Here is a 132,475-nt window from a genome sequence, read left to right as displayed (position 1 = left end):
AAAAAATAGCCAATGGAAAAATGGGTAATAGTAAATTTTCATGGCTTGCTTTGTTTTTAAAAAAAAAATTCTGAAATTTTCGTTTGTTGCAAGATATTTCGCATAATAACGCGTACCCCGACTGAACTGTTCCCGTACCCTTGGGGTTACGCGTACCACACTTTGGGAAGCACTGTCTTAATGAAAAGAGAAAGAAAACTCTTAATTAATATTTCTTGTTAAAAATGTGTAAAAATTATGCTTTACATTTTGAAAAATAGTTAATTCATAAGTTTTTACGATTACGAGCATAAGAATTCCACTACATTTTATTCAAGGTATACGCCGTATTAAGGAAATGTAAAAGATAGAAGTAAAAGAGGAAGAAAACTCTAAATTCATATTTCTTGTTGAAAAGGTGTTAAAATTATGCTTTACATTTTAAATATTAGTTAATTCATACGTTTTTACGATTAGGAGCTTAAGAATTCCAGTACATTTTATTCAAGGTATACGCTGCATTAAGGAAATGTAAAAGATAGATGAAAAAGAGGAAGAAAACTCTAAATTCATATTTCTTGTTAAAAATGTGTTAAAATTATGCTTTACATTTTGAAAATTAGTTAGTCCTTACATTTTTACGATCAACGATCTTAAGAATTCCACTTTAGAATTCAAGGCCTTATTAAAAATGTTATCCATTTTTTTTTTCAGTGCCCACCCACATATTGACATCCGTTATTCGGGTATTAGAAAAGTAGATGCTGATCACTTTTCAGGAGACACCATATTAGGCAGGCCAACGTTATTACCGCAGTAAGTAGGACAACAGATAGTACTGAGAGAAGAAGGAAAAAATATCCATGCCTCTGATCGGAATGTATCGCTTATTACAAATGAGAATAATTCACTCAGTATTCTCTGTATATCTTATAAAATAAATATGCTAAATTTATTTTTAACATTTTACAAATTAGTTAATCAGTACACTTTTCAATTAAAAAGCGAATTTATGCCATTACATTTCATTTTCAATTTTTCCACACGTATAATTAATAGAATAATTTGTAAATCAAAACATGTATTGGAATCTTGACGAGAAAAATACAATTCTACATTCCTCTCAAACTGAGTGTCCAATATATTGGATAACATTTGATACAATTATCACTTTAAAAATAATATTTTAAGATATATTGTATACCTTTACAAATTTAAAATTATTTTTGTGCTTAGAAATAAAAAATAAATAATAGAAATTGAAAATTAATAATGTACTTTCTTGTGATTAAGCAATTCTTCCGACGTTTTCCATTGTAACTGCGAGTAATATTTTTATATATAAATATTACTCACAGTTACAATGGAAGAGTATATATATATATATATATATATATATATATATATATATATATATATATATATATATATATATATATATATATATATATATATATATATATATATATATATATATATATATATATATATACGTATATATATATATATATATATATATATATATATATATATATATATATATATATATATATATATATACGTATATATATATATATATATATATATATATATATATATATATATATATATATATATATATATATATATATATATATATATATATATTATATATATATATATATATATATATATATAAATTCTCTGACGATAAAAAGAAAATTATACTTTTGTTCCAACACAATAAATAATTCGTAGTAATAAAGTTTAAAATCTATTCAGAGGAAAAAAAAACTTTCAGAATGATAACAATAGTAATGATTACAAAGAATTCAGAAAAACACAAATCTTTTATATAGTTAGCTATTAAAATTACTTCGCATTTTTTACCTCCAATTCCTGAGTTTAAATATTTCCTATTTTAAGTAGAGTTGATTTTTTTTTCACACGCAAGCTTTTTTCTTACTTACGTAAAATTTCAATAATTATATATTTCATTTATATTTCCCTTTTTTTGTCGAAAAATATCGATTTATAAACGAAAAAAAAAAAAAAACTAAGATAAATTAGAGGCTATTACGAAGGTAGGTGGGCGAAGTGAGCAAGGAGGAAACTTCCCATGATTATAAAAATCTTGAAAAAATGCATGGGAAAAATAAGATGAAAATCCAATTTGAAAACCTTATAGGCAAATATTATTTATTTACAATTTTGTTATAACCCTCTTCCTCTTGTCTTTGCTGCTGAGGGAAATTTCTGGCAATTCTGTAATTACTTTTTTAATTTGAAATTGAAATGAAATATTGTTTGAAACGTTTTGAAAAAAAAAATAACTTGCTCTCGCATTTCCAATTTATTTTATTTTCTTATTTAATTATTTACTTATAGAGTTTTAATGTCTTATAGTTTTATTTTATCCTGTGTGTTTCTCAAACATTTATGAATTCTTTTACCTTATAGAATAAAAACATCGTTGTAAAAGGGAAAAAAAACTCAAAATGACTCCACACATCCTGGGTATGCGATGTAATCGAAATGGTCGTATAAAAAAATGGTTTAATGAGTTCCTATTCATGATTAGGAAAAAATGCAAATAATTACTATATAGAAAATAAATTGCCTTTTGAGTTTAACAAATTATTGGGGAGATTTGTTCACATGCATCTGATTTTATTCTCAAGCATGTTTAATTAAAAATATATGTTTTGCAAACTTTTTCCCACCAAATATAGTTGTTTTTTTGATTTGGCAAAGAATGGAATTTAATTTAAATTAATAAAACTTGCAATGAGAGTATATATTTTAAAGGATGGCAATGATAGGCCTTTTTCAAAGGTGTAATTGAAAATGGATATTTTTTTAAAAACCACGTTTGATAAGTGTATTAAAAAAGAAAAATAAATGATAATTTTCGCCAGCAAAACGAAAAATGGTGACAGAAGTTCATAGTGAAAATTTTTCCTTGCGGATTTTGTTATGTGTGAAATGTGCGGATATGTTATGTACGGATTTTGTTATGTATTTATAAATTTATTTCCTCACTTTTAGTGTACTGAACAAACTTGGTTATTTAAATATATATAAGTTTTTTATTTTCATATTTTCAACATTTTAGCTGTGTCTCCTGGCTCGCTGACGCCGGAAAATAATCGCTGATAAATTCTGCTTATAGTGGTACGAAAGCGTTGTCAGAAAATTGTGTTGTCATCCTGTACAGAACGCCTGTTGAAATTTGAGCAATTAAACTAGTCAAGAAGTGGTCGAAATTTTAATTGCAAGAGTTTTCTTTTTTGTAGAGTAATAATTACCCATTCTTATGTTTGAATTTCAGGTTTGATTCTCTGAAAATCTGATATAAATCGTGCAAATAAAAATGAATGAATTAATTAATTACATATTATTATTATTTGTAAAATTTACTTCCCATAGGAAAAAAAATACTTTTCTGAAGAACAAGGACAAACACGCTGGCAACGTTATAATGATTTTATGCCAATGTTTCTCATCATTTGGTCTGGTTGGTATGGCACTGGGCTCATTTCCAAGAGGTTGTGGGTTCGATCCCTTCTGGCCAAAGACTCCCCGCTTAGTAAATGGTGACTGATGCACGTTAAATCTGCTGAGTTTCAAAGTCCACCATGTTCCCACAACAAATCTTACCTCTAGGAAAACTGATCTAGAAGTTTCCTTGTCTTCTGGATTGGTTCAATATTACAAGCCTACGGAGTTAAACATTTGTAGTCATAAAGCGGAAATTGGATCGACTGTTCCAGGACCGTTATGAAATAAAATAAAATAACTATGAATTAAGTTACAATGTCAGATACAAAAAGTACTTTCTCTCAATAAACGTACCTTTTTCTGGAGTGTTTGGAATTTCGGGCTCAAAATTTAGAAGCAGCCGGAATTAGTCCTGAAAGAGATCGAAAGCGTGGGCCCCTTCATATTAATTTCACTATTAATGATACTAAAAAAATAATGAAATACTAAAAAAATAATGAAATACTAAAAAAAAAGTGAAATACTAAAAAAATAATGAAATACTAAAAAAATAATGAAATATTAAAAAAATAATGAAATAATAAAAGAGTATAAAATAATGAAAAATAATAAATTAGTATTAAAAATTATTTTTACTTGGAAATTATCTTTGGATACACAAATTTAAATTATTTAGTTTTCTTATAACTTTTCGTAGGACTACCGGAAATGCTGGAAAAATATTTTTATGAAACTTATTTTTATGAAACTTATTTTTATTACAATCATTATTTCTTCTTTTATTTATTAGTTATAAAGTACTGTCGTATTATTGTATGAGAAGTTTTGTACTAAACAGTATAAATTCTGTAATAAAATATAAAAGTACGTACATGGCTTATGAGTGGTATAATTTCTGGAACAGTTAATCAAAAATAAAAAAAAGTGCTTAAAAGGGCTTAATATGGGTGAAAAATGGGTGAAAAAAGGGCTTAATATGGGTGAAACAATCTAGTTTTTCACGGATGTCTTTTTATTTGTCTTTAAAGCAAAATGAAAAATTTAGATCGCATAAAAAATATTCCTCGAGGAAAAGGAAAGAAAAAAAAAACAATTATTAAATTTTATCTCTTTTAAAACGTCCTCACCTGAGAATCAGTTGCTAAAAACATCCACTGCTTTTATATTTTATAGGATTTATTTCTGTTAAAGGAAGTCAAGAGTATCCATTCTCAAGCAATACAAAAACAACTGATCGCCCTGGGCAATACTAATTTATCGAGTCTTGTCAATGTCCAAATATCTATAGCACACTCACAATATTTTTAAACATTTTTAAAATTGTATGCGATATATGTTATGGTAAATATACTATTCTCATTTAATTTTTTTTATTATAAATATTTATAAATTTATGTATTTTTTTAGTTATATATATTAGAAAAAAACCCATCGAAACTTGCGAATTTCATTTATTTATAGATGAAATTAATATCCGGCAATTAAAAATAATTGGAAAATATTTATTTTAAAAAGAAGCGAAATTGTAACAATTTTTAACATTTGTCATCATATCTGATGCTGTGAGTTGTATGCACTAAATCCACACAAAAAAAATTTCTATTTAGAGCATCACTTCTGGCAAAAATAAATAAATGAAACAGTTAAGAAATTCCTCAATTAAAGAGCTCTCGGTGCTGGGCAGGAGAGGTAATAATTTTGACATAGTCGTCCTGAGAAATATTTTTCTCTTTTTTTTTTGGCGTCTTCATAAAAAAAATATTCCAGCTTTCCTTTCTAACAAAGTATAACCGAAGACAGCACAATCATTTATTATTTTCTAGTTCGTACTTGAAATAACCACTAACAGTAACGATTTCAGAGTAATATATAAAAATGCTTCTAAGGATTGAAGTGAATTGTAAAGAAAGCAATGAGGTATTATAATATCTTATTGCTATATTCAAGATAATGCATATTCTGGATAACGTGGAAGTAATCTGAAGTGAGAATGTTCTTTAGTCAGTATAATGTTGAAAAAAAATATTGAATCAACATTCAAAACCTTCCTGAATAATGAATTTAATTTATTCAGTAGTCACAAATATTTCGAATTACTAGCTTACTTACAATCATGGTTGCAAGTTGTTCATTACTTTGTAATTACTTTCTGCAATTATTTCTTTTTTTAATCGGCATGCAAATTTCTAAGAAAAGGACATAACGTTTTGTATTTTATCGATTAATTCAAAAATTTATTAATGAATCATCAGTCGAAAATTCGCATAATCTTACTTAATGAATAATAACTAAATTTGAATAACTATTCAATACCAATTCAGTCTTAATATATATATATATATATATATATATATATATATATATATGCGTGTGTGTGTGTGTGTGTGTAGATTGTTTTGCTATTTTAACATTAAAATGTGTATTTAGTTGTAACAACAAGCTCGCTATGACGACAATTGCATAAAGTATTGTAAATTGTCGCTATAACCGCAATATACTGTATTTTTGTTTTATCACTTCGACTGCACAGATTATATCGACTGCTTTGGCGAAAAATTAAAAAAAATTTGAAGAGAAAAAAACGCGTTGAACTTAACCTTCTTTTATTCTGATCCATTGTATTATGTCGATGATCTTAGCTTTTTTCCCTTCTAAAAAATATGTTAAAAAAAATAATTATAAATATAAAAAACTATTTTGCATTGTTATTCAAAAGTTTTCAAAATTCCTCGACTAATTAATTTCGAAAATAAAAATTCTTCCAAAACGTTTTGTAAATACGCTCACGCTTCAGTGATTTCGAATTAGAAAACAGACAAAAAACTCGCTCTTCATAGAATAAATCTTATAAAATAATACCTGATTCACTTTTAATGAAATTTAACCATTATTGTAAGAAGAATTTAGTTTCTCCTCGTGATTTATAAGCATTTTTATTTGTTTTTCTACTACGGTTTTTCCTTTTTTAAGTAAAAGATCCATTTGAAAGATTACATCAGCATTTTATGTATAGTGCGCAAAATAAATAAATAAATAAATGGACAACCCTGCATAAATTTTGATCCAATGATCGGATTTTCATGTTCTGGGACTCCTTCTTAAAGGTTCGAGGGGGTTTCCTCAAATATGCTAGTTAATTAGAGCAGACAATATTTTAAGTTACTAAATCAGAAACAAAAACACACTTTCTTTGACTGAACATACCTTTTTTTCGATGGATTTAAACCTTTGCCACTAAAACTGCAGCCGATATGTAGGAAATATGGTCCCAATAGTTTGATCAGGAGAGCGGTCCGAAGTTTGGACTCCTTAATGTTAATTTTACTTTTTGCACATTCCTCCATATCTCTAGAACGTTTTATGCTTACTGAAAAATTTTGAACACATTTATGGAATTTGTTTATCCAAAGATAATCTCATGCAAAAAATAACTTTTTGTAAATTTTTATTATTTTACTTAATGCTAGTCAAAAACGTTTTTAATTGTAAAGTGTGCAACATCATTTTAAATAACGGTATTTTACGTGACAAATATCAAAAATTTGAGCGAAATCAGTCGAATAGTTCCTGAGAAGTCCAATTTTAAGTTTACGACTATTTAGAAATTCGATAAGGGCTTGAAACATGTAAAGTTTTATTATCATCTTCGTTTTCCTTAAGCAAATGTTTCGTGTGCTCAATAATAGGCACCCATTTTCAAGATTCGCCAAATGTGAATGAAGAGAACAACAGTAATCAGAAAAAATTTAAAACCCATTTCTCAAAAAAATAGGAAAATAAAAGTGAAAAAAAAATTTCAAAAAACCCCGACAGCCTAGAGTGAAAAAAAATCGTCACGTTGACAGTGCAACCTTGGCTATATCGAACGCAACAGACGCGCTTAGAAATTTTGATTAAAGGAGCACAGTAGATAAGTTCTTTACAAAATTTAAGTAAATCATCTATTACAGCACGTTCTTGGAATCCTAGGCATAAATCTATTTTGGTAATGCCAAAATTCTTACCACCCCTGTCACATCAGCACATCTTGATGTCCGGGAATCTTGTTTTATTTATAATGAAAGAAGATTCCCTTGTTAACTATATGAGTTCCTCACCAACTCAGGATAGTGTGTGGAAATGCATTTTACTCTAATTTGCCTCTCTTGGCCAATGTGGTTTATCTAGTTTTGTTTTGTTATCTTTATTTACACTCTCGAGCACTGTGATTTTTCCAGTTTTGTTTTCGCTTCCATTTTTCCTTTTTCATTCTTATAGAAACATTACGATGGTAACAGCAAATTATCTTTATCTAAAGAAAACCATGCAACTTATATATTAGGCAGAATGAAGCGATTCTTTAAATAATGAATCATGCAATATTTTTAAACATACATATATAAATGTCTTTAAAATGCTAATTTACATTCACTATTTTTTTTTAATTAGAGAAAAAAGAATATAAAACTTTGTGAATGAGTATACAGGATGTCCCAAAACGACAGCATATTCTGAACAGCTAGATTCCTCGTTGGGAGTACATAAAAACTGCCCCTAGAAGCGTTCCTGTACGATCCATACTTTACGAGAAAAATACAAAAAACAAAGTATGACGTCACTGCCGGTGCAAGAAAAAAACACTTTATTGGACATATCAACAACAGTATTTGCATCTCCTTCCAGACGATAATGTTTAAAATGTTAAAATCTTGCATCTGCTTTAAATTGTGCATAGTATACTGCTGTTGATATGTTCAATAAAGTGTTTTTTCTTGCACCGGCAGTGACGTCATACTTTGTTTTTCGTATTTTTCTCGTAAACTATGGATCGTACGGGAACGCTTCTTGGGGTAGTTTTTATGTACTCCCAACGAGGAATCTAGCTGTGCAGAGTTTATGCGGTTGTTTTGGGACACCCTGCATTAGTTATACTCTCTTCCAAATACTATAAATTTGTTCCGGATCCTTTTTTTTTCTTTTTTGTCTCGAAACCTTTTTGTCTAGAGGATTTGATCATAGGAGGAAAGATAGCTTGCCCTACAACTCTGTTTATAATTAAAAGAATTAAAATGAATTTTGGAAATTTGGTTTTAGTATAAAATCTTTATATTTAAAAAAAGTTAAAAGAACAACATGAAAAAACACAAATAAGGTCATAGGAAAAGTTCTCGTGTTCGAAATCAAAATTTTTATAAAATCATAAATAGTTTATTAATTCATTCAAGTTCTATTTTTAAGGGAGATAGAAAGAAAAAAAAAACCATCTTCGTGTTTTGGTTAGAAATCAGCCTAAAAATAATCTCTGTTGCTTAGAAACTTCAAGATATTTTTTCTATTATCTATTAAAAGGTAAGCTTTCCCGAGCTAGGTGAAAATAATGAATAAAACAGATTCAAGTTTTTATTTTATTATTTTTTATTGTGTCAACTTGGTTGCTTCGCAACAGAGAAACACTAGATATTTCTCTCCAGCCAATCACATTATTTACCTTAATTCTCCCCTTTTGCTGCGATATTATTTGACTATTATGGGGGAGGGGCATGAGATATATATTCAGATTTTTGATAAGCATCTATTTTTATGCACTTTACGTTAAAGGAAATTATTAGTATCATTCAGTTCGGTTTTTCATCCAACCACACTACAATAAGATTCGATTTTTTAAAAAAAAAATATATAAAAACTGAGAAACGTGTAGTTTCAAATGACTTAATCGAAACCCCAAATCGCATATTTTTATTGCTTTAAAGTTTTGGGGAAAAATTCATAGAACTTCCGTTACTGTGAGTAACCGAAATTGGTGGTTGTTGCCTTCTACCGGTAAATGTTGACAATCACATAGTCGCTTTGGTAAATGTCTGAAATATATACTAGGTCTAGTTAAGTGCCATTGCTCATTATACATTTGCCCGGTATACCTTACTTTGATGTTTTTTTTAAGGGTCGGGGCCACTGCTCGGTATACCTTACTCTGATGTTTTTTAAGGTTCAATGCCACTGCCCAGTAGGGTAAACCAACCAGTGAAGGAACATTTCATATATATTGATAAGAAATAGGAATTTGAATGTGTTTCTTCAGATTGATTGGTAACAATAGCTTACTGCCAAACAATAGCAAGTCATCTGGCAATGTTTTGGATTACCTGGTCAAATATACTTCTCTGGAAAAAATTTTGAATTTGTTATTATCTCTGCAACACTTTGTTTCTTTGAAAAAATTATAAGGTGAGTGTTTGTATTTACATGTTTGAAGTGGAATTAATTACATGCAATCGTTTTATTTTTGTCACTGTGAGAAAGAAAATTCAAATATAGTTATTGAAGTTGCGTTTTTTTTTTTTTTTTTTTTTTTTTTTTTTTTTTTTTTTTTTTTTTTTGAAGCATCATAGCATAATAAAGTACTGAGATAAGGGGGTGTTTATTCACTGGATCACCAAACGATGAAAAACCAGTGAAGGAACAAGCGTTCCTTTACTGGATTTTTTTCTAAGTTAATGAAAATAAAAGACAAATTTTAATTTTCTTGTACCTTTAGTGATGTTCTGCATCAAAAGTATGTTAAAAATACGAAAAAAAACTTCTAACCAGTGAGGAAACAGGCATGTTCCTTTACTGGGCATAGATTTCCCAGTGAATGAACAGTATGTGTTAATATGTTGACATTATTCATTATTCAAAAAAGAAGTTAACATTTTCCAAGTATATATTTGTTATAATTTCAAGAATAGACTTGTCTTTAAATATTTGTATGGCTTATAAAATCATAAAGAGCATTAAATAATTACCAAAATTAAGTGTTCCTTTACTGGGTGTTCATCCACTGGTAAGAGCTGTTCCTTCACTTGGTCTTCTTACTACTTGTTATTTGAACCTCCAAAACTTTAAAACAATATTATGCAAGTTCTCTATAATTTTTTTACATACTTTGCAATTAGTAACAAATATGTTGACACTGTCATTTAACTAAAATTACGAATTTTGAAATTAATATGATTTGTTAAAAGGCAAGCGAAGCTTAAGTGCTCCTTCACTGGTTAGTTTACCCTACTAAAAACACTGTTGTTTCTCCTAATCTAGCCTCAGTAGGTATTAAAATATCGAATAAATATAATAATATCAACGAATAAATTAATATCAAATCGGATATAACAAATATTTTGGACATTCACCAAAGCGACTATGTGATTGTCGACATTCACTGGTGAAAGTCGACATTCTCTTGATTTCGGTCTTTTACTGTAACAGTTCTAAAAATTATCAAGTGATATTTCTCATAATCTAATAAAGATAATAAACCATTATTTTCTATCTCTTTTGAGTGGTTTTGCGCTATCTTATAATGCCATTTCTCTTAAACTATATAATACACGGAAGCCTGTAATTAAAGCTTTTTTTTAAACATTGAAGTGTAAAAATTTTAACATTTAGAGTTGTAAGTATTTAATAAGTAGCAGTGGTGACTGAAAGGCACCTCTCAAGTGCTAGAAGTTAATTTACAACCCCTTATGTATTTATTTTCTTTAAATTCATTTTTGCAAGGATTGTATAAATATATGGTTGATTCTCATCAAGTACTACAATTTACAGTAATTGCTATAGAAATATAATAGTGAATTATATAGTAATATAATAGTAAATATAATATAATAGTATATAATAGTATATAATAGAAATATAATAGTAAATGAATTTTTTTAAAAAGCTTATTGTTAGCTTTCTAGAAGGATTTCTCACTGGTTTTAATAATTATATATATTTAAAAATGTATGTTGAGTTTCTAATTGTTATTTTTCTGTCGTGTATTTTTAATAATTACTTGCTCTAAAGCTCCGTTAAATTTTTCTCTGCATATCACCAGCGGTATTTTTAATAATTACTTACTTTAAAACTGCATTATATTTTTCTGTGCTTGTCACCAGTGATATTTTTCATAGTTACTTGGTTTAAAACTACATTATATTTTTTCTGTGCTTGTCGCCAGTGATATTTTTCATAATTACTTGCCTTAAAACTGCATTATATTTTTCTGTGCTTGTCTCCAGTGATATTTTTCATAATTACTTGCTTTAAAACTGCATTATATTTTTTCTGTGCTTGTCTCTAGCGATATATTTCATAATTACTTGCTTTAAAACTGCATTATATTTTTTTTTTGTGCTTGTCCCCAGAGATATTTTTTGTAATTACTTGCTTTAAAACTGCATTATATTTCTCTCTGAGTGTCGCCAGTGATATTTTTAATAATTATTGCATTTTTCTCTGACTAGTTTTTTACTTTTCAACTGTTAAAAGCATTTCTGCTCAAGAAATGACTTTCAAAATATTTTGTATTCAGTTAATAATTTCTACGTCACACGAAAATGTGCCATTTTCCTTTCCACTTATTATCATTTCTCTATTTTCTACATAAATTACGCTAGTGTTAATTATTTTTATTTTAATGTAAGATTGCTTAGCCATTTCGTTAAAATAAATCAGTAGGAACAGAGAAGATATATTCAGAGAAAAATCTATTAAAATAAATTTTGAATGGAAGTAGGTTTTTAAATTACCATTTTCCTGCCTTCTCTAAATCATTTATAACATGAATTATATAATTCAACCTGATGAAAGTAAAGAGCCGCAAAGTTTTTAATCTAAACTATGAATAAATTAAATTTAATAAAATCTGCCTTTAATTTTCTTGCCTTCTCTAAATCATTTATAACATGAATTATATAATTCAATCTGATGGAAGTAAAGAGCTGCAAAGTTTTTAATCTAAACTATGAATAAATTAAATTTAATAAAATCTAAAAATATATAAATGTGTTTGCATGAATTATTTACTAAAAATATTAAATTACGTTATTTTATCATTTGATGTTCCATCAATAAAAGTTCTAAAAATGTTCTAAATCAATCTGATGGAAGTAAAGAGCTGTAAAATTTTTAATCTAAACTGCGAATAAATTAAATTTAATAAAATCCAAAAATATATAAATGTGCTTACATAAATTATTTAATAAAAATATTAAATTACGTAATTTTATCATTTGATGTTCTATTAATAAAAGTTCTAAAAATGTTCTAATTCAATCTGATGGAAGTAAAGAGCTGTAAAATTTTTAATCGTAACTGTGAATAAATTAAATTTGATAAAATCTAAAAATATATAAATGTGTTTCCATAAAGTATTTACTAAAAATATTAAATTACGTAATTTTATCATTTGATGTTCTATCAATGAAATTTCTAAAAATGATCGAGCACTGTTCCTAAGCTAATTAAGCGACCCTTTTATTGTTAATATTTTCCGAAAGGCATAATGCAGCAAAAAATCATCGAAAGTTTTCCCAAAAAACATAAAAAAGCGAAAATCAAAAATTTTACCTAAAACCCAAGATGTATAGTACAGAATCTTTATTTTTGATTCCTTTAATTTTTCATTCTAATTATGAATATTTATGAAAAATTAGAAGCGGAAGATCTTTCCTTCAAATAAATAAATTAGCTATACTTTATAATATATCAGCGACATTCGATTGATGCATCAACGATCTTTGTGTATTTGTAAAAAGCAAGAAAAAAAATGATAGATTTGTCCCTGTTTATAAGTTTTAAGAAAAATCTACGCATATGCTTTTTGAATGTGAAAATCGCGTTTTGCAAGTATTTTCTTTTTTTTTTTTTTTTTTTTCAATTTATAACAAAAAATTATTGCGAACTATGCTCTTTTGCAGTAAAATAATTTGTGACGTGCCAGGTTTTAAGATATGAGTAATAACGAAGCTTTTTTAAGAGAATTCCATTTTTGAAGATTCCGTTTTTGAAGTAAAATAGTATGTGAAGTGTCATTTTTACGGAAATGTTGTTTAGGAAGACCGTTTTTAAGGCAAAAAATTATTAAAGGTTCATTTATAATATAATTTGTGAAAGTTCAGTTTTTAAGGTAAAAAGAATTGTGGAAATTATTTTAATGATATATAATTTATGAAGGGTTCCTTTTTAAGGTAAAAAAAAATTATCGAAGGTCAATGCTTATAATTTGCAAAGAGTCTGTGAAGAAAACAAATTTCTGAGCAGACCTCAGTTGTTATGAAAATAATAATTATCATTCTTTCCAGAAAATGAACGTACTAGAGCATTAAATTAAAATTATTTGATGCTGTTTCCCGTGTGAGTTTTTAAAACCAAATAAATTATTCACAAAAAACACTCTTTATCACCAAACATTATTATTATTTATTTTATTTAATTTTTTTTGTGTGGACGGGAATTGCAAAACTTCAGCACCCTTTTTTCAACACTTGCATTTTGTGACTTTCTCTGCTGAATGTTTGGAAAATCATTGCCCGATTGAAGAATTGCAATGGTTGAAAGATTTTAACGAATGACTTGAGGTTAAAAACAACTGTAAAAAGTCGATAAACTTGGCTCTTAACAATAGAACTCACAGTATGGTGGGAGTATTTTGTTTTCAAAACATTTGAATATTTTAAAAAATAAAAAAAAGTAAGATTTTTACTTCAGAAAGAGAAATTAAAAGCATTCGATGCCTTACAGAAAAAAAAGTGATTGATGATATAGATTATGGGTGGGCAGATTTGTTTCTCGTGTGAAATATGCAGGCATCAGTATCGCTGCAAGAAAAGATGCTATACACACAAATTCTGCTTTTTTTATGAAGCAACAAAGCACTTTTTACTGTTCATAAAAAAGACAGAGATAAACAAATTTTGAGGTACATTTCGAAAAAGTTTTAATAAATGGCTTTGCAATTGAGGAAAAAATTTTAAACTAAACAAAAAAAATGGGGCTTTATGGAAAAATCAGTGTGGGTTCGCCGTTTTCCCTACTGCCGTTGCAAAAATAAAAAATTAACGCAAGCGACAAAAATTCAAAATTGATATTTTTGTATATTTAACATTTTCAATATAAGCTGCTTAATGAGTGTGCGCAAAATATTTTTTAAAATTAAATTTGCTTTATCAGTTTTTTGATATTCTATTTTAGGATTCATAGCATTAGATTGTCTAGTCACTTTTCTCGTAATACACCGAGGGCACTGTTTTTTCAATTGCACGGCCCTATTTTAAAGCATATGTAAAAATTTTCCAAAACGTTTATTTGGATAGAGATGGAAAGAAGAGAGGAGGCCCCCTGCATCATTTTGAAGCATTTGCAACGAAGCACAAGGGGTCACGCCCCCCCCCCCCAATAAATTTCCGAACATTTTTCTTATTGATTCTTTTTTAAATACCAAAATTTATTACTTATAGAAAAGTAGAAATTAATAAAAATTAAATTTGGAAAAATAAATATCTTTTTAATAGTTTATATAGCATTTAACAAAATAATTTTATAATTTTGACCTTTATGATTAAATATTTATGACTATAATTAAAGATACTTCACTACTGACCATAATGAAAGTTCTTTAGTATTGTTTTAACTTATTTTTATTTCATAGCCGAAAAAATTTACCTCGAATTGTTTCAAATTGAAATTTATTTTCTAATTTGTTTCATACATAGATTTATAGGCAAAATTTGTTACGTTAATTTTCGTTTAATATTTTAATTATTAACTTATGAATACCATTTCTATTACTTATTTTAAATACAGTATTATGGCATCGTAAATCGTCATAAAATAAGTTATTTTCTAAAAAAGTAAATAAATAAATAAACGCGTGCCTCTTCAAAAAGAAAAAAACACTGTTAAAAAATAGTGTCTACATCTGGTGGAGCAATAAAAAGGCTTCCATATGCTAGGGAAAAAAATGGCTATCATAAAAATCACAAGGTAAAAGTTCCTAAATATGATACTCTTTTTCAAAAATATAAGATTAGAACATAAGAATTATAATGTTTATTATTTATATAAGAGTTGTGTAAGCCATTTGAGATCGGCCGAATTTGCAAAACTCAAAAGCATCGCAGTCAGAACTTTATTATTAGGACTCTGAGCACAGTGTCTGAAGAAGCAGTGAAATTCTGCTTATAATAGTTATTTTAACCAGATTTTTTTCATTATTATTTTTCTCAATCTGCTTATATATTTCAAGCTAAAATATTCTCTATTAATCAATATTTGATTTACATACTTCTATAATATGTTTCGTAATACATTAACAATTTGATATATTATTAATTACTTTAATGAACAAAAATCTTTCAATTTTTATTTTTATGCCATATTAATATGTATAATATAATTAGAATTCACTGTCTTTACTTAATTTGAAAAAATACTATTAATTATTTGCTAATTAAAAACACAAAAGTACACTATACAAGATTTATAATTTTGAATTTCTTTATTACAAGTGATATTTTAGATATTTATACAATATTTATTAAAATTTTGAAATTTTTCCTAAGAAGTGTAATTTTTTAAAATTAAGACTTAAATATAAAATTTAAGTGGCACATATTAAATATAAATGGCACATTTATTAAATATTGAATTTAAATATAAGTGGCACATTTCTAAAGGGTACTCAACCGAAGTTCTGGTCCTGGTCCCCGCATGGTCCGGTCCTGACAGCAGAGTTATCTCAAATAATAAAACTGTTAACTAATTTACAAAATTTAAAAAAGATGTCTCCTTGTTTGGGAAAGCACCAAATTATATTAAGTGCAGAGAGCAAAAAAAAGGAAGAAAGAGATTTAATCCTTGATAACTTTTGTTCTAATGATCAGCTAAGTGTCAATCTTAAGGGTTTCTGGGGTGACCTAAAATATGCTAATTACTTATTTCTAATTATTAATTAAGTTACAAAATCAGACATAAAAACGTACTTTCTCTAAATAAACGTATATTTTTTCTTACATATTTGGATTCTTAACTTTCAAAATATAAGGGGTAGCCGCAGTCTGGAAATTGTAGCCCACATAGTTTAGTCAAGAGAGCAGATGAAAGTGTGATCCCCTTAATGTTAATTTCACTTTTTACGTTTTTACTCGTGTCTTTAAAACTAATTAAGTAATTTCAAAAAAAAAATAAAAATTTTTTACCCAGTTATAAATCTATTGCCCCAATATATATAAAGCTTCCTAACACTCAAATTTATGGCCCAACTTTTTTGAAATTTTGCTTCCCTCCTATATTTTGAGGGTCAGGAATCCATAAATGTAAAAAAAAACTATATGTTTATTCAGAGAAAGTAAGTTTTTGAGTCTAATTTCGTAACTTAATTAATAGGTAGTACTAATTAATTAGCATATTTCAAGTCAACCCTTTGAACCATTAAGATTGACTCTCAGTACGTGAAAATCGGATCATTAAGAACGAAAGTTATTAAGGGTGATATCTTTTTTATTTATTTTATGCACACTACAAGAGCTCCATTTGTTATAGTCTTAGTCTGCGTTTATTTAGAGTTAATTTTCTGAAGGAAAAGACAACATAAAACTAATTGAGTAATTTCAAAAAAAGAAAAAAAAATTCACCCAGTCATAAATCCATTGCCCCAATATATATAAAGCTTCCTAACACTCAAATTTATGGCCCAACTTTTTTGAAATTTTGTTTCCCTCCTATATTTTGAGGGTCAGGAATCCATAAATGTAAAAAAAAAACTATATGTTTATTCAGAGAAAGTAAGTTTTGAGTCTAATTTCGTAACTTAATTAATAGGCAGTACTAATTAATTATCATATTTGAAGTCATCTCTTTGAACCATTAAGATTGACACTCAGTACGCGAAAATCGGATCATTAAAAACGAAAGTTATTAAGGGTGATATCTTTTTTATTTATTTTACGCACTCTACGAGAGCTCTATTTGTTATAATCTTAGTCTACGATTATTTAGAGTTAATTTTCTGACGAGAAAGACTACATAAAATTAAGCATATCAAATCCTAACAAAGGTAAAAGACTGGTTGTAAAGCTTCTAAAAGAACATTTGAAAACTCACCTGTTTTTCTCTTTACCTTTATTTTTCTCTTTAATTATTAAAAACAAACAAAAAATAATTGTTAGCGTATTTCTGCCAAGAATTTCTGTTCTCGAAAGATTAAATTGGGTGCATGAAGCATGGAGTTTTGAATATCCTTGTAGAAACTGTCTGTCTTTTAGTTATGTGGGGACACTGGTCAGGTAATGTGTTTCGTTCAAGAGTAAAACTGGCTATCTCAAAATCCAAAACGTAAAACTTTCATGGAAAGCTGACACTTAGCCAAAATGAGATAGGAACCAATTTTTTGGATAAAAAAGCATTAAGACTGTGTGGTTTAAAACACAGTATATGGCGACAGAGACAGGTGAAAAGAGTTTTTTTCTCTCTCTCTTTTTTTTTCTTTTGAATTTGGCTGATTTTGCAACACATGTTGGAGTTGGCTGGTTCTGATACAATCCAAAACTGAATTTCGTGAAATTTAATGTAAACGCTACTTTTTTTTTTTCTTTCAGGATTATAAATTGTCAAATGCTTTGTCTGATTCAATTGTATTCTAAGCGAATATATAATTGAAATTACTTCAGAAAAGTGATAAACTGAAAAGTGATAAACGAAAACTAATTTTGGAAATGATAGCAAGCTTTGAAACTGTCTTGCAACAACACTTAGTCAATAACACTTAGTCATAGTCCGCAAAACTTAGCCAAAATGAGATGGGAACCAATTTTTTTTGGATTAAAAAGCGTTAAGACATCAGGTTTAAAACACAGTATAAGGAGACAGCGACAGGTGAAAACAGGTTTTTTTGCTTTTTTTTCTTAATTTGGCTGATTTTGCAACTCATGTTGGAGTAGGCTGGTTCTGATACTATCCAAAACTGAATTTTGCGAAATTTAATGTAAACGCTGTTTTTTTTTTTTTTTTTTTTCGTTTAGGATTATAAATTGGCAAATGCTTTGCTTGATTTAATTGCGTTTGAAATCATATGTTAAGCGAATTTATAATTGAAATTTCTTCAGAAAAGTGATAAACTGAAAAGTGATAAACGAAAACTAATTTTGGAAATGATAGCAAACTTTGAAACTGCCTTGCAACAACACTTAGTCATAGTCTGCAACACTTAGCCAAAATGAGATGAGAACCAATTTTTTTGGATTAAAAAGCATTAAGACTGTGTGGTTTAAAACACAGTATAAGGAGACAGGGACAGGTGAAAACAGGTTTTTTTTTTTGTTTTTTTTTGAATTTGGCTGATTTTGCAACTCGTGTTGGAGTAGGCTGGTTCTGATACAATCCAAAACCGAGTTTCGTGAAATTTAATGTAAATGCTGTTTTTTTTTCAGGATTATAAATTGCCAAGAATTTGTCTGATTCAATTGTATTTAAAATCATATTTTAAGCAATTTTATATTTGAAATTACTTCAGAAAAGTGATAAACTGAAAGTGATGAACGAAAACTAGTTTTGGAAATGATGGCAAACTTTGAAACTGTCTTAAAAAGAACGAAACTAATAGTATTCAGTGATGTAACATAAGAAGTGATAAAATTTTTGTAAACCCTCCACCTCGCCCCCCCCAAGAAAAAGTCAAACTTTCGTGGCTATCGTGAATTTGATGTTTAATATAGAATAATATTCCGTGTTCTAAATAGTTCTAAATTCTACTGTTATTTTTTTCCGCTTTGATCCAACAAATCTCTCAATATTAGTTTTTAATCACATCTACTTCAATTTTGAAGACCCAGTATAATTAACTATGAATAACAATTTCAAATTTAGTCCATTTGAAACACTTCATAGTTTTAGATTTCAAAAATACCCAACGCATTCAGATCATTCAGAGTATAAAACTTCATAATTGCCTTTCAGAAATTTTTACTTTGAATGAAAGCAACTTTTACTGATTTAACATATAAACTTTGGGTGTGTTAAATACAGGCAATAAAATGTACTTTCTTATGCATTTTTATAATTGAAAATCTTCTCTTTTAAAGAAGTTATTTTCGATTACTGAAAAAAATTACACTTAATTGAATAAAACTCTAGTATACACAAAGTTTTGAAACTGAATGATCCGTATAACGGATTAAAATCTTGCAACGTGTATCCGTTTTCATTCAGTTGTTAAATACAGGCAATAAAATGTGTTTTGTTCCGCATTTTTGTAATTGAAAATATTTTCTTTTAAAAAAGTTATTTTCGATTACTGAAAAAAATTGAACTAAATTGAAATTGAATAAAACTCTAGTATACACAAAGTTTTGAAATTGAATGATCCGTATAACGGATTAAAATCTTGCAACGTGTATCCGTTTTCATTCAGTTGTTAAATAGAGGCAATAAAATGTGTTTTGTTCCGCTTTTTTGTAATTGAAAATATTTTCTTTTAAAAAAGTTTTTTTCGATTACTGAAAAAAATTGAACTAAATTGAAATTGAATAAAACTCTAGTATGCACTAAGTTTTGAAATTGAATGATCCGTTATAACGGACTAAAATCTAGCAACGTGTATCCGTTTTCATTCAGTCGTTAAAATGAGTTAATTAGATCTTTAAATTTTGTTTTAGTGTAAAAAAGATATTTAAAAGTCCTTAAAAACTAAAATCTCCTTGAAAAATATTGGCTCCATCAAATGTAAAAATTACAATTTAGTCAAAATTCATGCTAAAGGAAATTGACACAGCTCAAAATGCATGTTTAAGAAAATGGACACAACTCGAAACGTATGTTTAGGAAAATGGAAGCAGCTCTAACGGTGTATTTGAGGAAATTGACGCAGCTTAAAATGCGTGTCTAAGGATATTGACGCAGCTTAAAATGCATGTTTAAGAAACTGACACAGCTCAAAATGCGTGTTTAAGAAAGTGGACACAGCTCGAAAAGCGTATTTAGGAAAAAATATTTAAGAAAAATAGAAAAGTTTATTTATGTTACGGTTTCTGCTTTCTTTTAGATGGGCTGTATTCATGGGTGCAATAAAAAAGAAAACACCATGGATAACTTTTGAACTAATGATCAGATTTTCAAGTTAAGACTTAAGCGTATGGCTAGATGGCTTAGTCTTAACTATGGTTACTGATATATCTATTCTAGAAACAGCTAAAAATGCGTGCTTAAGAATATAGACATAGCTCAAAATGTACGTTTAAGAAAATGGACGCAGTTCAAAACGCATATTTAGGAAAATGGACGCAGCTCAAAGTGCGTGTTTAAGGTAATTGAAACAGCTCAAAATGCATGTTCAAGAAAGTGGACATAGCTCGAAGCCCGTATTTAAGGAAAAATAGACATAGCTACTTAAGGAAATAGACATAGTATTTAATATCGTTTTCAAAGTTTTCTTAGGAAAATTACTCTTTTTTTTTAAAGAATAACTAATTGATTCAAAATATGTTAATAACGGTAACTTCGTTCATTTTCTTACATTACTAAGAACAAAAATTTGAAAATAAGTCTTTTTTGAAAAGACATTAAATGCAAAGTTTTCACAAGTTCTATATATTTATAATAGTGGTATTAAATTCACGTTTTACGATTTTAGATTTTTTAAAACCACTTTATCTTTCGAACTCTGAATACGAAGATATGTCTGAAAAATTGCACACACAATATACCAAGTACCTCTACCCGGAATTCTGGGACATTGTTCCGTAATAATTATGTTTAGTAAGGAAAAGTTCGTATTAAATAAGATTTGGGTTGAAAATTTAAGGTAAGCATTTTTCGCTGTTTCAATTTTTGAAACATGCATTTTGAGCAATGTCCATTTTCTTAAATACGCATTTCGAGATGAGTCCATTTTCTTAAATATCCATTTCCAACTGGGTCTTGAATAAAAATATCTTCGTCGATATGCACAATAACTTGTGGTGATGTTATTAAGTGCTGGTAAAATAAGGTATTTTCTGTGATAAACGTTTAATTGTTATTCCAATTCCATTGGGGAAAATCTTCTGTTATAAATTTTGACAGCTATGAGAATGTATAAAAATTCAACAAATAGTCATTGTTCAAGAAAATAATTTGGTCCTTAAAAGTACATTTTATTAAACGTAACGTTTAATTGTTATTTCAATTCCATTGGGAAAAATCTTCTATTATAAATTTTGACAGCTATGAGAATGTATAAAATTCAACAGTCATTGTTCAAGAAAATAATCTAGTCCTTAAAAGTAAACTTTATTAAACGTAACGTTTAATTGTTATTTTAATTCCATTGGGAAAAATCTTCTATTATAAATTTTGACAGCCATGAGAATGTATAAAAATTCAACAGTCATTGTTCAAGAAAATAATCTAGTCCTTAAAAGTAAACTTTATTAAACGTAACGTTTAATTGTTATTTCAATTCCATTAGGAAAAATCTTCCATTATAAATTTTGAAAACTATGAGAATGTATAAAAATTCAGCAAATAGTCATTGTTCAAGGAAATAATCTAGTCATTAAAAGTAAATTTTATTAAATTAACAATTAGTCATTGTTCAAGAAAATAATTTAGTCCTTAAAAGTAAATTTATAAAATAATTAAGTCTTTAAAAACAAATTTTATTAACTCAACAATTAGTCATTGTTCAGGAAAATAATTTAGTCCTTAAAAGTAAATTTTATTAAATTAGCAATTAGTCATTGTTCAAGAAAATACTTTAGTACTTAAAAGTAAATTTCATGAAATTAACGATTAATCAAGAATAGTTCAAACTCTGCGTTTTCATTCCTCTGGGAACCAATCTTCATCATTTTCAGTGTCATTTCTCACTGGCAAATCATCTGGAAAACAGTAACTTATTTGAGAACTGTAACCATGTTGACATTGACAATTGCTGAAAAAATCCTCATATCTTCGCTTTGTTTCTCTTCTCCAATAATGACGATTGTTCTTTCTTGTGCGTTCAATGGCACGATGCACTGATTTTCGATTATCCACTTGCTGAAAATATAACAGAGTGATTAGGAAAATAATTGATGATGTTAATTTCTCTCAAAATCGGTGACAAAATTACTAATAGTTACTACTTCTACAATGCTTTTATATTTAAAAAACAGTTTTTATATAAGTACAAATTAGGGAGAATCAGAATTTCTATGATCACTCTCTTTTTCCATATAATTTTTGATGAAATACTTATATTTTTTACCTCTCTGTTAATTTCAGGTTGAGCTAAAATTGTTTTCTTGTGTTAATTAATAGTTAGGGTGGCAGAATTTTTAGATTATTTTATAACCGTCGTTGAACAGCCGACAAAATCCTGGGTTTACAACTACCAATGTTCAACACCGTAGTCATATAATTTTAAACCCAATCCAGAAGACAAAGACACTCCTGGATCAAATATTGGGAGAAATTTTCCTTCGTGAAGGACTTTTTGATGGAACTACCCCGCATTTGAGTTCTATGGAGAGGAAAACCACGGAAACCTCCTACCGTTAGCCTGATGACAAGAGCAATCTAATCCATGAGCCGTCTATCACTGTGCACTGTGGATATTTTAAGTCAGCACTGTGGTCAGTGCGAGCTGGGTGAGCTATCCCCTAATCTCCCACGACTCAGGGTAGCAAAATTGCTGATATCTAAAACTTTTGCTACGTCTATTTTTTAAAGAACTTTTTTTTTAATCAAAACAAATCCCAGGATGCCAAAATTACTATGATCAAACTCTTTTTAAACTTTTTTTTAATGAAACATACATATATATTATTAGTCTATCAATTTCCAGGAGGAGTCAAAATTTACATTATAATAATTTTTTTTCTTTTATTTAATAATAAATTTCGTGAAATAGTATTAAGGAGGAAACTTTAAGGCAGTCAATTTTAAAAAAATTATTCAAAATTTTTTTTTGAATTCATAATGTCTTGTGTTTTGTAAAAATTCTTTTTAAATTATAATATTAAAAAATACGCATTAAAATTTCACTCTTTAAACAAGAGATACACACGGTACCCGGCAATTACCAGGAACGCGGTTGCATATATCAAGAATATACTGCATATACTTTCATTATTCTTTTACGATCCGGACTCGATTATTATCTATTCTAATTACCCGGACCGGATGGATTTTGTGGGATACCGGTGACGGGTATCACTCATTATGCAAGGTACAAATGTATTAAAATTCAACGTAAACTTACACGTATGCAAAAAATCAATATTTGTTTTTGAAACTCAAGTATTCTCACAGTTTCAAAATCATTTAAGCTGAAATTACTGGATTCGTCATAATAAATTTTACTAGAGTGTTAAGTTTTAATTCTGATTAATTAATGAATAGAAACGAAAACGTAACAAGACACAGCAAAATAAATAACATTCCAGCAGTAACTAATTGAAAGTGAAAAACTCTAATTTCGTTTTGATCATAAAAAATTAACACAAAATATTACTACTACTTTTATAAAAGAACAAAAGTCCTACTTTTATGTTGCATTGATTTCATAATATTTTTAAATAAATTTAATCTATTGAGAATAATGGAAAAGTTCTTTTTAACTGTGACACTAAAAATCGTTCATACAAAATATAGAAAAAGGTGAACTTGAACTGTGCTCTAAAATCATGCTCATTAAGGTTCCTTTCAGAAAATCAAATTACTGAATTTTGAAAGTAAGACTTTTTAAAAAATTCAATTTTTCCGCAGCTATTCGACCAATTTCGCTCAAATATTGTATTTTGCCATCTAATATTAAATTCTTTAAGATGATGTAAAAATTGTATACCTTACAATTCAAGCGTTTTTCGACTCTTATTAAATAAAATAATAAAAAGTAATAAACATTTACTTAATTTTTTTATTTTTCTAGAAATAATCTTTAGGGGAACGAATTTTATGATTGCAAACAAAAAAATTTAAATTCCTTTCGAAAGTTTTTGAGATAAGGAGAAATACACAAAAGGTCAAATTGACATTAAGGGGGCCAAACTTTAGACCGCTCCCCTAACCAAACTATTTGGACCATATTTCCCAGATTGCTGCTACCCTACATATTTTGGGGATCAGAAATCTGAATCCGTCCGAAAAATTTATATTTATTTAGGAAAGTACGTTTTTGTGTCTGATTTTGTAACTTAAAATATCATCTACCATTAAACAATTAGCATATCTGAGATTGTCCTTTTGAACCATTAAGATTGAGTCCTAAAACGTGAAGATTTGATCATTAGATTGAAAGTTATTCATGGTTCGTACTTTGTGCTATGCACATTTGAGAAAACAGCAAGCACCATTCTTTAAATATGGTAGGCCGGGCATGTAGTCAGAATGAGCCGAGAACGAACAGCATTAAGAGTCTTTAATGCAACCCCCTCCAATAAAAGGTCAAGAGGAAGACCCAAAAAGTGATGGAAAGACTGTGTGGATGAGGATTTTGCCTTCCTAAAAGTAAAGAACTGGAAATCAATTGCTGGGAGAAGGGCAGAATGGGAAAAGCTTCTGAGGAAGGCCCAGGCTCACAAAGGGCTGTCATACCAATACTGCACAAGCAGAAAAATATGTATATCTACAAAATGAAAGCAAAATGCTTCTTTGCAATAATACAGTATTCACAACTGCCACCACAAGCAGTAATGTGAACTGTGATTAGCTTGCAATGATAGAGGGCAGTAATGAGCCGATCAAATTGCAATCTGATGCATCAGTCAATCCCTTCTACCAAGCATATATTACAGTTGGTAATCACAATTTTGAACATATACTGTGCATTTACAATATATATTGTGCATTACATACAATTATATGCATCATATATTGCGCTTTACATACAATTTTGAAATTTTTGCTACAAACTCGCACTTTGTTCTGATTTTGCAAACAAACACAGTTTTCCTCCTATTTTATTTTTTTGTTATAATGCCTTAACACGATACTTTAAGTCCTGTATTCTTCAACAACCCCTCCAAGTTTGTCCCATGATCGTAGAATAACCCTTATAAATATATATATATGTATATATATATATATATATATATATATATATATATATATATATATATATATATATATATATATATATATATATATATATATATATATATATATATATATATATATATATATATATAAGACTAAATTGGTTTTGAATAGTTTTTCAAATTTAGTTATTATTTTTTAGTTATTATTTAGTATATATATATATATATATATATGTATGCATGTATGTATGCATGTATGTATTGAAGCGCTTCTGAGTAAATATTAAGGAATATCTTGCAAAATAAATCCTCAAAAAATGTTTTTTTCTAGGGAATAAAAAGGTCGAGGGAAAAAGTCTTCCTCACGAGTTAGTAACGGGAAAAAACATTAAAAGGATAATTCACGATTATTCATAAATATAGAATAAATATCAGCAGAATTCAAAATTGGCGTTATTGCTCCCACCTTTCAAGAATTGTTCCATTAAAATGAAGAAGCGATACTTACCGTCGTTTTGTATGATTCCGGTGGACCACAAGTCACCATTTTATACTTCATTTCATTAAAATTGAGATTTTTCTTTTTAGCTAAAAACTCTAGAAACTCTTGATAAGTCTTAAAATTGAGAGACTTCTTAAATCTGTAAAAAATAATAATAAGTAATGTTTGCTGTCGAATATATCTATAAGAAATATGTATAAAAAGTTAAACAAATTGATGGTGAAATTTTAATTTTTAACTTAGCTTCAAATGCGCATTTGAAAAAATAGACATAGCTTAAAATTTGCGTTTGAAAAAATGGTCATAGCTTTCAATGGGCGTTTGAAGAAATGGACATAGCTTAAAAGTCACGTTTGAAACAATGAACATAGCTTGAAAAAATTAATATAGCTTGAATTGCACGTTTGAAAACATGATCATACAGATGGGTGAGAAAATAATACGAACACCTGTGAAATATCAGAAAATCTTTTAATAGGGAGTTGGGCCACCCTTTGGCTGAATTACAGATTTAATACGACGAGGGATCGATGCATAAAGGTCATGGACAACGTTTAAAGAAATGTTAAGCCATTCCTCTTGCAAAGCGGCCTCTAATTCCAAAAGATTTGCTGGAGGTGGGAATCGGGAACGAAGTTTAGACTCCAAATATTGCCACAAATGTTCAGTAATATTTAAGTCCGGAGACTGAGGGGGCCAGGCGAGATGCTCAACTTCATTGTCATGCTCTTCGAACCATGTTTGAACGCACCTAGCGGTGTGGATAGGGGCGTTGTCGTCTTGAAAAATCGCTCGCTCTCCAGGGAATACAGTCTGTACAAAAGGATGAACATGATCCTCTAGAACGCTTAGATAGTCATTAGATTTTATTCTCCCATGCAGACGTACTAGTGGCCCAAGACCATGCCAAGATATCGCACTCCAAACCATAATGGAGCCACCTCCATGTTTCACAGTTGGTAAGAGGCATTCAGGATCAAACGCTTCTTTGGGTGATCTCCAGACATAAACGCGTCCGGTGGGCTGAAATAAGGTGAAGGATGATTCATCGGACCATATTACCTGCTGCCACTGCTGTGGGGACCAGCCTTTGTGACCTCCACACCACTGACGGCGCTTGAAAGCATTGGTTACTGTCACCAAGGGTTTACGAATTGCCACTCTCCCATAAATGTTCGCTGCATGAAGTTCTCTTTGAACTGTTCTTGTTGAAACGGGGTCCTGAAGATGACTGTTCATGTCTGATGTTATCTCGGATAACGATTGCTTGTGTTTTCGAGCTACTACACGCTGCAAGACACATCTATCCCTATCATCAAGCTTTGACTTTCGGCCACTGTTTTGCTTTGAAAACTTCGTCTTACCTTCTTTCATGTATGCTGTCATAACGGCTGATACAGTGCTTCTTGCAAACCCCAAAAGGTTTGCTGTTTCTGTCACCGATGCTCCACTTAAACGCGCCCCAACAATCCTCCTCCTTTGGAATTCTGACAGGTCAGACATTTCACCTTACAAAAGCTAGTTAGATAAACTCATGCAACACAGGTGACTAATGTTGAGAGACTGATAACTTCCTCTTCACTCTCACTAGGTGGCAGACTTCTGTTGCAGGTGGCGCGGCTGTACTGCAGGTGTGAAATAAGTCACACTTTTTCACAGGTGTTCATATTATTTTGACATCCATCTGTAGTTTAAAATGTGCGGTTGAAAAAATGGTCATAACTTCAAATGGGTGTTTGAAAAAATAGACATAGCTTGAAATGCGCATTTTTAAAAATAGACATAGCTTGAAAGTCACGTTTGAAATAGACATATTGGGAAATGCGTGTTTGAAAAAATGGACATAGTTTGAAATGTGGGTTTGAAAAAATGTTCAACTCCGTAGCCTTGTAATTTCGAACACTATCCAGAAGACAAAAGAACTCCTGGATCAATTAGTGTTAGAAATTTGCTATCGTGGAGGACTTTTTGATGGAACTAACCCGCATTTGCGTTACATGGAGAGAAAAACCGCGAAAACCACGAAAACCTTCCACGGTTAGCATGACGGCAAGAGGAGTCTAACCCCTGATCCGTCTAACACTGAGGATATTTTACGTCAGCACTATGGTAGGTGTGAGCAGGATGCGTAATTCGTATCGACTAGCCGTCGCTGGGATTCGAACCCGGTTCACCTCATTAGAAAGCGAACGTTCTATCTCCTGAGCCACCACGGTTCTCATATTTTGCTCGTCAAGAATCCAAATCCTTTTAAAAAAAAGGCATTTATATTTAGAGAAAGTACTTTTTGTTGATTTTTGTAACTAATTCATCGTTTGCCCAAATTAATTAGCATATTTATGTAACGAGATTAAAATTAGCATTTTTTTCTAGTATACTCCTTTCAATTTACGACTGAATGTAAATGTAAAGAAATGTTTTTGCTCGAAATATGAATAATTTGCAATGTTAGCCGTGGCGTTGGTTACGATTGAATAATTAAATAAATTAAATAAATAAATTAAATAAATAAAAATTCATAAACTATGAAAATTGATAATTAAATAAAGATGAATTGAGTTTCATTTTTAGTTATCCTTTCTTCCCTGAAAATATAAACAGTTGAACCCCGTGTACTCGTTATTGAATATAGCTGAAAATTGAATAATCTCAAAAATAACATCATGACACATCATCTTCAAATGTAACTGAATGTAAATGTTCAAATTTAGTTCATATAATGATCAAATATTCCAAACGAAAATTTAATTAGATAAAAGTTTACAGCACTCAACTTTCCAAATTTATTTTAAGGATAAAAATTGTCCTCAGATCTGTAATCAAGCCACCATGTTTATTTATAAATGATTTCAAAGCTGTTTCAATTTCGAACATTTCACTAAACTCAATAATAAGTCCTTCCTTCCAAGCTCCCTATGTATACTAAAATCAGTACTAACCTACTAGAACCATGCTCAACGAATGAACCAACCCGAGTATTATTACAAAAAGGTGAAGACACTGTTCGTTCACTTTCCAGGGAAAATAGCACAATAGTCTACACAGATGGTTCCTCTGATATTGACTGTAATAGAGGTGGCGCTGGTATCCCCATCACTTACCCCTCAGGAAATGACGTCAAACTCAAAATAACCACTGGGCAAACTTCACTAGCGAATTAATCGTTATTAAAGAGGCTCTTGTCCATTGTCGCTCCCATTCTCTAAAAGACCCAATAAAAGGAATTGTGATGTGTGTGTGACTCAAAATCAGCACTCGATGCCATACATAACGGTAAAACATCAATAACGCAAGAAATTAATACCCTTCTCCATTTACTGAATATCCGTTGCACTCTCCAGTGGATCCCAGCTCATGTTGGAATCTAGGGGAAGGAACGCGCAGATGCCCTGCAAAGGAAGCACGCGACGAAGATCAACCTCGAGCTGTCACCTGTACAGATGCGAATGCTGTCGCCAGGCGAAGGATATACAACCAGCTTTTTAGCAAAGCAACAATCCCCGATCTAAACTGCCCAAGAAACCTCTCCTCTGCAATAGCTAGGCTACGTACTAGACATTTCAAAGGCATGAAGATCTCACGCACCAATATAAAATCCTATCCCATCTGCAAGTACTGTCCTCATTTGCAACTAACTCCAGACCTTGTTTTTGACTGCCAGGCCATTATCAGCTCCCTTTCTAAACTTGGAGCACATCCCATCAAAATTCTCCATGGCCATCATGCTCAGCAATCTGGCAAATCTTGCTATCAAGACTTTTGGAGGACTCTAATCTGTGCACTAGCACTGTATGTATAGACACGGAAACAACAACAACAATAATAAGTATGCTCATTTGGCACGTTTTGGCTCGTTTAATTTTGCATTCACTTAAAATTTTCACAACACTATTGTCCGGTCTTACATATCTCATATAATCGTTTATTTATCGTATTGTAAAACATTGATCATCATGTACTAAAAAAAAAAAAAAAATAGCGAAGTGTAGCGAATTGTTTATCTATCACGGCAACCAAATCATTGCAAATATACTTTATCATACTAAAAATAAGATAGCGAACTGTGGCATATTGCTTATCTATCACGTTGACTAAATCATTGCAAATCAACTTAATTGTACTAAAAATAAAATAGCAAAGTGTTACATTTGCTACCACATTAAATAGTCAAGAAAAATTTCTCGCTAGAACAAGCAAATCAGAAGTTTCTGTATTAATTAGGTTAAACATTAATTAGTTTAATGATTTTTAGGATTATTTACTCTAGACTCTATTTTTAGACTAAAAGTAGTTCTATTTTTTTTTATTTGCTTTTTTGTAAGTAACAATGCATTAAATAACAGGTTTTAAGACGAGTCCAAACTAGCTTCATCAATTAGGGCTCACGTGGACAAAAACAAAGTTTTTTTTTATTAAAAAACTATACATCTAAATTAGCTTATGTATCATTCAAAATAAAAACAAACATTTAAATTTTAGTTTAAAAAAATAATGCATATGCTCAAAATAATAATTAGTTAGCTTTTCTGGCAACTAAGTAAAAATCTTTTCGTTAACCCTTTGACGCATATGGGACACCGGTGTACCTTATATATATTTTTTCTGACGTTCAATTACAGCCAGAAATATATTTTAGGATTTGAAAATGATAAAAACAGTCTAATGGTTACTCAAAAATATCTGTTAGATTGTCGGAATTATATTTATATTAAAATATAAAGTCCGAAAACAAATTTTTTTTGAATTTTTTTTTAATTCGCAAATTTAAAAATTTATCAATATGTGATTTTGTAAATTAAAGAGATTTCAATGATGAATTACTGTGTCGCTTAGATCTAAATAACTGCAAATAAGTGCAAATTTGCAAAAATATTGTTTGGAATTGAGCCGTGCTTGGAAGCTTTTACCTTTAATGCTGTGTTTCATAAAGTATTAAAATGCTAAATATAATATTTTTCACATATTTTGACCAAAATTAAATACAAAATAATGAAAAAAGTATGAAAAATATGTTTAATAAAAATTCTGCATTAAAGGGTTAGTTAAAAGTGAAAAATGGTAGTGCAACTAATTAAACAGACATTATTGATAGAAAATAATGTAATTTTTTAGTTCTTACTTAGCAATTTGTTTGAAACAAATTCCTGTATTAGTAGTGTTACTCTTCTATTTCCAATATTTTGGCATTTCTCAATCATTTATTTCTTAAAGTTAGCCACTTTTATAAGTATAACCAAATTTTGTATAAGGTCAAAAAATCTGCCTGAAAAACATTTGATCGATCATCTAAGGAACAAAAAAAAAAAAACTTATTTTTGTGTTTTTCTTTTCAGTAAAAGAAATTTTCACTTGATGCTTTAATGTTGAGAATTGAACCCCTTGTGGATTATCAAAATTTTTATCCGATTCTGGAGTGGTTCGTTTAGAAAATAGAGTTGACGGAAAAATTAAAAAGCACGTCTTTATAATCAAAAGTATCTAAATTTTAAGTTTCTTTCCAGTTTGTCAGGTCACACTGACAAGGACAATTTTTGTATTTAATATTCATAAACTATTAAAATGCTATATGCAATATTTTTCGCTTATTTTGATCGAAATTAAATACAAAATAATGAAAAATGTTTCATAAAAATTCTGCGCCAAATGGTTAGTTGTTATTGTTGTTGTTTTCGGCCATTAAGGCAGAGGAGGTGCGATTGTTCTTGTTTTCCAGTGGTGCCACCTATGGCCAAGAATTTGATTTTTGTCACAGCCATGCGTACCACCCGTTCATAAGACTGACCCATTCATACATCCATTCATTCATCAACAGATCATAATTTTGATCTGAACCAGAGAACGATCAATCTCCAATTCTGCACCGCTAGAGGTATTGATTCGTTATGAGAACATGGAGGACTTTGCGACTCGACAGAATTTTAACATGCACCAATCACCATTTACTACACGGGGAGCCTTCGGTCGGTTGGAAAAGGGTTAGTTGAAAGTAGAAAATGGCAAGTGCAACTAATTGAACAGTCATTAGTGATAGAAAATAATGTAATTTTTCAGTTCTTACTTTGCAATTTGTTTGAAATAAATTCCCGTATCAGTAGTAGTTACTCTTCTATTGTCCAATACTTTAGCATTTCTTAACCATTTATCGCTACAAGTGAGTGTCATATATTCTCCACTTTTACTCGTGTCACCAAATCTTGCATAAAGTCGAAAAAGTTGATTGAACGACATTTGATCAATCATCCAAAAGAAACGTGTTTCTGTATTTCCTCTTTCAGTAAAAGAACTTTTCATTTGATGATTTAATGTCGAGAATTTAACGTCATAGGGATCATCAAAATGTTCATCCGATTCTGGAGATGATCGTTTTGAAAATAGAGGTGGTGGCAGAACTCTTGCTCTTGGATGGCCAATTACACTTCTGTCGTCTGTTGCCCCTCTTGGTGTTCTTGGTTCAGCTAACTGTAAGAGCTATTATAGTATAAGAATAGAAATTTTTAAAATTAGCACTGGAAACAGTAAAAACCAGGACTCGAATTTTTTTTTACTTGACATGTAAAAATTCTGATTGAGCATGTATTTTTTTACTCTTACGCGTCTAATAGGGCATGTAGAAATTCAAACGGAAATATCCTGAAATACCGTTGGGAAAAGAATCAGCCTCATAATATTGAATATAATCATAATATTGAATGTAATTGTAAAAATAAGAATAATTAAAGTACGCTTATCCTTTTTTTCCCCTCCAATCATGCTTATTTTTATTAAAAAATAGTTTCCCCAAAACGCTGTGCATGAGAAAATAATTATTTTTTGATTTCCGTGACATGGAACTTTTGGAACTTTCTCCGAATTCGTAAACTAATAATTGGGTCAGCTGTTCCACAACGATAATAAACATAAATCGTTATAAGGTAACATCTTGAAAGACGTGCCCCTACTGATATTATTTAACAATTTTTAGCCTATTACTTTTTATTAATAATAATTTACTGCATTAAATCCATCAATTATTAATAATTTCTTGTCAATAACACATAATACATCTTTGTTAATAATACTTATTATTTATAAAAAAATAAAAATATTGATGATATAATGTAATTAATGTCATTTATTTTTCTCGATGGATTAATGATTGGAATATTCATTCATAAGTATGTTGTCGAAATTGATCTCCGGATGTGCGTAAAAATTCCGAGATTTTTCGAGCCCTGGTACAAACAGTATGTTAAGAATTAGCAATGGGAACTGTGCAAGTTGTCCAAAAAACTATCAAATATCTTGGCAAATGATCATGAGATCTAAAATAGATGTGATTGTTTTTAAAAAAATATGCAAATCGTGACATCAAACTCAACCCTCTGGCCCGGACGCGATTTTCCAATCCAACGACATTTAACAACCCATTCTCCTGCTTGGCATTTTCTAACATAATATAAATACTTGACTATATAATAATAAATACTTTATATAACACTTAACTTATATAATAATAAATACTTGACTTTTTTTAGGTTCAGGTAACAATACTTAAAAGAAATAAAAGCTTGTATTTTAATTACGACCAACTGTAGCCAAGAAGAAAGTCTCCGAAGAGAGTGAGTCGTTAAAAACAGCTGGATTGTAAATTAGCTACCCGGTCTCACAGTAGTCTAAATAAATAAATAAAAATAAATAAATAAAAATAAATGAAAAAAAAGATGGCTAAGAATTTAAGCGTTTGATAAACTATTGTAATTCTTAGGGTTTTAGAGGTTCACTAATTATAAATGTCAGATTTATGAAATCCAATGTGGTTAATCCAATCAGTCGGTGAAAGAGGATCATTTTTATAACATCTTATAAATTATTATCGTAACACATTAATAAATAAGTATCTATTTATTTTTGGGAATCATGATTGCTTTTAGTGTCAATTTATAAACATTTAAACGCAAATATAAAATTTTTTACTGTTATTGAATTAAATGTTTACTAAAATAAATTTAAATTCCTAATTTTGAGCTGTGAAAAGATTGGTACAAATATTATTTTAGAGGAAAATTATAAAATACTGTTTATAATTCAAAATACAATTTCAAAATTGACTTATCGTGTATTATATGCTAAATAATCAAGCAATGTTACTTCATTAATACATTTGTCATTTTCCTTATATTTTTCTTAAATCACATAAATAACTGAGAATATTTTTAATTTCTGTAGTCTCTCAAAAAAATTTTTTTCTTTTTTTTTTTTCTTTTTTTTTGAAACAGGTTTTTATTTCGATAAGTTTTTTTTATACTGTTAAACGAGAATTGAAATTTATTTTCTCACAGATTAACTTTAAAAACTATTGCATTCAAGATGAATTAAATTAGCCCCTTAATTGTTTTTGACACAATTGAATTGCTCCAGCAAAAGACACGGAGTGCATTTTTACATTTTGATTTCTTACTTTTTTTGGGGGCGAATTTGCTGGTAGTTTAAAAAGGTATTATTGTATTTTCTAACATTTCATTCAATTTTTATTAATAATTTCCTTTCTGCATTTGAATTGGGACTCTTTGTTGTGAAAATGATTTATTTATTTATTTTATACGGAGTTTTTTAATCGATTCAAAAAACACTCTTGAAGAATTTTATTCATTTGGAAGTAAATTTATATTTAATTAAATTTTTTATGATTGATATCTAAAATCAAAAACTGGATTAAATTTCAAGTGCCAATTTATTTCATAAATTAGTTATTTCTATAGTTTTCATAATCGTTACATTTATTAAAAAATAATAAATATTACATCTAAAAAGATGCCTAATTTTTTAAAAGTAGTAACTCTAAACACATGACTGTTTAAGAAAACAAAACAAATTTGTTTTCCATCAGCAAAGTAATAAATATACAATAATTAAATAAGTTGCAAGTTCACAGCTGAAAATTTGCTCTGACTTAAAAACGTATACGTAATACACATTACTTTAAAATATTGTTATTTTAGTTAACAATATTTTAAGTCAATGTAACGATTAACATAAAATATTGTTATTAACTAAACTCAATAAATATTGAGTATGACTCAATAATAAAATAACTCAATAAATATTGAGTTATTTTAAAAGCTAAAAATGAAGTTATTAGATAAATAATATGATATAAGTTATTTTAAAGTCAGTAGTATTTACATTGAAATTGGGTTGAAAAGAAGTTTTATTTAAGAGAAAGTTTAGAGAAAGTTTAAAAATAAAGTCTTTTATGTTATATAGATGTACCCAGGGGTTGGACAAAATAATAGAAACACTTCGATACTAATACATTTTTTGATATTTCTCAAAAAAAAACTTTAAGAATTAGTTAATAAATTTAGAAGTGTTCAGTTCTTGCGATTTTTCATGCATATCAATGAAATTTAAAACTTTTTGATGTTTGAGGGATCATTAATAAATTACAAACGGATGAACATCCTATACTAAAAAATACAGTAATAAAATTGTAACTTATAACTATTATTTTGATTATTATATGCAATAATTGTCCGAAATTTCACAAACCTAGCAGAAATAGTTACAGAAATATGGCCATTTTTGTAAAAAACGAATTTTTTTTTGTCTTACTTTTTTTTGTTGCTATAACTTTGTAAATATTTAATAAGACTCAACAAAACTTTTGGATCACATTAATATTGATTACAAAATTATTGCTTTAAAATTTGAAAAACATTCGCTGAAAATTGAGCAAGATATGAGTGATTAAATTAGTTTTTTTATACTACGCATGTGCGGAAAAAAATTAAAAACTTTTTTTCTTAATTTTGTAGTGAACCGTATGTGGCACCTAACAAAGTTCGATTTGATTGTCTCAAAAATTTAAAAAGTTTCACGCAATTTTCTAAATAGGTTTCTTACTTTTTACAAGAAAGCTCAAAATTATATGTGGTTTCACACAAATTTCATTTTGTACTGTGAAAAAAGATTTATTAAGAAATGATTATACCCCTCTAATGATTGTCCTTTCAACAATGTGTGATGGTATAAGGAAGTAAAATTGCGAAAGAAAAGGTATTTCAATGAGGTGATGATCCCAACAATGCCGGTGTCATTCTTAATAAATCTCGATTAATAGTACAAAATGAAATTTGTGGAGAATCCTTCAGAATTTTGAGCTTCAGAATTCAGAACTTTCTTAAAAAAAGTAAGAAAACTATTTAGAAAATTGCTTGCAACTTTCTAAATTTTTGAGATATTTAAATCGAACTTCTTTTTTAATTTGTTGACAAACACGATTCAATATAAAATTAAGAAAGAAGATATTAATTCTTTTCCGCGCATGCGCAGTATAGTTGCTAATTTGCAACGTTATTTAACAATTGTGTATTTATTACTTTGCTTATGGAAAACAAATTAGTTGCATTTTCTTAATTTGTTATGTGTTTAGAGTCACTACTTCTTGCAAAGTTTAGTATTTTTTTTAATTTTTAATACTAGTTATTTTGTCATAAATATAAAAATACCACGATTATGAAAAACATAGAAAGAACTAATTTATAAAATAGGTTGGCACATGAAATCTAATCTATAATACTTATATACATCATATATAAATGAAGTAATGAATAAAATTCTGTAAGAGTGTTTTCAGAATAGATTAATTCTATAGATAAACACAAATTTGCAAAAAAAATTAAAAATCAAAATGTAAAAATGTACTCTGTGTCTTTTACTGGAGTAATTCAATTGTGTCAAAAACAAAGGAGTAAGGAGCTAATATAATTCATCTAGAATACAACAGTTTTAAAAGTTAATCTGAAAGAAAATAAATTTCAATTCTCGTTTATCAATATAAATAAAAGTTTAAAGTTTTCCCTGTGAATCATTTATGACTTAACTCAGACAAACAAGTTATCTTCTGTTATATTCTATGCACCAGCGATTCAAAAATGGTGTTCCGTGTACCCCTGGGGTTCCATGGACGAGGTTTCGTGAGTTAATACTTTTTATAACCTGCGATGAGTTTTGAAACCTCTTATATTTGGATCCAACCTATAATTCATTATTTATTTGATCTTTCAGTTGCCTTTATGAAATTACTTTAAGTAAAATACCAATAAAATAAAAATGAAATTTTTCAAAAATTATATAATATTTCCAATAACAATATATTGAACAAATTAGGAAAAAAACAAGCATTTATAAAATAATACATTAGTATTTCCTATCGCGCTTTTCAAATCAAAATGGAATAACTGAATTCTTTAATAAAGAAAGACGTTTTCCAAGTAACAATTTTTAACATTTACAGTAGTTCTTTTAAGTTTTCATTTCGAAGTACTCATAATTCGACATCTTTAATTCATTTTCAGCTTATGCTACCCCGAATGATCGACCTCAAGAGAATGTCGAATTTCATTGGTGAATGTCAACAATCACATAGTCGCTTTGGTGAATGTCCAAAATATTTGTTATATCCGATTTGATATTAATATATTCGTTGATATTACTATATTTATTCGTCATTTTAATATCTACTGAGGATAGATTAAGAAAAACATCGGTGTTCGGAGTACCGGACAATTAGTATTTCCTATCGCGATATCAAATCAAAATGGAATAACTGAATTCTTTAATAAAAAAAGACGTTTTCCCAGTAACAATTTTTAACATTTACAGTAGTTCTTTTAAGTTTTCATTTTGAAGTACTCATAATTCGACATCTTTGATTCATTTTCAGCTTATGTTACCCCGAATGACCGACCTCAAGAGAATGTCGAATTTCACCGATAAATGTCAACAATCACGTAGTCGCTTTGGTTAATGTCCGAAATATTTGTTATATCCGATTTGATATTAATATATTCGTTGATATTGTTATATTTATTCGACATTTTAATATCTACTGAGGATAGATTAAGAAAAACATCGGTGTTCGGAGTACCGGACAATTAGTATTTCCTATCGCGATATCAAATCAAAATGGAATAACTGAATTCTTTAATAAAAAAAGACGTTTTCCCAGTAACAATTTTTAACATTTACAGTAGTTCTTTTAAGTTTTCATTTCGAAGTACTCATAATTCGACATCTTTAATTCATTTTCAGCTTATGTTACCCCGAATGACTGACCTCAAGAGAATGTCGAATTTCACCGATGAATGTCAACAATCACGTAGTCGCTTTGGTTAATGTCCGAAATATTTGTTATATCCGATTTGACATTAATATATTCGTTGATATTGTTATATTTATTCGACATTTTAATATCTACTGAGGATAGATTAAAAAAAAACATCGGTGTTCGGAGTATCGGACAAATGTATACCGGGCAGTGGCATTAAACCATAAAAAACATATGTGTAGAGTACGGTGACATGTATACTGGGAGATGGCACTTAACTAGACCAAATACATAGTTTGGATTTTTACCAAAGCGGCTATGTGATTGTCAACATTCACCAGCGGAAGTCAACAACCACCAATTTCGGTCATTTACAGTAACATTTTCATCAAAAGCAAATTCACGTCTAGACTAGATCTAGCACAAGTTTTACAAACTGAACTGTCGTACAAATAATTTAATTTTAGATTATTTATAATGAAACAATGAAAAATGTTCACTTCTCTAATATATTTTTTTAAAAAAATAGTCCTCTTCGCAATTACTTCAATAAACTTTATTTATTAAGTCGGGGTTCCGTCGATAGAAGGTTGACTATTTAAGATTTAAGAAAAAAAAAAAAAAAAAAAAAAAAAAAAAAACCTGCTGTACATATCCGCAATAGTAGTCCGTAACGAATTAAAATCTATTCAGCTTTAATTTTTCTTTAAGAAGCTTAGATTGCAATTATTATTAATATATTAATTAAAATATGAACGTAACGTAACGAATCATTTAAAAAAAGATAAAATAATTATCAAGTTAAAATACAAAGACGAGTGCTAAAAAGTTCCACAGGAGAAATTTAAAAAATCTAGAAAATAATAGTAATATAGTTGCTTTATTTAAAATAAAATAGTTTGCAATAGAGAAAAATATACTTTAAAATCTGAAAGAAATGATGAACGGATATCCGATATCCAGATAAATTCTAATTCGTTGCATCACTGAAAATAACTAGAGATGTTTATATTAAATTAACATAATGATCTGAAATTTAACATTTACTTCCTAAGTTGGATTTCTAAACAATGACAAAGAAGGCGATTTCTGTCACTTAACATAAAATAAACTTATAAATGTGATAAGAATTTTTTTAAAATTAATTTCTTAACTAATCGATTATTATTTTCTAAAAATCAATTATTATTTTTTAATTATCTTTAATTTTGAAATATCGATGTTAAATTTTGATTTCTAACCTTTTTTACATATTGTAGAATACTTTTAACAGTGTATTTCTTCACATTTCGGGCAAGAAACAAACTAAAAACCAACTAGATCATAAGATATTTTTATGCTATAGAGGTTTTCTAAAAGTTACTTGAAAAATTCTGATCAGCTAGAATAAAACCAATTAATAATTTGCTTACTAAAGGTATACAAACTGAAAAAAATGTTAAGAAAATAATACCAAATATTGCCCAATATATTAAACGCTAGTTCTCAGGCAATATCTGTCAAACTTACCTTTACCAATTGTGTTTGCAACATATCCTTAGAGTGTGGCACATTTTTTTACAACAATTTCTAAAATTACAAAATTACAACTATAAATAAGCATTTGAAATCATTTTCATGTGCCTTCCATATCTAGTTTTGTTTTAAACCGAAAACAAATACTGATAAATTACTTCTAAAGAGCGCTGAGTTTTGCTGGCTAAGATCTCCGCCTCATCTCATCAAGTCCCAGAACTATTTCTGAATCATATCTATACAGATGTGATCTTCATTTAACCTTGACTCTTGGGACATGCTTCAGTTCTTATTTAATCAGGCTAATGCCATAGAATTAGGGTACAGATATATCGATTTTTCTTTGTCTTCAAAGCCTTGCTGTTGCTAACACGAACTTAAGTCACATTATGTCTGCTTGTGATAAAGTTTCCCTTTGTTTTGGCCACTTTTCAAAAGGTCGAAACAATAATGTTAATAGCAGCTAATTTCGATTTCTATTTTTATGAATGTTACATGCACTAATTATTCACTACTTATGCAATATACATTTCTATTTTAATAAAATTAGCACTAAAAAAACTTTTTTCATTGAATTTTAGGACATCAGATTATCTTAAACAATAAATTTATGAAAACGGAAAAAAAAATCGGCGTCGTGCACGTTACGCAACGCCAATAATTTGGACAATATTTTAGACAATCTATATCTCAAAAAAAAAAAAAAAAAAAAAAAAAAAAAACAATTCTAATAATAATAATAAATTTGTTGCGAACCATGGTGGCTCAGGGGATAGAGAGTTCGCCTTCTTATGAGGTGAACTGGGTTCAAATCCCAGCGATAGCTGGTCGATACGAATTCCGCATCTGGCTCGCACCGATCACAGTGGTGACGTAAAATATCCTCAGTGGTAGATGGATCGTGGGATACAGTCCCCTTGCTATCAGGCTAATCATGGGATGTTTCAGTGGTTTTCCTCTACATGTAACGCAAATGCGGGTTAGCTCCATCATATACCCTCCACGAAGTAAATTTTAAACATTATTTTACGGTTGGGAAAATAAGTATAAAGTATTTACTTAGAACTACTTTCTGTTTAAATAATTGCCTTTAAATAATCGGCTAACACGACCTTTAATCATATTATGTTCGCTTATGATAGAGTTTCCCTTTGTTTTGGCAACTTTTCAAAAGGTCGGAACAAAACGTTAATAGAAGATAATTTTGATTTCTATTGATATTTATTTTACATGAACTAAATATTCACTACTCATGCAATAGACATTTCTATTTTAATGAAATTAACACTAAAATTTATTTAACTTTTTGTTTTGTTTAAGATTGAATTTTAGGACATCAGATTATCTAAAACAATATATTTATGGAAAGAAAAGTATGGCGCAGCGCATGTTGCATAATTTAGACAATCTTATATTGCAGAAGAAATATATATATATATATATTTGCAGCAGAAACATTTCATAATTACATAAGAGAATACTTACAAAAATTATTTTAAGGATTCAAAAATGAGTTTTTAAAGTATTTACTTTATTGTATTTTCAGTTAAAATAATTGCGAGGTTTTTTAACAGAAAGCACATCAAAGTAAATATTTTAATTTACCATTAGTGTGCCAAATAAAGGTGGAGCTTCCTTTCCTTCAATTTTCAATTTAATTGTATCTCATGCGTAACCGGTTTTACAAACAGGATATAAACAAATTCTCGGCATTATTAATTAGTAACTAAAACAAATTAATAAGTGTTAATTATTTAAATAATTTAATTTTAATGAAGCGCAACACGTACTTTTCCTTATGAACCTTTTCAATATAACCGCCAAAACTGAAACCCTAAGAGCTCGCTAGCATCGCCTATAGGGATAAACAAATTTGTCTTTGACTAAACGAATTTTATAATTGTGTGCCAAATTTTTTTTAATTCGATGAAAAAGTTCTCGAGATATGTCAAAATATGCAAAAAGTAAAATTAACATTATGCGATCCAAACTTTGGATCGCTCTCCTGACCAAACTATGAGGATCATATTGAGTTGAGTGAAAAGTCATTGCGTTTTTTTTTTTCGCAACAGATGGCAGTAGTGCAGTTTTTGAAATACTTGAACATTTGCATAGTTTTTTTCGTTATTAATAGCTGACAGTTTACGCTTCATTGTGAAGAAAACAAATTGAGCTTATTTGGTGAGTTTTGGAAATTCGACAGCACGTTGAACATGGAAGATCAAAGTGGTTATTTGTGCTATATTTACTTCTGTAGAAAGTAAAACTCGTGTCAAACTGCTTAAAGTTGTGAAAAACTGCTTAAAATTTACGAGGACGATGGTTTACCAAAACTGGTACCAAAATTGATTTAGTTTCCTCCGAGCTGCTGATTTTGATTCGAAAAATGCTCATCGTTCAGAAAAGTCAGCACGCATTTATGATGACAAAATAACGAAATTGATCCGCCCAAACCCACGTTGCACGACTCGAGAGATTGCAGAGACAATGAAGATCAGTCAAAAAAGTCACGTCAATCGAAAGAAAGTAAGATACGTAAGCAAGTTCAAAATTTGGACTCTTTATGTATTCGAAAAAGTTCATTTGAAGGCACGGCGAGACATCTGCGATATGCTCATAAAATGTGAACCTTTTTTGAAAAGAATGATAACTGGGAATGAGAAATAGATTGTTTACAGCAATATGGTGCGTAAGCTGTATTAAGGCCTGTTTAGACGATCCAATTTCTTGGACAGAATCTGATTGATGTTGATGGAAACTTGTTTTGCTTTGAGCTTGGATCGTGTAAACAATCATCCAAGTACTTGGTCCAACTTCTTGCACGATAGTAGAGCATGTTCTACTTTCCATCCAAGTTTTTCCTCCTTTAACCAATTAGCGTCTTAGGTTTTATGACGTCAATAAGCAGGCAGCAGATTATGTCATTTTGCATATCTATTCATATATTTTAGTCCAAATAAATTGATCTGTTGCGGTTTGTTTATGTTATTATGATTTTATTTGAATTTATTTAGTAATTTTAAACTTATGTAAGTATTTTTTTTAATATTGAATATGAACAATGCGCATGCGCAAGTTTTTCTTTCGACGAATCAGTGACATTCAAGAACTTGGATAGTGTCGACGAATCATCCAATTTCTTGGACAAAGAAATCCCTCCAATTTCTTGGATTCAAGAACTTGGACCGTGTAAACAAGCCTTTAGACGTAAGGTTGAAGATTCGCCATCAACGACTTCAAAACCAGAAGATTATGCGCTTAGTGTGGTAGGATTGGAAGAGTGTGGTGTTTTTTGAACTCCAACCAAAGAACGGATCAATCAAGTCAGATGTTTGGATGGTTGACTGAATGTAAGCAATGACAAGCTTCCTCAAACCGGAAGAAATTTAGAAAACTTCCGGTGTATCCTTCCGCTTATGTCATGCTTACGAGGCGACGTGTGAACAGGCTTAATATTCTAGGAAGTTTTATTATTGTGATTTGTGTATAAATTTAAGCGTAATTTTACTTTCTCTACATAAGAGTTTTCTGCAATTTATAAATTCCAACAATCCGTGAGGCTAAAACAAATTTAACAAAATTAATATCACAGCATAAATAAAGTGTAAGTTTGCCATATTTTGTGTGTTATCCCTTATTTGGCTATATTTGTGCAAAATAGCCCCGTTTGTTATTTTTGGGTAGCATCATAGCAAGCTTGCAGAATCTTCCGTATTCATTTGTTGTTTGTTTCGTTGAAAGTTCGACTGAAAAAACGTGTTGCAGTGAAAACACTCCAAATATAATAATTTTGAATGGTGCGTTTTTTCAAGTTTAGGCTTAAAAATTAGTCGGATGTAGAAACCCAGAAGTCTGACGAGGAATTTTAACCCCTAGCGCCATCTGCACTTAGTTTTACGCGGTCTACCATCCATAATCTAGGCAATCGGATTGTTTGAAAACGAAACTGTCATCCAGAGACGGCCTGAGCTCGTCAATCGTAAAGGAGTAGTGTTCTATCCCGACAACGCGAGACTACATGCATATTTGGCGACTCTTCAATGGTTATTGCAGTTTGGATTGGATGTGTTTCCAGACCTACGATACTCACCTGATCTTGCGTCATCAGACTTCAACTTGTTTCGCTCTTTTCATAACCTCCTGCGTGGAATAACGTTTAAATTCACATGATGCTGTAAATCAACACCTTGTCCAGTTTTGACCTTGTCCAGTCCGAATGAAAGCAGGTCCTTTTACGAACGAAACATTGGGAAGCTCACCGATGGCAAGAAGACATTAAACGAACATTTATCATTTATTAGCCTTTAATCATTATGAAAATATATGCCCTTGAAAAATGTAGGAACAAAACCGCAATGACTGTTTACTCAATCCAATATTTCCCAGATTGCGATTCAAAAATCCACATCCTTCAGAAAAAAGGTATGTTTGTTAAGATAAAGTGCGTTTTGTGTCTGATTTTGTAACTTAAAATATTGTTTATACTAATTAATTAAGATTCTTGAGATCACCCCTTATTAAGATTGAGTCTTAACGAACGTGAAGATCCGATCATTAGACCAAAGGTTATTCAGTGCGGTCCGTTCTTTTTTCTTTTCTTTTTTTTCGAGCACTGCAACACAAAAAAGGAAAAGATTTTCCTTTTTTTTAAATTTAAGTCTAAATGTTTACAAATAAAAAATTAGAGTATAAAGATTAAATAGAATCCTTACTTGACAATATCTTTAACAAATCGTTAGTTATTAGTTATATTTTAATGTGTGAAAGAATTTTGAAAAAAAGCAACACCTCTGACACATGTCCAAGAAAATTACTTAACTCTTATAAAATAAAAAATATTTCATCATTTTTATTCTTTCTCATTTAAGGCTGTTTCTCGGCGGCTCCGTCGTAAAATGAAATGATGCTTTTGTGCGAGAAATATGCTATTTTTATTGCTCCTGTTAATTTGCAACTGTTACTCATGACTGTTAGGCCAAGTTTAGCCTATCTAAAGCCAATGCTGTCTAGGCTTACTTTGAAAATGGCACAAGACGTCAATATGGAGAAAAGCCGTAGCTTTGTAAAAATAAAAAGCGTTTGTGGTCTAATTTTTTTCATATTTAAAAACTTACTCCAATGCTGCTATACATGGGCTCATAAAAATTTGCAAAAACTGAGAATAAAGCAGTCATTTTGATCATTTTTTTTGGTGCATCACGGTTTTTAAAAAAGTTTAATAACCTTTATAATATTTAAGCTATTTGTCTGTTTTAAAGACCAGATAATTCTTCACTGCAGGATTATACATATAGTTTAAAATCATCCTATTGCTTCAAGTGTATGACACTTAAACTATGGCTTTTTTATTTTACTTGCCGACAGAGCTTTAAAAAACAGCGTTAAACATTAAAATGGTTTATACTTAGATACTAGTAGTTCAGATATATTTATCATTACAATTTTTGTATTTTTTTCTAAAACTTTTATCAGTTTAATTTACTTTTGTTTTTGCTACTTTTAAATTTTTTATAACTTGCAGCATCTAATCAATATTTAACTTCAAGATATTTAAATTTTTCCGAACATAATTTTTTTTTACTTTCTCATCTCTAAATTTTTCATTATTATTATATGTTACTAACTCATTTTATTTTTTCTCTAAAGTTCTACTGTCTCTGATTACTGACTACTTTTGTCTGTATATTTAATTTGTTACTGATGGTCTTCAAATTTGCTTCAGATAGTTTTTAACCTTTGATGATATTTATCTGGTATGCCTCGACATTTTTTTCAGTTGGTTTCATAGTTACAGAATGATGTTTAAATTGTAGTTGAAATAATATATTTCTCATCTAAGAAGTGTAACTGTAAGTAAAACTATTAGCATGCTATTGATAACCACATGCGAACCACACGCGATAGATGCTGAGTCAAGAATGATAAAGTATTTTATATTGCTTATCCAGAAGTAATCCGGTAATTATTTTTAATTTTAATTGTATATGTGTGTGTGTATATATATATCCGCTGGTAAGTTCGTTTTCTTTTTACATTTTTCTTTTATTTCATGATTTTTTACAACATAAGGTTTTTTGCGATATCGACACATATAAAGGATAATTTTTATCTTAGGATAATTATTCTTTATTCAGAAATATCGCATTTATAGCAATTAGATGTGTCTTGATAACGACTATTTGCTTTTACCATTCTTGTTTCTCTACCATACATACCATCTTTTACATATATATATATATATATATATATATATATATATATATATATATATATATATATATATATATATATATATATATATATATATATATATATATATATATATATATATATATATATATATATATATATATATATATATATATATATATATACTTTGAAATAAGGAAACAACGAGAAATTATCAAAACAAAAAATTTAACAAAACAAATAAGTAGATTAAAGTATGCAAAGTGTGTATGCAAAAGTGTGTAATTAGTAGTATGCAAAATGTGTGTGTGAGGTCCTTATTTAAAGAGTTCTTTTTGATACTACAACCTCATGTTGCAATCAGAGTGCACTAAAGATGATGCTATCAGTGATTTACTTTTAGAGAGGAAAGTTAAATTAGAAAAAAAAAAGTTGTTTTAGATAAAAAAAAAAAAAAAAAAAAGCATCTCCAACTAACAAACCTCTTCCCAATTTTTAAAGCTAACTAATTTTTACGATGTAAAATTAAATGCAAATTTGAAGAAAAAACATAATTGTTTATTTGTTTAAAATAGGTTTATCATTCATAATTGGTAAATTTGTTTTTAAACATATTTTTATAGACTCTAAATTTTATTCATAGATCCAATGACATTGGCTAAAATTAAAATCGTTTGAGAAAAATCATGTACCTTCAATAACAATTTTGAAGTTAATGGAGATAATTTTTATTATTTTATTATATAATAGTTGAACAAGTTTTGAATTGTAATACTTAAAATTTTTTACATCATTTTAAAGCATGTAATTTTACATGGTAAAATACAAAATTTAAACGAAATTGACAGACTGGTTCCTGAGAAATCGAATTTTGAATATACGAATATTTTCAGAAACTACTCAACCAATTTTGCTCAAATTTTCTATTTTGCCATGTAATGGAATTTTTGAATTAAAGCAAGAATGTTTTTATTCCATTTTTTATTTTTATTTGTACTAAAGTTCTCTCTCTCTCTCTCTCTCCCTCTCATATCTTGAATTATTTCTAAAGTTATTTTAGATAATAAGTAATAATTGATCAATTTTAAATGGAATTTTTGAATTAAAGCAATACTGTTTTTATTCCATGTTTTCTTTATTTTTTTATTTGTAATGAAGTTTTAAATCCCACCTTTGAATTAGCATTAGTTTTTTTTTTCTTCTTTTTAACTGCTTTAAATATTTGGTCAAATTTTTAAATTATAATTGAAAACTGCGTTACAAAAAAATAATAAGTAGAAAAATTATTTTGCACGTCCCAATGTTAATTAATGCAAAAACATTTAAAGTTTAAAACAAAATGTTTTCAAAAACTGGAATAAGTCTTCTAAATCTTATTTCAATCAGAGTTTCTTACCTGTTTTGACCATCACTTGCTATAATATTAACATAATACTTATTTTAAAATTGTATTTTGATCATTATTACAATCTGTATTTTGCACTTAAACTTATTTCTATTTGAGTGAATAGTGTATTTATAAATACTGCGGTAATATCACAAAAATTAAACAACATTAATGAATAAGGCTGTCTCGTTTACTGAACTAAAATTAGTGTACATAACATGTAATAGATGTCGCCACTATTGCTAATTTTACTTCACAAAAGTTGACGCTTGCTAGACAGGAGTGGATTCTCTCTATGGTTGCTATAATGCTCCTCCTTCAGAGAGCAGAGAGATTTTAGTGATTGAGTTTGATTTTATCACTTGAATTAGAAGGATTGAATTTTGTTTCGTTAAATCACATCCGGACCGGGGCACTTGTTAATCGGTATACATAAGCGTAAGTATATTTTCAGTTAAATGAAAACAATTTTTATTTTTTTCCTAATTCTTGAATTTAAAATTATTATATAATTTATTAAAAATTAAATTATTTGATAAACTATTTTCGTTTCACACTCTATTCATTTTAAATAATTGCAAAAAAATAATTATTTTAGCTTATAGAGAGTAATTTAAATATCTCAGAAAAAGAGGCATTGAAAAATCGAGTGAATCAGTCTTCCAGAGAAATATTTTATGATATTATATATTATTTTATATATAATTATAAATATATTATATAATTTTATAATATATATATATATATATATATATATATATATATATATATATAATTTATATATATATATATAGAAAGAGAGAAATATACTCTATGTATGTCTAGTATCATTTAAAAATGAATTAAAATTTTTATTTATTAAAAAAATATATATATTAATTAAACTAAAAATACTTATAGATTTATTTTTTTCCAGAAACTCTCGATAAGCCAAAAAAAATAATTATTTTAGCTTATAGAGAGAAATTTAAATAGCTCAGAAAAAGAGTCACTGAAAAATCATGTGAATCACTCTTCCAGAAAAATATTTTATAATATAATATATTATTTTATATATAATTATAAATGTATTATATGATTTTAGATTTTATTACATATATATATATATATATATATATATACATATATATATATATATATATATATATATATATATATATATATATATATATATATATATATATATATATATATATATATATATATATATAGAGAGAGAGAGAGAGAGAGAGAGAGAGAGAGAGAGAGAGAGATACTCTATGTATGTATAGTATCATTTAAAAATGAATTAAAATTTTTATTTATTAAAAAAAATCAAACATTAATTAAATTAAAAATATTTATAAATTTAATTTTTTCCAGTCATATGCATGAAAAAAATGAGGATAAAAAGAAAATTCCTGAATTTTATGAAACATCGTTTTAACGAAACTATTCTGCTATGTTGAAGGAAAAAAATTCTTTTAATCATTTGGTCATAAATTTTAATGTATAATCGTTAAATCTATTCGATATAAACTTTTATAATAAATTTTCATTTGTAATCAATAAATACCACCTCTAAATATTAAATCCAATTGCTGATGAATATCAACATAAATTAGCCCATATCTTTGAATCATGCATAATAATTTATTCACTTTTTTTCTCCTGAATATTTTTATCTTATTGTTTAGTTTTTACTTATTCCTCCTCTCAGTTTAAGGAGTACACAGTTTCATGACTCTATAGATATTTTTATATTGTGTATTTCCCAGGGCTGGATTACACATTAGGCCAGACTAGGACAGGGGCCCAATTAAAAAGATTTTTTTGAAAATAAATTTTAAAAAATTAAGAAAAACAATGATTTAAAAAAAATTTAATTTCAAATGGATATTAATAAAATACGATACTTTTTTTAGTTTTAATTTAACACAATAAAGTAAAATTTAATTTATTATTACTTATTTTTATTTTAAATTTACTTTCTTAAATGAAAAGATATATAAATACTTTTATATTTGAATAAATAAAATATATACGATAGAAAAAAAAATTTAATCTAAGGGCCTCGAAGATTTGAATGACCTAGGGCCCCGCGTGCGCTTAATCCGGCCCTGCTATTTCCAATCGTAACACTCTTCTTCGATATTAGAGGTGCATGGTGCACACCCCGTGTAATAAAATCAAGAAAAGAATAAAGCACTTATCATGAATTGTTAACTCAAGGCAAGAAGAATATCTTTTAATTTAATTAGAAGAATATCTTTTAATCTAATTAATTTGAATTAAATAGAAGTTGTGGAAGAGAAGTTTAAGTCACTCTGTAACTCGAAGTTGAAAAAAATCCTTCGTAGCAGAATAAAAATTTGGAAAAAAGAGTTTTAACATGAAATGGTGCTGCTCTCTAGTGGGAAGAATCTGACTTACCTTCTCAATAGAAAAGGGGGGGGAGAATATTACAAATTACTATGTGGTAGCGCTTTCCGCTCCCATGCCACAGGTCCTGGGTTCGATCCTCTGGACCGGGGAAGGTTGACTCAGCCTTTCATCCCTTCAGTGGGTCGATAAATAAGTACCAAGCTTGCTTGGGAACTAAGCACTGTGGGTTTCGCGTTCGACTGGAAAACTAACCTGAACATCTGCTCCTGCACCCCAGAGCCCAAGGTCAAGAAAACTGAGATGGGCACACAGTAGGCCTTGGCCCAGTATAGGCTGTCGAGCCACTGAGTTCTCAGAGAGTACAAATTACTATTTAAAAAAGAGATAAATGCGAAAAGAAATCTTTTTGAAAATACTAAGCTTAAATATAATAAAATTAAATTCAGATAAAAAAAAAAGTAAATTTTATTCTTAATCAATAGATAGCGCCACTAAAGATTAAATCCAATTGCTGATAGATTTGAACATAGATCAGTCCGTATCTTTGAACCATGTATATTAATTTTTTCTCTTTTTCTTTCCTGAATATTTTTATCTTATTGGTCTTATTTTTACCCATCCTCCACTCAGTTTAGAGAGTACATAGTTTCATAACTCTATAGATATTTTTAGTTTGTGTATTTTCAATCGTAAGAAAATTCCCCGATATTCGTAGCTCTCCCCGTGAAATAAATTCAATTAATATAAATAGCTCATATCACGTCAAAGCAAGGTGAAATGTCTAGGCATCACTTTCGTACAGTTCTCCTCAAAAAGTTAAATTAAAAAAAAAAAAAAAGAAGTCGTATGAGGGAAGTTTAAGTCACGATGGCTCGAATGAGAGAGAGAGAAAAAAAACTTCAGAGCGAAATTAAAACTTTTGATTACAGAATTCTAACATGAGTAGTGCTGCCCTCTATTGAGGAAAATCAGGTTCTGCATAGTATGATTGAAAAATAAAACCAAAATTACGACTAAAAATTTTTAAAAGAAAAGACGATTGCGAAAATATTTCAACTTTAAAATAAGAAGCTTCAACATAATAAAAATAAAATGAAATAAAAACAATTCAATACATTTTGATTTATTACAATAGTTTCCATTTTTTTATATTACTTGTGGGTCTTCTTAGAAACTTTATAATATTAAATTTATTATAACTATTATAGAAAATTTCGTATTTTTGTATACCTTTTATTGACGAATTTATTGTGTTGATCCGCAAAGCAAAGAGGGTTGTCTTAACTAGTATATTAAAGATTAGGCCCGCAAACCGTTAAGAATGAATCCAAGTATAGTTTGTCTAAAGTAAGAACTCCCCTACCCATTCGTCTGGACCCGTAGCTGCGACTATAGTAACTAGGTATAACTATTTCAATTAGGGGTACGGGGATATAGGGAATCTTTTCTTCAGGTATAATAAAGGGAATCTTTTTCTTTGGTCTACTGTGTTAGCCCTAGAGTGAAGAAAAGCTACTCTGCCTGAAATGAGCCATTCTTGTTTCCATAGCAGGTGGCCTCAGACTTTGTGGCGGGGGGAATTCTTATCGTAGACAAACTATACGTGAAACCAGATCATTGAGTCAAAAGTTATTCAAGGTTTTAACTTTCTATTTTGCTCTCAGTAGTACATCAATATGATTCAGTTTTAATGTAGTGAATGTAAGTAAAATATTCTGATTTATTTTTATACCTATTTTAAACTGATTTCATGTTTTTGTATAGTTGAGCAAGATAAAACAATTGATAAAGGAAAGTCTTTTGATTAAGAAATTAAGATAGTTGTTAAAGAAAAGTATAATTTTATCCGCATGTGGGTATTTCGGATAAATACTTAAGTATAGCACCCTATAATGTAACCATATGTAACCATATATGAAAATAAATGCATATGTAAGTGGAAGGATAGTGGAGAGAAGAAGTGGAAAGGGAGAGTTTTATAGAAAAAGCTGCATACAAACTTTTTCTATAATATCTTATTCTCTCTGTCAGACAATTTTGCAGTTTTTATTGATAGTAAAACTCTTTTTGTTCGTTTTAAAAGTTGATTATTACTGTATTTTGAAAAAAATATATATGTATATATATATATTTAGGATGATTAAAAATGTAAAAGTTTGGTGTATACAGATATACCGGGTTGTAAAATTTTGCTGGGTCCGGATACTTGGAGGAAATCGAATGTCAAACCCTGGAGCGTCCGGATACCAGGCAGGGTTTAAGATTCCAGGGAAGCTGGGTCCGAATACCCGGTAAAACTGGGTCCAGATACCCGGTACTCAGTGAAAATCGAATCGTAACCCAGCGTGGTTCGGTTAACCAGCAATAATTTAATTTTTTACCTACCAGTTCCGGGTACCCGGAAAAATTTGGATTTATTAATTGGCCGGTTTCGGGTACCTGGACGCCAAACAATATAAAAATTATGTAATTTTCTATCGAATACATAATATATATATATATATATATATATATATATATATATATATATATATATATATATATATATATATATATATACACTATTTGAAAGAAAGTGACGGGACACGACACTATAACGACATAAACCCATATTTATTAAGGTAGGGCCTCCTTTGACTGCGATCACAGCTGCAACCCTTCTGGGCATGATTTGCACTAATTTATTTAGCCATAGTGGCAAGAGGAATTTCCTTCCAAATGCTTAACAGGAAGTTCCATAGATCATGCTTGCTTTTGGGGAGTGGGGTGCAGGCCCTTAACCGGCAGTCCAATTCGTCCCAGAGATGTTCAATTGGGTTAAGATCAAGGCTCTGCTCCGGCCACTCCATGCGTTTAACGTTGTTGTTCACATACCAATCAAGAGTCCTCCTTGCAACATGGGATCTTGCGTTGTCGTCTTGATACAAGCAATCATCCATACCGCACGTTGCCCACAAGATAGGAAGGACATGATTGTCGAGAATATCACAGTATCCATCGGCATTCATCATACCATCAACCATCACCAGTGGGCCAGCCCCATACCAGGAGAAACAGGCCCATACCATCAAAATCCTCTCCCACCAAACTTTACAGCTGTCCCGTCACTTTCTTCCAGATAATATATATATATATATATATATATATATATATATATATATATATATATATATATATATATATATATATATATATTGTCGTAAAGCATCTGCTAGGAAGTGAAGATTTGTTCTAATAGTAGCCTTAATAATAAATTAATTCCTAATTTGATTCACTTAAATTTTCAAAAGCTTAATGCTGGTAAATTTCGGATATTTAAAAAATAATTTAACAAAATGACGACTCATTGAATCAAAAATATTTGAACTATCAGGGTTAAATTTTTTTATCACTTAATAACTATAACGTGATTTACGTGCAATAAGATTTATCTTTTGTACAATCTCTTATACTTTTCGATAATCAGTAAAAAATTTTGCCCCTTAAGAAATGTTGAATAGAAGACTCATATAAAGGTTTTGCAGTTCTATATATGGTTTTTCGGAGCTTTTTCACCAAGGAAAATAAAAAGTCACAGTTTAAGTGCCTTACACTTGGAGAAAAACGATGATTTAAAATTATATATATCATCTTGCTGCTACGAATTGTCTGAGCTTCAGAACGGACGAATAACTTAAAATATTTTACTTTTTTAAAACTGCCAATTTAGCGACATTTTTTCACAAAGAGGAAAATTATCAAAATCACTGCCTTATTCTCAGTTTCTGAAAATTTTTATGAGCCCAGATAATCAGCATTGGAGTAAGCTTTTAGATATTAAAAAGTTAACCGCAAACACTTTTCATTTCCACAAAACTGGGGTTTTTCTACGTGTTGACGTTTTGCGCCATTTTCAGAATAAGCATAGATTGTACTAGCTTTAGACCAGTGGTCAAAAGTAGCGCACTACAAGTAGTGAAACAACTACAGTCGCTACTATTTTCGTTGCTTGTAGTGTAATGTGCTACTATTTTAAAAAAGTAGTGTAGTGAGTAGTACAATTAAAAAAAAACGGAGTTTGTAGCTATTCCTGCCAACTGCTTTTAACGTTAGTTTAGAACAGGGGTTTCCAACTTACATGTGGCCGGGGGCCACAATTAAAAGCACAAATCAAATGGCGGACTGCAACTTTATCAAAATTTTATGTAGACCTCCTTATGTTTGAAGGAACATTAAATATTACTGTCAGATTTTTACCAAGTTGTGAAAAGCAAAAGTATTGAATTACAACTTAAAATAAGAAGTAGATTTTAAAAAAAATTTAATTTCATATTAAAAAATTCGGGCTACAATAACTTTAATGTGCATCCATGTATTAAACAATTAATGTGCAACAGATATCTAATTGTTGAGATATAAAACTTTATAAAAAAGGTTGGTATTAAGACTTACATAGTTAGTACACAAAATGTTCAATGGCAAAATTGAGGTTTGTCTGCTGCAACCACCAGAGAATAGATATTTGCATTTTAAATTTAAAATTTACAAATGCGTGTGTAAATATTTTCGTCCAAAATGAGTGGTTTCAAAAAGTTAAATCGGAGAATTTCTTCGAGAAAATTTCTGATACACACATGCTAAATTATATTCACAAAATGCAAAAAAAAAAATTAAATAAAAAAGAGCAACATACACGATTATTTTTGTATTTGAATAAATATTTTCTTGGATGCAAAACCTGAGAAATAATTTTTTTTGCACCGTTGGTATGATAAATTTCACAGAAACGAAGAAATTAGATTTTTATTAACGAGAAAAGTATTTTAAATCCATACAGATTTTTTACGAAAATTGTGCTCAAAGAATGACAACTAATATATTTTAGTTCGTGGGCCACAAAAAAGACTTCGCGGGCCCCCGGGCAGACAGTTGGAAACCACTGGTTTAGAAAATATACACAGTTCTAAATCAAATCATTTTTGGAATTTAATTGGTACAAATCTTCACTGGTCCTAATTGGATGCAATGAAAATGACCCTGCGATTGATGCTGATCGTTAACTGATGAGAGTTTGCGTATTTAAAATCACGTAAAACTGATATTTAAACCAGCCAATACGAAAAATAAATAATTAACAACTTTGGTAACACTTTCACATGCAAATGCGCAATCGTGAATCATAGAAGTTATTTCAGAAGAAAGGAACGTATTTTCAATGTACTTAGCGTAATGTGCTTAATACATATACGTGGGGTTTTCGAGGAATGAACAGTTTTTTCTATGATTGAAATTTTTAATAATAAAATTGAAATTAATTTACATGTATGATGAAATATGAAATATTTATAAAAAATATGAAAATTGAAAAGTATGGGCCGTCTGCCCTGTTATCATAAGCAAGAAGATGGGCCGTCTGCCCTGTTTTCACAAGTATATGCCCCGTCTGGCCTATGAAGTTAATTCTTCCAGCAACAAACGAAAACTGTTTCTTTCGATTAAAAAGGAATGGTGGTGGAGAGGAAGTTGTGGCGCTGGAATGATGGCGGCAGAAGAAGGAATGAGAGGCAGTTTTTTCCTCATTCTTCATAGAATAAAAAATATTAATCAATTTAATATTAATCTAAATGGAAGAGCATTAAACAATTAAAAAATAGAAATTATTTGATAACTTCACATTTTATAAATTAAATATTCGCTGTCGAAAAAGACACGAAAAGTTGAAGGTTAAATAAACAAATTTAAAAAAAAAAGAACTGTTTTGGAATAACAAACCGGCTCATGTAAAAATGAATAAATATTTTTTAATCGTTCTCTTAAATTTAAAGTTATCGAATTTCCGATTCCACAACCATTTTGAACATAGGCGTAAATTTATTTATCCTGCAAAGCTCGTCTCCTTAAAGTAGTGAAGTAGTTACCAAATTCTAAAGTAGTTTGTAGTCACTACATTAAAAAAAATAGTTATAGTTAATTGCATTTGTAAAATAGTAGTTGTAATAAACTAAAAAATAATAGTAGTTGTAATAAACTAAAAAATAATAGTAGTTGTAATAAACTAAAAAATAATGTAGTTTTTCTGACCACTGCTTTAGATAGGCTTAACTAGTCCGAACTGTCATGGGTAACTGTCGTGAACTCACAGACGTTATGAACATTGCATATTATTTGCAAAGAAACATCATTTCATATTACGACGAAACCTTCGAAAAACAACCTTCATGTAACGATTCCATGTAATAATTTTGTAGTTCCATGTTCTGTATTTTGTTGTTCAGTTTTGTTCTCCGTATCCAAGTGATTTTGAGCCCCGAAAACAACAAATAAGGAGAAAATTTGCTTACTCATGAAAGAAATGTTTGGTGAAGTAACGGGCATTTACGGTACACGGAGAAAAAACTACGAAAGAATCATATGAGTTAGCCTGATGGTAATGATTTATGGATGGTGGAAAAATAAAATGAAAAATATCAATTAAATAAAAATTAATTTAAAATAAAAGAAAGAAACGAAACGAAACACGCTTTATGTTAAATTATTGAAATAACACAGAACAACACGAAATAATCTTTCACATTTTGACGAGCAATAACATATGAAATAAACTAGACAGTTAAGTTCTGTTGTTTGCATGTTGTGACCAAGTTTGTTGTTTAAATGGGTGTCTCAACAGCAAATTAAGTTTTTATTTTCTTCCTTCACTCCTTTTTTTAAAAAAAGGTTTCTTGGATTAATTGCGGGTAAAATATGGGAGAAATATTCTAATTAACCAATGAATATTCTTAGATATTTGGGGACGAAAGTTCAGCTGCTATTTTTTGTTTTTTAAATAACAAAGTTTCTTGCCTAAAAATCTCCCGAAGTGTTTAGTTCTCGTGGTTTTCCACGTAACGCAAATACAGGTTAGATCCATCAAAAAGCCCTCCACAAGTCCGTCCCAAAGCTTGATCTAGGAGTTCCCTTGTCTTCTGAATTGAATTTAAAATTACAAGGCTACGGTTAAATTGATTCAACATTTTTTTCACTTAACATGAAAATAAATCTTCGAAATTAAATAAACTTTGGAATTAAGATTGATATGGTTTAAAAAAATGAAGGAACACTTTTTTTTAATATTGATAATGCATTATTTTAATATGTAATACTAGACATACATAACTCATTCTCACACCTTTTTTACTGAATTAAGAAACCTTAAATATTCAGAACTAGAAAATTTCGTCAACTATTAACAATGTTTCAGTGGATACCACTGAAATTTAACATTATAAAAATAAGTTATATTAATTAATTTATAAATAATTTATTTTCATTAAGCTGCATTAGGACACAATATATTATACAGTCGAACTCGTTTATAACGAGTACAAAGGGACTGTAACATGTACTCGTTAAATCCGAGTGCTCGTAATAAACGGGTCCTTAAGGCAGGCGTGCAACCAGAAGAGGGGGGGGGGGGTTGGGAGGTCAAATTATTGAGTTTACATAAAATTTAATTAATACTTACTTACTTTAATTAATTTAATTAAATACTTTTCTTAATTTAAGGACAACTATCCCCCCCCCCCAACCAGCAAAAAATTTCTAGTTGCGCTACAGTCTTAAAGGAAAGAAGCAATAAACGGAAAGAAAAATAAAGGAAAAGATTCTTACCAAAACATTTATTTTTTTCATTAATCTACATATTTAAAATAGTAGTTTGTTAGCTTACTTTGAAGTTTCAGTTCACGGTTTTTTTAATATTTCGCGCGCATTTCTTATGATTTTCAAAAAAAGATTGCAAGACAGAAAAATATTGCTCGCTAAAACCGGGTCTTGCTCGTTAAAAGCGACTTCTATTCCACAGACTTAACATTCATCCAACCAAATATTCTCGTTTCCCTCGGTAAATCCGAGTTCTCGTTAAATCCGAGCTCGTTATAAACGAGTTCGACTGATTGTTATTGACCATCTTAAATAGTTGGATTTAATTACGAAAATTCAAACGAAAGCAAGAACGTATTGACTTTCACTGCACAGTAAATGGACGGCAGATGGACACGTGTGACGTCAGTTAGTGAATAATCACGTGACTTCCCGTTTCAGGTGAAAAGGAAACTAAGCGTTTTTTGCTTAAAAATAACTTAAATAACTTACTCTTAGAAAAGTTATAAAATGTTTTCTGGGAGATTTAAGGGATTCTGAAAGTCTTAAGATTTTAAAAAAAATTGACTATTATTGTCCATTGGGGCGGCTGTTCACCGCTGTTTATGAAATAAAATACAATATTGTTTGTTGGAAAAATATAACTACAGGGTTTTTATTTTTTTTAATTGTGTATTCTTAGGTTAACTTCCTTTAAGATTAAAGTTCTTAATGTAAAAGAATTTCTAAAGACAGAAGGAGAAGTGTGCAGCAGATAAACTACTCGCTTGACATTGGATAGAATGAGTTCCACATTTCCAGAGAAAAGCAGCTTCACCAGAAATTCATGGCTTAGGAAACCAATCAACAAACAGAGGGGAAGGTAATTGTTTTAAGTTTCCCGCCAACATTCTTAAAGGGATCTCCAGTATTCTCGAAAGTCGGATACTTAATATTCGATTTTTCAGGAACTATTTGGCCAATTTAGTTCAGATTTTCTTTTTTGCCATATAAAATTACAATCTATAAAATCTTGTAAAAATGTATAATTACTTGAAATTAATTTTTTTTTTACTATTATTAAACAAAATGATGAATAATTATTAAAAATTATTTTTTGAGTAGATAAAAGAATTTTTTAATTTCGTGCGAAAAAATTTCCCAACCCGCTTAAAACGTTCTCGAAATATGGCGAAATATGCAAATATGCTTTCGACCGCTCTCCTGACTAAACTATCTTAGATTGCTGCTATTTCGGGGGTAAGGAATCAAAATCCGTCGATAAAAAACGTATGTGTATTCAGAAAAGATACGTTCTCTTGTGTGATGTCGTAATTTAAAATATAGTCTGCATTAACTATTTGTCCTATTTGAAGTCATCCCCTCGATGCATTGACAGCTCTAGTACGTAAAAATCTGATAATTAGTTTAAAAGTTATTAATTGTGCTTAGATATTCCCTTCATTTATATATTTTCTATTATTTTTTTTATATTATTATTTTTTTATTATAGCACTGCACAGTGGCCAAAATTTAAAAAAAATCACTCTGAATAACTTTTGTTTTAGTGACCGGTTTTCCACGTACTAACTATTAATTAAATTTCTAAACGTATGTATGTTTTTTTTTTCCATTTCATATTTGGATTTCTAACCTTCAAAATAGTCGCAATTCAAAATTGTGGTCCTAATAGTTCAAAAGGGAAAGCGGGTGAAAGTTAGGTCCTCTTAATGTTAATTTCACTTTTCGTGTTTTCGGTCATAACTTTAAAACGAATTGCGCAATTTAAAAAAAAACTGCTCCCACTCATGAAACACGTTTACCCAAAGATAATTTAATGCAATAACTATATTGTTGTTGTTGTTAATTTACGTCGCACTAGAGCTGCACAATGGGCTTTTGGCGACGGTTTGGGAAACATCCCGGAGGATGATCCGAAGACATGCCATCACAATTTTGATCCTCTGCGGAGGGGAGCAATAACTATAAATTTTGAATATTATTTATTATTTTTTATTAATCACTTTAATTCTGGACGAAAATATTTTCAATTCTGAGTCATAATTTTTTTTTTATATCATAATAATCTACGCATTTTTCATAGTGAAATCTAAAATTTCAATTGCTTTCATTTAGTAGAAGATTGGAAAAATTAAAATTAATAATTTTGAAAAAAAATTTGGCAATAGAGCAAAAACTATTTTGATTTAGCAGTTTACGCCTAAATTTGGTAATCTTACAAGGAAATTGACTTATGTAAGCCTAGCGTGAGCTTTTTCACGATTTTTCGTTGTTTTAATTCGATATCATTTTCTTTTTTTTAATGATAAAATACGATGTTTATTTTTAAGTTGTCTGCAAATTATATTATTCAATAGTAAAGAGATTTGAATAAAATATCATATTTAACGAATGTCAAGTTTTATTAACACATATTTTTGATAGAATGTTGTTATGCATCAGTTTTTTTTTAAAATTTAAGTTTTTAGTTGATGCATTCCACTATTGATTCATTTTCAGTAAGGTGCGCAAATATGCATTTATTAGGAATAATATATTTACCAATTATTAAATGTATATTTTAATAACTAAACAATAAAAATATAAATGAAGATACTAGTTATGTAAAAACTATCTTTATATCGTCTTGAAGCAAACTCTTGTGACTTCAAAAACGATTATCTAAAATTTTTTTGATGCTTTAAAAGTCACTACAAAGAATATAAATATACCGAACATAAAGAACTGTCGAATATATAGCTAAAATTTTGAAGCGTCTTAAAATATCTCAGTATCTTATATTTCGCCCTAACTTCTTAATTTTGAAATTAAATTCTTAATTATCTGACCCCATGTGAATCTCAGAGCTATTCAACCAATTATTTCGTTATATTTTCTACCCTTTCTTTATGTTACCACGTAGATTTTTTTCTCGATAATGTACTAAACTATTTTGTATAATTTTTATTATAACTTGAAGTTTTTCTTTAAATTAACACTCTCTTTAAATAATTGTGAAGTTTTTTTCCGAGTCTCAGTCGAGTTAGTTAGCCAGTTAGCTGATAAAGAACATTTTCTATCTTGAAATTACTCGATGCAAAAAGTTTGACTGATCGTATTAAATAAATGCATCCTTTTCTCTAAGATTGAACAAATAAATTATCTATTTATTTACTTTATTTCACATAATGTTACACCATTTAAATTTAAAGTTACATCATAATGTTACATCATCAAACACACATAATGTTACATCATTTAATTTTGCAAAAAAAATTTTGAGAATTTTTATCAAGAAATTTCAATAAAAAATCAATATTTATAAACGCAGAAAGAATGCTTACGTTAAAGAAAAAAAAAGCAATTTTAAAAATTGCCTTCATCGAAATAAAAAAATTTCATAATTTTTTTTCTTTCTAGCCTTACTCAGACGCAGAAAATCATTCCGTTGAGAACATCAAATTAGAACAAAAATAATTTATAAGTAAATTTTTTATTATAAAATTCGTAACACTCACCTACTTTATATATCCGGAGAATTTCAAATTGAAATGTTCTTCGTTTGAAAATTTTATTCTCCAATAATATATAGATAGATTATCCCTTTATTAATTTAAGATGATAATCCACGCAATAAAATTTTATAATTGTAAGATCTCAATCTAAGTTTCAATAACTTAAACGCAAACTTAAAAACAAATAGTGGAATTCTAGTTGAAATTAAACATTTAAAATTAAACAGTACTTGCCAAGAAAACGATAAAAATTTATTAATAATCAATACAAATGATACAATTTCAAGTAATTCGGATGATTCTTTATTGTTGTTCTTCGTACTATATAGATACAGAAATATATACTATTCTATAAGGAAGAAGAATATTCTATAACTATTACAGTTCTGCCCGTTCTGAAATCACATTTATTCATTAGTATGAAGTAAGCAATGTGGAATTAAATAACTTCCCCTTAATTTATAATGAATTGAAGGCAAAACAAATGTATTTTACCTTAATACACCCATCTTTAACAGTATGCAATCACGAAATCGGAAATTATCGGTTTCAAGTTTGTTGATAATGGAAAGGAAAAAATTATTGAGAAATTGTTCTTCAAGTTTTGGGCGCCTTCTGTTTCCGAATAATTTACCAATGTTTTGGGTCATCTTTTCAAGTTCTGCGTTTTTCTTTGGGAATTTTTGCTTCTTATTTGCTGCTAAAAAAAAGCGTTCTTCTCTACCCATGATTATGATAGAACTAAATGAAAACTTAATAAATAAAAGCCTGAAAATATCGCCTCCACTAGAGGGCGTATTAAGGCTTTGCTGTCTTGAACAGCCCGACGCTGTTCGAGTTAGTGATGATTTTTAACTATTTCTTAGCGCAGTATATTTTGTTTGTCAAAAATTAAAACCAAAACATCTATCACTGTTTCTAAGGAAATTAATTTTAAGTTTAGCATCATATTTTGGCAACACTATATACATAACCAGAAAGGATGTTGTTGTGTTCTTGAAACTGGTGTAAAATTTCATTGTTTTTTTACTTAATTCCTTTATCTGAATTTGATTTCAATTTTATGTTTCGTTACTTCCATATTAAGTGTATTACTTCAGATTTATTTATAATGGCCTGAAGTTTTGGTTTTCCTCTGCGTGTAGAAAATGAGCAAAGATACATTCCTTTTCCGTATTTCCTAACAGTTACTGGATCACGCTTAGCCACCGGCATTAGAAGTTGATTGGCTGAGTGAAGCTGAGAGCCAGAAGTCAGATGGTTGTGTTGTGACGTCACTTGTCGTGTAATTCTTATGTTAATGAGATATTCAAGATGGAGTACTCTAAAGTAGTCTAGCTAATGTCGAGGAGAGTGAAGAGTTGTAAATATTTGAATTTATATTCAAAATATGCCGAAAAGACTTAATGGAGAAATTCCTCTACCGGATGGGTGGGATGTGGGTCGGGATTTTGACGGAAAAATTTATTTTATCGACCATATCAATAAGAAAACTACATGGATTGATCCTCGCGACAGGTAAGTCAATGATAAGCCTATGATTGGAATGTGAGACTCTATGTCTTATTATTTTTATTAATTAATTAATGAATTGTTAATTATTGAATTATATGTACCAATAATTAAGTGCTTTATTAAAAAAAGGTTGTATTATGGCTGGTAAGTGTTTGAGATCGCTTTAAATTACTGCCGAATACCTGATGGTTATCCCGCCATGGGGTAGGGAGAAAGAGGTACTTGCTTAATTAGGCTGTTAGGATTCGCATTCCGATCAGAATTTCTTCAATCGCTGTTTAATCATATCTTTTCTCTATTACCTCCCGCAAAATATGTACTCGTTGATATTTTATATGGTATCAATTAGATTATCTTGATTATTAAATTAGAAAGCAGGTTCCCGTCTAATTGTACTTGTTAGTATTAATTGCACCAATGTTAAAACAAAAAAACTTATGAAAATGTTTCGTAGGATTAGTCAAGTTTCATGGTGTACTACAGTAAATAAAACTATTAATTTCTTAAATTTATAGAACAATATCTTGAATTTTATTTATTCTGATCATTTGCAGTAGCTGATACATTTCAGTCACATTGTATTTTTATGACAATATCCTTATTACTTTAAACAAAATATGTACTCTTAGTTTGATATAATATCAATTTATCTTGGTTACTAAATTAGGAAGGGGTCAAATCCTGTGTTTGTATTAATTGCACCAATGCTTAAAAAAACAATGAGAGCTCTTTATCAAAATGGTTTACTGGATTGTTTTAGCTTCATGATATAATAAATATAGCTAATAGTGCATAAGTTTATAGAACTATATCACCTTAAATTATATTGATTAGGATCAGTTGCATCTGTTAATATATTTCATACATATTTGTTATTTCTTTTTTTATGACAATATTTTCATAAGGTGTAAAGCTAGTTTATTTGAAATGCATAGAAATCTCCACAAATTCTTGATAAACATCCTTAGCTAAAAATGGAATGATATTTTATTTTTGTAATACTTGACTTGTTGACAACTTTAATATCTTAGCTAGTGTTTTCTATTCAAAACCTTTGTTCTTGGTTGGTGATATTTCTAAATGTAAGCTTATATATTGTTAATGTAGTGAAACTTCAAAGGTAAGCTTCCATTGCCTAATTTTTTGTATACGAGGATCACTTTCGTAGTTTTGAAAATGGGTCGAGTAATCTTAGTCTTTCATGTTAATTAATAAGTTTGAAAGTTATCTTGTCATATGTGTTGGAAACATTTCCCTGACAGTATCTGTTTATGCCCAATAACTTTGCCAGGGCCCCAAAGGTTTTTTTTTCTTTCGAAAATGAATAAAATGTGTCATGGTTTAACTAGAATAGCTTCATTACTCTTTTTAAATTAAACCCTTTCTGTGAAGTTTTATTAGTTTTAAACTAATACTTCAGTTATTTAACTGCCAATTAGTTGTTTTGAAAAAAGAAGTAAGTATTAAATGGCATGCCCATGCTAATAATATACCTCTTTGTTAAATAATGTTCTGCATTTACTCCATCAATGTTTATTCATGGTCAACTTTTGAACAATGCGAAACTTTTTTAATACTTATTTATACTTAAAACTACTATGTTAATAATACTTTTGAGTTATTCTTAAACTAAAAGAATGGGGAAGATTTCACATTATGATCTGTGGTAGAATCTTGGCAACTTCTGGACAGTGGCTTGCGAGAAATGAAAAGAAAAAAAAATCACTGAAAGTTAACAGTTCAAGGAGTATAACTAATAGCCACCCTTAAACAAAACTCTACATATTTTTTTTTTTTTTAAAAAAAAACTGAAGTTTAAAATCCTTTTAGTGATAGTAGTTGGTGCAAAAGATCACCGCACAGAACCTAAAGTCTTCATGTAGATGTAGCGTTGCTGTTATTATTTTTTTAAACAGATTAATGATAGGTACATATGCATGTTTCCATTAATATGAGTAAAGTTTAAAAAGATTTATTCTGGCATATATTTAATTAAGTATCTTGCATAGTAGGCATACACATAGCTGCTAACCCTTGTGTTTTGTATAAGTTTTTTGCATTTATGCTTTATTTTCCTAATTGCAATGAGACTCAAATCTTCCCTGATTTTTTTTTTTTTATTAAATTGTACATAAAATTTTTAACTTTTTAGAGCCATTCGTGTGCTAGGATTGTCTCTTGTAGGGTTTGCAAAAACCCCTAATTTTTACTAAGAAAAGAAAAATTATTCATCTTACATACGTATATATACTAAATGTAAAAGTATGATACAGTATAAAATAAAAAAATATTACTTGACTATTTCCAAAGAGCATACAATATTTACTAAATATAAATGTACAATAAATTGTAAAAGTATGTTGAGAATTTTCAAAGAAATTAATAAAAGTAATGGTAAAGCGATAACTATTTCAGTCATATTTCTGTCTTCTAAATATTTAATAAATTGCAGAATGATGAAGTTACAGAAATGATTTTTTGTAAAATTTCACATGTGTGTGTAATGTGATTAGTTTTAATTTATAAACAAAACCCATAATTAGCTTTAAAGTTTATAAATACAATTTCTAGAAGCATTCTTATACATTCATGAAAAAGAAAAAGGATTGTGTTATGCATTTTTTTTTAGATATTAAGCCCTAAGAATTTTCTGTACCATTAGTAAACCTGTCTGGGTTTGTTAAAATTCATGAAAGTCTGAGTTCTTAATATGCCTTAGAATGTACACAAAACTTATATCTTTATTATACTTTTTGTTGTTGAAATGAAGGGAATTTTTTTTTTTAATAATTTATCTTTGTTTTAGGCATTTGTTCATTTCAAGAATATAATTTAAAACTTTTCATGAATATGTTGAAATGCTCATTAAATTTAACTAATAATTATATTTATATTCTTCAGTCATTAAGTTCAGTTAACAGTTTGAATTGAACTTCACTAAAATCAGAAAATATTCCTTCTAGTTCTCTTGTCATAAGAGAAGCTGTGAATAACCGAGTAATGAGATGGTTTCCAACTGGTATTCTTAATTGTAGTTTTCTGTCAAAATATGTGTTTAATATTCTAAACTTAATTTTTAAACTGATTTTTTGCATAAGGGGCAGAAGATGGAAACCAAATAAATAATAATTAGAAATCTTTAAATAAAACTGGATATTTTGAGTCTGTTTTTTTCAGACAATTTTTTTAAGTGCAAAATTTATTTCTGCATTCTTTGCCTAAAAGTATCATTTCCATTTTGAAATATTGGATTTATACATTCCTTTGATGAATTTTAACAAACCCCGACAAGTTTACCAAGGGTGCAGAAAATTCTTACGTCTTAATATCTAAAAAAATACATAACACAATCTTTTTTCTTTTTTTTAGTTACAATATCCTTTTCAAAATATTTTTAGAATGAAAAGCCTGTAATTTTTTAAAATTTCTCTTAAAGAAAAAATTTATTTGGTTTTGAAAATTTTTTGATTCAAGCCTATGTGTTAAAATAATTGCAAACTAAGAATGTTGAAATAGGAAATAGTAAAATTTTATGATTAATTTAAAATCAGGTGCATGAATTTTGTTTTATTTCACATAATTTTTATTAAAAAGTTAAATTTATAAAACATAATATAAAACAACAAATTTATAAAGTTGATAATTTCAAAGAACAATTAATTTTGATAACTGCATAAAAGTAATTTTCTTTTTTTAAATTCATTCATTATATATAAATGTGAAAGAAACCTTGTTGGGTATTAAGATGGGTTTTTTTCTAGTGGGAGCAAACTGAAAAACACTGTTTTTCTGGGCTGAGCCCATCTTTGTGAACCCTGATCTCTAGTGTGTTTATATAGACAATGACATCTTCAATTTTCGTTGCACTTCAGCTTGATAGACATTGTACGTCTTTAATTAATGCTAAATAAAAGTTGTGAAGTATCTGATTATACAAATAACATATCTTTGGTCAATTTTAAATTAATTTGAACTGATTGTGTTAAAACACAATATTCCAGTTATGGAACAATATAAATATAATCTTATATGGAAACATAGTTATAAATAAACAGAGTTCTTTGTAAAAAGCTTGGCATCCTTGCTAATAAATGCCAGACTAAATGTGTTAAATCCATGCTAGACTTTAAAAAAAAATTTAATGACCCAAAAAAATAACCCAATGTTTCACCAAGCGTATTACCAGCAACCATTTTGGTTAAATAACATGTTCAAAAAAACTTCATAGAAGGAATTTCTGGGTGCACAGTCTTTTTTGTTGAAGGGCCACTTGTACTGCAGGTTGACTAACGAAGGGCCGTATGCATATTTAGCCACCGTTGAAAAGATCAATCAAGAAACTGCGCAGATTTGCACTAAAATCCATGCAAACTGAGTGCCTCAGAAAGCGATGGCGATACAAAACTTTCAAATTTTAAAAATGTTATATTATATTTAATTATATTTTTTTCTTTCGTGGTTAACCAGACAGCAAAAAATTCTAACTCAAGATTTGTTTACCACTGAGGATATTTTACTTCAGGTGTTTGTTCGATACAAAATAGGAGTAGTATTCATATCAATCAGACACAGCTGGGTTTTGAACCTTCATCACCTCATAGAGGGGTAATCGCTCCAGCCTCTGCAGCTCACAAATGTTCTAATGAGTGTTAAAATTACTTCTTGTTCATGTTACAACAAAAGTCACTTTATGTAATTGTTTTTATAATGGTCGAGACACAGTAATAAGGGGGTTATATTAAAGGCTGTAAATTATGTTTGTTATGTTGCTAAATATATGCAGTTGCTAATAAATAACTGGTTTGCTTAACTCTTAATTGCTAATTACCTACTCAGATGGATATATTGTTATTTATTTGAAGATTTTGTTAGTTCAATCAGTAGTTTGAGTTATGGCATTTCCAAATTCGTTTGTAAATTTCTTAAAAGTTGAATTGGATTTACAATTTTACATTTTCTAAAGAAAGCTTAAATGTAGTTTTACAATATTTCTAAAGTACTTAGCTTTAAATTTTATTTTAGATATACAAAACCTCAGACATTTGCTGACTGCGTTGGAGATGAACTTCCATTTGGATGGGAAGAATGTTTTGACAACCAAATTGGCGTGTATTACATCGATCATATTAATCGTAAGTGATTATGTGTCGAATCTTAAATTTTTTATAATATAAAAAACAGAGTACCTTAATATTTCCAAAGCTCTCATTATACTTTGCAGGGTCCTTATGAAAATTATCTCTTTGTGAAGAATTAGGACAATTAATAACTTAAGAAGAAAATAGTTTTTTTAGCCAAAAAAATATGCAAATTTTAAAAAAATTTCATTCCATGTAATGGAACTTGGATTTTTTTTTTTCAAATGCTGAATTTGAATTGTTAATTAGAAAAGTAATTGCAGGAGGGAAAAATACCGAGCTCTTTATGCTATAGTTATTTGTTTTAATCGCACATTCTTTTTATGATTTCTTTCTGTTTCCAAAATCAAAATTTACGTACCTTTTATTTTAAAAATTTATCTTTATTGCTGTTATTTTAAAAGCATTTTGTCAATAAAAATGAAGTTACAGATTAAGGGGCATACTCTCGATGCAAATGTATAATTTGAAATTGTTTTACGTAACATCTTGTTATAAAGAACTATCTGTGCTTTAAAATGGCACATTTTAAAATGTATTAAACTTAAGATTTGCCAATTTGGTGAGATTTTTATTCCTAGGTTAAAATTTATGAATAATGTTCAGTTATCTATGTTGTGCAAGCTATGCAAACACTGCTAGCCAAAATTAGGTTGACTTAGGTTACAAATAGCTGCACTTGAAATATTAACCTTTTAATAATTGAATGAAAATATTAGTGCTATAAATTGCTGCTTGTATTTCTTTGTATTTTATTAAATGACTTTTTAACATTGCTTTTTAAGAGTCAAATCAAATAGAAGACCCTCGCCAACAATGGAGACAACTCCAAGAAGCTATGTTGAAAGATTATTTACTAACAGCACAAGAAGATTTGCAGGTAAGCATATTATGTTTATGTCTCATTAGGATAAATATTACCAATATCAGTATTTGTTTCTTTTTCTCTTTTTGTATCAGTTGAAAACAGAGATTTGCCCCATCTTAAGGGAATGATGTCGCAAGTATAGAATATTTTGAATATTGTCTGCTTACGACCAGCTCAAATGTATGCTGACTGGAAAAGAGACGTGACATAAAAATAGAGATAAAAAAGAATAGAAGTTCAAAAATTTTGTGTTGAGTGAAAAAGATTTATTAAAGCTAGAGAAAATCTTGCAAAATAAATCCGTATAATGTTTTGTTTTAGGGAATAAGGGAAAACTTAGTAATTGTTATTGGTCTGTTAAATGGGTCCAGGGAAAAAGTCTTTCCCACGAATTAGTTACAGGGATTTTTGCCAAAGTGGTAATTAATGCATACTTGAACTAAAAATAGATTAAAAGACGGGATGTGAATTTTAAAGTGTGAGTAAGAGCATTTCTTTTTGAATAATACATTAAGAAGGGAAAAGAAAAAAGAATAGCATAAAAAGATTAATTAAAGCTTTTTATGTTTCATATATATTTATATATACTTATATTTTTATTTATTTAGATCAGTTGTGTGTTAACAAACTGAAATTTAAACTGGAATTCTTTCTTTGTGCGTATATTGGCTTAAAAAATTGAGTTGGTTGTTAAATTCCAGAAAAAAGTTATTTTGAAGAGCCGAATATTGGTTTGGAGCCAGATTGTGATAACATTGTGTAGTGAGTGACTATGTTGTTTTATTTATATCAGTGCTAAATATTTCCAAAAATTTGGAGCACAAGTTTTCAGAATTCTAGCATCTGAAAACAAGTGATTATGTAAAATATATTGTTAAAGTGATGCAAAGTAAAGCCTAAATTTAAAAGGATAGGAAGGAAAATGAAACACGGTGCATTAATTATGAGACATTAGTGACCTCGTCAATAAGAACAGAATTCTTTTTTCTCCTTTTCTCAACCTATCTGCTTTGAGCTTTGTCCACCCACATATCCACTTCTAAGAACAAATTCCTCTAGAGGGCAGAATCAAAACTCAATGCGTCAATCATTTGGCTCTGTAAACCTTATCAATAAGAATGGGTAGAATTTTTCTCTCTCCTCTCAACGGATATGTTTCACTCACTTAAATATTCCAGATAACTATCTCTTTAAGATAATTGTTTGAATTTCCTTTCAGACTTCTTGCCTTTTTCCTTGTCCCATGATTTTTTCCTTTTCTGCTTTGCGCGATTATATTAACCATCATCAATCATAATCATCCGTCATCAAGCATAAACCAATCCTACCCCATCATATTTTAAGTTAAAAATGCAGAACCATTTTCCAAGCAAATTGATATTAGTTAGCTATTTTAGAGAATTTTTTGTAAACATTTATTTTTTGTTAAATCCACAGTTTAATTCTCACATGATTTGGTTAATTCTCATGTGTAGGTCGGTGTTAAACCAACGTAAATGCTGCACCGCCACATACACCACACATCACAATAAATCCGCTTTTTAATACAGATAGGTCGCAACGTATATACTGGAATTTACTATTGGTAGATAGTATTTCCATATGTGCATAAACTTAAAATTTCGGAGTAACATGCATTTTTTTTGTGCAATTATACCCTACATTATTTTCAATTCTAAATAAGTAAAGCTTTTCATTTTTAGTATTTTTTATTTATTTTCTCTGTTAAATTTTAGTTATATGTTTGAATTTCACACGTCTGAATTTATGAAGTAAATGCATAGTAAATTAATTAGATCAATCATAAATAATTAGGTGTATCTATCAGAAGAAAATTACAGAAATTCTAAGAGCTATAACCAATTTTTCTTTTAATTTTTTTATAAATTCCTGTTGATTGTTATGTGAATTAAGACTATCTGTATCAATACATTTTTCCTATTTGATGTTATTAAATTGGATGATTTGCTTTTAATAAATATTAGTTATTACATTGATGATAAAAGTTTTTCCAATTAAAGTGTTCTTTAAATGTTAGAATTGTTTCTAAAGCATTCATTCCTTGTAGGCGAAGAAAGAAATACTTGATATAAAGCAACAAAGGTTGTCTCTAGCACAAGATGAATATCATCATCTTACTGCAGCTCTACAAGGATTAAATTCTTGCCCATCAAATATCAGTTTATGTTCTTCGGGATCTGCAGCTTCCTCAACTAGTAGTTGTGCTACAAAATTTGATCCCGATCTTTTAAAAGCAGACGTTGCTTTGGCTAAAGACAGAGTTGCAAGATTAAAGCGAGAACTGGAACAAATAAAAACTGAAATGTATTATAAAGAACAAGGACTTGAAGCATTATCTCAGTAAGTAGCTTTTCATGTTATATCAATATTTAATATTCACTTTTCAATTTTCACTTATGCTCTAGACTAATACTTAAATCTCTCAAAAATATGCAACCTTTTAAATTTTGGAAATCAAAACTGAATTTGTTCAGTATTCTGAATGACTTTTTATTTGATTTTTCTGAACCACAAATGTTTCATGTGCCATATTTTAAAAATATGTGTTGTGCATTACTGTAAAACAAGCTTTTATTCTTACTTTTTTAGAGTGGATCAACAGTTTTCTGGCCAATCAACAAGTTATACTTTAGCTGAAGCACAAGCAATCATGGAGGAATTACGTAATATTCAAAAGTCTCTTAATTCGGGAGAAAAAGAAAAAGCAGAACTAATGCAGGTTAATAAAGTTTCTAAATTATGAAAATTTTAATTTTCTAGAATTTTTATTTTTTACTTTCTGATAAATTGGTAAATATTGACATTTCTTTTGCAGAGTTTATCAAGGTTGAAAGATGATCTATCTCGTTTGCAACCTTCTCCAGATGTATCTACATTTAATATTCCTTTAGAGAAGCTGAGTACGGCATCTCAAACTGATTTGTCTGGAGAGGTAAGTTTTCTGGAATTAAAATTTTCTTTTAACTGATTTAGCATTGCACCTTCTTAGAATTAAAGGGTTCCCTTTTTCCAAGAAGTGTCTGCAGTGCAGTTATTGAATGAAAATATGGTCATTTACATTAGATATGACCAGCATGTTCTATTTGTAGCTCTGTATCAGTTAAGGTTTGAGTTAAAACTTTTCTCTAAACACATTTTATTATATTTAGTTTGCCCCAATCGGTGCAAGATTAGCTGAAATGGCTCGAATGCGTTTACAGTACGATGAAGCCCGTAAAGAAGTCCACAGAATTCAACAAGACTTGGCTGATCTAGAAGAAAAGATGTCACCTGGCCAAACTGAATCTGATAAAGATAGGTAATATTTACAATCGTACTATACTATAACTAGATAATTGTACTTCTTTTGGAGAAGTACTATTAATTTGTATAAGCAATGATTAATTTTTTATTTTAGCTAAAATAGTTCTAGCTATTGAACCAATTTTGTATAATTTTTATATTTCATTTGCCATTACACTTTTAAGTTTTAAATAATTGACCTCCAATGACAAAATTTCTATTTAATTGCTATTTAAATTATTCCTTTTTTTCTTCCTCAATTGCAATTGTCTCTAAACTTGATTGCAACTTGAAGCCATATTGCAAACTTGAAGCCATATTGTAAAAATTGAGATATTGCAAAATGAGGTGTTTTACTAACATTAATTAGAATTTAGATTAAACTTTTAACTTGAATTTTTAACTTTAATAATATTGTTATAATGGATATATTTCATTAGATTTTTTTGCATACTGAAATTAATTAGCATTAAAATTAAATTAATTAGTAAACAATGTCAGATAACGTAGCTTAGTAAAAACCTTTTTGGAGCTTTATATTTAATCTCTTTTTACTAAAATTTACTTTTGATAGTCAGTTTAAAATACTGTACACAAAAGCTTATTATAAAAGTAATTACCTATTATATGAAATTAGCTTTCATAGTGTTCATTGGTAATATTAAGCAAATTGTTTCTTAGGTATCTATAGCAAAAATAGATTTTTGATAATGCCAACTTCACTGAGAATAGCTTGAGGGGTTTATTATTATTTTAAGACACAGATAATTTTGTTAATGAGTGTGCTCACACTAAAAAATAATTTTGTTTTTTGACCTGAATAAAAAATGAAATATGTTCATGTATTTCATTTTTTTCTTCAGAATTTATTGCCTGATACAAATCACTTAACAAATTATATTCCATACATTTAAATTTTTGTGAGAATAACAGAAAGGAAAAAATATCGGATTTGGTTTAATAGAAAAAAGTATTGAATGGTTAGTTTCAGTTCCTGAATCGGTATTGCAACTGTTGATTTTAAATTAGGAATTGTAACAACTTGGTTTTAAATAAAGTTGTTCCGTTGTTGTATACAATATTTAAAATGAAAACAAGTAATATGTCTGTCTTTTTTAAATGCTAGTAATATTTGAAAATAGATTACATTAAGCAGTGCTTACATTTTAAAAATAATTTTAATTCATCAAGCATGATCAAATTTTTTCTTGATATATTTTTCAGTTAACTCCAATGTAAAAGTTTTGACATTAAGTTCTGTAACTGTTTAATCATTTGTTTTTCTCTTTTAATTAACTATACTTGTCAATTTTTTTTATAATTGGCAAGATGCAAAATTCTGTAAGTAGTCAAACAAAAAGTTTCTTATAAATTTATGAGTTATATTTGTTTAAAAATGTAGCCACAAACAGTGTAAAAAATTCTGATATATCAAAAAGATGATTAATTTAAATTGCAAAATAATCAGCAGTTCTTATTAAAAAATAGTTTAGCTTGAGAAGTCTGTCAAATTTTCTTTATTTTAATAATTGGGTTTTTTTTTTCTGACGCATTTTATGTTATGAGCCAGTATGTAATAACTATTTTTAATAAATAGATGTTAAAAAAGCATGAACATTTCTTTATAAATAAGTTTAAGTGTTTTAAACTATGCACATTTTATGTTTTTTCATAATCATAAAAATTGATTTCTTTGTGCTATATCAATTGTATAGAAGTATTTAACTTTCTTAAACATTAGAAATACTATTTTCTTGTACTCTGCATGTACATAGATTTGCTTTCATTCTCCTGTAATTTACTTAGTGAATATTATTTCTCTTTTGCATGTAATTTTGAATTTCATGTTGTATAAATCAGTCTATTCTGCAAATTTTGCATGTTTTCTTTTTTGTTGCTTGCATGGCTAGGCTGCTACTTATTCAAGAAAAGGAGCAGCTTCTTCGAGAATTGCGTAGTATCAATATTAAAGGCCGAAGTGAAGGAGAGAAAATGTCAATCCAAGCTGAAATATGCAAATTAGAGCAAGAACTAGATAATGCTATGGAGATGTCTAATCGAGCAATAGCAGATAGGTAAGCTTATTATGTTACTTAAGCTTTTCCTTGCAAGCCCTTTTCTTATTTCATGTGATTTGGCATGTTAATTCTAGCATGAAGTGTATAATTGTTCTTTTTTTATTGAAAAGTTATATTAAGGTTGTAGAAAGTAATATTTATGCATTAGTTTACCCGCAACATGATAAAAGATGGGAAATTAGGATAGACAGGTAGCTAAGATGTTTTACCATAATAGTTGTTATATTTAATCAAAATATTCATTGTTTAGTTGTGTACAATCTATGGTTCCTGAAAAGTCAGTACTACTATTTTTGTATCAATTTTTAGATTTTCCAGAAAAAATCAAATCACCCGGTCTACCATACTAGTGGGATTAGACCTGGTACAAAATTCTCAACAGAAATGTTAGTATTTAAGGAAAATGTAGCAGACGTCTCTGTTTTATACAACCGTTTATGAAAATTATGCATGCAGTTTACATGCGATTTAGTGAAGGCCCCCGTGGCAGAATCGTGACGACATTGCAACATTGTCGCAGAACGTTCCGAGTTCTTGCGGAAAGATTCCGAGTTCTTGCTAAAGTAGAATTTTTTTTCTGCAGATATTTTCGAAAGATTTTATCTTTTCTTCAAAATTATATTCAAAAGATGACTTTCTCGCTCATTGGAGTGGGGAAAAAAATACTGTTCTATTCTTATTTGAGAACATTGAAAAATAAAGATTAATAAAGTAAAAAATTTTCTTTTCTGCAGAAAATTTCGTTCTAATTTTTTTAATACAGTTATTACTATTGATTTCTCCATAGTTTTAAAATCCGATATATATAATATATTATTTATTACAACAACTGAAATCTCTAAATGAAAACATGCATTTAGTAACTTTTTTTGAAGTGTCCAATTTACTGCTATGGATTTCTTGATTTTTAAATTTTTTTTTTAATGAGATGATGATTTACAAAATGCAAAAAAGGTAATTAGTGTGTTTTCCCCGTACAAAAGCGAGAATATAGCCTATAATATTAGAATAAAAAATATTATATTTAATTAAAAAATTATTTTATTTGATCCGAAAAGTTTGTCATTTTTAAAAGTATCTTGCAGAAAGATATTAGTATTAGAGAGGTATGTTGCAGAAAGCCTAACAAATTTTTTCCACAGTGGTGAAGGCTATTTTGAAAAGCAGGAGAGAAGGGCACTTTTCCCAAGAATCAAAACCATTGAGGGGTTGACTAAAATTTATTTAAAAAATTTTGTTTTTTAATTAGATTAGTTTTATTATACAAGAAATTTGAAGAGAATATCGATCAAAAACAATTTTGTTTTGAGGGTAGGGTCTTCAAAAATGTGCTTTGAGGAAGGGACCCTGTAAAGCCTTTGATATAGTTAACTTCTGCTGCTCTCGAGCTTTCGTGGGATCAGTTCGGCACAAATCAAAGGGAATTAGGTATTATGATAGTATAGAATTATCATAGTAGAGTTAAATTATTGTAGTATTTTCCTAGTTATTAATAAATCATTAAACATGTCATAACTAAAACAACAATTGGGAAGAATTAATGAATTAAAGAAAATAAATGAACTGTTGTCCTTCAACATTTTAAGTAGATGAGTGTGATGAAACCTTATTTTTTATAATTATGCAGCAAACTGTTAAAATATCATAATACAATTTTATTAATACTTCTAAATTAACAAATCACCTACTAAAGAAATTCACTACTACAGATCACATTGAATTTACAATTGCAAATAGTTTATCAATTTTTGTAATCAAATACTGTGTAGTATAAATACCTATGTATAATTTTATATCTAGATTTCAAAATTATGTATGAAACTAAAATAAATAATGTAAAATTGTATATATATATAAATATTTTTTTTGAGAAATAGATGTGATAAACTTTTTACTTTCTGGTCATGCTAAATTTCTTTTAATTATTCTTATGCTCATTCCTGAACGACTAAGCTGGGTATTTTTAGTTTCTTCTTTTTTCCTCCAGTTTCCTCCATTTTGTCTGGTTTCTTTCATACAAAATACGTACCTTGCATGTAGCTGAACTGTTAATTAGTTTTTTTCTTTAAATTTTTTTCTTATTTTCTAGCACCTTTAATCACATTTTTGCTAGCACTAATATTTGATGTCAAATTGTTAACATGTATCTGTCCCATCTGCAGGGCAAAAAACTTCTTATTTTATAGTCAGGGATGGAAATGATGGAAGTTCATTATTTTTTGCATTAAATAATTAATTCTCAAAACCTTTGACATTTCGTCAATGACTTAGCAACTAATTCCAGACTGATATCTGTTTAGGTACTGATCATAAACCTCTCATTTCAATAAGTTAACTTCCTAATTACAGCTTGATAGCCTTTTGACTATTTTATTTATTAGTCTTTTATTTAATTTAAAACAAACATCAATGTTTACTCTTTCAAGGTATTATTTTTGTTACTTTGAAATATGTTTTTTAACTTAAATTTATAAGATAGACTTTTGTGATTGTAAATGTATGCTCTGCTTACATAATTGTAAATAATATTGAAAATTGGACATAGAAGTTACTTTTTCAGAATTATGTAAATATGGAATATAATTATAAATATTTAAAGTAGACTTGCTTTAGTACCCCCATTTCTGTTTTCAATCCTGTTTCATGTGATACTATTCAAAGGTCCCGCAGTGGACTGATCGTTAAGACACGGTTCCCAGCAGATCACCGAAGTCAAGCATCACTGACTACGGTCAGCGTGCGGGTGGGTGACCACTTGGATCAGTCTGCGTAGGGACCGAGGATGTGAGGTATTGGTTCTCGTTAAACTGAGCTACCGTAAAGTGCTCGACTTCGCGCGCAGGTCGTCGGGCTACCGAAGCGGGGGTGCCATCCCCTCCGCAGAGGATCAAAATTGTGATGGCATGTCTTCGGATCATCCTCCGGGATGCTTCCCAGACCGTCGCCAATAGCCCATTGTGCATCTCTAGTGCGACGTAAATTAACAACAACAACAACTATTCAAAGCAGTGCTATGAATGTGAAATGCTACCTAAGTACCAAAAATCCTTATTTATATCTGTCTGCTTCCTTTGAATGTATAAAAATTGCAACTTAATCTTCCATGATCAATTTGTTTGACTTTTTTGAGCATGTACTACTAGAATTTCCATAGTTTTGTTTCATTTTGCCAATATTTTAAAAGGCTGGCCATGAAAAAATTAGAAAAGTGGAATGCTATATGAATACTTGAATAAATATTTAAATCTAGTGGTGGGCAACATTAATTTTAAAATCAAATTTACTAGCTCAAGAATCACTATGTATTTTTCTACCTCTGGAAAATCTGTTTACAGAAAGTGGAGCAACTTGGCATCAGTGCCTTCCAATTCACTAATTCTCATTATTTATGTATTCATTAGTTAGTGTGTTCAGACACAATTAAGAAAAATGATTTTTACCTTCTGAACATTTGTTCTAAATTTTTACTAAACCTTCAGCTAGAAACTTTCCTGCAGCTTAAGTATTCTCATATGAGAAAGTTATGCAAATTTTTTTAAACTTAAATTTACCCTGAGTTGGTAGGCTTAAAAACAGTGCAACAGACTTTTCTAGACAAAAAAGGTGAATTGCAACTTATCTGTATGCATAAGTGACAGCCAGCTTGCAAATAATTCTTTTCCAGAAAGCAGCCAACCCTTTGTTTAAGTAAAGATTGACTGTTATTGTTAAGTACAAAAATTTGTCCCTAATTGTAAATAAAGAGGCTTATAAGCATTCTGTTTTATGTACTTTATTCATGCTTTGCTAACTGCAGTTTTCTTGCCACGTCCATAGCAATCATATACTTACTAGAATTTTGTTAATGTATATTATCTTTCTTACAGGTTAAAACTGCATGAACAAAAGAATCTATTGTTAATACAGCTTAGGGACTCAATGAGAGTCACAATGTCTTTAGAATCTCAATTGAAAAGGTATGTTATAATTAACAATTCAAAATTTCACTATAGAGTAGTCTCCACTTAATGTGATCTTGGTTAATGTATGTTAATCCTTTGAGGGCCAGGTTCGACAAGTACACTACAGTCTCTATCTTCTAAGGGAAAATCTCTTAAGATTATTCAATGTAATATTAATGGCCTAACTACTGTTGCCATGAGAGTGAAATCTTCAATCCAACACCTTAGCAACTGGAGGAATGTTGGAGACAGGGCTCCGGCTTCAATTTTGGGAATGCTCTTCAGGCTCTCTACGGACTTTGGAGTACACTTCCAATGGATTCCATCACACGTTGGAATCAAAGGTAACGAGATGGCGGACTCACTGGCTAAAGATGCTTCTTTGGAACCTCTACAGCCAGATCTACCTTCCACTTTCAACGAGGTCTTTTCAGAGTGCAAAAAAATGTTTATGGACCTCTGGAGGGTTCCTCCTCCGCATAGTTGGTATTTCAGAAAACGACCTGGAAGTGCCTTGCTTTTTGAGGGACCTAGAAGCCAGCAGACTTGTTTGTTTCGCTTTGCAAGTGGTCACTTGAGGTGTCTCTTGTATGTTCAGGGGCAAAAGACTTTTGGACTTTGCACTAAATGTAGGACTGCTCAGGCTTCGCCCGAGCATATTCTAAACTGTATCGATTTTAAGATCGACGAGGTTTTTTCAAAACCTCATCTGTTTTTAGACTTCCTGGACATTTTTGGACTTATGGAATTGGTCTAATTGGGATGGACCTCTTGGGGATTAGAAACAACGAAACAATCCTTTATTGTTATCAAGAAAATTAGGTCCCAATTTTTTCTGTTCATTTGTATGTTAAAATTATCTCTTTCTGTGGACATAACTGTTATTACATTACTTTAATGTTATCAGTATTTTTATACATCTTTTGAATTTTTTATTTATTATGTGCATATAGAAGGACCCTTTTTTCCTCTACGATAATATTTGAATTTCTGAGAATTCTTTCTCAAAAATCAATTTCTTTCACTCCTTTAGCTGCAGGTGGTCAGAAGTGTGCTGATTAGCTGATAAGGAATGTAATTATCTTTGCCACATGGAAAGGAGAGGTTTTATCTAAACCAAGTACAAGCACGTTATTTTATGCTCACTTGCTTATGTAGAGTTTGGCAACATGGAGAGCATGAACTGATTTAACATTAATACGAAAGAGTAACGCTTTAAATAATTATAACAGATTATGGCAATGCTGCAGCATGGTTATACATCTGTTAGCCACTGCTTCGCAAAATTTTTAAAAATCGTTTGTTTTCTATTAGATAAAATGGAAACTAAACTCAGTGGCGTGATAGCCCTTAGAGGGCCAAGGCCTACTGTGCCCATCTCAGTTTTTTGGGGCTCTGGGTTGCAAGAGCAGATGCTCTGATTGGGTGGTCAACTCCCAGTGTTTTGCTCCCAAGCATGCTGGGTACTCATTTTATTGACCTACTGAAGAGATGAGAGGCTGAATCAACTACGCCCACCTCCAGGATCGAATGTGATACGAGATTGCGAAGTGCTACTTCTCAGCCACCAGGCATCAAAAAGAAAAACTCTGAGTGCAAAAAAAAAGAAAAAAAAGAGCTAATAACAAATAAGTTGGAGAAGCTTTAAGACTTGTTAAAAAATGTTCAAGAACGTAATACTCCAACTGAAAGACCTTTCATCCAACAAAAAGCAGAAAATTAAGCTTTTCGAATGAATAAATGGAAAATTGTGCAGCAAATGTTGGTTTTAGTTTTGGAGAAAACAAGATATCTTATATTTTTGATAATTATTAGCTTTGGCAAACAGAAAGATGCTGACCAGACAGTAGCACAAAATTGATTACAAGAACAGTAGCAAATACAGCTTCATATTCAACAAAAAAAAAAAAACATTTTATCTTCGTTTTTTAGTTCATTACCAGAACATTTATACTTAATAAAGAATGAAAACACAGAGGGATATTACACAAGATGATTTTTCATAAATAATTAAAACTACCGGAAAACTGCGGAAATATGGTATGTGTTGAGAATTGGCAAGAACTAACTTCTTTCTCCCAATAAATGAAACAATTTCAAGTCTCATTGACATTATTACACAAGTCTATTTAATTACAAAAAATATCGTTAGCAACCTTCTAATTCATAAAGCAAATTTTAAATATAAGTGACATTTAAGGCTAGCTTCTAACAGTGTGGAAATTCTCATCCGGCATTCAAGAGACCAGTATTCCAGAAATCAGTAATTTTTAAAATATGAGCTTTGAAAAAAAAAACATATATTTTTTTTTTATTGAATGGAAAATCATGCTATAAAACTATTTTCAACTCAAGCTTTTATAATCTTTTTTTTTTATTTAGCAATGCCTATAAAATTTTTCCAAGCTTATGTTGAAAAGTGGGTTAACAGAAAAAAGTATTCATATGCAAATACCCTAAATGTCTCATCACTCTTTCCCTCCAGCAAGTGTGTTATGAAATGACCTTATTTCGTGACGTCACTTATGTGAATGGATGCCGTAAAGCCCAATTTCCTGCTCTTATGGCATGAAAGTTTGTTGCTGTTAAGCAAACAAATAAATTCCACTGGACCAGTTTCTGTCAGAATGATTGCTAGAAAACTGTTTCTTTAAATAGACAAACTGCGAGGAGGATGAAAAGATATGCACTCTTGTCCAAGGACGAGAGATACTGCCTTGATAGTTGTGCATTCAAATGAGTTTTCTAAATTTTCATGTCTCAATGAGTAGAAATTGTTTTAAATGTTTACCCCTCCCCCCACATTTTCTCGTTAAGTGGTGACTACTGCATATGTTTTGTATTATTTGTTAATTTAAAATTTCTATTTAAATTATAAACTTTTTTATAGTTTATACTTTAATCAAACTGTAAATATATTGTAATTGAAAATAATTAAATTGAATAGAAAATGCAATAAAACAACCATGCAAAGTTCACTTTTCAACCTTGCAATTCAATTATCTAAACATTAGAGCCCAAATTAAATGTGATTCTGGATTTTAAAACAAAATTGAAGATTTTGTTTGATTTGGTGTTACAAATGTGTTTGAATTATGAAGTGAGCAATTTTTTCAACTTTTCTCTGATTCAACAAGGGAAATAATTTCAGAAATATGAAATAGTATCAGAACTAAAGAAAAATTCTAAAAAATACACAGTACTCTTTTAATTATTTTTAAAATTTTTCTGGTACGTAATTAGGTGTGAAATATAGTTTGTTGTTGTTTAGAAATTGTTAAACCATTTTTCAAAGTTTTAGACAATTAGTGCTACTTCAGAGAAAGCAGGAATTTCACTCAGACAACACCAGGTCAATCCATTGTTTTGTAGCCAGAAGATAGGGATTTTGTGGGGGTTTTATGTACGCAGTGTTTATCCACTGGGTGTTGTTCAAAGTGTTGAGTACTTGAGTGTTGTAGGAATTTTTCTAGTTTCAGAATCACATGTAAGAAACGCTTATCCTCCGGTCTTCTTTTTCTTCTTTTTTTTTGTTAAATTGTTTAAAATATATAAAAAAAAGTTTTATCCGTAAAGGAAAATGCCATAAAGTAGTAATAAATTCTGCTATTAAGTAGAAAAAAGTGTTGCAATATATAATTAAAGTTAACTAATTTATTAAGTTAAACAATTCTATATTTAATGTGATTCATTTTCTACATTTGAATATTTTTTATATATTTTGATTTATTTATTTGAATATTTTGGTACTCCCTTTGAATTAGGAATAGAGAAAGATCAGATTTATCTAGCAATTTTCTTAGCTCTTTATTAGAAAGTGGCCCTACTCTAATGAATTATATCAAAGTTAAAACTTCATTTACAAAAATATAAAATCTTTCATTGTATAGTTATATTATTTTGGTGATTTACTAACAATTTTTATTCTTTTACAGTCTATCTGCTAGTACATTGTCTGTGTCATCCAGCAGCTCACTTGGGTCTCTAAGCACAGGATCATTGTCAGCTAGCAGTAAAGGCTCTCTGAGCAGCCTTAGCTTTACTGATATATATGGGCTTCCACAATGTGCAGCTGACCCATCTTTACAGGATTTACATAAACGTATTGGGCATTTAATTCATGGTGGTTCTCAAGTAAGTGGACCAGCAAACTTTGATGAAACCGCCATATCACTTTCAATTGGTCACAGTGTACCATCTCTCTCACCTCGATCATCTTTATCTTCAATATCACCTCCTGTTTCTCCGTATGAATATGGCCCACCACCTAGCTATGAACAGACTCATCTTGAGAGATTACAAAGACAGTTACCTATGGGCATTGAAGATCAGCTGGCTGATTTGAAACTGTCACCGTGTGCAGCTGAAAACTTGAGAACTGAACAAAATTTATTAAATGAACAAAAATTTCTTACAAGTAGCTTTTTATGTAGTGAACAGAATTTAAGGAATGTGGGAGAGTCCTATAATGATTCTCATAGCAATCCACCTTTAAGTCCAATCTGTGAACTTGGAAGCGATGATCTTCAAACTTGTACATATTCAAGCTCAAACAATCGTAGTGTCTCTGCTGCTGTTAGTGATGAATCTGTTGCGGGTGATAGTGGAGTATTTGAAGCTTCAAATAAAAGGTGAGTTTTTCAAACATTTTTGTATTAACACTGTTAAACTATGCTATCCAAAGAAAAGTTTTTATAGAGATTTATTGCACTCCCCTATTTTTGAGGAGTGAATTTTAAAATAGATAGTTGAATTACAAAGCAGAGTTTGTGTTTTTAAATTACTCCTATTTTATAACTGAAGTTTAATTATAAGTGAAAACTATGCTATCCAAAGAAAAGTTTTTATAGAGATTTATTGCACTCCCCTATTTTTGAGGAGTGAATTTTAAAATAGATAGTTGAATTACAAAGCAGAGTTTGTGTTTTTAAATTACTCCTATTTTATAACTGAAGTTTAATTATAAGTGAATTACAAAGCAGAGTTTGTGTTTTTATCACTCCTATTTTATAACTGAAGTTTAATTATAAGTGATAGATACATTATATAAATTAAACACACTAGAATTATTGCTTGAATATTTAATCAAAAAATATAATTCTATAATGTTTCCACTTTTTTAGGATCAATTAGACTAAGATTTTTTAAGAACATAATTAAAAAGTATATGGAATTTAAAATTTTTAGGTACTTATTTTGTTTATACCATTTCACAGCATGTTCGTCATTCACAGGGTTAAAAAAAAAATACTGCACAAATTGCTCCAAAACTCATAATATTTATTGAGCGTTATGAGCAGTTATCACTTTGTATTAAAATGTTGAAACTGGGAAAATTGCAAGGAGAGGGTCGAAAAATGATCAATAATTGACTGGGATTTACGATAGAATTCTTGCATATAGAGTTTGTAGCTAAGTAATTCTAAAATTCAAAATACGCCTGCCAAAAGTATTATCTTTAAAATATTGTAATTAGAGAAAACAAGTTGAAGTGGCCAAAAAACAGTTCCAAAACTACATGTAGGCAAGCACATCAGAGGCAATTTTTATATAAATTTTTAACAAATGCCTGTTATTCAAAACCATAGTTCTCCTCAAAATAACATCAGATTAATTAAAAATATGGGAATTTGATTTTGTGGGAATTTTCATTTAATAATACAATATGAAAATGAAGTGTATTTTCGAAGGAATCTGTTGTGTCAAAATACAAATATCTTAAATATTTTTGCTAAGCAATCTAGAAAGGTTATACGATTGCTCTATGCCTAGCTTTTTATTTTTAGCTGAAAATTTTCTTTCAAAAGTAGCTGCAATTATCGGCAGGGCTAGAACGATAGAAAAATTTTTTACATTCAGATTACATGAAAAAGACCATTGTCACTCTACACCCATGTAATTTTCTAAAAGGTTATCTTTATTTGAAAGCAGGAAAGTAATTAAATCTGATGCTAAAAATAAGGATCTAAATGTGTATTTAGGAAATCTGATGATGAATTTATCTTAATGGAAATTACTTCAATGATTAGACTTATCAAGCCTGAAAGAATGATGGTTTCTTGGTACATCTGTGTGAATGTGTCCAATGTATTAGTTGTCCTATTTTAAGATGAGATAATTTTTTTTCCATTTATTTCCTTAAATGCATAAAATAGATATTATTTAATGATAGTGAAAATAAAAAAAAGGAAAGTATGAAATCTAGTGTGCCTATACTTTACTCCAGCAGATAAATTGTAACATATATAGATCAAATTAATTTTCATGTCCTAAGAATAAGTTTGGATTTACTTTTTCCGTGCAAACTAGATGTATATTTAAGTTTCCAGTTGCTGTTTGAAAGTTCCAAAAATGAAATGAAAACTTTTTTATAGGCTTATTGAAGATAGACTTGATTTAAGTGAAATGAATCTAGAAACTGCACAAGTACAAGTTAAATTAAGGTAACTTTTTCTTTCACTTATTTCTTAGAACTTTTTAATGTACCTATTATTTTTTTTAGTTTCTTATATTAAAGTCTACTTGATAATATTTAGCAAACCTTGTACTGTAATTTGAGATAGATTAGGGGTGCACAACCTGCGGCCCTTCGACTACTGAAGTGCGGCCCGCGAGAGCTTCTAAACACAATAAAATTTTTTTAAAAAATGGCAATTTTTAATCGCAATTTTAAGTCATCACGTTTTGACACTATCAATTTTAACAGATTCTTTAGTAAATGTACGTTTAACGCGCTTTCTTTAAGCCGATTTTATCGTAAATATATATGACTTTTTTATATACAGTTATTTCCGCTTTTCTATGTGATTTCAAAAATCCCGAATTTTTATTACGACGCGAGTTTCAGATCACATATTTAAATAATCACTTTTTGTGCACTTTATTTCTGCCGATTTCATCTTAAATCTAAGTGATTTTTTATCTTTTTTTTGCAATTATTATTTTTTTTTTTTCAAAAATTTTTTTCGGCAGTTATTGTTATGCGTTCCCACGTATTATAAAGATTTCCAATTATTCTATTATGACATGCAAATTTTAGATCATGTATTTGACACGCTTTATTCGTGCTGAGTTCAGCATAAATATATTTTTTCCCAATTATTTCTATACTTTTCCACATGATTTTGACGATCCCGTTATTTAACTATGATGTTATTACGACACTTGATTGCTAATCGTGCTTTTAAATAATCACTTTTTGATACGGTATTTCGGTACAGTTTTATCGTAATTCCTAGTTATTTTTCCTTTGTTTTTATTTCCGCAATGAATATGATTTGCTCGAATGTGGTAATGAATTGTGATTTGATCAAAAACCAAATATTCGTAAAAAAAAAGAAGAAAAAATCGACTGAACGCCGTACACTTGGGGCCAAATAGCAAAATCTTTTAGCAGCATAGCAATACTGAAACTAAAATTTCAATGCTCAGAATAATATTTCCTGGAAAAATGTATTCAGAAATTAACTCTCAAAAATAAGGCCAATCAAGAACATTTTTGAAAATGTCGAAAAGCGAAACAGAGGACATAAAAATCAATCTTAATTTTTGAAAATTTTTTTTAAAGCTGAACATCTTGATTTTTCAATTACCAGAAAAAGCCAAGAAAAAGGAATTAAGTCAACAGAAATGCTATTAAATATTACTGCGTTATAATGAAAACGTCTAAAAGAAGTTTTTTTTTTTTATTTAAAGAAAATAGAAAGATAGAAAAAAACGTTCTTAATCTTTTAAATGAAAATCTTATGCCGAAAATCTGAATTTAAATTTTTCTCATTGCCATAATTTTAGAAGAAAAAAAATTACTATAAAATAAATTTTATTTGCAACTTTATTTTTAAAAAATAGGCTGAGTCATAATAAAAATGCCTAAGAAAAGAAAAACAGAAAAAACAAATTTTTCTTAGTTCCTGAACCAAAACTTTAATACTGAAAATCACACTTTTCTATGTTACTGGTTATTTATATTACAGTACACGAAAAGAGTGATAATAAATTAATAGTATGAGACGTTCTGTTAAAATGCTGGGTTATAATAAAAACAGCAAAAAATGGAAAAAAAATCCTTCTCAATTCTCAAAGTATCGAAAAAATGACAAAATTGACTTGTCTGATTATAATTTTTTAAAAAAAAAGTAATATCTATAAAAATTCAAAAATAAAAAAAAACTTAGAAAAATACATTTCTAAAAAATTTTCTGCCGAATATTTGACTGATCATTCAACCAACTGTATTTTTAACAGAAGGGCCAAATACTCGTTACATCCCTCCCTAATTTAAATGCATTGTTATTGCAACTTGAGAAATTCATAAAATGGCAGAAAACGTGAATTTTTAAACTGCTCACTGTTTGTAGTTTAGATTTCATTTTTTTGTTGCTTAAGTGATCTTTTTCGATAAAAAAAAAGGAAAATGTTTACGATATAAAAAAATCTAATAATTAATAAAATAAAATAATAAAGTACATTACAAAATAAGCATTGAATTTTATTTTGAACTATCACAGTTTTGTTTTTATTTTAAGCTTTTGTTTAAAACCTATAAATTTTCTTCAATTAAAATATTTAATTTGAATTTATATTACTTAATTATGACTAACCTTTTTTTTTCCTACTTTCATTCTGTGGGCATTGCAGTTTTTTTTTATTTATTAGAATTTAATTCTAAAATGAATTTTCGTATTGCATGATATGATAAAAAAAAAAAAAATTCTTTTCTTCAATGTTTATTTATTTTGATAAATCTATTGTTCATATGATAAAAATAGCAAGTTTTTTTTTTTGTAGAAAAAAAAGGTATAAGTTTTTTTATTTTTGAATGAATTCTAATAATGGAACACTACTAAGTTATTGATATTACTAAGTTTATTGATAAAAAAAATGGAACGCTAATGTTTAAATAAGCATTACTACATTTGTCATTAACGTGTCTAAATACATGTGCGGCCCTTCGTTACCCAACCTGCTGTGCAAGTGGCCCTTCACTCAAAAAGGTTGTGCACCCCTAAGATAGATGTTTTGTGGTTACTTTTCAATCTAAAATATATTGAAAGGAAAAAAAAAGAAGACTCTAAACATTTTAGAATGAAAATCAGTGAAACCTTGATGAAACAGACATGCCTAAGACCATAAAAATTGTCCACTAAAGTGAAGTGTCTAGTTGGAAAAACATGCTTTTTGATAATTCTGTTGCTGTAACTGTTTTAGATTAATCAATATAGCTAAATAAGATTCAAATACTGCATTTAGTGGTGATTGTATTCCTGGTGTACCCCCGAATTCCATGTTTTTCATATTATTTCTCCAGGTCTAGAAACTAGGAGCAAGGCCTGTAATTTTTCCACGGAATTCCGTGTATTTCAAGACCAAAGATTCGGTGAAGTCCGCCAATCGAAATTTATAATCCGGCAAAATTTTCTATACAATCTAAAATTTAAAGTGAGAATTAAGTTCTACAATTCAAATTTTGAAACCTTTGCTAGTTGGCGAAGATTTCTTGGTAAGGTGGCAAACCGCTTAATGTGGTCCCTGTATACAATCAAATGCAAATACAATCTATAATTAGTCAAGAGCCATAAAAAAGTTAGTTATACCATTTCTTGCCTTCTTTATTTCACATAAAAATCCATACATTATTTTGTCCATAAAAAAATCATGTTTAAAGAAAACAGAACAAAAATTAATTTGTTAAAATGAAATGTGTGCCTTGAAGGGATTTAACGGATTTTTCTTGGATGTAAATAACTGTTCAATACTGGTAAGATTATGTTTTCCTTAGGGAAGGGGTATATAATGGTTTATTCATGGAAGGTTACCAGGCGTTTTGAAATTTAGTGTCGCATAGAAATAGGTAAATGTCCCATAGAAATATCTGTACAGTAATGTTTCTTAAGAAAATTAAGTATGTCTATTAGGAAAATTGAATTTAGAAAACTTCACTATTAGAAATAAAGCCAGTTGAGTGATGTTTTACTAACAAGGAATCAAGTTTTTAAATTTTGTGTAATACCAAAAGGAAAAGAAAAATGATTTATAATTATTTTTCAAAAAAATATTCCTAGTTGCTTTAAATTGCTCTTGATATTTTTGTTTCAATGAATAAATTTTGAACTTTTTTGCATTTTTTGTTTAGTTTTACATTATTAGTTAAAAGTGACCTATAATATCAAAATTAGCGTGATTTAGCGAAAAAAGAATTCTGATTTACTATGGGCAGCTTTAGAAAACAGGTGTCATGTTAAAATATTTGTTTAGATTTTGATTTTTTCTTTGACTTTGACTAAACATTTATAAAAAGTAAAAAATCTATTTAGAACTATATATATATTTTCTATATTCTTAGGTAAAGTAAGCTTTCATTAATTCATTAAAATTTTAGGCATTTTTAAAATAGTTGTCAATTGGACGCTGGTATATTCTGTTATTTTGTCTATATTTTTATGTTAAAAAGCTGTTCCTCAATTTTTCAGGTATTCCTTTGAGGATTCTTTGTTGCATGTTGGTATCGAGAGAGCTCGTAATTTATCTGCCTTATCTGTACCTGATCATTGCAAAGTGTATGTATTTCTTTAGAATTGCATTTATTCTAAGTTAATGCTAAGTTCTAAGCTAATGTTATATTTATTCTAAATTCAACTAGGGGGCACCACGTCCTGCTTTCCAATCTCTAGAAATGCTTGCTCAGTTCTTATTTTATCACTATGTGCTCTGAACTATGCTCTCCATTTACGCCTTTTCCCCAGCAATTCTGTCTGATGAATTCACATATATTGCAAACAATTTTTTTTAAAAATAATACCATACAAATTAATTTTACAATTTGTTTATAATTTTAATTATAAACTTATAAAAATATAATTGAACAATGAATAAATGACAAAATGATATACACTCTAATTTTATTGATTATAATTTCCAAAAAATCTAATTTTATAGAATTAACTTTTAAAAAAAATGAAATTTTCTAATTTGTGAACTAGAGGACTCAATTCTTTGCAAATGAATATAAGATTGAAGAAGGGAAGACTAGTTTGAAAACACACATATGTGTCATCAGTTAGGCAAGGGGGTAAAGAAAGAAAGCCAATCTAAGAATTTTTGATATTAATTTCAAGTCCCCAAACTAAAGTAATCAAAATCTTTTTTTTTTTAATGAAAGGAAGGCAAAAATGTGCCTTTGGTTGTGTAAAAATACATGCCTTTTATTAACCTTCCTTGATTGTAAAAAAAACCATCAAAACATTTCAATTTATTTACTTCGTATCTGATGCAAAATTTCAAATAGAGGTCTTAAGTTTTTTCTTCAGTTTTAAAAGTGTGTAACTGAAAAGAAATTATAATTTTACTCTGATTAGTTTTCCTTTCCATTTAAAAATCAGGAAAACTCTTGATATAAACTGTTTAACTACTGTAACACATTTTGAATCATATGGTATGTGGCAGTAGAAAATCACAATTCCCCTGCTTAAATTTTTTGCTAAACTGAATTAAGCAGCGAAAAAAAAAAAACAATTGACACAAAGTAACTAAAATATTAATGACTGGCATCAATAACATTTTGTAATTCTAATGTTCTTCAAACATGTCTCTAGATATTTTCAAAATTTTATACTGTTTCTTATTGTTCGAATTATGATGGAAGTACACTAGGCATGAGTGACTCTTTTTTAATATGGAGAGACAATTGTGGTGCACCAGATAAAATTTTGTTTAAAGTACATAACCATTTGCTAACTGAATATTCAAATTATTAAGACCAAATAATTTATTTTCAGTAAGTTAAATTTTTTTTCTTCATAAATATCAACCAAATTTGCCTTTTTATCAGGTTCAATAAATTTATCTGAATATATGTTATTAAGAATAGTTAACATTTATTTTTGCATAAATGGTCAGTTAAGGATTATTAAAAATAGTGATTAATAAAAATAGTGATTAATAAAATTTTTTATCACTGTTATCTTTTATTTCAATTTTACTATGTGAATATTTTTCTTAGTTTTATTTATGATGCTTAGTATTAATAATTGTTTTTTTATATTTTAATTTAGGTGCATTAAAGTAGCTCTTTTACCAATATCCAGTGAAGAATTGAATACTTACACCACAGGCTCATTTGAGAATTTAAATAAGCCTACAATTGGAGAAACATTTCGTTTCAATATTCCAGTTTCTAAATTATGCATGAAAACTCTTCAAGTTAATATTTGGTCTATTCATAATAGTACAGAGGAAGAGTGTTTGGTATGAATTCTTACTCATTTATTCATTTGTTAAGGCTTTTACTGAGCTCTTTTACTACTAAAATTGAGTAAAGCTGCAATGTTAATGTTGCAAATTCAAAGCAGAAATTGAGTAGTTTACTGTCTTTCTGAAAAGAATTAACAGAATGTAAAAATAAACAAATATTTGAAATATTTTTCATGTAATAATTATTTCATTTTTCTATCTAAGTAAAACTCAAAAATCACTCAATAGTTCTAAAATTTAATGAATTTCTTATGCACCTAAACAATTAGTTAACAGTGTTAAAGTGAGAGTTCTATGAATAAACAACAACTGTAAAATTAAATGAGATATTGGTTGTTTATGATGCCTCTTGCACATTATTAGATTTTATTATTTATGATGTGGGTGTGATTAAGCTATTCTATTAAATATTTAACTTTTTATTTAATATTCACAAGCTTTTTTTTTACGTCATATAATAATTTAGCCTCACATTAAAAGCTAATTTACGGATTATCAAATGTCCTAAGAGATTGTTGCCATTGACAAAAATTGCTTTTGTGAAGAAAGAAATCTGAAGTTTTTTGTACCATATCCTACTGAATTTTCACACCTTGTAAAATCTGATATATCAGTTGATAGGGTTTATTGAGTTTTGTGCTTAAATAATTGACTAAGTCACCACCTATAAAAATTCTTGTGGAAGCTGCTGCTAAAATAAATGTTTTGTTATAATTTGTAAAAAAGGTTAACACTAAGATCAGAATGGGCAGTGAAAGTTTGTCGTTTTGTTAACCATTGATGAGACAAAGATTGCAAAGATAAATTAGTTGCGTGCAACTTTAATAACATATTTTGTTGATAACTTGAGAAGAAAGGTTTGTGTTGGGATAAATGCATAGGTTCTAGTGCAAATTATGAGAGTACAATAATGCTTAGACAAAAAGAAATTTACATAATTTTTTCCCCCTAATATAATTGGAAGTTGTCTATGTCATTGCTGTACCTAGCAGCAAGAAAATTGTCTGTATTTCATTGATATTCATATTTTTCTTATTGTCATTTATTAATTCCCAGATAAGAGATCTAAAAGAAAAAAATAATTTTAGGAAAGAAGCATTATTCTTTTACTAGATGGCTTTCTTTACTCACATTGATCCTCTGTTTAAGGAATCCATTGAATTAAGGCTATTGAGAGAGTACTTTAATTTTCTGTTTTAGTGCTTTTTTTCACATAAAATCTTAATTTAAAGGCCTATTTTTTCCCTCAAATTATTGCAAAAGCGTAACATCTTGTTTAAATGTTGGTTAATGTTTAACATTTATCATTTTTATGCATGACTTATACCATTTATCATTGTACATTGCTGGTGCAAATTACAAATTAAGTCTTTTAGTTTCAGTTACTTAACAGAAATTTGTAAAATAGCATTCTGTTTATGAAAGTTTTTTTTCTTTAACTCTCTTTGGTAACTTTCAAAACCTCAAATTTTTTATAAATAAAATCTAGATGTAAAAATAAAGTTTGATAGTTATTTAAAAAAAGAAAAAAAAAGTTTTCCAGAACAAATATTGAGTTTATAAACTAATGAAGCTTGAACTTAATGAATAAATCATACAATATAAACAATAATTTTTTTATTGCATCTCTGATAATGCAGAAAGTTAGGAAATATGTGATTGTTTTATTAATAGTTAATTTTTAAAAGCTAGTTAAACTTTCATGTCACACTTCTGCTGTTAATTATCATCTTTAAAATGTGTTCATTATTTTATTAAAATTCATTTTACTAACTGATAATTTTTATTTTTGCAGGGTAGTTCACAAGTGAGCTTAGCAGATTTTTGTCCTGAAAACACAATTGTTAAGTGGTACAATGTTCTAAGTTTTAGGTTTATGCAACCAGATCCTTTACAGCATGAAAAACCCCTCAAGGTAATTCTAATGAAGCGTAAATCACTTACTAGTTCTTTACTTGCTTATATCTCTGTTTTATCATCCCACTAGGATTCGTTGTCAGACATTGTTAAAACACAATTTGATATTTTTAACCTCTGTCTGTAATATTAAAATTTAATGTAGTATAAAGCAGTGGTTCCCAAATGGTGTTCCGTGCGGAACCCTAAGTTTAAAATTTTTTTTTTTAAACATTTTTGAAACCTATAATTATATTTAGAAGCAATTAATAATTCATTTGCTAAATATTTTGGATGCCTTTACTATATTACTTTAATTAAATTGCCAGTAAAAGGAATTTTTCTTAAGGAAATAATGCATTACTTTTCAAATAATAAAGCAGTAAATTAACTATAAAAATTAACATGCAATTGTAAATTATTGCATTAGTACTTCCCATTGTGCTTTTCAAACTAAAATAAAATAATTAGATTTTTTTTTAATGAAGAAATATATTTTCTTTCAAGCAATTTTCAACCTTTATAGCAGTTCTCTTTAGTTTTCATTTTAACGTAAACCACAATTCGGCTTATTTAATTCATTGTTAGCTTACGTTTATACATCAAAGTCAAATTCATAATAAAACTAGATTCAACTCCAGCATTGTGAATTCAACTGTAGGATATAAAACCCAATTTGAAATCATTAATGATAAAATGATGAAAATAGGCCTTACATCTCATTAAATATTTTCAAAATAAAGTACTCTTTTATAAGTTATTACGTTCACAATTGTCTTTATGTACCTTAATTATATAGTAGGGGTTCCGTCAAAAATTTTTTGATTGTATAAGGTTACGTAGCCTAAAAATGATTGAGAACCACTGGTAGAACCACTTCTGTCCCCTGTTGATTAAATTCTACATCTAGTTCTCTGTTTTAAAAAAGTTGTTTGATGTGATAAAATAAATTTTTATTCAATTTAAGAACAGTTATTTAAGGAGAAACAAATTGTACTTTTGAATAATGTTACATTTTTAAGGAATTTATTTGAACTGTTGTAATAATTTTGGTTGCATGATTTTTTTATATCGTCGAAAACTATCTGTTTGTGTAAGGAATGTAATGTTTAAAACTTCTGATTATTTATAGAATTTTGTGAAAGGCACGCATAAATAAACTGATTTAGTGGATACAATTCCGTGATGTTACACTTGTTTTGGAGAAATTTCTTTTTTTATTTAGAGTGATGTCTTTTCGACACTTTCCTCCTTCAATGAGTATATATATAAATCTTTTTGAGCTAAGGGTTCCAAAACAAGATCTTGCTATAGACATACCCCAAAAGGGACAAAAATTTTGCTTGTATTTGAAACAGAAACACTTCCCATGAAAAAATTTTAGTAGTATCATTTATTTCAATATTTTGTTATTGTACAATTTTAAGACTTGATAATCAGGCTTCGGTTAATTGGATGTTTACTGTGTCTTTTAGATACTCTACATCAGGGGTTTCCAACTGGCAGCCCACGAGCCAAATTATATTAGTTGTCCTTTTTTGGCCGTTAATTTTCGCAAAACAACTATATGGTAAAAGCTCCCCTTTTCTCATTAATAAGAACCTAATTTCTTCGTTTCTGTGAAATTTAACATACCAACGGTGCAAAAAAATGTATTTCTCAGGCTTTGCATCAAAGAAAATATTTATTCAAATACAAAAATAATCGCGTATGTTGCTCTTTTTTATTTTATTTTTTTGTAATTTGTGAATATAATTTAGCATGTGCATATCAGAAATTTTCTCGAAGAAATTTTCCGATTTAACTTTTTGAAACCACTAATTTTGGACGAAAATATTTACACAAACATTTTTAAATTTTTAATTTAAAATGTAACTATCTATTCTCTGGTAGTTGCAGCAAACAAATCTCAATTTTCTCATTGAATATTTTGTGTGCTACTATGTAAGTTTTATTACCAACCTTTCTAAAGTTTTATATCTTAACAATTAGATATGTTACACATTAATTGTTTAATACATAGGTGCACATTAAAGTTACTGTAGCCCGAAATTTTATTATTTATTTAATATTTTCAAAAATATTATTAATAACAATTAAATATTTTTTAAAGTTCAACTTCTTATTTTAATTTGTAAATCAAAACTTTTGTTTTGTACAACTTGGTAAAAATCTGCCATTAATATTTAATGTTCCTTCAAAGATAAAAGAGTCCTACATAAAATTAAGATAAAGTTGTGGCCCGCCATTTGATTTCTGCCTTTAATTATGGCCCCCCGGCCTTATGTAAGTTGGAAACCCCTGCTCTACATTTTCTGAAAAGACAACATACACTGTTCAATTTTTTATATTTATTGGTAACTTTTTATGGAATTTGTTATCGACATAAGAGTGGATAGTATGTTAAGTTATTGATTTGTAGAGTTTGAAAAAACTTAAGCTTTTTTTGAAAATTCCCAACCTACCTTGGTTTTTCATCAAAAGACCTTGACTTTTTCTAAAACTTTTAAAATTTTTATTTCTAATTTAGTACTATCCTAAATTTATTAGTTTATCAGTTTTTTTAACATCGAAGAATATTATTTCTTCCACCCTCATTTTTTCCTTGCCAGGGAAAAACTTCCCAACCCCTTTTAAAATGCATGACTGTGGAAATCATTATGGTAGAAGTTCTCACATTTCCCTCCTACAATTAAAAATATTAAAAAAAAAAAAAACCTCCAGAAAAAAGTTTTTACAGGGGGCTAACCCTGGAAAAGAGAGGTGGGACATAAATTATCACAATGTAGATTTATTATAAGAAAATATGTTTGCATAATTTTTTGTTTATTTTATCTAGCACAAAGAAACAGATGTGAATTTTGAGGTACCTGACCATCTTCAAACAAAAACATTTATGTTTAAAGAAGAGAGTAGTGATGAATCTACCATAATATCGTCTCAGACATCAACTCTGACACGGAATCAAGGTAAAAAAAAAACTTATCTAACGTACAATTTGATCTTCTTTAAGAATTTTTCATACTAAAGTCATAAGTTTCTAAAGTTGGTGATGAAGCTTTCTAGTGATTAATATTTTAAAATTATTTAAATGAATTTATTTACCGATCCATAAAGTAACTAATTAATATTCCTATATCATTGGCACATTGTTAAAGAATAGGTTTACAACAAAGAAAATAATGACTAAGGTGAAATCAAATTTTAATTATTATTTTGTATATAGTGGGATGAGAAATGCCTAATTATTGCTTAATTAAGCCTAAGTTATTGCTTTTGTCATCTTGGTTAGATTACAGACTCTGGTCTTAGTTGGCATTTTTTAATCAACTATGAAAGCAAAAAAGTTTTGAAGTAAAAAAATTCAATTAAAAGCAATATGAATGGCAATGAAGGATAGCGAGGAGGTTTATGGAGAACACTGAGATAATGTATAAAAATAATATTAATTGAACGGTTATGCAGCAAATCCCTAGCTTATATTTTGAGTAGGACAGCATTGTATGATATTTTTGTTCTTTATTGTCTATTAGACATAGCGATGTAACATCCGCTTTAATATTGTTTCTTTGAATCAAAACCTTATCAAAAATCTTAAATCAATCTGAAATAAATTAAAAAGGTTAATTATAAAATTATTGCCTTTATAACATCAATAATGTTACTTATTTTTTAAAAATAAATAATATAAAGATGGATTGACTTAAGAATAAATTCTAAAAGTAAAAAGAAGCACCTAATTTTTTCTTCAAAAAAAAAAAAAAAAAAAAAACGTAAGACTTATTGGCTTAAAAGTAACAAATGAAATATGCATTAATGTAATAAAATTATTGTAAATTAATATTTTTTTCCCATAAACTTATAAAAGACTGTTTTCTTATAATTTGGATTATATTTTTGAAGTGAAAAAAAAACCCCAATTGTATTTTGCTAAAAATTGAAAAAAGGAAACAGTGGAATTATTTTATTCAAAGTGAATAATCAAGTGTGAAATTTGAATTTCATATGTTTTAAAATTATATGAAAAAACATCTGGAAATTTTTTTTTAAATTGAAAATTAGTAGTAAAAACTGACAAAAAACAAAAGTAATTCAACATGGAGTTATGATATCGGCAGAAATTGAGCATGCCCTAGAGTAATGACTTGGATATGTGAGATATGTTGTGATAATATCAGCATTTTAAACGTCAAAGACACTTAGATTATATAAAGCCAATTGAAAATTCTTAGAATAATTGGTAAAAAAAATAATTACAATAGCACATGGATCTACAATGGAATCAGGGTTAGTGATGTAAGTGAAGAGTCAAATGTGATATTTAGAATTTCAATGTGTGTAATATCGTATTAAATATATTAAATCAATTTACTTCATCCAAATTAAAAAAGGGGAGGGCAAATACACCGAATTGATTTAATAATTCTTCAGTTACAAATCTGAGTTTACAACAAAATTCCTAAACCCAGTCAAATTTTATTAATGTTAAATATGTTTTTTTAATTTATTTATTAGGAATAATAATTATAGAGTGAACTGTTGTGATTTCAAAATTACTTTTTATATATAGGAAATCACACGCATGGATAAAAAGGCTTTGAAAAAATTAAACTATCACGCACTATGCTTATAATGAAACAAAACAGTGAGTAAATGATCAAGGTTGAAAGTCGCAAGATTTTTCTTAAAATAACTCTACTGAAGAGGGTGCAAAATTTTTTTGTTTGCCAAATGAAAAATCTTTCTACCTGAGCTCTGTAACGTTCTGCAACAATGGTGTCATGATTAAATTCTCCTTAGAACTGAATGCCTTTGCTCTTCTTTCCACACAATATTTATGGAGTTGTATCTGTATCAGTCATCTTAAAAAGTTATCATAAAAACTATAGTTTTTGTTTCATTTGTAGAATCCTCAGATAGTAGAGTTGTACTGTTTGCATGAGGTTAAGTGTTCGGTAAAACTCTTTACTAATTTAACTGATATGTTTTCATCAGTCTTGGTTGATATTCCTTAAAAAAAAAATTTGTGATCTTTTTTGACTGTCAAACTCAAAAATATACTATACTTTTATTTTCTTCTTCAATCTGCTGGAAATGTGAGAAGATTGTAATAAAGGTACTTATTGCTTCAAAAGGTTATATTTTCTTAGAATTTTTTAATTTTTCTGCAAAATTTTTAATCTTTTAAATTTTTTTAAAATTAGAAATTGCATCAAGATGCCTTATAGATATTTTTTTTTTAGGTCCTGACATGGTTAAATGTGGTATGGTACCTGATGATGATGTTGACAGTGATGGTGAAGATGATGATGAGGGTGATATAGATATCAATGAAGTTGGAATTGTTCTACAGAATTTGGTAAATATTTTTCAACTGCTCCTCACTTTAAGTAAAAGCGCAATTGATCATTAATTTGAGAAATGTTAAACTCTTTAATCTTTTATTCATTAAATTAATTCCTTAATCATAAACTAAAAATATGGTTGCCCCAGCAAATCAATGCATAATTTTTCAGTATTGAACAGAATAAAATTGTGAAATTAAACTGCTATTTTCATTTCCATGTTTATCTTTGTCTTGCACATGTTTTTATTGACTAACTAGAAAACCTATTTCATAGTGATTCCGTTAGACTTTGAAAGTAATGGGTTCTTAGACGCAGGTCATCCAAATTTTTAGGTCTATTTTTCCTAACTACAAGTATCAATTTACTAAAATACAAATAATTATACAAATCTCATGTAAAGATACAGTGCATAAATGATGAATATTTATGTTAAAGAAATAAAAATGCAATTAATAATTCATTCAGTAATAATTTAACAAAGAATTTACATCAAATTTTCTACATCAGTTGTTCTTAAAATTAGGTGATCTTTTTTTAAATATAAAATAATATCCTATATTATTTTGCATATGATATGTATTAATTCATTATGCAATTTTAGATAATTTAGAATAACACTTCACTAAAGGTAAGATAAAGTAAGTGTGACTGGAAACTAAATAATATGTATGTTATTTAATGTTAAAATGAACTTCAAACAGTGCTTTAAAAATAAAAACGAAGTGTGGAGGAAAAAAAGCTTTCAAGATTGAAAGAAAAAAGGATTCAAAGTTTTGCAAAATACTGTGCAGAGTTTAAGCCAAGGCGACTGCCTTTCTTGCGCTTAGTTCTGCTTTTATTTAGTTGAAGATTGTGTATTGGATTTTAAATATATTTGAGTTAATTATATTAAATTGTTTTTATCAAAATGGTTGTTTTATGCTTAAGTTAATTTGAAATTTTAACCTTTTTTTAAAATTTTTAGCAGGCCTGCATGGACTGTGAAGCTGAGAGATTGACACAAACGAGTATAGATGCTGCAAAAATTCAGCTTTGTGACAAAGAAACCAACACTGAATGTGTGTTTCTTCCTGAAAAGGCCTTAAAGAAAAGATCAGAAGATGCTGCAAAAAGTGCTGCTATCAAAAGATCACAAACATTTTCTCCTAGTGCAGCTGTGAATAAACATCAATACATATGTAGGGTAAGATTGATTGTATAATTTTTTAAAAAATTTTGTTACATGTGCAAAAGTACCAAAAAATATGGGGGACCCCAGTAGCAAGAATCCCTATTGATTTGCACCAGCAGGGGAAAATTCTAAAATTCATCTACCAAGCAGGTGGTAAAGTATATGTATTAGTACTTCAAATTAATTAACTAAAACTAACTAGAGAATATAAGTTTCACTTATTAAAATGAAAATAGGGTATATTTTATGCTATATATGAATGTGAGCAGTATAAAGAATAAAGCACACGCAATGGCACGGAAGCAGATTTACTATAATATCGATTCTATAAACAGGAACCTTAGTCAGTGTCAAGACAAAAAAAATTTATTCTGTGTTTCGACACTGAGGAAGGCTTATGTTTATAGAGCCGAAGCAGTAGTATGCCTGTTTTAGTGCTATTATTTAAGCTTTATGCACATTGCTTAGCTTTATTCTTAATTTTAAAGACAAGCTGTTATTACAGAGGTGAAAAATTTCTTTTTTTCCATTTTCCATTTTTTTTCCAAAATTTCCATTTTTTTTTTATTTAGGACTTTTTTATTTTATTTAAAAATGGGTTACTCTTTTTCATTGTAGTTTGGGGATGATAAAGTTTTTTTGCCGATGCAGAAAACTAAGAAATTCAGACATCCAGGATAGTAATAGTCCTGAGCATCCCTCATAATTGGTCCTCTACTGTATTTTATTGAAAAATAATAGGTGAAATAAAAAAAATATTAAAGCAACTGATTTTTTAATGGTACAGAAATTTTTGTTTTTGGAAATTTTTTTAATGAAAATTTAAAGACACACCCCCTTCTAAAAAAAACAAAGTAAAAGAATGATTTAAATGACAATGAAAGAAATGTTTATTAAAAAATAATAATTATTTTTTATTCTAGTCTTAGACGCCTATTAAACAAGTTTATTTTATTTGCACTTCATATGGTATTTTTATATCTGAAATTTAAGTAATACTAGACTACTATGTATACTACTTAAGTATGCTACAGAATACCCCTATTCTTGTCGACTTTGTATATGTTATATTGTCTTTTTTTTCCGTCTTTTTTCTCTTTTTGGACATATTTTTGGATATCCTCCCTTTTGCTTTTTGACCACTCTGTTCCCTGAATCAAGCTTGTTTTGATGTAAAATTATTATGATTTAGCTACCTTTTGCAGTAATGAAAACCTTTCATTGCAGTTGAATCGAAGTGATAGTGATAGTTCAATGCCTTTGTATCGTAGAGGTGGTCCTTTCCAAAGGAATTCTCTAGAACGCAGAAGTTTGAGGTGGAAAAAGGTTTGTTGCATTTGTATTCTTTTTAGTTAATATTTAAAGAATTATATAAATTCTTCATTAGAAAGTTTAGACAAATGAGAGCAATTGCAGATTTTATCCTGGAGATATCAAAATAATTGCTAGCCATGATACAGCTAAGTAATTGGTCATTGAAGGTGTGAATATGTTTGATAGTTGTATTTAGCTTAGTTGCGTAAGTCATTTTTTTAGCAATTTAGTTAGGGTTTCTCTCTAGCCTATTTGTTATTAAAATGGTGTGTGGAAAAGAAAATATTCATTTTTTTTTACTTTTTAAATTAATAGACCCAGAATTAAATTACTTCAGATTTCTGAGAATTTTTAACCAGGAAGTTGTACCATCAAATGGTCTAAAGATTTAAAAGAAAGCTCCAAAATAGTATGCCAGAAACATTGCAAAGTATAAAAATGGACATTCTGTTATACTATATAGTTTTCTAGTTATTTAAAAAGTATTGAAGAATGTTTTAAATTTTGTGTAAAGATAGATTGTTTTCATGATAAAATTCTCATATATTGCCTCAATATTCAAAAGTCAAGTGAATAAATGTGAATTCTGTTTTTCTTATTTATAAAATGATTTTCTAACATGGGTGAGTTTTTTTCTCCAATTTTTGGTGAAACTGCATCCTTAATACTTAAATATTTGTTATTTTAAATCTTTAAATAGCTAGTATAAATTTTTATCACCAATGACAAGAATGGAAGCAAATTTATTTTAATTTTCCACGAATTACAAAATGCTCATCATGATTTGTACTAACACAATTTAGGCTGCTTACTTACATCATGATTTGTATAAAATCAGCTCTGTATTAAAAAAACATTACATTTCTTGCTAATTTATTCCATTAAATTTTAAAAAGTCATTTATTTCTGCTAACCATGACTTCTTTAGTATTTTATATATACATCTGAAATTGTCCTGGAATTTATTCACATAAAATTTTTATTTCAAAAAAACTTTTTTTTCAACTGCATCTTATTACATTAAATTGATGAAACTGGTCATGTCATTGACCAGAAATTCATTTTTATTATTATTTTTTGTTTGTAATTTTAGATAAACTTATAACCTTATATGAATGAAAATTAACTATAAACTTAAATAATATATGGTTATTATAATTTGTCAAGTAAGTCATTTAGTAATGTAGTTATTTCCTGTTAACTTCAAGCAAATGAGGATGAACAACATTATAGGACAGAGGTGTCCAACCAATGGGTTGCATTCGGCCTACCTATTTATTTTTATTGGCCCCTTGCCCTTCTTAACTGAAAAACTATTTTAAATTGACAATTAGAAGAAATTTTTTTAACCCATATTATTGCTTTAAGATTTTACCCAATACTGCCAAGTGTTTTAGAAGTTTACTTCAGTAGCACTCTATCATCTTCTTTTCTCCTCTAACAACCTCATTGAAGCTTTATTTTTTGACCTTCAAACGGAAATTTGTGATCGTCAGGTAGACTAATTCTACTATTCTAGTTTTCTAAGTAGAGTTTCAGTAAAATGTTAATGAATAATAAATTATAAATTGTTTCATTTTTCCACTGTGGCTTTTTTTCCTAACATGCGACCCAATTTTTTTTTATCTAATGACTGGCGACCCAATTTTTTTTTATCTAATGACTGATTTTATTTCATTTGTGTCTATCCAATACTATTTTTATCATCAGAACAATTTTGTTCAATTAATGTGTGAAATATTTTTCTCGTTGTTTTCTTAAGAGGATTCCAACAAAAACTCTAATTTTAAGCCTATTTTAAATAAATAGCCTAAGGAGTTTGAATTTTAAATGACAATGAAATAGCTCTTTATTAGCTGCCAATTGTTGTAACATTTAAAAAATTTTTTGCTATATATATTTATAAAAAATAGTCTTCTGTTATATTTACTTCTGTTGTATTTCAGCCTCCTGCAGCTTGTTCAAAACATAGGGCTTCAAACTTCTTGAAGAATACAACTGTAAGAACATCATTAGACCTTGCTTTAGACTTACAAGCTTTTCAGAGACGATTAAGTCAGCAACAGGAGGAGATAAATAGACTAAAAGAACTAAAGCGAAGATTAGAAGAATCAAGACTAAAAGGTAGATTACAAAGTAATTAGTAAATAAGTCTAACTATAAAGTGTAATCTCTGTGTGGTCAGTTCTCAATGGGGTTTAACTTTTTTGCCTTTGTCAAAGAATCCTGAGAAACCAAGTAATTTTTCTTTAAGTGATCCTTTTGTTGTTACATCAAAATTTACTGATTAATATCATTTTTTTGTTATCTTGATTATATATTGTTTTTATTTGGCTCAGCATAGCCACTTCCAGTATTGTTCCATTGAACATAACATTGAATTATCTTCATCTCTCACATTATCTTCATTATCTCTTCATTATCTCTATAGAAGACACACTTTCAGTTTTTGACATTTTTTTAAAATTTCTCAAGAAATACTTAAAGGATTATCATGTAACTTTGGAGGTATTTAGTTCATGTAATTTTTCATACTTAGCAATAAAATTTAAAGTTTTCAGAAGTTATGGAACACTACCATAAATTACGAAAGAAAGCAAGTATTTTTGATCACTATGCCTGAAATTCAAGCAATAAGCTTGTAATTTGTATCGATTTCTGAAATTGTTACAACTGCACATAAAATTTTGTAAACCTAGCTTAAATATTTAGAGATATTGACATGATTATGAGAAAACTAATTTTTTTCTGACATTTTTTTGCTAAAACTTTAAAATATTCAATAGAATTAAACTTAATTTTTGAAGCAATTTAAAATTAATTACAAAATAGTTAACTGAAAGAAATTCTGCATAAAATATGAGTTATCTTTTAATTTAAAATATTTTTTCATAATTTTGCAGTGAACTAATGAAAAAGTTTGCTCAAAGGGGTTACGATAAGGGGTTTTCCCCAAATTTAATTTTGTACTATTAAACAAGATTTATTAAAAATGAGACCAACATTGTGGGGAATCATCCCCCGGGTGTTTAAAAATACTCGTTTTCTTTTGTAATTTATTGTCAGTTTCCCAAACCTTTGAAAGTATTAAATCTTAGTGCTATGTATGAAAAATTGCATGAACTAGCATCTCTAAAGTTATAAAATAATCCTTTAAGCATTTCTTGAGAAATTTAAAAAATGTTAAAAACTGAAAATGTCTCTTCCATATTATTGTAGGTAGTGTATAACTTAAGTGGTTGTAAAGTGAAACATAGCTTCATTAGACTTAGACTTAGAGGTTGGGCAGCTCTGACGAGCAGGGCACATCGACCAGAGGTCTATTGTACCCAAACCCTAAAATCATGATTAGCATGAAAGCCCTATGGCTGAAATAAAATTCAGCAAGCACCTTACAGGAACATCTTGCAGTTCCCAGGCATTGACAATATGCTGTCCTAAATGCTCAAATCTTTGAGCAGAATAGACCTCACAATCACAGAGTATGTGTCGTGATGTCTCTTCTTCTAGATGACATCCCCGACAAAGAGAATTTGATTCAATTCCCATAATGTTTAGGTGTCTTCTGAGGATACAGTGACCAGTAAGAAGACCAATGATCTTCCTTATACTGTTTCTGTTAAGCTTTAAGAGCTCCTTTTTACGTACACTAGGACAGTCTCGATTCAGCTCCTTAACTTGTCTTTGACCGTCAGCAGCGCGCCACTGCTCATGGGCGATCTTGCCGTAGAGCTTGAATATGGTTGCCCTAAATGAGGAGGGAGAAATTCCCAGCGCAGGTTCAGGGCCCCAGAAAATTGCATTATAGCCAGCCCGTGCTGCTTCGTCAGCTAGCTCATTTCCACCGATACCCATATGTCCTGGTACCCAATGCAGGGATACCTTGTTATGAGTGGACAGGTCACAGAGGACCGAGAAGCATTCCCACACTAACAAAGAAGTGAATTTACACCTTGACAGTGATAGGAGAGCAGCCTGACTGTCAAAACAGATGCGGATAGTCGTATTTTGATATCCTTTGTCTATGCATAACTTGCAGCACAAGATAATGGCATAGACCTCAGCCTGAAAAACGGTGGCATAATTTCCCAGGGGAAAGTGAAGTTTGGTACCATCATTGGAGCAGTAAATTCCTGCTCCTGATTTGGCACCAATCTTTGAACCATCAGTGTACCATATCAGGCATTTGCCTTTAAGCCACCGAGGAGAATTAAACCATTCATCTCTAGTTGGAAAATGGATCTTGAAGGGCTTGTGAAAAGCGTATCTTAGTGACATATAATCACTAGGCATAATAAAAGAGGATAAATCCTTCACTTGTGAAACAAGATGTCCCCATGACAAGTGTTTGGAATTATCTTTCCATAGGCCAAGGTACATAAGACGCTTTACGCCTGTCTGAGCTTCAACTTCAATGCGTAAGTTCAATGGAAGAAGCCCAAGTAAGCTCTCTAGAGCAGCTGTAGGAGTGGTCCTGAGACAGCCTGACAGGGCTACACAGACCATTCTTTGTAGTCTGTTAAGATTAGACCTTGCAGAGCTCAATCTAGTCCTTGACCACCAGACGATTGCGCCATAAGTGATGATAGGACTAATAATCATTGAGTATATCCAGTAGACTATTTTGGGGGACAGTCCCCATGTTCTACCAATAGCATTTCTACAAGACCAGAAAATTATTCTGGCCCTGTTGGTGCAGTATTCAAGTTGAAGACTCCAATTTAGTTTGGAGTCAAAATAAACCCCGAGAAACTTGACTTTCTCCGTGAGTTCCAATTTATGGTCCAGGTAGTATACATTACCTAGATCAAGTTGCCTTTTCCGTGTGAAGGCTACATAACTTATCTTGGATGGATTGACAGATAAGCCTGATTTAAAACACCATCTAGCTACTTCTAGGAGTGCATTATTCATGATATCAGAGACAGTTTTTCCATGTTTGCCTGTGACAACAATAACACCGTCATCAGCATACCCGATACAGGGAATGCCAAGAGCAATTAACCGAACATAGCTTCATTAGTAATTACTAATTGTTTTTAGTAAAGAACCGGAAAGTAAATCAAAATGTTCATAATTTTAGTCTAAAAAATGTTATATAATTGCCACCCTCAGCAAGTCTTTTTATACAAGTTGTTTAACGACAGAAATTACGTTTCTTTTAACTATTTTTTTTTCTTTTTCAAATATCTATAGTTACAAACCTTTTCAGTTGCATTCACTCAGTAGATTAATTTGGTAGAATTATGCGTGCAAATGTATTAAAAAATTTTTTAACATTCAATTGAACTAACATTTTTAATATGCACTTTAACTAAAAAATTTAAAATCAATACTCTAGTATTTTGGAACCTAATATTTTTATTTGTAGATATTTATCATTTCAAAGCGTTATATAAAGCTTTGTACTTAGTTTAGCAAGAACTGAAAAAGAAAGTGAACATTAGGGTTCACTGTTTATTGCCACCATTCTGAGTCAGTGATTCTTTCCGTATTATTCACTAGTTGTATTAGCGCTGTTTGTCATAACATTAATAATAATTAATCAGTTATTGTACTAAGTGATTTTTTTTTTTTTAACTTAGCAAGCTGTTTTCGCTAAACCAAGTATAGTTCCAAGATAGTTATTTTTAAATTACAGCTATTTTATTTTTACAGGTTTTTTTTTTCATTTCACAAATATAAACATAAAGAGAAATTCATTTCACATAAAGAGTTATGTTAACATATATTCTTTAAAACTAGTGTACATTTTCATCTTATATTAAATTTATATATTTTTTCAAGGTGATTGTGATGTTCCACAATGGATTTCAGAAAATGAAAATTTGCAGTATGCTTTAGCTGGAGTTAGTAAAGGAGTATGTATATTTTTATTATTTACAACTTTACTTTTTATTATGTATACATTTTTTTTTGGTTACAGTGTTTTCATTACAGAAAAAAAATGGAAGAGAATTTCTCACCCTTTCTCAAAAACAGGGTGAGATTTCAAAAAGTTAAGTCAGATTTCTAAAAATTAAAAAAACACGAATAGACTTGGAAAAATTTTTTTTCTTTAATTATAATACATTGTTAACATCTTCTCATTGAATATTTTTGGTGCATCAACATATGGAAAATGTTCTATATCTACTTTTTCATCAGTTATTATATTTATTTGGCTGAAAAATATCCGTATTTGTTTCGTTTTGACCGTTTCTACCGACATTTGTTTAATTTTCATTTGTCCATTACAGAGTAGAAGATGTCGCCTTAACAAGGTATTTGTCCATCTTACATTTATGCACAAAAAATATAAACGTCTTAAATGAAGAAACCTTACCTACGGTAAACACGTGGTTGCAGAGAAATGTGTTCTGAAAGGGGTTCCGTGGTTCGGAGAGGTGGTGTTCTGCTGTTCGCACCGGTTCTAAACGATACTGGTAAATAGGGAAGCAAGATAACAAGGACCGATGTTCAAAATAACGAAAGATCAAGGAAGACAAGTGAAACTGATTTTATTCAAAATGGCAAAAGATGACGATTTTTTTCCAAAATTCGCGCATTTTGAAATTGATTACTGGAGTGCGCGAACTTCTCGCATTAATAATTTTTTATTGCATGAAAAGAAAAGAATATGTGAGATTCTCCCGTTCTCGCTCCGTGGTGAAAACACTGGTTAGTTCATATAAGTTGAAATCTAGAAAACGCAATGATAATTTTCTAATATTTATTTGCATATCTGCCTGTTTATATTTTTATTTACTATTTACAAGAATGTGTGTCAGTGAAATGATGACCGAATTACAATAATAGATGAATATATTTTGACACAGACCTTGATCATGGCCTTGAATAATAATCATGCATGTATATGCTTGTTTTTATACATATTGGTGGTCAAAATCATTCCTGTTGAAGCTTATGAATCGAAGAACTAAAAGCCATTTTCTACCACTTTAAATATAGAAATAAAATCTTTTGCATAATTCGGAACAATAGGCAGTCATGTATTATTTGACATGACGAAAAATTTAAACAAATATGTTTCAATGAATAATTAAAATTTAAATTATTATTTCAAATCTTTTGATCTATCATCTCTTTGTAAACTTATATTGTTAAATAGGGAAGGGAATTACTTTGTTCAATTCAAGAAATTTCTCCCATTAAAAATTACAAAATCTATAAACTAAATAACTCATTTAATTTTATCATCTGTTCTTATTGCAAGAAAATAGATATTGAAAATAGTGTTTTTTTTAATTTATTTATTATTTTTTTTGTTGAATTTTTTCAAATAATTCAAATTGCACTTGTCAATACTGACAAGCTTATTTTAGGGAGTGCTCTTTCTGTTTCAAGTGGTGCCATTTATGGTCCAGAACTCTTCTGCCCCACGCATATGTCATAGTCCGTTTTTCAGGGAGGACACATTCCCTGCACCATCTATCTGCAGATAGTAATTTGGACCTGAATCAGAGCACGATCAATCTTCACTTCAGTTTCCCCAGAGATACTGATTTGTTAAGTGAACTTGGAAGACAAATTTGTCATGCACTAGTCACCATTTTGTACACAAGGAGTCTCAGCCCACGGGGATCGAACTCGAGACCTTTTGGTCATGGACTTGATGCCTTACCAGCCAGGCTATCTGGGGCCCATTCTATCCTGTTTATACCATTAATGACAATAAAGCAATAAAACAAAAACTTATATAAATAATAGTTGCGTAAATAAACTGGCATATCATCTTGTAGCGATATATAAAATAGATTATCCAGCTAAAATATTTTCAAAATAAGTACTTAGAATTGTTTCAGGCTTAAGAATATTTATAAACATATATACCATATATAGAGAGCATTGGATCATTTAGAAGTAAGTGTATAGTGAGAAATTGGTTTGAAATATTCTTTGCTTATATTCAATTTTATTAAGTCTTTAAAAGCTTTTTGTTTAATTTTTCTTAAGAAAGACATTGTTATTTATTTTGTTTCAGATTGTAAAACCCAATTCTGAAGAAAAGAAAATTGAAAAATTGTTAAAGAAAACTTCTAGAGAAATTTATAAGCTACGTAAGAGTCGTAAACAGCAACCAGATGTTACTTCCTTCAGGTGAGAGAAAATTTTTAGTTTTACCAATTAATTCTTCTTTAATTAGAAGAACAAAATTATTTCCCATGATTTCTACAGTGCTGTTTCAGAATTTTCAGCTGTTTGAAATCTAAGCCCAATTTCTTTTTTTTCCCCCTTCACCATGCAATATCAATTCATATTAGCTTAGTAAATATTTTAAAAACAGATCTCTAATTTTTTTAAAAGGATATTTGGAGTAGAAATGGAATAGCATGCACCAAATGTTTAATGCTTAAATTTTCTAAAAAGATATTAAATCTATTTTAGAAAACCCTAATCTGCTTAGCTTATGTTGTTATGTTGCTTATTTAAATTTTTAAATAGTGTATTATATTTAATAAAAATTTAATATTTAATTGAAAATTGTATAAATTTATTTTAAAATTAAGTTATTTAAAACAATGTAAGTTAGCTACAAGTTTTTAATTGTTTGTCCTATTTTCTGCAGGGAAAAAATGGCTTTTTTTACTCGTGTTAATATGACAATACCTTTATTGCCTGCCGAAGTTGGTTCAGATACAAGTCAAATAAAAAGAGAGAACTCACAATTGAGGCCAAGTCAAACTGTGGATGGAAATAGGCAGCAAAGGTTTGAATATGTTGTTGATCCAGAATTTGGTGTTCAAGTTTAAATCTAAATACAGTATTTAATATAAACTTTTTACTGTGCGCAATAATTGACTGCATTTTTTGTAAGTGCCTTGGCACTTACTAAGAAAATTCATATTTTTAATGCTTCATCTTGTTTTATTTCATTTGAACATTAAGTCATATTACTGAGTGCCAACTAGCTACAGAAAACCATCCTGGTTAGCATGTATAGTTATATTTTCGAGTTCTGGCTTGTTGATTTTGAAAATTTATTATCAATTTGCTTAAGTCATTCAAAATCAGGTCCTTTACTATGCCAAATGATTATTGTTTTAATATTGTATTCATTTGCTTTTCGTAGCTTACAGATAGCGACAATCAAAATATCTACCTTGATGTTGTATTGAGAAATCATTCATACTATTAAAAATTAAAATATTTAAGTGAAAAATATATTTTCTTAAAAACTTGTTGAATTTATTGCAAATCTCTGAAACTAATGAAACAACAAAATGCATCTGGTGCTTTTTTACAATATGCCATAAAGTGCTTTGGACTCAAGAAATGTTACATTCTGTGATTTCTGTACCTATACATTACTTGTAGTCTTAAGCTAATGTAATTTATTTTCTGTAGAGAGTGTTATATTTTTGTAGTAGGAGTAAATCTAAGAATTTGACACTTGTTGTGATGACAAAATTTTGACGTAAATTTAGTGACAATTATTTATTACCAACACTATTTATTTCTGCTTGTGCATATCTGTATTTATTTTTGTATGAGTTGTTAAAATTGCTATTGCTACAGTTGTAAAAATAGCACAAACCTTTTTATGTTTCACTAAATCACATACCAAATTTTGTTTCTTTTTATATGCATTTACATGTGTCCGGCTGATTAACAAAAAAGCAAATCTTTATTTTAAGACTTATCCAAGTCTATAGATTCTTTTCTTCCTGTTACTTTCTTTTAGTACGCTGTTACTGTGAAATTTTGTAACCTGCTTTTATATATCATGAATTTTGTGTCACCTAATGTTGTCAGAAAATTTGACCATTTTGTTGTTGAAAGGATTAATTTCGTCGTTAAAATTTGGCAAAAAAAAAATTCAAGGGGGCAAGTTGTCAACATTTTTTGTCAAATATTTAAAAACATAAAAAAAAGCACAATTTTTTTAGAAAAAATAAACAATAAATATTTTTAGGTGACAGTTGAAATTGTTTTTAGAAAAGTCCTGAGAAAAATTATAATTGAAAAAAAGACGATAAATCTCTGATTTAGACTGAAAACTTTATGAACTAAATTAAATTTTTGACTGAAACCATTAAACTTATATGAGATACCTAGTATAAATAAAGTATTTGCTATAAGTTGAGGTGTGAAAACTACTTAATTTTTGTACTCTTAACATGCCATGTCTTGCATGTAATTAATGAACCTCATTTAATTTAACACAACTTTGTTAGATCTCAAGGTGTCTCAACAATAAATTTAATAATATTTATTATCCTGAAAAATAAGACCATTTTATTATTACTTTTTCTAATTTTATTGTTTTAAAATTTTTTCATTTTAAACATGTTTAGGATTTTATTGCAAAGTTTTTAATTATTACATCTTTTGATTCAGCTTTTTCTATTAAGTTTAGAATTGAAGTTGACACCATTTCTAATAGGCTTGTTGTCTCATTTAAATGTTGAAAAACATAATTATCTCATTTAAATGTTTTCATTCAATGTCATTTTTTGTAGCTTCTGCTTTGAAAACGTTTGTTTTTGTCGTTTTTCTGAGCTTATGTTTTTAAATTTGTTGTTTCATTTTGTATAGTACAAAATAACAAGACAATAAGAAATATGAATTGTCATGTCTCTCAGGTTTCGCATGTGAGATTCATTTGACTGTCGTAAACAAAGAGGTGAAGCAAGTAGGAAAGGTGTTTTTATTTTCAGAAATAACGTTTTTTATTACAAGTGTTTTGATACATAGAATGAAGTGTTTTGTACTGAAAAGACTTATACTCTAAATGTTTTTTTTTGACTGTTAATTGGCAATGAAAACATAATTTATTTTGGCTGAAAATACTATAAATGAGTATTTCTTTTTTAAAAAAATTAATAATGGCTGTTTTTCAGTCATCTCAAATGAACTTAATAGTTCATTAGTTTTGTTGGTTAATGTTTCATTAGTTTTGTTTAGTTGGTGAGTGTTTAGTTTTGTTGTGATTTATAATAAATTCATAATGAAGCAAGATTTAAAACTTGAGTTTTAACTTTGACAACTTAATTATGTTAAAAAATTGACTTAATAATAGTTTACTATAAAATTTATTTATTTATTTGTGTAATTGCCCCTTGCTAAACCAGTATGTCCATTCTTAGCATAATTTAAATTTAAAAAAAAAAAAATTATAATGTAAAGATATCTATTAAGAGGTTAAGCCACTTTTTCCACTGTAAAAATAAACATATTTTAGAAAGAAAATTTCAGCAAGACTGTACAATTTTTCCAATTTCTTTAAAAAAAAAAAAGTCTCTTGTATTATACAATCAATGAACTCTTAAAACTAATTTTTCAAAAGCACCGCAAAACAAATGGCTACTTTACATTTTTTTCTTTTTCTTTAAGGAAGAGTTTTTTTGTAGGGACTGTAGCACTTGCAATTCTTATGTTGAGCTGAAAAACAAATTGCAGTAGAACCTGAATTTAAAGCTGGGTGCTGCTTTTAAAATACTACTTACTACTTTATATATGGCCTAATCATTTTGTGGGATTTTTTGTTGCTACTTTTGCTAAGTCTGTTGCATCTTATTTTTGTTAAATTTCACGATTATATAAAATTATCTTATTTTGTTATACAGTAGGGAACCGATTATCCGGAACGATCGGGGCCATCGCTATTCCGGATAACTGATTTTTCCGGTTTTCTGAATAGCTGCAAAAAGCCGTTTTTTTATTGTTAAACCCAACTAAAAAAGAATTTTTTTTTTGGAAATAATCTTAAAAAGAAGAAAAAACGATGAAGTAATACACTAATGATTATTTCCAAAATGATGGTAAGGTGAATATCTTTCAAAAAAGAAAGAAAAATCCTAAAATCTTATGAGGAAAAAAAATTTTTTTTTTTAAAAAAATGGCGGGAAAATTTATCGAATTTCGTTCCGGTTTTCTGATTTCCGGATAACGGGTTCTGTACTGTATTATTCCAAAGATCTTAGAATTTTCTTTAAAGGAACAATATTAAGCCCTCTTCTGTATTTAGTGTCCAGTATTCACTGTTCTAAAGTGAAACAGGTCTTGAATAGGCTTATTTTAGTTTTTATGCTAATTAATTTTGATTTAAGTTGGTTTCTAAAGCTAAATTTAGTTATGTCTAATAGTCAGACCTGTCTAGATTGCTGTCTCACGCAAAACAAATGTTTAGACAACCTGTTTTGTTTTCCTGGTGATATCTATATCTCCAGCAAAAACCAGTTGTTAAATTCAGAGGTTCTTTTTACCTTTTCCAGACCTTAGTTAAACATTTTTAAGTTATTCTTCTGAGGGTTATAATTTTCTTGGAGGGTTTAAGTTCCAAAATAGCTTCTAGTAGTTTCTATCCGTTTATATTGTATGCAGCTTTAAAGTCAGTGAACAGGTCATGTGATAGTTTGTTAGATCTGACTGATACAACAATGGAGAATGAAAACAGCTTAAGGTTTAGTTTAATATTGTATAAATTTAATTTTCAATTTAAAAAAGTGTAGTTTATTTGAATCTTAAATCAAAATTGTAATTATAACAATTAGAAATATTTCTTTTTCTTTTCATCATGATTCTTTAAAAATGAAAATCTAGCAACATTCTCCAAAAAATGCAAGTTTGAACAAAATTCTGGCAACTTATTGTGTATTTTCGGTCTCTCTTCTCTATGAGCATAATGTAGTGGCTTTAATATATATATACCTTAGCGATAAAATAACTTGAGCTGTTATTGGGCTAACATTCATGAATCTTGTCTCAATAAGTTTTCAGAGAACCATTATTTTCCAATATTTGTTCTGTATAGAATTGTCAGATTCACCTGATATTTAATATTCTTTATTCAGCCAATATCGAAACTATATTAGCCATACATAGTCTCTTACTGACCCCTATATAAGAGCAATAGTGAAAAATCTAGACACCCCTATATTGGTCCTTTGGTGCATGTATAGGACCCATAGTGAGCTAATTTTGAGCCTAACTGGGGCTATGGAAAAATTGCTGCTAGGGTATATGTATACAGTTAAGTCTCAATAATTCGAGGTGGACGGGACCAAGTCTACCTCGATCTTTTGAAAACTTAAGATTTCATAAATGAAAACAATGCAATTGATGAATTTCAGTATTTAATATTAGTACTATCTGCCCAGTTAATTTGTTTTGATTAAGCTTTTTTAATTAACTAATTCAGCATCATAATGAATTGGTGAATGCTTTTCTACTCTTTCATCTGTATAACTTGTAGTTTGCAACATACTATGAGTGTGTCAATTTCTTTTTTGTTAACTCTGTGGCGTAACTACCACTGCGAAAATTAAACATCAATTCACTGGTATCTAAGACATGCTAACTTGATTCAATCACGAGGCACCTTTTGATAGATGAAGGTTGGCATGGTCGTTAACTCCGCCCCCACAACTCTAACCTAAGTAGAATTTTAAAATGTTGATATAATTTTAATATAACTTTTTTCATATCTCTGGTAATTGTGCAGTTTTTATTTTTTGTATTCTTTTTTCATACAGGTTTCTTTTGATATTTACCAATTGATGGATTTTCTTGTTTTTTTTTGTGACTAAAGATTTTCAGTTTCATTCAGAGTGATTTCTTTCATTCTCCAGCGTAATTTTTCTGAGTCATTAATTCATATGTCTCATTCTACTTCTCTGTTATCACAAGACATTTCTTATTTAACTATTCATTATGTTTCTTTTCTATTCTGGTATTTTCTCAACTGCATTAGAGATAATTTAAGATTATGACAAGCATTTGTTACGCCCGTTGGCACGATTTTCTTTTGAGTCTCTTTGTTTTGCAGTTTTTTCTTGTACCTTTTAAAAGTCTTAACTTTTTTCAGTTATTCATTATCAATCCTTTTTGATTTTTGTTCTGTTTTTATTGAAAGATCTAATGTTCTTGTAGCAGGTACTAGAATTATTAAAAATCATAATCCACATTTGCTTTTTCGTAAGTATGTCCCAAAGAGCCTGAATTTCAAGTCCATGAGCTATTGATTAATTTGGCTTTGTGGCATTGAGCAATTTCAACATTATTCTTTATGCTATTATGTTAAAATTCTGTGCTCATACTCATTATATTACTTGAGATTGATCAAGTCCACTATTTAACACTAGTTTAATTGCTTGCTCAAATCTTTGTGAAAATGTGCATGTACTACTTAAAAAGTTGCCTTCTTTATCTCCTCAAATTGCTATTGGACTACCATCAGCATCATACTTATTTATTAAATTCTTATTGTCTTTTATGATCTGTTACATGTGACTGAAAAAGTTGTCCCAAAAATTTATTCCTGATTTTAGATTTTTTTTTGTTGTTAAGAAATTGTAACATCTTAATTTCTAAGTGACTGGATGCTGAAATGCTGTCAATACTCAGAAACAGATAATTTGGTGCTCATTTATAGGATTAAGAGTAAATAAATAAATAAAAATTCAAGATTAGAAATTCAATTAACTTTTATGTTATATGGAATAAGTTTATTATATGTATATTAAATACTCATTTGTGGAAATTTAGAATTATTTCTTTTAAAATTCAATATCATTACTAAAAGTTACGATAAATTGCTAAAGAATGGATTTACCAGGCAATTAGTGAATAAATGGATTCATTTTTACATATTAGTCCTTTTTTAATTATAGAACATCTGCTTTTTTTTTATTCCTTTTAATATCCTTCTTCCTCTCATTACAATACCATAACTGAGGCAGCTTTCTGTACCACCCATATGCTTCTGTGCCTAAAGAATCCCTCCAATTATAAATTTGGAATGATGTATTGAAAATTTAAGATGCTGAGTATTTTTAAAAAGTTAATTAAACACAGTTTTCACATTTAAAACTGAAAGTTGTTGAAAGTTTTTTGTATATTTTTCAATTAAGCATTTAGACCTTTGTTAAGAGTACTAGCAGAAATATTATGATTGCTTAATTTTCTAAAAAGTTAAAGTATTAAATTAGCAATCTTTATTTGAATTGTAGGGTATGTGGATGGTTAGGTCTTAATTTCTAATTAATATTTCCAGAATTTGTTTAAGAATCTCTTATTTTATGTTTCTAAACAGAGATTCTTGTAATTTTTTGTGCAATATTTAAGTTTTTGTTTGTTCTAAAAACTAAAAAAAAGTATCTGATATTGTTCTCACTATTCTATTAGCTTTTCATATCTACCTGAAATTTAAATCTGGACCTAATGTCTAACAGAAAAGCATTACAATAAAATCAAAAATTTAAATAATTAAAGCAGAATCAGTGATTTTAATTTGAACACACTTTCAGACATGCACGCATGCTCCTTTCACAAATATATAATTTATATAAACGTAAATATGGCAAGAATAAAGTAATTAATATAATTGAGTCTTTTCTAAAGGTGTATATCTGTTATTTCTGTCATTGCTACAAATACTCATTTAATTTTTGTTTTGTTCACTGTGTTCAAAGTTAAAATTCATATGTTCACTTTAAATATAAGATTGCTTATACATATGATATACAAAACTTGTAAATAGTATATCTATGAATCATTTAAGAATTAACATGTTAAATGTGCCTTTTAAAAAGCATAAATATGTTTAATATGCCTTTTTAATAACAAATAAAGTATGCCTTTTTGTTTGTATCTAATCTAAATTTTACATATTAGTTAAGAAAGATATTTCCATAAAGAAATGAAACTGGAAAAACTAGAAGAAAAACATGAAGAATCATTTCTTAAGAAAGATATTTCCACTTTTTTTCCCCTTCAGGTTTTTGAATTAAAAACTAAATTTTTGTTGCAGAGACTTTAGATTTATCAGAATTTTCAATGTTTGATTCTACAAAAAAATTTTAATATATAAAATATTTATAATCTAAATATCTTTGTGTTTTTTTAGCTGTTGATTTTAATAATAATTTATAAAACTTATGATGGGTGTGGTATATATGTTAGTTATAAGATACTGCTTATATTTGTCTTCCATTTTTATTAAATTCTCACTTGGTTTTGTTATTCTTGGAATTGTTATTTAAGTAATTGGTGTTTGAACAATTTTCTATTGGATAATATTTTATGAGTAATATTTTTTTCTTTACCACAAAAAACAAATATCTTCACCTATAAATTTAACTCAAGATGTTGAATTCTGGGTGTTTCATTTTTGTCATGATGTACCAGTGTTGTTATGCTATGTTTCATAATTTATATTTTACCTTATTTATTTATTATCGTGAGAGTGCAATAGGAAAATTGTTTTTATGTGCACTTGCAGAAGTCTTATATTTTCATGCAATAATTTTAAAAAAATGGTCTTGAAACAAATGCTGAGTTTTAAGATTAAGTAGGTTGTTAAATTCTTATAAGTTTCCCTGAATTACACCTATTTTAAAGCAAAAAATTTATTTTTCCATTTCGTTTTGCTAAGTGTTTTTAGTTTATTCTAAAATATAAGAAAAACTCTTAGCAATTCGCACATTTGTTTTGACGTCAATGTTTATTTTAAAAAAAACTTTTTTTTTTTTTTTTTTTTTTTTTTTTTTTTTTTTTTTTTTGAATTTTTGCTTGGCACATTTATATACAAATATGTGCGCATATATTTTTGGTGGTTTCAGCTTGCTTGATTTTTCAAGCAAGCTGAAAAGGCTTACTTGAATCTTTTCTTTTTCCTCCTTTTCTTGGTCTAATTTTCTATTATTTTTGAGATAGTCACAAATATATAAGGTTAACATAAAAATAAAATAAGGGTTTAAATGTATTTGCAATTGACTATTCTTTGATTATAGGAGAACTAAGGAATTAATGCTATGTTGAAGTTTACTCTATGTTACTTCAGAATTCAATCATCTTAAATTCTTTAGTTATTAAATTTGCTTTGTTTTAAAATCAATATTATATTGGTTCACATACCTTTTACTCTTTTGAGCGTTTTTAATATCGTCTTGGGTAGACATAAAATTGTATTTTTATTTATTGTTACACTAATGATTAAAATTATTGTCTATTTAAATGTGCAAACATAAAATAAGTTGAATCTATTTCAAATAAAATTATTTTGGAATAATTTTATCAGTAAATAATTTTTTTTTTGGACTTAACTCTTTTAACTTAATTACTAGCTTAAAACTATGTTAGTTTGGCTTCAACAATCATTCTATATTCCTATTTTTATGAATAAACAAAGGTTGATATATTTTTAATGGATATTACAGTTCTGGAAAAAACATGCCAATAAATGCAGTTTAATTCATAATCTTCACAAGCAATTTGCATTTAAAAGATACTAAAGTTTAATATTGAGCAATTTTCTCCAAAATTTTTCATTTATTTTCATATTTCCATTTTATTTTGTTAAATATACTGTTGCTGGCAACATTTCTTTTTAAAATTTGTAATTATTTTGAATTGTACTTTTGGTTCTGTAATTTATTTCAGATTCATTATTAAAAAGATTTGAATATATGCTTTTTCATTATATCTCTATCTCTATAATGTTGACTATTTAAGATAATTTACTGTTGGTTTTTATTTTTAAGTTTTGGTAATTTAATGTTTGATAGAATTCGATTGACTTATCTCTCTTATATAATTAAAAAAAATGTTGATATTTATCTGCAAACATTACTTGATTTGTAAAATTTTTAATAGGATTGCTTTAGCATTTCAATGAAGCAAATGCTGGCAACAATAATTCATTCATTTTACATATTATGATTTGTGAGCAGTCTCTGTATGGAAAATTGAGTTAATCAATTGTATTGTTAGATTCTTGCCCACGTCTTTCATGTAACATTTACAGTTTTAAGGTTATTTCAGATCTAGTCAACAACGTTCTCCATATCAATCATTAGATATCAATCGGATAGTTTGTGTTGCTCTTGAGTGAATTTTAACCTTAGTTTGTTTTTCACCATTTGTTTCTTTATCTTATAAGTTTATTTTATGGCTATTTCTTGTCTTTGTTATAATTCTAAATCTTTTTTACTTGTACTACAGCTGAAGTGCTATGAAGTTAAAGCAAATACATTTAGACTTTTTAAAATGATGTAAAGCTATTTGTGTTCTTGTGCGCTAAATAAGTCTGATTTTATCTTCATTCACTTGTTGCTGTATTTACAAAGTGTTTAAATTTACTCTCTGTTTCAATGACTTTTAATTTTAATTAATTATCAAGAATAGTATATTGTTTCTTATTTTCTTAAAAAGAAATTATCAGCTCTTCGTGATTAATAACAAACTTTTAAAAAATGTTCTGCCACCTTCCCCTTTTTAATTTCATGGAATTGCTTCAAATTGCTGATTGTTAAAAGTAACTTATAAACTCATATTAGTTTCTTTTACTTTTATGCATTGTTTCCAGACATTAAAATTTCATTGAAAATATACCATATTTTTTTAAGACAAAAGTAATATTTTAAAAACTGTGGGAGAAATGAGCTTAGTTTAATGTGTAATTCTTTTTTATACTTTATGGCTAGATCGTCTTGTTTAATATGGTCTTAATCCCTTTATTGACTTATTTAACCTTTTGCTAATCTTTTTCTTTTTAGCTTTTCACTTTCATATTGTTAATTCTCTTTAAATATTTTCAATTGTTTACTCATTAGATGTTTCTAAAATTTTGCAATTATAAGTTGAGCATTTTATCCACTGTAAAAATATTACATTTATTCAATAACTATATTAATTGCTGCAAACAATTTTTTCCTTTGAGAATTTGCTTATTTTAATCAAATAAACTATAAATTTAGAAGATTTGTAAAGACAATATCTTTTTTTAATGTCTTTTAAAGAGAAAATTATTTACACTACTTGCTGTTGAAATTTCTATATTTATATGCATGGCACAATGCATGTGTGGTTATTTAATACTCTGCTAACCGTGCTTTTTACGACTTAAATTTGAATAAAATTACTCCTTTTATTATTTTTTGTATTTATGCTTTTATTCTTATTTTATCACAAATTTCACTGAATTGGTTAGAAATTTCAAACTATTATTTTAATAATTGTCTTGAAATTAGTTGTTTCTTCATAGTTTTAATTGTTGGTTATTATTATTTTTTGAATTATTCGCTTGTAAAATAGAATATTCTATATTTGTTACTCCTAACTTATTTGAAGAATATCATTTTTCATTGGGAAAAAATATTTTTCATAGGTTTGCTTAAATATAAAAAATATATACAAAGTATTTATTGTGTGTGTTCTGCATCTTTGCTGTGATAGGCATACATTGTGCTTTAATGAAGTGTATCTTGCTCATCTTTGGAATTAAATATAGATATTTTCTAAATAATTCTGACTAAATTATCTGTTTGTTCTTTAATCAAATTGATATTTGTGACTGAATTTTATATATAAGGAATGTATTTATTGTTATTTTTGACAAAAATTTAAAGCTAAAATCGATTTTAATATGTTTACATTGTATATATTTAAAATGTACGTCTGTTGTAATAAATTTTTACTGTTTTCTCACAAGTTTTGGGATTTGAATTCACTATATACTATCACATAAGTTAAGATTGTTATAAAGTATGTTCCACAGTTATTGCCCTTTATGCATACTTTCTTAGACAACAAAAACTTTATTGTAATGACGTAAAAAAATACAATTTAGAAAGGTTGGGTCAGATTAATTTTTCCATCCGGATGTTAGAGAAACTTTAATTAAAACATGACAAATCACCAAGTAAGGCAAGCTTAAAACTTTAAAACCCGCTTTATTACCCGAGTCATATATGGGAACGTTGCTTTTAAAAAGTAACGAGTAAGTACTAGTACAAAACAAAAAAAGGTAACGATTTTAAAGTATATTTCAAGAAACTCGAAAATTCAAAGTAACTTAAAATTTCAATAAGAAATGGGAGAAAAGGCAAAAATTTGGAATTTATATGTTTTAAATTTAAAATTTTTTAAAATGCATGAAAATCTTATAAAATTCATTGAAATAATGAACGTTGAAAATATCCAGCAACCAAATCGAAACTCAATGTTTGCATATGAAACAGTTTTAATTTGTGTTAATTTTTACTAAATGTTTAGAACTTTAATTTTTACTTTAAAAAAAATAGTAATAAATTAAACTTTTGATTAAATTTGATGGACACCATCACCTTTGTTTAAAGAAATGAGTAAATAAATTGACATTTGTATTCATATACAGGCAAATCCTCGAAATTCATTCAATTATATTTCGTTTTCACAAACGTTAAAAAAAATTTTTTTAAATAAATTTTTAATTTCAGATATAGATATGTCATATTGAATGCACTCTTAATTGAAAATTGAGTACAAAAGTATTGTTAAATTTAATGATATGAACTAAATGTCTATATGATAAAATCCGAACAAAATTTTTTTTTATGCAAAATAAATAAATCTAGAATTTTTTTATGCATACGACTTATCAATTAAAAATAGCATAATTTTTATATTTAAAACTTAAGTGCCAAAAAATTTAAATCTTGAGCAAAAAATGCTTGGTTTATATAGTAACGGCAAATAAATTGAAAATTATTAAAGAAAACTTCTATGTCCAACATGGTTGGCAAACAATATTGCTTGTCAAACCTAAATTAAATATTCAAATCGAAAACAACAAGATTTTATAATATATTACATTTAAAAAAAGAAAAAAAAAACTATTAAGTCTGCAAAGTACTCTACTCCCATTCTTTATCTCAAACCAAACGTAACTGATTGGCCAAGAGCTTCGTGCATAAAAAGGGAAACAACTGTCGTTTTTTTTTTTTTTTTTTTTTTAATGGGTGTAGCAATAATCAAAAACTGTAAATCACCAATAAAGCATCAAAGATGACTTGAATATGTTACTCAATCAAAACTATTTTCCAAGAGAATAAAACGTTCGCAACTAAAAGAAAGTGATCGATCCCTAGCAACACCTCCTAGAAGTATGAAGGCCTCAGCACGGATCAATTTAGTAGTCCGATGTGACGAAGTTAACTGCGCAGTTGATGAAAAATAAGAAAGATGTCATTACGTTCGGGGTACTAAGCTGCGCAGTGGTTGAAAATACGGCGAATGTCATTACGTTTGGACTACTAAAGGATATTTATGGTAACCCGTGCAGAGGCCTACTCTTTTCTAGGAGGTGTTGTCCCTAGACGCTGGGCTACTAAGGAATATTTTCATGAAGAATAGGAGCGTTTGTGGAAGCAAGCCGCCGAATCTCATATACAGAGTAGTGTTTAGCCAACTGATTATCTATACAAATTAGTAGGAAAATATAAGAAAGATGGTCATTTTGCGGCTTGACATTTTTAATGACGATCATAAACATTAGACTAATATAAGCTTTTAAAAATATTAAAATTTTTTAAGTGAATATTTTTTCCAGCATTTAGTCTGAAAGCAAAGTAGATCTCGATTATTTTAAAGATAATAGTTCTTTTCCTTTAAATAAGTTGTTTATTTGTAAAGTTATTTTCCTTCATCTTTAACACGTTCACGCCGGTTGTTGTGCCTGAAAGCGAGACGGAAAAGAGAAAATACTGGTAGAAGAACTATTTCAATATTAGATAATATTCGGGAGGAGATATAATATTCTCAACAATGACAATTCACTGTAAGGAAATTTATCGCGGCGGAGAAGCAATTCAATATAAAAATTGCATCCGTTAAAAACAATTAGTAGTTATGGATTTTTATTATTACCGGAAAAAAACTAAAAAATGAAATTTATTTGTTACCAGTTTTTACTCCGGTGCGCAGCCCGATGAGACTATCTAGCGTGAGCCACCGGTGGGTCACCCCGGCGTGAACGTGTTAAGTTAAAAATTAGAAGCTGGAAATTTTTAATTTCTTCTTGACCAATAACTTTAACCATCTATTAAAAAATTCAATACTTTAAATTTAAAAATTGAATTATATTGTCTTAAGTAAGTTTTACCAGAACTTTTTTAATTATAAATTACTAAATTTTTTTCTCACAACATTTTGTTTTCGATTGAAACAAAACTGATCAAGCAAGAGGGGTGGTTGTTAGTTTCTATGAACTTACAAGCGGTCATGCTGTGACCTTCGACCTCTTTGCATCACCGTTGTGGTCAAATGTAAAAAAAAAGTTGTGAAAAGAGTGAACAATAAAATCAAATTTCATTACAAATCATAAGTTTTCTCCTAAAAATAAAAATTCAGAACAAAATTAACAATGATTTCTATTTTTTTTTCCACAATTTTTTTGAGGAGAACATTTTAAAAACAAATTTGGAAAAAATAACGATATCTTCTGACATTATCGCTACAAGTACTTGTACTTTTTCGCAAAAAAGTAATGAAAAAACAATTAAAATTACAAAATTTAAAAAGTAGCGAAGCCAAGTAAAAGTACGTATTTTTTACTTTTACTTTCGTTTTTAGTAACGATAGTAAAAGTTTTGCCATGTATAATGAGGTAACTGAGAGGAAAAAAAGCGACTATCAGAAACTCCCAAGTGTTGTTAGATGATCAAACTAGCTTTGAAGTATGCTATTTCAGCTTCCCAAGATTTATCAGAATTTGATAACTCTTTTTTTCCTACTTACATATCCATTTGCAAATCTTAATCTGTGACTTCATTTTTGACAAGAATTTAAAACTATTATTACGTGACAGAAAACCCTGCAATTTTATTTTTTTTAAAAAGCTGGCTTTTTTATATTTGATATTTATATTTCTTATATTAATTTTAAATGTCTATTCATGTATTATATTTATATTAAATTTATGTAAATTTACTTTGTATTTTTATATTAATCTTAAAACCTGAGAATTTTCAGGAATTTTGTAAGTAGTGGTTTCAAGTATTGAAATAAATCTTAATTTTAAACTCATTATATAAGAAACAGGCAAGGTTGGGTACTTGATATTTTTTGATTTTGTAGAAATTTTCAAAATATGTTTTTTATCTTAAACTATTAGACGCATGTATTTTTTTAGTATTTTTTATTTAATTTTTTATTTTTGCGAAAGAAAGCTTTTTATCGAAGTTTTATGGTGCAAGAACTGCAGGCCCTCTGCAATTTTGAAAAACACATCACTTGCCAAGTGGCATTATTTTTTGCGAAATGAGTAAATCACGCCACTGATCGTTAATGTATGTTCGACTGCGTTTGCACTAACTATTAAGAAATAAATACTTTTAGTGGACTTTAGTACGGAAGGTCAAAGTTCTTCGAAAAAATCTTTTCCTGGAATTTGACGGTCAAAATGTACCTACAGTGAACCACATAATTGTTTAGCTCTACGAATTGTTCATCAATGAGTAGTACCTAAAAAATAAGCATGAGGTGTGTACTACTGTGCAATTGAAATTGGCAGCATTTCCACCAAATCGAACACTTATGAATCCGTTATATTTTGATTTTGAGCATCACGACTTATAAATAGTTAAAATGTATGAATAAAGGACTTTATAAACACAAAATACTTTAAAATATTGGTGAAATTAAAAATGTTGGAGAAATTTTTACTCTGCTTTTTTACTATCAGTGGGAAAAAAGCTGCAAAAAGATTCTGTAAAAATTCAGATTTTGCTGAAAAGCAAAATCTATTCCAAGTTAAAACTGCTAACAGATAATTTAAAAAGATTCTATAAAAATACAAATTTTCCTGAAAAGCAAAATCTATTCCAAGTTAAATTGCAAATAGATAATCTAATAAGATTTGGTAAAAATACACATTTTGCTGAAAAGCAAAATCCATTCCAAGTTAAACTTCAAATACAAATGAGCAGTTGACCACTTATTACGTACGGCAATTTGATGGTCTATTTAGACGGTTATTATAGAAAAGGGTAATTTATTGCTTGATTTATTGTGTTAGGAAAGTGATTTATCTTTAAAACTGAACAACGGAAGCATTTCCACTGAACTGTTTGTGAATGTTTAATGTTTGTGAATGCATAAAAATAAAGGCAATTTATTTTATGAATAAGTTTTATTAACGGGTATATAGATATATAAAGTGGATACAAGATATAAAATCCACATAAGGTAATCTTCAAAAATAATGCTCTGTATTGTTCAAAACTCTAAATATAGCCTTTGTTATTAAACATATTTTGTTTTTACGATGTGTCAACTCAAATAATCTTTAGATTTTAAAAATATTAAATAAAATTTTTGCAAAGTAAAAAGTCAAAATACAAGTTTTCCAACCTAAAAGATCTTAGCATAAATTTTATCTTTTGAAAAATCTAAATATTATCTTGCAATGTAACTAATATAAATATAATCATTGCATTCTAACAAACTAAATTTTTTTACTTTATATTAACCCTAGCCTTTAAACCCAACATTAATACTTTGCAGTCTCGAGTTTCTGCTGCAATTTGAAGAATTGTTTACAATTTCTTTTCATTGATATGAGTTATTATTATTATAATCCTCTGCATTACCTTCTATAATATTCATAACTGGTACAACTGATCCTAAAGGTTCAACTGATGACTCACGAACAGATTCATCAGTTGTTGCAGATTCATACGTTGGTAAAGAATAAAAACTTGATCCGTTGGGCAGAACATTTCTAGTACACTTTTCATAAGGTGGGGGGTTGTCAATGGACTGGAAAGGAGGTAAAATGTTAATTACTGCAGTTTCTTCTGGTGTTACACTATCATTTATTGGTGATACATTTGCAGAAAGTTGTGGCTGATGAAGTTGACTTCCAAGAAGTAAATTTTGATGATAAAAGCTTATTGCACGTGATGATATCATTTCACTTTTGACTTTACGTGCAATAGGTTGCAATTCTTTACACAGCTGAAAATTGAAATTTTTTTACATTAGAGAGAGCTGAAATCAATGACTTCTTACTAAATATTCAAAGTGGCAGAAAAAAATTTCCGGCTTTCCCTTTAAATATTTAAAGTGGCAGGAAAATATACTAGAAATTTACGACTTTTTCCTAAATATTTAAAGTGGCTACGTCAAAATTATAGGACTTTTTCTTAAATATTTGACCTTTTGACGCAGAAGGGACACAGGTGTCCCTTTTATATATTTTTTTCTGACTCTCTAATTACAAGTAAAAATATATTTTGATAAATTTTAATTGTAAGAAACAGTTTAATAGCAACTTAATTTTTTTTTAGATTATATTAATCATATTTCTTAATATTATAAAAAATCCTAATTTTTTTAAATTCATATTTAAGAAATCATTTAATTGATTTTTTGAATTAAAAAAATTTCAATGATGAATAAATGTTTCTCTTAGATCGAAATTGCTGCAAATAAGTGCAAATTTTAAATTTTTTTTACATATTTTTATATTAAATTAATAAAAAATACCATTAAAATTATAATTTTTTTTGTGCAACTTAACCATCAATTTGCTGATGCTATAACTGAAATTAAATATTTGAAGAAAAAATGTAAATTAAGTTATAATTATCAAAAAATCAATTAAAACAGCAACACACAAAACATTAAGAACACAATAAAATGAAGATTGCTATAAAAGGAGGAATGTACGGTCATGATATATTTCATTCACTCTTTTTGCGAAATGTAAGTCTCTTTGGTCAGTTTATTTCAGCTTTACGACTTGATTTTTTTTTTTTTTTTGAATGATCAAAACTAAGTTATTTATCTAACTAACTAAACTGAGAACCAAGTTAAATACCCACTGGAATCAAATTATAATTTTAAATGCATTTTTTACCTTTGATGCATTATTTTAATGACATGGTAAAGAAAAAGAAGACAACGAGGCTCTATACGAAGAAGGCTTCATGTAAGTTTTTGATTGTACTTTAATTTTAATTTAACACTCAAACTGGTACTTTTATGCAATTTTAAAATTTGATGCTTTATTATACTCACGACCTTTTAATTATAATGTTGGCGGAACAAAATTTTTTTTAACGATTTCGAATTAAAAATGAAGAAATATTCCATGTCAGTGTAGGGGCAGTTTCTGCCAGCTGGTGGTAAAATACCATAGTGTTCCTAATTCGATTATGTGTTGCTGTTTCAGTGGATTCTGGTGATAATATATGAAGGGTTTCGCAATTTGAACTCATAATACATACTTTGAGAATCCTTGTAAAATTAAAGATCGCTAAGAATATGCTTTAGAGGTCACAGATGCGAGGAAAATATTTATGCGAGGAAAATAAAATAAAACCGTTATCTAAAGCTAATGAATCACTTAAAGTTATGCATTGACAACATCAAAATTTGCTTGATTGCCTGATTCTAATATTAATCACCTTTCTCCCACTATCTGTTATCTCGAATTAATAAAATAGGTTTTGATGTTTGAAAGCGTGTTTTTCTATAAAGTAATTTGATATACAGTCAACCCCGCTTAAAGGAATGACATCAATTCCAGCCAAATCGGGTTAAGCGGGTTATTCGATTTAAAGGGGAGTGCAATATTCAATCTTAAATTCTGAATTTTTGCGAAATTATACTTTTTAATGGTATTTAAATGTATTGTATAACGTTTTGATTAAATAAACTTAGTTTTATGATCAATAAACAATTATAATTAAAACCGTCTGCGTTAGTATCATTAAATATTAAAGTCATTTAAAGTTACAAAAAAATAAATCAGTGTTAGTGAAAGTATAATGTAGGGACAAAAATATTATTTGATCCCTTCCAGAAAAATCTATAGTTGAAGCCTGTTTTTTATACCCGTTTAATTCGTCAATTTATCAAAAGTAAATATTCACTTTCTATTAAAATTTTCATGACTTTTGTGCGTATTCTTTTTAAAACATTCAGAATTTTTTTTACTTATTTATTTTTTTTTAATCTTCGAAACTTGTGAAATTCTAAATTAATACGCTATTTCTGTTAAGGATTTTTTTTAAAATTTATTTTTTATAAGATTCATTGTTTTGTTTTTCCCCGATTAATTTAAATCATTCCTTTTTGCTCTCAACATTCAACCAACTCAAACTTATTCACTGGATTAAACAATTATTCTATTTAAGAGAAAGACACTGAAACTTTTTCTTATCAAAGCTAATAGTGCATCCGGAGGGGACCACAAGTCTTGACCACAAGACAAATCACTCTATCCCTTTTTTATCTCATCGAAATGAGTGAAGAAAATGAAAGAGGGGTAAAACCCCCTTCGTTTACTTCAATGCAGCAAGATTTTATTAATTTTTCAACTTTACCCCAAACACCTACTAATGAATAAGAAGTCCCTATTGAAATGACCACCTATTGTATCCTTATCTTAACTGAAAAAGGGAAATTCCATTTTGGCTGGCGAAACATTTCTCAAAAATCAAAAATTTTTTCATTTCAGTACCTCTTCTTTACGCAATTAGGCGGGGGCAAAAAAACAACAAATAACCGTTTAAACGAGGAAGTTTAACATTAGTTTGATATTAAATGATTTGGTTCCTTTAAATTTTATTCGTATAAACGGGTTATTCGATTATCCGATATGCGATTAAGTGGGACGACTGTATTACAATGTTTTTTTCTGCACTTAAATAATAACTTGTTGCTCCTAATGTGTATGACATTATTTTTGACAAGGATTATAAAAATACGTGAAGGGTGATGATTGTGGAGCACCTAGAATAATATATTTTCTTTCACCTCAATAAAACAAAAATCTTTTTGTTGTTCGAAACACTTCTTACCATATGTAATCCCACTCCTGAATAATAGAGGACGAGAAAAGCTGGAATGTAAAGAACGATAAGTGAAGTTTCAAAGTAGATATCCAAAACTTTCGAAGAAGCCAAATAAAGGAGGAATGCAAAAACACCAAGCATTCCCAGAAATAAGACCAACGGACTTAAGATTTCTTTCTTAACTCTTCCATTATTATGAATCTGAAAATAAAAGACATAGTTTTTACAGGGCAACTCATTATAGTGGTTATAAATTTGAAACAGAGCACATCAGGAGGAGTGAGAATTTGCCAGGCAATCCATGTTTCAAAAATGACAAAATACTCCTTTCGGGGGCATTTTTCTTTTATGGACTCGAGAATCTTTAAACTGGTACTTATCTAAATCAAATCATTTTTATATTTGTATATAAGTTTTATATTTATTATAGCCAAAAGTTGCATTTAAACTTGCACAGAAATAGTTGTCATATCGCGATTGACTGATTTGGTGACCAACTTGGCGAGCTTGTGAAGCTCATAATAGGGATGCGCCCCTAAAGGCGTTTGGTGATATTTTCGGACATGGATTGGTGTACATTTTTCAAACCTTATGGTGTGTCCTACTTCCTCTCTAAGTCTGTAATCTCTGTACTCAATTCTCAATGGTATATTTTTTGATTTATTGAATGGTTCTAAATAGATATGGTCAAAAATTGGAGTATTTTCAGATCTAGTCGACAAACAATATAAATATTAACCAAAGTTTAATAATATTTGGTATGTACGATTCTAAAAATCCTGAATAGATTTTTATATAACGATCAGATGCTTACGTTCTAAGACTCGGTGGCCGGGATAGCATGGCTGATAGGGCGTTGGGCCAATGTTCGAGAGGTCTTGAGTTTGATTCCCATCGGCTGAAGACTCCCTGTGTACAAAATGGTGATTGGTGCTTGCTAAACCTGTCAGGGATCCTCCAAGTTTCCTTAACAAATCAGTACCTCTGGGGGTACTAGATCGAAGATTGATTGTGTTTTGGGTCAGGTCAAAAGTACGATCTGCGGATGGATGATTAGTGTGTGAATGTGTCCACCCTGGAAAACGGGGTGTGACGTATGTATGTTTTCTTCGGGTCATCCTCAAGTATTTTTCCCTGACCATCGACAATAGCCCATTGAGCAGCTTTAGTGCGAAGTAAATATAGTACTCAAATACAGTACGTAAATACAGTAAGACTCAATCTAAATGATTAGTGGTTCAAATGCCTAACTTTACCTTTTAACTTTTGCCTAACCTAACTTTAACTTTTATAACTTTTGTGGTTCAAATGTCTAACTTAAATATGTTAATTAGCTAGTGCTAGTCGTGATGGAACAGGGGATAGAGCGTTCGCCTTCCAATGTGGTGAACCCGGATTCGAATCCCAGCGATGGCTGATCGTTGTGAATTCCGCATTCGGCTTGCACCGACCACAGTACTGAAGTAAAACATCCTCAGTGGTAGACAAATCAAGGGTTAGAGTCCCCATGCCGTCTGGTTAACTGTGGAAGGTTTTCGTGGTTCTCAGCTCCATCAAACGTAAATGCAAGTTGATTTCATCAAAAAGTCCTCCACGGAGGCAAATTTCGACCAATACTTAATCCAGGAGTCCCTTACCTTCTGGATTGGGTTTAAAACTACAAGGCTACCGAGTTCAACATTTAGGTCATAAACTCGAAACTGGGTAGGCTGCTCAACAATGGTTATAAAATAAAAATTAGCTACAGTGGATTATTTTCAAACTACGAAATTAGACATCTCTGAAGATGCATACTTTTTTTTTGTTGGATTTAGATTGCTAACTATCAAAGTATGGGGATTGTCACTGTTTGGTCGAAAAATAACACCCCTTTATGTGAATTTAATTTTTACGTATTTCACCCTATCCTAAGAAAATATTTTTGTTAGGTGATAATTCGAGAGCAAAATATAATTTTTAATAATTATTTACAATTTTTTATTATTCTTTATTATTTCATATAAAAATAGATGAACATTTTTTAGAATGTTAGGAGAAATTTTGTATTGCATTGTTGTTTTAAAATTTACGTGAACGTTATTATAAATTTAGCAAAATATAAAATAACATTGTAATCTGTTAAATAGTGTCTGAGTGAGTTGACAATACTTAAAATTAAAAGTTGCATATAAAAGTATATTAAAATATTAAAAGCAACATATTAAAATGATATTAAAATATTAAAAGTTGTGTATTTAAAATTTGATTAAAAATTAACAATCTAACCGTTTTTGTTCAAACTTTCTGTTTTGCCTTGTAAATGTACAATCTTTAAAATAATGTAAAAAATTGTATACCTCAAAATTCAAAATTTTTTCGACTATTTTTAAATAGAATAATAATAAATTGTAATTAAAAATTCTTTTAAGCATGGAATTATCTTTGGATAAAAGAGTTTTATACTTGCGTAGAAACTTTTAAAATTTACTTAAAAAGTTCTCCTAGAGATTTGGCGAAGTGCGCAAAAAGTACAATTAATATGAAAGGATTCAAACTTTAGACTGCTTTCTGATCAAAGTATTGGGACTTATATTTTAAGGGGCAAGAATCAAAATGAGTAAAAAAAAAAATGTTTATTCATACAAATTGCATTTTTATGCCTAACTTCACACCTTAAAATATCATTTGCGCTAATTAATTAGCATATTTTTTAGATCGCTCTTTTAAACCATCGAAATTTTGGATCATCAACCCTAGCTCTTGAAGATCCGATGGCTAGTTCCAGGGCCGGATTACCCAATAGGCCAGACTAGTCCATGGCCTGGGGCCCCCAATGATTAGGGGCCCCTTAATGCATTTTTTTCGGAAATAAATTTAAAAAAATAAGGAAAAACAATGATTTTTTTAAAAAAAAAATCAATTTCAAATATATATTAATAAAAAACGATATTTTCTTTACATAATGAATTACATAATTATAACATTATGTTTTACATATTTTTTTTTACATATTTTGCGCTAATTAATAAACATATTTTTTTAGATCGCTCTCTTAAACCATCAAAATTTCGGATCATCAACACTAGCGCTTGAAGGTCCGATGGCTAGTTCCAGGGCCGGATTACCCAATAGGCCAGACTAGGCCATGGCCTGGGGCCCCCAATGATTAGGGGCCCCTTATGAATTTTTTTGGAGATGAATTTAAAAAAATTAAGAAAAACAATGATTTTTTTAAAAAAAAATCAATTTCAAATATATATTAATAAAAAATATATTAATAATTTTTTTACATAATGTATTACATAATTATAACATTATGTTTTACATAGTTTCTTTACATGTTTACATAAATTTTTTCCGAATTTTATGATTATTTTTTAGTTCTAATTTAACAAAATAAAGTAAAATTTAATTTATTATTATTTATTTTTATTTTAAATATGTTTTCTTAAATGAAAAGATATATAAATACTTTATTTGAATAAATAAAAAATATACGAGAAAAAAAATTTAATCTTAGGGCCCCAAAAATTTGAATGGCCTTGGGCCCCGCGTATGCTTAATCCCGCCCAGGCTAGTTCAAAATTTATTCAGAGTGTTTCCTTTTTTTTTTCGCACACCGTGCACAAGGAGCAATGCATTCTTTTTTAGTTTAACAATGCACTATTTTACTACCAAAAATATTTGAGATGTTTATTCTAATGTATTAGACATGCGCTAGTACTAAAGGTTCAAATTTTATCTAAGTTAATTTTATCTAAGTTTTTATTTAAATACAAATTCTATGTTCAAATTTTATCAAATGGCTCTGAACTTGAAACAGTATATACTCTTTTTTGTGCAAAATGCATGATTTCAAAAGTGATGTGTAGGGTAAAATTTGTGAGAGTAACACAAGCATGAAATAAACAATTTTTTCAGAATATTAGAAAATGTTGAAAATAATTCAATATTTAATAATAACAAAATATACACGAGGAGCAATTTTGACAAACAGTGCGTCGATCGGTTGTCGATTGGGCAAAAAAGTCTATAATTGTTATAACTAATATTCAGTCGCGATCGTTAATTTTGCCTTATACAAATAACTATACATATAAATAAAAGCATTACGAGGATAAAAATTAAAGAAGAGAAAATAAACTGAGAAAGAAATTTTTAACAATAAGTACTTACCGCTAAACAAAACTTTCGAATAAATTCACAGCGAGAATATTCCATATCGATATTTACTGTGCCAAGAAGTTCACTAAAGAACAATATTTAAATATGAACTTCACCTTCAAAGGTTTGATTGAAAATGATTCAAACAAATGTTCGCAGCTTATTTATATACTTACGCGATTATGCAATTATACTTCGAAAAAATGCTTTCCGGATATCAAATATTATTTTTTTAACTGGAATTTATGAATAAAAATAAGTGAAAAAAGAGCTTTCCCACGGTTTTGAATATTATTTTTTTACATTAAAGGCATTTAATTTAATTTTTCTTTAAAATATAAATTTTTTTTTTAGAAAAAGTGAAAGTGTCATGAAATTATAAATTATTTAGGAAACAAGCTTCCCTAAACTTGACATCTTTTTATAGTATATTTTCTTCTAAATTTTAAACAAACAAAATAATATATTTGATCTTCGAAATGAAACATTTCGCATAATGCTTGTAAGTGCTATAGCAATATTTTTCTCTTTTTTAAATCAGAAAAGATAATGAAAAATTAATTAATTATGAAACAACTTTGCAATTTCTTACAACTCGGCAAATAGAAATATTTTTTATTATTTATGCAAATAGAAAGATTTTATTTTGATGCTCGTTTAAAATGTTTCATTGTATTTTTAAGAATAATTTTTTTAAAAAAAAAGATTAAAAATATAATGGTTGTTTTAATTAGATAGAAATTAATCTCAATTGTTTATTACATTTTAACAGACATTTTCTTTATAAAAGTCAAGATACAATTCTGCCCTAGTGCTCATGGTTTTCAAATGCTCGTTAATGGAGCATTTAGTTTCTCTCGAAAAATTATTTAAATTATAAAAGTAATCAAGTTACTAAATAGCTATAAAATCAGTTGACACACTTTTTGACCCCTGAACATATTTAAGTCTTTTACCTAGAACTTTTTGTCACTTATTAATAACTAATTAAATCAAATTATTGGTTGTATTTTCAAATACACTTCTGCTTAAATGTTCGTGTGCATAATTTTGATGAGAGGTTTAGTCTGTCAATCTCATGTCTGAACAGGGGTTCGAATTCCAGCGTAGACGCCACCATATTTTTTCATTCCTTCAACGCATGACGAAAATTATCCGTTGAATATCTTAAATTATTTAACACCCACAAACCAGTATTTGAAAATAATCTTGAGATTACATTTTGAAGATTTTCATCAGATTATTTTCTTCAGATTATATTCTTAATAACATCTTAAGAATATAGGTTTAAGAAGTGGGCAAAATAACTTGAGATATTCTCATTTTTTTCTATAAAAGAAAATCAAGCGATTTCGTTCAAATTTTTGTATTTTGCCATTTATAATTATGATCTTAAAAAATGATGCGAAAACGTGTATTCTTTACACTTCAAAACTGTTTGACTATTATCAAATAAATTAATTAAAATTAATGAAAAATATCATATGATTGGTCATGCTTAAAACTCATGATGCTTAGTAGTATTTTGTTTATATTATCTTAACCTATCTT

General features: G+C 28.7%; 3 protein-coding genes across 4 annotated transcripts; 1 reads left to right on the top strand and 2 right to left on the bottom strand.

The window, feature by feature from the left end:
* Nucleotides 1-21,765: 21,765 nt before the first annotated feature.
* LOC107442098 (uncharacterized) lies at nt 21,766-39,582 on the bottom strand. 2 transcript variants are annotated; one of them, XM_016055569.4, is made up of 4 exons: nt 39,335-39,582; nt 31,796-32,196; nt 25,744-25,876; nt 21,766-22,254 (listed from the first exon to the last, which is right to left on the bottom strand). In XM_016055569.4, exons 1-4 carry the CDS (start codon nt 39,356-39,358, stop codon nt 22,036-22,038), a joined length of 777 nt encoding a protein of 258 aa, XP_015911055.1. In that variant the 5' UTR covers nt 39,359-39,582; the 3' UTR covers nt 21,766-22,035. The 2 variants fall into 2 exon arrangements, with proteins under 2 accessions (XP_015911055.1, XP_015911054.1); XM_016055568.4 differs by having other exon boundaries at nt 31,796-32,205; nt 39,335-39,577.
* Nucleotides 39,583-61,179: 21,597 nt separating this feature from the next.
* On the top strand, nt 61,180-109,940 carry kibra (WW and C2 domain containing protein kibra). Its single transcript, XM_016055572.5, has 22 exons — nt 61,180-61,912; nt 66,932-67,041; nt 67,833-67,927; nt 69,984-70,276; nt 70,526-70,655; nt 70,752-70,868; nt 71,086-71,234; nt 73,129-73,293; nt 77,163-77,252; nt 81,173-81,868; nt 83,612-83,680; nt 87,707-87,793; nt 89,288-89,480; nt 91,282-91,401; nt 94,222-94,351; nt 96,626-96,741; nt 97,695-97,913; nt 99,129-99,227; nt 101,162-101,339; nt 105,003-105,076; nt 107,200-107,315; nt 107,785-109,940. The coding sequence occupies exons 1-22, from the start codon at nt 61,785-61,787 to the stop codon at nt 107,966-107,968; spliced, it is 3,558 nt and encodes a 1,185-aa protein (XP_015911058.1). The 5' UTR covers nt 61,180-61,784; the 3' UTR covers nt 107,969-109,940.
* A 13,587-nt stretch (nt 109,941-123,527) lies between these two features.
* Nucleotides 123,528-131,059, bottom strand: LOC107442100 (uncharacterized). Its single transcript, XM_016055571.4, has 3 exons — nt 130,937-131,059; nt 126,788-126,982; nt 123,528-123,935 (listed from the first exon to the last, which is right to left on the bottom strand). Exons 1-3 carry the CDS (start codon nt 130,979-130,981, stop codon nt 123,528-123,530), a joined length of 648 nt encoding a protein of 215 aa, XP_015911057.2. The 5' UTR covers nt 130,982-131,059.
* Between the last annotated feature and the right edge of the window lie 1,416 nt (nt 131,060-132,475).

This window comes from Parasteatoda tepidariorum, chromosome 12, assembly GCF_982258835.1.
Source record: "Parasteatoda tepidariorum strain Cologne lab strain chromosome 12, Ptep-v5.0, whole genome shotgun sequence".
Taxonomy (NCBI): Eukaryota; Metazoa; Arthropoda; class Arachnida; order Araneae; family Theridiidae; genus Parasteatoda; species Parasteatoda tepidariorum.
The sequence above is the reverse complement of the archived record's forward strand: the minus strand, read 5'-3'. Positions and strand labels throughout refer to the sequence as shown.

Coding starts and splice junctions, on each gene's coding strand:
- LOC107442098 (XM_016055568.4), bottom strand. CDS start 39,358: ATGTTGCAAACACAATTGGTAAAG. Junction 32,206..39,334: donor TGCAAACACAATTGGTAAAG/GTAAGTTTGACA, acceptor ATACTATAATAG/CTCTTACAGTTAGCTGAACC. Junction 25,877..31,795: donor TATTTCAAACAAATTGCAAA/GTAAGAACTGAA, acceptor TATTTTTTACAG/ATTTAAGAAGTCTCTCAATT.
- kibra (XM_016055572.5), top strand. CDS start 61,785: ATGCCGAAAAGACTTAATGGAGAAATTCCTCTACCGGATGGGTGGGAT. Junction 67,928..69,983: donor CAGCACAAGAAGATTTGCAG/GTAAGCATATTA, acceptor CATTCCTTGTAG/GCGAAGAAAGAAATACTTGA. Junction 70,656..70,751: donor AAAAAGCAGAACTAATGCAG/GTTAATAAAGTT, acceptor TTTCTTTTGCAG/AGTTTATCAAGGTTGAAAGA.
- LOC107442100 (XM_016055571.4), bottom strand. CDS start 130,981: ATGGAATATTCTCGCTGTGAATTTATTCGAAAGTTTTGTTTAGCG. Junction 126,983..130,936: donor TTCGAAAGTTTTGTTTAGCG/GTAAGTACTTAT, acceptor TTTTATTTTCAG/ATTCATAATAATGGAAGAGT. Junction 123,936..126,787: donor CAGGAGTGGGATTACATATG/GTAAGAAGTGTT, acceptor TTCAATTTTCAG/CTGTGTAAAGAATTGCAACC.